This window comes from Aquarana catesbeiana, linkage group LG03 (genome assembly GCF_042186555.1).
Source record: "Aquarana catesbeiana isolate 2022-GZ linkage group LG03, ASM4218655v1, whole genome shotgun sequence".
Lineage (NCBI taxonomy): Eukaryota > Metazoa > Chordata > Amphibia > Anura > Ranidae > Aquarana > Aquarana catesbeiana.
In genome coordinates, this window is record NC_133326.1 from 551550508 (window position 1) to 551694686 (window position 144179).

The following is a 144179-nucleotide window of genomic DNA, read 5'->3' on the forward strand; positions in this document are numbered from 1 at the left end:
CCCATCACATCTCTGTCAGCCCCAGTCCCCTCATATCTCTGTCATCCCCAGCCCCCCCACTGTCCCTGGTCCCATCATATCTGTGTCATCTCCTTGCACCCGCTCCCACAATCCCCCCATTCATAGATGGGCACACACATATTATTCATTCACAATTCAGTAGTATTATTAATGACAATCACTAATAACAGTAGTAAGTGCAGACTAATGAGATTCCTCGCCCCCCTGGGCTCTGATTGGCTGTCAGCGGCTTCTACACTCCCTCTGGCGGCCGCTCCTGGTGTTGCAGAGCACAGTGACGGGTTCTCCTCCCCTGGGTTCTGATTGGCTCCGGTTAGACTCCTGGCTCCCTCTGGCGGCAGGTCCAGGTGGTGCCGTGCTGTGGTAGGCGCGGAGGGATATGCGCCCTTCACCGTCCTGAGTATCCCTCCACCATCTCTCACCCTCTGGCCACGGGCAGAACCCAGGGTGCCCTCACACCGCAGCCTCTCACCTCCGGAGCCTGTCTGTCCCCTCCCCTTATCTTGTCACGGCTGCGCACTAAGTTCCGACCGGCGGAGGAGGACAGTTCCGGCTGTCTCTGACCCGACTTCCGGCCCCGGACTTGGAACAAAACAAACCGGTGTTCGCTGTCCGGTGCCGGAGAAAATAGGCTGGAAGTGTCAGTAACGAGAAAGAGTGCTGGAGGAGCCGGAGGGGTCCCTAGAGAGACCGGAAGTATCTGTGCTGGGCCCCTAGGAACCGCAGAGAGGAGCCAGCTGATCAGGGGCCACTTTCAGGACTCAGTGAGAGGCCTCAGCATTACCTGAGGAGATCTCCGTGTCATCTATTACCTGGACCGATCTGGGGACCATGTATGACTTGGAGACATCTTGGAATGATCCATCATCTGGAGTGACGTGGGGGGTGATTTAATATCTGGAGTGGACAGATCTGGGGGGTGGTAAGCTGTTACCTGAGGAGGGATTCATGGCCTGGAGAGACTTACAGGCTAATCTATTATCTGGAGACATCTGAGGAGTGTCCCATTCGCTGGTTGCCCTGGAGGTTATCTGTTACCGGGAGGGACCTGAGGATGATCCATTATTTTTAAAGATCTGGGAGCGATCCATAACCTGGAGAGATCTGGGGGCGATCCATAATCTGGAGGCAATCCATTACCTGGAGAGATCTGGAGGGTGATCTGTTACCAAAAGAGACCCAGGGGGTTGATCCATTAAGAGCCGATACCTGGGAGGGGTCCATTACCCGGAGGGATCTGCTCTGGACCCTGTATCAGGAGTCATCTGGTGGTGATCCATTACCTGGAGAGATCTGCCTGAAAGATTTTCCCCTTAATTGCAGCAGTTCTATGAATTACCCTGAGTGATCTTGTGATGGGATCTGTCTCTGTCTCCATGTGGATTTTGGATTGTGACGTCTCCAGGGTGGATCTGTTATTGTGCATTTAGTGGATCAACCTGGGGGCATCCAGGGAAAGAATCTACTGATTATCTCTGATGGATTATAATTTGCAGCTTCACTGAAGGATTCTGGGACTGTCTTGTAGCTCTTTAAAAGTTGGGGTGTTGTGTTAGACTAGATTTTACCCCCCGCGCGCTCCTCGGAATACGAATGGCAGATGAACAAAGGGCTTTGTACTGCCAAGAGATGTTGAGGGTCCCGTTGTGACAAGGCCACATGCCTCTCCATCCGTTGGCACTCCACACTCCAAGCATCTGTGCTGCCTTTTACTGCTCTGTAACTCTATGCTGAAGGATTTATATTAACCCTTGGGATGGCTGCATACAATGAATTTGTGCCCCCTCCGGAGTGCCCGGTCTTTGAACCAACCTGGGAGGAATTCTCAGATCCTCTCAGCTTCATCGGGCGTATTCGTCCCATTGCTGAGAGAACCGGAATATGCAAAATTAGGCCGCCCAAGGTAAGCCTGCCCTGCACACCGAGATGGTCTGACCTGGAAGGTTTATTCAACAGAACTATTATTTGCATGCAGCTGGCAGATGGTATTAAAGGGCTTTTGTCAGCAAGCAAACACCTCAGTGAGAAGCCTCAGATGGTCTCCCTGGTCGTCTCCTATTTCTGACAAGTGACGTCCTTGACATCTGAGTCTTATTACCAAGGTGTGACGGAGCCCTTGTAAAATTTTTCCGTTGGGAAAAGTGCAATAGAGAAGCCATTTTGTGTAGCTTAGAAATATGCCACCCAATTCCTCATAAATGGTGAGGGTGAATTTTGAATTGCAAATGTTGATGTTCAGCAGGACACAGAGAGGATGACGGCAATAAAAATCTGACAGGAATTCTAACCCTTCCACATTCCTTGGCTTTAGATAACACAGCTTCTTATGAATTGGTTCAAGTTTATCTATCATGACAGGAATATACTGACCTCCTTCTAAAAATGCCAGTTTGTCTGGCTTCAGTACTTTGAGTAATAAAATAGTCAGAATGCCTTATCTCAATACTTGTTCTAGGTCAATACCTCCAGAATGCACTAAAGAAAAGGCATCAATGTTGTACATAAAGGAAATAACATTCTTAAAAGTAGAGATCAGCAATGACAGACTACATAATTATCTTATGACAGGTGTACTGCAAGCTATGTTTCATATTTAGGCTGGGTTCACACATGTGCGAATTGGCTGCGGGGAAACAGTTTGCATGACATGCAAGTGTGACTGACTCCCAATGGAGCTGGGACAGCTGTTTTCCGCATTGAAAAAGGATCCTGTGCGGGCTTGGGTCCAATTCATGTGCAAATTCAGGCAAAAATTTGGACCTGATTCGCACCTGAACTGGTGAACAGACACGCACGGGACCCCAGGCAGGAACCTGCGGCTGCATATATTGAACCCGGCCTAAATGCATTGGTACCAATGATGGGGCACTATTCCTCCCCTATGCCAAAAATATTGATGTTTACTCCTGATGGCAGGAACATTTTCTCTCCTGCTGGCTACAGTCCGGCCCCCCTAAGGTCTTAAGGACAATAAAATGGCCCTTTGTCTAGAAAGTTTAGAGACCCCTGTTCTACATCTAACCCAATCATCCCCACCCGGCTCCTCACCTCTGTTGGACTGACAAACTTCTCTGGTGCTGACTGCACCCACACACAGAGTCTCTGTAGACTTCATTGGGACCTTATTCCTACACTAGAGACACTAAGGTCTCATTTACATGGCTCAGTCAGGTGTGGTGTGGCAAATATTTAGCATAAAACTGCTCTGGGAGCCCTGGTGTCTGCATACAGTCGTGGATGGGAGGTCTGTAAGGCAGGCCATAAATTGTGCAGTTTCCTTTCCTGCAACCACGAGAACACAATGATTATTGCTGGTGGCTATACTCCCTGACAGTAATGGCATGCTAGAAATCCAGCATGCTGGTTGTTTTCAAGGTGATCTGTGGATCGCCTATAGATGGACAGAATTTCAGCCGGTCCCTGCTGAAGCAGCAGAGATTCAAACCATCAGTTCCCGGGTTAAAGTGAATCTTTACTGCATCTGGGCACCACAAAGCAAAAACGTTATTTATTTTGTATTTAATATTCAGAGCAAACTCCTCCATCCATCCATCCATGTCTCTGTGCTTTATTTTGATGAGAAATCAGTTTGAAAAACACTCCCTTGCATTTCTGGCTGTGGCCATCTTTAGTAAGGGCAGATGATTCATACAGAATTTACTTCCTGGAATTCATCTGTCCTTAGCTCAAGCATGCAGGCAGGATGGTGTGCTTAGCTGAGAAAACTCCTCCTCATCCCCATCTTGAAGATTCATGGGATATATGACATAATTTGCCTAGGCAAGAAACCAGGAAGTAACCGAAGAAAAAACAAAAAAAAAAGTTTAAGACAAGTAAATATGATATGGTTTCTTATCTATTTACTAATGCTAGCAGTATGAGGAATAAAAATAATCAATGTTGATTGAAAGTGTGAAGTTCCACTTTAAGCAATGACAGGCTGACAGAGGCTGCAGCTGCCTGAGTGTTTGAACAAAGTTGCACAGGGAGTGATTACCTCCAATTAGGGGCAGATGATAGTTTCTGGGTGTAAGCTTGTTTGGCCACTCGCAAACGCCTGCAGCCACTGTCAGCTTGTCATTGCTTTGTACAGGCTTCCCAGTCACAGCTGTCCGCACACACCTCAGTTCCCTGATACATTTTTCCTGCACAATACTTGCCACAAAGGCCTGTTTGGCCCTGTGAATGAGGCCTTATGGTACAAGCTCATTCTAGTCTGTGGGGACTCACTTCCCTGACATGCAATGCATCTGACCTGGGAGGGAGAAGCGGCACAAAGAATCAATCGGCTGTGCTGTAGTGCTTTTATTCTAGCAAGGAACATACAAAGCAGAATAACAGTTTTCACTGACCAATCATAGAGTGGTGGAGGGAGAAGACCCGTAAGTGGTACTTAACTACAGCAAAGAAAAATCAGGTCTCCTGCCCTGCCAGATATTTTTAAAAGCTTTGTATAAGTTTTCTGCACACACTGCTCTTATACAAGCTGAAGCCTGTGTACAATGGCTTATTCTTCTGCTTTGTCAGATTTAAAAAATTGTAGGCTTGCTATGTGGTTAAATTGTTATCTCAGCAATTACTTAGTAGGGATTTTAGCGATACTGAGCTTGCCGCTAGTGGAAAAATCCACAACTTTGGACATAAATGCCATCATGGAAATGTGAAACGCAGGCATGTAAAATAGGAAAGTAAGATCAAAAATTGATTTCAAGGCAACTTTTTCCAGAAGGTGTCCTTATATAGCAAATCCCTGGATTCCCTTTCCTCTGCGCTCTGTAAATCAGTATATAGAACATTGGTCTGAAATGTGAACACTTGCAGATTACATCAACTTGGATAATGCAGCATTTTCCTTTGGTACGACTTGTCATGCGATTTGATAGTTTCAAAATGTATGACAAGCCGCACCCTATGGTCCACAATGGAAGCCGTCAAATCGGTACGATCAGAGTCGCACCGTCTTTCAAAGTAGTTCTTGCACTACTTTTTGCAAGTTCGGCGCGACTTGCATAGACTTCTGTGTATGAAGTCTTCCAAGTCGCACCTGAAGTCACACTGACATACAGCTGAGAAATCTTGTGATTTCGAATGAAGTCACACGACACTGGTCCTAGTGGCGTTGGAGGTCTGGTTCCCAAATCACACCTTGTTGATGGGAATAATGGCCCAGTCAAAGTATGGATTGTGTCAATACACACTGAGATTTGCTGCATTAAAGCAGCCTGTTCATTTTGAATAGGCTGTCAATGCACAAAACAAGTCCCTGTGCTTTTTTTTTTTTTTTTTTTAATTTCCTCCATCAGCAAAGTGGACCACAGTGTAAAGATGGTTCATACCTGTGTATTGTAGTGCATGGACTAGTTGAGTTGGGATGCTCATAACTAACCGATATTTAGTTCTGGTACTGCAATTCCCATAACGGTCCTAGACCTAGGGCTTCATTCACGCAGACCTCTGCTGACGAGAATCTGTGAATCTTGCTGGTGGAAAAACTATTTGCTATCTATCACACAGTGGGGTTGATTTATTAAAATTTGGAGAGTGCAAAATTTGGTGTAGCTGTGCATAGAAACCAATCGGCTTCCAGGTTTTAGGCTCGGTTCACACTAGTGCGTCCCGTGTTTGTTCGGGCAAATGAATGGGCTGCTGTGCCACGTGAAACACACAAAAAAAAGGTGCATGCACTTTTTTTGAAACGTGGCCGCAGGGAAACCATATGGTCTTTTTGACCATGTGGTACCCGTGATTGCGCTGCGGGCTGAGATGCATGGGGGTGCCATTCAGAATGAATGGCAGCCCTGCGCATCTCACAAGAGTAGTGGGATTCGTGTGCGGGAATCGATGCCTGCAACCGGAACACACAGCCCGCACTAGTGTGACCCGAGCCTTATTGTCAAAGCCTAATCGTACAAGCTGAAGTTAGAAGCTGATTGGCTACCATGCAGAGCTGCACCAGATTTTGCACTCTCCAGTTTTAGTAAATCAAACCCAGTGTTTTGAAACGGCTGCAGCCAGGCCCTGTGCAAATCATCGGTCAGCGTTGCAGATGTTTACCAACTCATCTGGGCGGTTACATGCAGTTAAGGACAGCCTTGAATGCAGTTTGTGTCCAGGTATGGCGTGTATGGTTACATACAAACTGGCTGCAGCTAATTGTCCAATTTGTATGGGTTCATAGCACAGAGTGCATACAGAGGCAGTGTTTAGCTGCTTCTTAATGCAGCAGCCTATTTGCTCTCATTCACTCTTCTGAATGAGGCCTAAAGCCTGGCACACACTATTATTTTTTTTTTTTTTTATTATTATTTGTTCAACCCAGCAAAGCAGAACGAAAAAAAAAAACAAACAAAAACTTGACAGCTCCAGAGGAGCCGCTGTACTAACCATGTGCCAGAGCACAGCGGCCAGCGCTCTCGCCTTTTTTCGGTCATGCCCCATCGACAAAAGCCGGCCAAACGGCTGCAGTACACACGGGCCAAATGTTGGCCGGTTTCTATTGAACCAGCCGATGCTGCCCAACATTCGGCCCATGTACTGGGCTTAACAATCATTCCTAGAGGGTAGTGCAAACGCTGGGAAAGCCTGTATTCTCTCTGGTCATACCTGTATGACAAGGGTGGCAAGATGGGGAAGTTGGGGCCTTGCTGTGTAAGTAAACCTGGTGAGTTAACCACGCCCAAGAAACTCAATGCCTTTAGAATGACAGATATGTCCACATATATCCTTTGTCGTCATGATCAGAAATATGTTTCAAGTTGACTGTTGTCTCTGTGTCCAGGATCATTTCCATAATCGTTTACACATTGCCTGCTTTGTATAGACAAATCTACAATCCCATTCTTTTTACCCTATCTGTAAGAGTGGGAGACTCAGTAGAGTCAGTAAAATAAAGTAAAATATATTTAAAGCTGCTGAGATTACATGATCAGCCACATAGGGAATGTATAGTTTTCATTATCCTGGCAATAAAGCACAATCACTGTACAACATTACTAAGCAGAAAAGCACAGCCTGCCTATTTAATAGAAACTGAGACATGAAAACAGATATTTGAACTTAGGAAGTGTGTTAGAAAATGTTATAACTAGCATCAAACTGATGAGGAGTTTAAAGGTGACAGGCAGGGTGGATTTGATTTAAATCAACTCGATTTAAATCATGAGTTAAATCACTTGTAAAAAGGCTTGATTTAAATCGACTCGATTTTAAATAATAATTTTTAAAGAGCAACTGTCATTTCTGAGCCTCCTCTGACCCGCTGTTGACTCACCGACAGTCCCATTCACTTTAATGGGACGGCTAGTGATGGGGCAGCAGCAGTTTAGTGGATTCCTGCTAACAGGCACTGCCATGATGGATCTGAAATGACAGGTGCTCTTTAAATGTAATGGACTTAATCTGGCTGGTAGTTTAGAATCTTTAATGTTTGCAAACAAAATGAAAGTTTCCTATTTAGAATAATAAGCTGTCAGGTTGGTAAAACAGCCATATCCAAACCGATTCAATCATACAGTTTGTAGTGTACATAGATTTACAAAACATAAAGGAATATTCCTGAACTTTGTTTTCTCTCATGGTTACTGTGAAATTGTGTGAATGTATCAATGCAGTGCATGTTATCGCAGCTTGCAGAGCTTGGATTCATTGAATGAGTTTACCAAAAATGTAAATATTGCAGAATATACAGCCTCATGCTACATAACTAAGCTCAATTTTTCATGCTGAATAAACTAAATTATTAATGTATCTGAAATAGAAAACTATCTTTAGATAGATGTTTACTCCAAAAAGCTTTTTAATAAAATGACGGCTCGCCCAGGAGAGCCAACTTGCCGCAGTATAACTGCGGCGGCTGGTCGGGAAGTGGTTAAAGCCAAAAAACGCCCCAGCCAAAAACTGCTGATAACAGCCTATGTGTACATGGACACATAGGATAACATGATGGGGAGTTTGACTGTAGAAAAAAATGTCTTAAGCCAAAAACAGCTGTTGTAAAAATGTCCAGTGTGCATGAGATTCTTTAATGACCCTAAAGCCTAAGTCACATGGTCCGAATGTCGGGCGGCATTGGCCGGTTTAATAGAAACCGGCCGACATTTGGCCCATGTGTACTGCAGCCAGTCCGACAGAAGCCGACCATTTTCCTGTCTTCTGTCGAAGGGGCATGACCAAAAAGGGTCCGCCGATCAGCTTAGTCAATAGCTGAGAGCACTGACCTGAGTGTTCTGGCGGGGGAGCCAGCCGCCCCACTGTCAGAACACAATAGCACAGCAGGGTAGATCGCTGTACTAACATCACATAGTTAGTACATTGGCTCTTCCTGAGCTGTCCTTTTTTTTTTTTTTTTTGTTTGTGTTTTTTTTTGTTTTTTTTTGTTCAGCCCTGCTAGGTTGATCGAAAAAACACTAGCAGTGTATACCAGGCTTTAGGCAGACCATAGATGAGTCGAAAACGAAACAATAATTCATGGTCGTTCATTTTTCACATCTTAAGGGTGCCAGCTGCAACATGCAATTTTTGTGAGGCAATCAAAAGTGTGATTCAACATGCTGGATTTTACTTAGAAAAACAAAACAAATTATGGCACAATCGTACGCACCATTTCCGTTTTTCGATCGACAGAACGTTCAGCTTTTGACACGTCTATGGCCTGCCTTACATGTGATAGAAGGAGATTGGAATATGCTATTATGACCAAATTCCTTGGCCTGCTCTCTAATATGTTTGTGTGTAAACTGAAGAGCAGTCCTATTATTTATACCAACAATGTATTGTCTTTGCTTCTGCTGATGTTTTGAATACATATAGTTTAATTTGGCAAAAATGGGGACATTTCTTGAGGATTGCTAATGCTGTATTTTATTTTTGTGTATTTGTTTTTTTGTTTTTTTTATCAAATAAATGAAAAAAAAACAGTTCATAAATGCTGTGATATGCTTTAACCCACTTCCTCTGAGTCCAGGTTGTACTGGACACTGAAAGGAGAAGCAGCACAGGGATGAGCTCATCTCTGTCGCTCTGCTCTCTCCTATCAACAAACTTCATGTCAGCACATACACTGGCTGCTTGTGCTGCTTCTCCCTCTCACACTCCAGCCCTGTACAGGGACTGCAAGAGGCTGATACCAGGTCAAGTACAGGTACTTACACTGCTTGCATTTAAAATGATAAATTCAGTAAACCAATTACAGAGTTGTATTAAAGTGATATTGGATTTTTTTTTACATTAAAATACCAAACCTGTCATACTTACTTGCTTTGTGCAGAGCAGCCCCAGTCCTCCTCCTTCTCGGGTCCCCTGCTGCCGCTTCTGGCCCCTTCCTTCTGCTGAGTGCTCGGGAGCGAACCTGCCTGAGTGCCCCCAGAGCAAGCTGCTGCTACCCAGGCAGGTTTGCTCCTGAGCCACTGTTCTGCGTGTCCAGTCACGTGCAGAGGCTCGGCCCCGCCCCTCTTACTCCTCATTGGCTTACTGGCTGTAATTGACAGCAGCGGAAGCCGTTGGCCAATGAGGATGGAGAGTCCTGAATGAAAAAGGTAAAAAAAAAACCTTGAGCCTTTAGGACCACTTTTAATGTGTTTCTTTTATATCTGCCTAAACCTCAGTTTGAATGTTATGCATCAGGATTTGAATATATTTTAATTATATTTGGGTTGTGTTCTGCAGCCAGGTGTGATGTGAATTTTGCTTGGCGGTGTCTTTAACCTTTTTTAGTTTGCTTTTTACAATAATTTTCTTGTACTGTATTTTTTAGGACTGGCAGCCACCATTTGCTTGCGATGTCAAGAGTTTCAGCTTCACCCCTCGAGTGCAGCGGCTCAATGAGCTGGAGGTATGGTACTTGTCAGAGTCTAGAGGTGGAATACTGTATGAGAGAGATACCTGGCTTGTGACAGGTGTTTTTATCAAACTGATTTGCATATTTGCTGGCTGGCAGATGCCTAGCAGGATGCAGCCGGCTTAACCTCTTGACCTCTGGAAGGTTTTACCCCCTTTTATGACAGGGGCATTTTTTGATATTCAGCACTGTGCTACTTTAACTGTCAATTGCTCGGTCATGTACTCCAATGATATTTTATATCATTTTTATCACCCAAATAGTGCTTTCTTTTGGTTGTATTTATTCACCACTGGGATTTTTATTTTTTGCTATATAAACTGAAAAATACAGACCAAAAAAAAAAAAAAATGTTTTTGTTAGTTTCTGTTAAAAAATTTTGCAAACAAATAATCTTTCTTCATAAATTTAGGCCAAAATGTATTCTGCTACATTTTTTTTGATAATATGCACTGATTTGGGTTATTTTTATTTAGTCTGTAGGAACCTTATAGAGTCCACAAACTATGGTATCAGTACCATAGTAGACAGTCAAAGGTATTTCGTAAGATGCATGTAGAGTGTTTTGAAGTTGTAGTTGAGTTGTAGTTGTAATTTCCCATATCTTCTTTCAGGACAGCAACCTATGAGAGACCTTGGCTCCTCCCTTCTTAGGAAACACTGCACAGCCTAGATTAAAAAGGCATGCTTCCCCGCCAGCTCCTCAGTTACGGTGTTCCCTCCGGCAAGGAGACACTGTGAGCCGCGATGGAGCTCACAGCGGGGGCAGGTGGCGGGTGACGTCAATTTCGGCAGGGGGGGTGCACCTCTCCTTGCTGAAGGCGGGCCAGGCTTTGGCTGATGGGGACCTGGAAAGGTCACACAGGCGGTTGGAGGGCCCAGAGGCAAGACCATCCTTTTCACGGCAGGAGCATGTCAGAGGCAGGGGCCATCCTGGTGGCTTCTTGGGTTTGCCGACATCAGCCATCTTAAGGTAAGGAGGACCAGGGAGTTGCGTCCCTTACCTGTCTATCACCTGTAGCTCCACAGGTGGGGTTCCCTCTTGGTGGTCTGAGGGGAAGAGGCACATGGGACCCGGGGGCTGGTGGTTCTATGTGCTCTTCTGAGGGTGGTCCCTACAGGTCTGGCTGGTGGAGGGGGGGAAGGTCCCAGGGTTTGGACTGCCTCACAGAAACAGGGGGCTGGTGGTAAATCCCACAGCCCCAGACTGTTCCTCACCAGCGGTAGTAGGGTACCGTACCCTTTTCTTCCAGCAGCACGGCTGGTATGTCTAGGGGAAAGAAGGAAGCTGCAGCGCGCGAGGGGGCGGAGCTATTGCACTCCAACCTGGCCCACAGGAAGCATCCAGCGGGGTCACTTCCGGGCCGTATGATGTCATCAGCAGGCACCGGAGATGCTGGTTACAGTCTCCATACGGCGCAAACGAGGCATGGATGGTAGCTCAGAGGCTAAGGGCTCTGATTGGTCTGCTGGGACCTGAGTTCAAATCCCAGTGAGGGAAAGCCGTTCGTATCCTAGGTACTGCACAGCACCTGCACCTTCTGCTGGACATGTGGCAGCTCTGTGGCCTAGAGATGAGAACTTCGGCTTGACATCCCTGCTGGTCTGGTTTTCAAAAGGGGAAGACCCAGCAGCGGCTGCAGAACACCAAAGGGTTGGGATGGACTCTTCCACAACACCTGCACAGGCAGCGGAAGCAGACCCCAGCACCTCACAGGTAAGCCTGAAGTGTTTGTACTTTGCATGCACATCCTTTGAGTGTTTTTCCCCCTTGTAACCAGTAGGGACTGGGTGAAGGGGAATCTTCTTCCTTTTTTTTTTTTTTTTTTTCTTTTTTTCTCCCTCCTGCACGAGGTGTATGGAGTGGGTATGGCTGAAATCGCACTGTGTGGGAAAACACGAGGCTGGCCGCTGAAAGGCAAGTCTTGGCTCACAATCAGTGCAGCCATGGGAGTCTGCCTGGAGACATAGGATCTTGTCCTCATGTCAGCTCCTACTGACCTTTGACAAGTCACTTTATGAAGTGGCTCAGTGGTTAACATTTCAGCTCTGGGTCACTGATTTGATGGGGCTGAGAGTCAGTTCCCTGAGCGGTCTCCTGGTGACTCAGGCGTGTCTAGCCAGGGGTGGCTGACACTTCTGCTTGGCAACACTGGGGTGGTTAGTTCAGATCCCCCAACATTCTAGTGCTTGCATAAAGTTGTGGGTTCTCCCTGTGTTTGTGTGGGGTATCTTACACGCCCCAAACTCAGGCTGGCATTTGATATACCTGATGCATTGGCTGGGTAGAATGCACTCATGACCAGAAGGGTCAGCTCACACAGAGTCTGCACTATAGGCACTGCAGTGAAAACTTTGCCTGTGTAGGACCAGCAAACCAGCTCGCCTAAAATTTTCAGGCAGGGGGTCTTCAGGTTCTCCTGGTCGACTCACAAACAGTGAAGAAAAAGAGCTCGCATTGAAGGTGTTGCACCTAAACTGTGCCTTAAATACTGAGGTCATGAGTTTGAATCCAACCAAGCTAGCACCCTGCATGTTTCACTAGTGTTTTGATGTTGCAGGGTTGCCGGCCGGATGGTGCCTGATGGCCACATCACCTGTATGCACCTGATTTAATACTAAACAGGGGATCTCTGGTGACCAGGGCCCGATATCAGGGGGTGGCCCCCTGTATGGTATCACGGAGGGTTAAAGGCCTTCGGGTGACCAGACCCTAGTAAAGATGCACAGGTTTCTAGAACACTTGTTAAGAAGTGGGAGAAGGCCTGGATGGTGAATCCAGTAGACCCCCTCATTACAAAATTTCTCTGGAGGAGGTGGTTGCAGGAGGACAAGAAAAACACTCCTGCTCCACGACCAGGGATAGAGCAGTGGAAAAGGGCGTTCCTGTTCATTAGGTCCAATGGAAGCCGGGGAAGTCTAGGGACCAGCTTCTCGGAAGGCTTTGGTTCAGTACCCTCTGCTCCCTCCAGACGCAGTTTTTTCCACAGATCCAGACTTACCGGCCTAGTCCTGGGAGACGGAGGGGTATTGTTGGATTCCATGCTCAAGAGAATGAACTCTCTTCTGAAAGGGGTGTCGCTCATCTCAGAATATTGTCTGACACATTTGCAGACACACATTAATGCACGTCAGTAAGAGGACGGGCGGCCCCCCATGTGGTGGGTGACGAACAGCATGTCCAAGACTGTGCGATATCCCTCCCACAGGGGACATGTTCTTTGTCCTGGGCTGGAGGCGATTATTGAATCGCATAACATACAGGAACAGAGCCCTTCCTGTGAAATTAAAGGGTGACCCAGGTAGGAAGGCTGGGCTATGGCCACAGCACCCCGAATGCACCCGATCTCATCTGGTGACGGAAGTTATGACTAAACTCAGTGGAGTCCCTTCCAGGCACTTCCATAGGAACCGTCTATAGGGCGGTTAACCCTGGGATCTCTAGTTTCCCCCGGGAACTCTGGTTTCCTCCCATAAAACCTCCTCTTTGGGCCTAAACCAGTAAAAGGGTAGGCGCTCTTGGGTAGATGCCGTCGCTCAGAGCTGGCATTTTCCCCAGGCGCTTTGCCATCTCGCCCACCCACAGTCTTACTGGTGGGCATAGAACACTTCGGTCTTTCTCATTGTATCACACTGGCTTAAAGGACCACGGTTCTCTGTCCTGAAAGCTCTGGGAACTGGGTGGTCTGGCTACTAAGAGGGATCCCTTAAGATAATATTTTATGCTCCACTTACCTGAGATTTAAAGGCATTACGGCAGCTGGACCAGTGTTAGGTCTGCAGTTTTCCAAGTAGGACCAAACTTTACTCATTGTAGGCCCTCGTGGGATCTTCCTTTGAACTTTGGTTCATGTGTCAATAAGGGGTTTCCTTCCTAAAAGTAAGGGTTAAAATCTCTAGCAGTACCTGGGCAAGATGACATTAGCTAACAATCGGACAAGCCTATATGTAGGGAGATCTCAGAGAAGCTGATGCTACTCTGCGCCAGATATGTGCAGCGGCAATGTGATTCAGCTCTCCTACCTTTTTACTTGACATTACAGGCTGATCTTGTCAGCAAAGGTATCGGGCTCTTTGGACACAGAGTCCTATAAGCCGTAGTCCCACCCTAAGTGTAAGTGCTCGCTTATCCTTTCATAGGTTGCTGTCCTGAAAGACGATATGGAAGAATTAGAGTTACCTACTGGTAACGTCTTTTCCGGAAGTCTTTCAGGACAGCACCGTGTACCCACCCTTGTTGGTTTTTCCTTTTGGGTTCCTGACTCAGAAACCATCAAAAAAGCAATTTAAAGTGTATGATGTGTTCTTGTGTCTCCCTGAGGAGCTGGCAGGGAAGCATGCCTTTTAAATCTAGGCTGGGCGGTGTTTCCTAAGAAGGGAGGAGCTGAGGTCTCTCATAGGTTGCTGTCCTGAAAAACTCCTGGAAAAGACATTACCAGTAAGTAACTCCTAAATTTTTTTTTTTTTTTGTCACAATTTTTTGGAAAATGACTGGTGTGGCGGTGATCAGGGATACTGACTGGTGACAGTATGTTTTCAAAAAAATTTTTTTTTTTACAATTATTTTTTTGGCCACAGTTATCACATGGTACAGGGTGTTATAATTGGCCCAGGTACCATGTGATCACTGGTGACCAATCACACATTTTACACAGTAGTAAGCAATGATCTCATGAGTGGATTCCCCAGTGGGCTGATGGGGGAAAAAAAAACCAGAGAGATTGCCATACTAACATCGCCTGTGCTAGTATGGCAATCTCCTTTTGTTTCCTGACAGGAGTACACCAACATCCCATATCCCCCCCCCCCCAATACAACAGAACATATTGATCTTCCCCTATCTATCCTAAACTAAATGACTAAATGAAAAAGTTTTGGCTGGGCTTTATATTTTCATATAGGCATGGGTACATTTTTTATTTATTTTCCTGTTAATTGTAATACAATGACATTTTGAACATATTGGATAATGTTTTTTATCTTAGCAAAGGTAAAAATAAATAAAATTGTTATTGTTTGCTAGGCAATAACCCGTGTGAAGCTTGACTTTTTGGATCAGCTGGCAAAGTTCTGGGAGTTGCAAGGCTCCGCGTTGAGAATCCCAGTAGTGGATCGCAAGCTCTTGGATGTCTATGCACTGAGTAAGGTATGTCATTCCTTACATAAACACCGCTTTTCAGGAATGGATGTCAGTGATGGACTGTTGTAGATGTGACCTCTGGTCGGCAGGTGCCAGTTATTTGTATTATTATGCTGCCTGATGGAGGGTGCTGGAAGAACATTCCAACTGCAGGAAGAACACTGCCTTAAAACACTATTTTGTAAATGAGGCCTTCACTTACTTTTCTGATATTCACACAGTTATAGTGATTTCTGTTAAGAGCCAGCAACTCCTGTCTCCTGGAGTTCTTTAACTAATTGCTGTCAGGGCAGTTTTTTGACATTTTTCATGTACATGTTAAAAGCATTTTTATTTACTAGAAGATTATGGTACTTGGTATCCCCAAACACTATATATTTTATGAAAGCAGAGGCCTGGAGAATAAAATGGTGGCTGTTGCATCTATTTCTGTTGTACAATATTTGCACAGCCGTTTATCAAATGCAAATTTTCAGGGAACAAAAAAAAATACACTTACGTTGAGTAAATACATAACATTTCAATATTTAAAATTGTGCAGTTCTGTGAAACAGAGACACACTACCTCACCTAAAATTGTCCATAGGGGAGGCTCTGAAAAGCCTGTACAAGTTACCAGTTTTTAGAGTTAAACATGAGCTATGGCATTAGAATTATTGCTCTCACTCCGATGTTTATGGTAATATTGTACATGTGGTGCAATCACAGTGTACATATGTGTGTCAGACCCATGTGCACGTTTGCGTTCAAAGAATTTTTATAGACTTGACACGACATGTTAGATCATCTCACATCATTGTTTTTTTTTCTTTGTTTCTGTAACAAGAAACCACTTTTATTATTTTCTTTAATGTGGTCACTGGGCTTATAAGGTTCCTGCAAGGGCAGTTGCTGGGAGTTCAGTTCATATTGACGTAAACACACCCTTCGCACTACATATCCCAATATCAAGTCGCGCTATAAAGTGAGTCCGTGCTGAGAAATAAAATACTTCAACCTTATTAAAGTGAAAAAAATAAAATGGAATGAAATTGATCAAATTTTACATAATAAATAGTCCATTCAAATTGCTAGTTGATCTCCACTGTGAAAGTAACACACAATACACCCGAGAATGGTGATGAGAGAAAAGGTCTGCCTTCCACCTCCACACACACAGCCGCTTACCGACTCCTGTTGATCTCTTAGTTATAGGAGATCACACACGCCTGTGGCTTGATACCCAGCCCAGGCCTTTAATTACACACAGCCAAGATCCCAGCGTCTTCACAAGAGTTGCTATGTTTTACAAGATGTTTCCCAAAAGAGAATAATAAAAGGCTTCCATAGCGTAAAACCATTGGATATTTATTTCAATAAAAATTAAGAAGTATTGCACTTACATTTGTAAAAAGCATCACATGCAGTATGAAACACCGAGCCGGCCGGCTCCCGATATCAATCCCTGGTTCCTGGACTTGCGTGTATCGTGGTGACATCAGCACGTTGCCGCGATACACGCAAGTCTGGGAACCACGGGTTGCTATCGAGAGCCGGCCGGCTCGGTGTTTCATACTGCATGTGATGCTTTTTACAAATGTAAGTGCAATACTTCTTATTTTTTTTGTGTGTTACTTTCACAGTGGAGATCAACTAGCAATTTGAATGGACTATTTATTATGGAAAATGTGATCAATTACATTTCATTTTATTTTTTCACTTTAATAAGGTTAAAGTATCTTATTTCTCAGTACGGACTCACTTTATAGCGCGACTTGATATTGGGAATGGTTGATTGATGTGTGTATCTTGCAGAGAAGTCGCAGCCGTTTTTTCACTTATTTGTTATTAATCACAAATTTGTGTCACATACTATTAGGGACAGCGCAGTAATTTTAATTTACTATTGACATTAGCACTACATATCCCAGGAGCCCTTTCCCTACACACAGTATGAAGGCAGGTTCCTGATTGTTAAGGCTGCAGCAATGTTTTTCTTGGGAAAAATATTTAATGTATGCATGTGGAATGGGACAAAGAGGAATGAGTGATCGCAAAGTTCTGTAATCTAGCAAGCAGGGTTGACAATGCAGATTAGGATTTCAGAGATGAAAAGGTAAGTTGTCAGCCCAAGGAAATTTTAAACACACTGGATTTTTGGCAGATCAACAGGTATTTCTCTGTATTTGCAACTTTTAAAATATGGCGAGAGATGTAGTACATACAGTATCTCACAAAAGTGCGTACACCCCTTACATTTTTGTAAATATTTTATTATATATTTTCATGTGACAACACTGAAGAAATGACACTTTGCTACAATGTAAAGTAGTGATTGTACAGATTGTATAACAGTGTAATTTTGCTGTCCCCTCAAAATAACTCAACACACAGCCATTAATGTCTAAACCGCTGGCAACAAAAGTGAGTACATCCCTAAGTGAAAATGTCTGAATTGGGCACAAAGTGTCAATATTTTGTGTGGCCACCATTATTTTCCAGAACTGCCTTAACCCTCTTAGGCATGGAGTTCACCAGAGCTTCACAGGTTGCCACTGGACTCCTCTTCCACACCTCCATGACAACATCACAGAACAGGTGGATGTTGGAGACCTTGCACTCCTACACCTTCCGTTTTGAGGATGCCCCACAGATGCTCAATAGGGTTTAGGTCTGGAGACATGCTTGGCCAGTCCATCACCTTTACCCTCAGCTTCTTTAGCAAGGCAGTGGTCATCTTGGAGGTGTGTTTGGGGTCGTTATCATGTTGGAATACTGCCCTGTGGCCCACTCTCCGAAGGGAGGGGAACATGCTCTGCTTCAGTATATCTCAGAACATGTTGGTATTCATGGTTCCCTCAATGAACTGTAGCTCCCCAGTGCCGGGAACACTCATGCAGCCCCAGACCATGACACTCCCACCACCATGCTTGACTGTAGGCAAGACACACTTGTCTTTGTACTCTTCACCTGGTTGCTGCCACACACGCTTGAAACCATCTGAACCAAATAAGTTTATCTTGGTCTCATCAGACCACAGGACATGGTTCCAGTAATCCACGTCCTTAATCTGCTTGTCTTCAGCAAACTGTTTGTGAGCTTTCTTGTGCATCATCTTTAGAAGAGGCTTCCTTCTGGGACAACAGCCATGCAGACCAATTTGATGCAGTGTGCGGCATATGGTCTGAGCACTGACAGGCTGACACCCCACCCCTTCAACCTGTGCAGCAATGCTGGCAGTACTCATACATCTATTTCCAAAAGACAACCTCTGGATAAGAAGCTGAGAACATGCACTCGCCCTCTTTGGTCGACCATGGCGAGGCCTGTTCTGAGTGGAACCTGTCCTGTTAAACCGCTGTATAGTCTTGACCACCGTGCTGCAGCTCAGTTTCAGGATCTTGCCAATCTTCTTATAGCCTAGGCCATCTTTATGTAGAGCAACAATTTGTTTTCAGATCCTCAGAGAGTTCTTTGCCATGAGGTGCCATGTTGATCTTCCAGTGACCAGTATGGGAGAGTGAGAGCTCCCCATTCACACCTTAGACCTTAACACTTAATGAGTCACATAACACCGGGGAGGGAAAATGGCAAATTGGGCCCAATTTGGACATTTTCACTTAGGAGTGTACTCACTTTTGTTGCCAGTAGTTTAGACATTAACGGCTGTGTGTTGCGCTATTTTGACTTGTTATACAAGCTGTACACTCACCACTTTACATTGTACCAAAGTGTAATTTCTTCAGTGTTGTCACATGAAAAGATATAATAAAATATTTACAAAAATGTGAGGGGTGTACTCATTTTTGTGAGATACTGTGTGTTTTTTTTTTTCCAGACATACGCTTCAAATAACAACCTATACATTTTTAATGTTTCTTTTTATTAATTTGGCATTTTACAGTTAGTTTGTAACCATTTGCTTTTACCTTCTCTGTTTTTTAGGTGGTTTCTAGTGAAGGAGGCTTCGAGGTCGTCAGCAAAGAGAAGAAATGGTCAAAAGTTGGTAGCCGTCTAGGATACATGCCAGGCAAGGGCACAGGATCTCTTCTGAAGACCCACTATGAGCGTATTTTGTACCCATATGAGCTCTTCCAGTCTGGGATCAGCCTCATGGTAAGATCATTTCTATTGAAATGTATGTTCTGCAGTAAAATAACAGCTAAGATGGGTGTAGTTTGTCTTGTGAGAAGTCATATACAAAATATCATCCTTTATTTTTTGAAGAACTACAAGGCTCAGCAGGAATCATTTGCCTTTTGCATTTTTTTAGCTTGTGCAGAGTAGTAGGAAATCTACAGATTGTACGAAAACACTTCAAAGCGTCGTAAGGTTTTTTTTCTAATTTCTGAACAACCAGGGCATCCAGAAGCCTAATCTGAAGGCAGAGGAGAAAGTGGAGGTGACAGAGCCCTGTGAAGACCCCAAAGAATCTGCAGGAAGTGAGAAAATCAATATTCCTCTGAAGAGATCTCGGCGGATCAAGTCAGAGGTGTTTAGGGTTTTTAGTATTTGTTATTTTATTACCTGTATCCATCTCCTTTTGCTTCTTGCAGTCTCACCTAGAAAGCAGGTAAACCCCAGAGTAGGAAAGAGTTAACACCCATGTCAGGTTGCTGCCTGCGAATGCTGGAGAGATTCCTTCACTTCCAACAGGAACAGGAAATGAGAGAAAGTCTCACCAAAGTGAATGGAATTTTTATGCTAGAGAGTTGTCACAAAAACAGTTGTTGTCATGTTTGGATTTTTCCTCATCTCTTGCTCCTTTGAGAACTCTAATGAGAAGCTAAAATGTATTCTTATGTTTTGCCTTCTCTGCTTCCTCCCTCCCCTCTCATCAACACTGTAATTAAAGTGGAACTGCACTGTATCTGAGCACAAACCAAAAATGCTATATAATTCATTTCTAATATTCAGAGCAAAATCCTCCATCCATCCATCCATGGCTCCATCCTTTATTTTGCTGAGAAATTTGAAATTTGCTGAGAAACACCCCCTAGCATTTCTGGCAGTGGCCATCTTGAGTAAGGGCAGATGATTCATGTAGCATTTACTTCCTGGAATCCACCTTCCCTTAATTCAGGCATGGGCTGAGCTGAGAACACACCCCTCCTGAAGACTCCTGGGATGTATGACCTCATTTGCCTAGGCATGGAAACCAGGAATTAACTGAAGAAATGCAAAAATGAAGTTTAAAACAAGTAAATATGATATACTTTCCTATCTATCTTATGCTAGCAGCATAAGAATTAGAAATAGTCCATCAAGATAAGAACTCACCGCAAACCATAGGCAAAACCATTCCATGGTTGCACCTCCCGGTAGCAAAAGACAGGTGCAGGCCCTGCAAGTGCATAGAGCAAAAAATGGCTATGATTAAGCACCCATTTATGGTGTGAAACATGTAAGCCTTGCCTTGTCCTGTTCCTCTGGGATCGATGTAATCGTTTGTGACTATTTGGATTTTATCTGACTTCAATAAAGGTGTCTTAATGGAGTGCGGCTGTCCAGCCATTTTTTGCTCTTAGAAATAGTCCATGTTGATTGAGCGTGAGGACTGCTTTAAATGTTTCATTACGTACCTTATTTAAGGCCCAGTGATGTAATCACTGGATCTCTGTGTTTCTCTATGTAATGCATTCAGGTCATAGCTGATGGAACTCTCTGGCAGGATGCTATAGAAAGTTTTTCTCTATAGCTCTTAGATCTGATGCAAGTATTGACCTGTTTTTTTGGAGGAGCTATGCAGATATCAAAATGGCTTGATTGTTGGATGTCAGTCTGGAGGATATGGAGTTCTTGGGCAGATTGTATTTATATTTGCATGCAGACCACCGTAGGTAAAGCCCATGAACAAGTTAAATTATGTTTGACATCCTCCAGCCAGAAAATTAGGTGAAGACTGTGGGGGGGATTTACTAAAACTGAGTGCAAACTCTGGTGTAGCTGTACATAGTAACCAATCTGCTTCTAACTTCAGCTTATTCAATTAAGCTTTGACAATAAAGCCTGGAAACTGATTGTGCACTCTCCACTCTTACAAATCAACCCCCATCTGACTTTGTGTAACTTCTCATTCTTACTGTGAAGTGAAATCGGAGTAAGCAATTTCAGTAGTGGAGAGGAGCCTGTACATCTGCGTAAGACTGAATGTAAAGCTGGAGTTCAGTTTTTAAATTTTGGATTTCTCTCTTAATTTGTGGCTTGGTGATTTATGATCACCAAAACCATGGTCACAGAAGGGTGACTCTACCCAGCGAGAACCCAGACAGCAATAAATACTTGATAATGAGTCTTGCCCTTTCCTAATCCATCTACAACTACAAAAAAATAGTATGCCTTTACTTTACACATCAAGAAGTAAGAGTCTCCCCCCCCCCCCCCCCCCCCGTAGGTTGTACTGTACCCCCTGGAATAGACAGTGATTGGTCAGTGCTTACTTTCTGTCTGTTAAATGTAGACACTAAGGCCCAATTCACATTGATGATCCCACTTTGAGAGCACATCAAGTCGCACCCCATTAAGTGCAATGGAACCCTTCTAATAGGAGTGACTTGAGTATCTCTGACTTGGATAAAGGTTCCTGCACTACTTTTGGTCCGACTTTGGCACGACTTGCATTGACTTCTGCTGGGATGTCGGCTTCAAAGCCGCGGCAGTGTGAACTGGGCCTAAGGGGGAGATTTACTAAGACTGGACACACACTATACAATTTTCTTATTCAATTTAATTTAGATTTACCATCAACTGTGTAGTACAAGGGCCTGCCTGTACAAGAAAATTGTATAACGTATGACCAGCCTAAAACTGGTGCACAGAGAATTTGGTGGAGCTGTGCATAGTAACCAATCAGCTTCTAACTTCAGCTTGTTCAATTAAGCTTTGACAGTAAGCCCTCGTTCACACTGAATGCTGGTTTGAAATCACACAGGTTCAGCTGGCACGATTTCAAACCTGAATTTCAGTGCGAGTTCAGGAGCGATTTGAAAGACATCTGTGCTGTTTCCTGCACTGAAATTGAAATTGCCCCTGAAGTCGGCAAAGTAGCGTAGGAACTACTTTTGGCAATTGGTCCGGTGCCGAAAAGTCGGCGCTAAACCGATTGGGACAGTGGAGAGTGCCGTTGCCGGCAACAGGCTGCGATTTGACATGTCAATTCGCATGACAAATCGTACTGATGTGAACGGGGGCTTAAACCTAGAAGCTGATTGGTTACTATGCACAGCTGCACAAATTCTGTGTGCACCAGTTTTAGTAGAGCTCCCCCTAAGTATCTTCCAGGTCCAGTTCTTGATTTGCATACTCCTCTTATTTATAGGGAAAAAAAATTGTGAGAAATTTGGGGTAGCCATTGCTGGCTTCCTCCTGAATGTGGTAGCTGTCTGTCTGTCTCTGGCATGAATGAGTCAGTAATGTATAGTAACTATGCAGCCAGTGAATCTTAAACTGGTTTAGCAAACATTAGTATAACAGCAAGGTAATCAGCATTTTTAAAAGTGGCGTTGTAGCAGTAGGGTTAGTCTCTTATGACAAGTTTTCAACATTTTAACAAAAAAAAAAAAAGAGGCAGCTTCCCTTTAAAATGCAGCAGAATCTGTCTTCCAGTTCTAATTTTGCCAATGGGGTATGTCGCCTGTGTGAAAGGGTGCCAGATAACTAACAGGCTCCATACTGTCAAAATAATAACCAGTCCAAAAAAAGTTACCACACTAACGGGCTAGGGAAGTTCAATTAAAGCCTAACTATTTAAAGTAAAAGTAAACCTGAAGATAGGCTTTAAATAACAGCTGAGGACAGGAAACCACAAAACTGCAACAGTACAAGATCCATCGCTTCAAATTCATGTTAATTTAGAAAAGCACAGAGAATTTTCTGTGCTTTTCTGATGTTTACACAGCTCTGCTACATGGATCAACCCTGCCAGGAATGGGAGGAGACCTGAATTTTCCTTGTAGCAATCAAGTAGAACTTACAGGGCTTGCCCCTCCCTCAGATTGACAAACTCCTCCTCTGCTCTCTCCTCTTATCAGTATGTCCCTAATTGTAGCACAGCTGAATGGCTCCTTATGCTTCTCACAGTATGACTTTTCTGTATAGGGATTTGCAAGAAGCTGTTAGCAAGTCAGATTTAGGCACTTACACATTTTTTTTAACACATTACCTTTTAATGAATTTTGTGTTTTTATCTTTTTTTTTTTTAATTTGTACATGTTCTGTTTTTAGCAGGAGATGGTGGAGAACAGAAAAAGCACGGAAGTGAAGAAGCTGCATGTGCTCGGAGCACCCAGGGTGATTGGTGTCAGTGATAGCGTTAAAGACAGAGCTGGTGAGAAACTATAAAAGCTGTTATCCATATATTTATAATCTGAAGTTATATTTCAGGATATTTTCTGGGAAACCCACAGGTATAATTACGATGATATCAAGAATATTATTGACTGAGATTTTAAACATCTGTGGCTGTGTGATTTTCTTTTGCAGATGAAATGTTCAAGAAAAAGAACTCAAAGTTGGAACTGTTTGGGATGCAAATGAGAAAGAAGAAAGGAGCCTTATCAGTTAATTTTGTAAGAGAGATAAAACTTCATATTATCCACGTCTGCTTCTTGCCATTTGTAATGAACGTAAGAGAGTCTAGACCAGCCATTTTCAGGGTTCCTCCCGAAGTCTCTAGGGGTTCCTTTGAGCTTTTGCTGATTGACCTCCTATTTGATGCTGTCTGCATAGTTCTGGGACCAAAACCACTTTACATAGCCAGTTGCATGATACCAATTATCTTTTTCAGCAGTTTGTAGGGGTGGCAATTACACACATTTCTCACACTGGCCATCAATATAGGGGGCAATTTTCCCACTGACCTCAAATGAATTGGTGTGAGCAGGGATTCTACAAGGCCTGTAAATTATTTCTAGGTCTTCCATGAAGTAAAAAAGTTGAGGAAGTCTGATTAGATCTGGGAGCTTCAAATTCAGGCCCAGACTCCTGAAAATGCTTCTCCAGAATTTAAAGCTGAACTCTGGAGAGGAAAGATATTAACCCTTTCATTGGCTCCTCCCCACCCACTTCAAGCATTAGCTGCTCATTCACCCAGGGGATGATGAGTAAGGTGACATACTTGCCTTAACCCTCGTTGCTGCATGCTTCCTCCTTTTTCCTGTAACTGGTCCCCCCAAAGCTTCTTCCTTTCACTGCCCAGCTGCTGACACCTTCCTGACATCATCCCGTACATAGCACCAGCATTCCTGCATTGTATGGGAGGATGTAGAAGGCCCATGCACATTCTGAAGCATTGGAAAGAGGAGATGGTTGCTGGGGGAGTGGGGAGTAAGGCAAGTTATTCGTAATCTCCTAGGCAAAACAAGAATTTAACCCTTGCAGTGGGGAGTAAAGCGTAAAAAAAAAATTCATGGGAGTTCATCTAAGGGCCTGTGTTGGTGAGCTTTTGTATGCGGATCAAATGTGGGTTAGAAAGAGTTCAGGTGTGGGTCAAATGTGCCTGTTAATGAATTCCGAATAATCTTAGAAGTGTCTTTTAAAGTGATGTAAAACTTATGCCATTGACAGAAGCCCATAGCCAGGTGATGCATCTTAAAGTGATTGGAAAGTCTTGTTTATAACATTTTTTTTCTATAAAAATAACACTTACCTGTCTGGTTGGTTTTGCACAGAGCAGCCCAGATCCTCCTCTTCTTGTGTATCTCTTCAGTGCTCTTGGCCCCTCCCTCCTGTCGGGTGCCCCCACAGCAAGCAACTTGCTATGGAGGCAGCCGAGTCACAGCTCCTTATGTCCATTTAGACACGGAGCCGCGACCCAGCCTTGCCCCCTCTCTCTCCTGATTGGCTGACTGACTTTGACAGCAGCAGGAGCCACTGGTGCCGCTGCTGTGTCTCAGCCAATCAGGAGGGAGTCTCGCACGTCCGAGGCACTCGTAGACATCGCTGGACAGAGATGGGGCTCAGGTAAGTATTAGGGGGGGCTGCTACACATAGAAGGTTTTTTTTTTTTTTTTTATCTGAATGCATAGAATGCATTCAGAGAAAAAACCTTCTGACTTTACAACCCCTTTAACTTTAGTCACTTTCAAAAGAGACTGTTCAGTAATTCAATGTTTTAAGCTCAGGGATGCTAAAGGCTGTTGGACACCGGAGCCCCTATCCCAAAGCAATCTGTTAAATAGCCCGAGCTACCCTTTGCCAAGGGAATGTTAATCTATGCACCATTATAGAAATAGGGATTTGCAGCAGTGTAAGTTTCTAGGTTCAAGACCACCCTGTCACCGCATTGTCGGCCAGTCACCACACCCACTGTAAACTGGGTTATTGTCAATCAGCCCTCCAAACCCTCTCTGCCCATTTAGCTATGCAGTGACACTGTCCCGTCACTGTCTCCATTAGAGTATACTAACTGCTCCTCCCACTTTAGCATCATAAGAATCTGCCCACTACGCTGACAGGAAGAAGAGATCGAAAGGGATGTGTGGGCATGTGACCTGAGATAGTAATTTTAAAACAAAGCTATTTAGAAGTGTTTCTAAAAAATAAATCATGGATTGCCGAATAGCATTAGTAAAGCGGACCTCTTAGGCCTCGTTCACACCATACGTGTAGAAAAACTGGTGGAAAAAACTAGCAGAATTCACTTGCAGATGCATGAGTTTACATCAGTTTTCATGCGCGTTTCAGTGAGTTTTTTTTTACTGCAGATTCCTGCGCAGAAAAAAATCTGCATGTGATACTAGTGTTGTGGTGTGAACAGGGCACATAGAGAACAATTATTTTCCTTGTGCCCTTGCAGAACGAGTGCAGAAAAATCACATCTGTGCGCGTAGTATGAACGAGGCCCAAGTGTCGCTTGTCTAGATTTGCAGCTCCCATACCTCATTATTATTATTATTATTCAGGATTTATATAGCGCCAACAGTTTACGCAGCGCTTTACAATATAAAAGGGAGACAATACAGTTATAATACAATACAATACAATAGGATTAAGAGGGCCCTGCTCAGAAGAGCTTACAATCTAATAGGGTGGGGCAAGTGGTACAAAAGGTTGTAACTGTGGGGAATGAGCTGGTGGAAGTGGTAGGAGATTAGTTGGAGACATGATAGGCTTTCCTGAAGAGATGAGTTTTCTCATAAACTGCATTATACAGAGCTAACGCAATTGTATGTCATTGTATATTCTTGAGTATATTGTAAGACATTGGAGTGTGGCCCCTGCATGTTGAGAACAGTTTTTGGTGGTTGTTACAGGTGGATCTGTATATCTGCTTGTTCTGTGGCCGTGGAGACTGTGAAGAGAGACTTCTCCTCTGTGATGGCTGCGATGACAGTTACCATACCTTCTGCCTCATCCCTCCTCTCCCAGAAGTGCCCAAAGGCGACTGGAGGTGTCCAAAATGCATTGCTGAGGTAATGGCGCTATATCACTCACAGAAATGTAAGTAGTGCCTCGTGAGAGGTTCTGCCTCCTATACCTCTTAAAGCTACAGAGTGAATCAAATGTTTCAGCTGGGCTTATTGAGACATGGGTCGATTTTTCAACTAAAATAATGAGATGCACATACTTGGATTATGAGTCTATTTGGCCAGATACAGTCTGCTTTTAGATGTTTGTATCTGTTACTTTGGCTATTCAGGGTAGAGGGACAGTATCTGTCAAAAGCTACTCTAATTACCAGAAAGTGCCAGAGCTTTGACTGATCATAACAGACTGGCATTCAGGTATAGACAGGCCAACGAAAGCCAATGCAGGTATGTATTAGCAACAGTAGGGGTCTGGATTTTATCAAGCATACATTTTTAAAAATTAAGTTCTGGTATTGAAATGTTTACATAGGTCCAACTTGGACCAATGTAAGTATGTATGTGCCATGTCTGTGGGATTCCTGTGAAAGCTGCAAATCACTGTAGTAGGCACAGCCTACAACTCCATTAGCTTTTGGGTCCTGTGCTGAGCATCTACCTTGCTGCTTAGCAGTGCCTTTTACAGTGATTTTCATGTTCCACAGTGATCCCACAGATATAGTACATACTTGCTGAACTAATATAACTATGTCAAATTTGCCATACCTAAACTTCAGCTTTTACAGTTTAACTAAAGGCAATTTTTTTTCTTTCCATTTTGACATGTTATAACCCCTGACAATTTTTTTTTCTTTTTTTTGCCATCTGTGTCCCATTTGGGAGATTTCCTTTCAATTCCTGTCCCATAACCAAAACAGAAATCCCTCCAAAGTGAGGGAATTCAGAGTGTCATCAGGGTGACCAGAACTAGCGCACCCATTGGAAGATTTCCTCTCTATTTGTATTCATATGTCAACCCAAAATTTGAGATTTTCTTTCACTTTCGATTATAACTGTAACAAGGACAAATAGAGAGGGTGAATCTCCCTAACTGGGGCACAGACAGCAATAAAAAATTGACAGGTGTTCTAATCCCTCCCCATTATATTCAAAACGAATAAAAAAAAAATTGCCTTTAGTTGCATATATAAAAAAGTATCGAGGACTGCTTTAGTGCTCTGTGCCTCCATACTATGGCCTTATCACTGTGGCAGTGCAGCTAGGTTATTCTCAGGGCCGGATTTGCCACAAGGCCACCGAGGCCAGGCCTCGGGGGCAGCAGTGGTGCAGGGGCGGCGCCACTCCTGCGGCGACTTCGCGGCCGCCCCCCCTTTCGGGCTGCTCGTTAAAGTTGATTGAGGGCACCGGTGCCCTTAGAAAAGATGGCCGCGAGCCGCCCACTACTGCGCATGCGCAGTTCTGTGGCGGCCGGGCTCGGGAAAGCTCGTATGCGCTCGGCCAGGCGGCGCATGCGCAGTAGCGTGATTGCGCCACCCGGTGCCATTTTTGAAAAGATTAAGAACTAATGTCAGCGGTGCGGCGGCGGGGGGGAGAGAGATGACATCTCTCATTGCCAGCACCACTGTTCCGCCCTCCTTCATCTGGTGGCAGACAGGCAGCGTGGCAAGTGACATCCCCATCTGGTGGCAGCGTGGCAAGTGACATCCCCATCTGGTGGCAGCGTGGCAAGTGACATCCCCATCTGGTGGCAGCATGGCAAGTGACATCCCCATCTGGTGGCAGCATGGCAAGTGACATCCCCATCTGGTGGCAGCATGGCAAGTGACATCCCCATCTGGTGGCAAGTGACATCCCCATCTGGTGGCAAGTGACATCCCCATCTGGTGGCAGCGTGGCAAGTGACATCCCCATCTGGTGGCAGCGTGGCAAGTGACATCCCCATCTGGTGGCAGCGTGGCAAGTGACATCCCCATCTGGTGGCAGCGTAGCAAGTGACATCCCCATCTGGTGGCAGCGTGGCAAGTGACATCCCCATCTGGTGGCAGCGTGGCAAGTGACATCCCCATCTGGTGGCAGCGTGGCAAGTGACATCCCCATCTGGTGGCAGCGTGGCAAGTGACATCCCCATCTGGTGGCAGCGTGGCAAGTGACATCCCCATCTGGTGGCAGCGTGGCAAGTGACATCCCCATCTGGTGGCAGCGTGGCAAGTGACATCCCCATCTGGTGGCAGCGTGGCAAGTGACATCCCCATCTGGTGGCAGGCAGCGTGGCAAGTGACATCCCCATCTGGTGGCAGGCAGCGTGGCAAGTGACATCCCCATCTGGTGGCAGGCAGCGTGGCAAGTGACATCCCCATCTGGTGGCAGGCAGCGTGGCAAGTGACATCCCCATCTGGTGGCAGGCAGCGTGGCAAGTGACATCCCCATCTGGTGGCAGGCAGCGTGGCAAGTGACATCAACATCTGGTGGCAGCGTGGCAAGTGACATCCCCCATCTGGTGGCAGCGTGGCAAGTGACATCCCCCATCTGGTGGCAGCGTGGCAAGTGACATCCCCATCTGGTGGCAGGGTGGCAAGTGACATCTCCATCTGGTGGCAGGGTGGCAAGTGACATCTCCATCTGGTGGCAGCGTGGCAAGTGACATCCCCATCTGGTGGCAGGCAGCGTGGCAAGTGACATCTCCATCTGGTGGCAGCGTGGCAAGTGACATCTCCATCTGGTGGCAGGCATAGTGTCAAGTGACAAGCGATGGTGGCAAGTGACACGCTCAGGGCTCCCAATGATTCTGCATTATGGTGAGTTAAACTATTTCATTTTACATTGCAATGTAATGATAGAAATAATGTGTTTCAGTCATCCTGACACCATACCAACCATGGTGCCGGGGATGATTAAGGCACTAACACCAGCCATTGCCCTGAAAAATTGCCCGCGAAAAATCATTACCCAGCGCGCTTACCCTGAAGTATTTTTAGTCTGTACAATTAAAGTCAGTTATTTTCAGTGTTCTCGTGTGTGGAGATATGTTTTTAATTGATCTATTGTAGCAGTCATCGATAAAGGACGAGAATGGTGGTGTGTGTGTGTGTGTGTGTGTGTGTGTGTGTGTGTGTGTGTGTGTGTGTGGCGCGGCATTGAAGGACCCGGCCTTGGGGCGGCAAAGGGAGTAAATCCGGGCCTGGTTATTCTGTTAAATGGTTGATGGGCTCCACTGCCATTTATCTTCTTGAAACAACATTCTGAGTAATACCAGACTCTTCCATAATCTAATGTTTTTACAACGGCTATGTAAAATAGTTTGCAGTTTGATAAAGCATAGCTGGACTTTGGGTATTTATATTGCACCGACAGTTAACAAGAGCTTTACATACTGTACATTCACATCAGTCCCTGGCCTCAAGGATCTCTAAGGTCTCACTAAAACACACACACTCTCACACACACACTCTCACACACACACTCACTCACTCACTCACACTCTCTCTGTGGATGGAAGCTGTAGTACCTGGAGGAAAGTGCAGGGAGAACATGCACACTCCATACAGATCGTGTCCTGGTTGGGATTTCAAATGATGACCCAAGTCTTATCCGCTAGGCCTCTGCACTTTAAATTATCCCTCCAAATTATATAAGCCCTAATGATGAACTTTTCTTATTTGCTCCCTTTTTGGGATTTTGAATTTAGCATTTGAGGCATTTTGTTTTATCTGTTTAAGTGCAAAAAAAAAACAAAAACTGTCAAAATCAGAGCTGTCTTGTGTCTGCACACTCCCTGTGTTATCTAAAAGACCCCAGCCCTTATCTTGGACTACAGAATAAGTAGCCTATATGTTGTAGAGATCTGAGAGTGGGAGTGGTTGAGTAGTTTAAGCAAAAGACAGCTGGGCATGGCTGGCAACACTCAGTCCACAAAAAAGTTGTATGGTGTCAGCCCACAACAGAACTTAGGAATCCACAACATATCTGACGGATAGGTATTTCTCTGTCCTTTAAAGGCATGAAACCTGTGAAAATGTACATGCTGTGCAGAGATACACCACATTAATTTTTTTTTTCCTTGAAATACACTTCAAAGGGTAAGTTCACCTTTAAGCACTTGACCTTCAGAAGTTTTTACCCCCTACATGATCAGCCCATATTTTGCTATTCTGCACTGTGCTACTTTCACTGGCAATTGCACAGTCGTGTGAAAATAACATTTTAAATAATTTTTTTCGCACAAATAGAACTTTTTTTTTTGGTGGTATTTGATCACCGCTTGGGTTTTTTATTTTGCTATTTAAACGAAAAAAGCCTGAAAAAAAAAAAGATATTTTCTACCTTCTGTTATAAAACATATCCAATGAACTTTCTTCATAAATTAAGGGCAAAATGTATTTTGCTACATATCTTTTGGTATAAAAAAAATCCCAATACGTGTATATTAATTGGTTTTGTGTGAAAGTTTTATAGCGTCTACAAACTATGGTGTGTGTATGTATGTATGTATGTATATATATGTATATATGTGTGTGTATATATATAATATATATATATATATATATATATATATATATTATAATATAATTATGCCAGGACAGTACAAATAGCAACCAAATTACCCCTTTTTAGAGAGTCAGAGGTATTTAGTAAGAGGCATGGCTAGTTTTTTAAGTTGTCATCTTTTGTCACGATTTGTTTGGAAAATGAAGAAATTAAACAAAATGCGCTTTACGCAGTGTTTTTTTTTACACATACTTTCACCGGTGCAGTACAGCATCATCATATGACTGGTGTGGTGGTGATCCAGGATACTGACTGGAGACAGTAGGTTAAAATGTGTCACCTTAGTGATATGAGGAGGGGTGAAATCAGATTTTTTTTTCTTTACACTTTGATGTTACAGTAATGATTACTGTAACAGCAATGTTTTGAACTCTCAAGAATGGGTTACATTCATAACCGCTGTGATTACTATTGTGTGCTGTGATTGGCTCACAGCTATCACATGGTGATGTGATTGGTCCAGATACCATGTGATAGCTGTGGGCCAATCACAGCATCACTATGGGAATCATAGCTGTTATGAATGAAAAAATTAGCATTTTTTTTCCCTCCAGCAGCCTGCAAAGCTGAGCATTGCACCCAAGATCAGTGGATCCCTGGTGCAATGTCGGGCTTCTGTAGACAATTACTCCAGCTTTCTTGCACAGGTGCTAATCGGTGCCCTCATAGTTCATTGAGAACTACTATCTGTCTGGCGTGGTGGCAGATGAGACTTGTAATTCATTAATTCACAAATTCCTGTGAATGAATGATGTGGCTTTGTGGGTGGTCCTCCAGCAGTTTTAAAATGTGACAGTCGGTGTGGGAAAAGGATCCCACTGCCTGCTGTTAAAGGGGAAGGGGTGAGGGAAGTGAGTGGGGCACGAGCTGGAACATGTTGCATATTTACACCCTAAATACTGTTGTAACATGTTCGAAAGATGATCTTTTTAAAGTGGTTGTATACCCTGTACAACCACTTTTACCTACAGGTAAGCCTATGTTAAGGCTTACCTGTAGGTGCTGGAAATATCTCCTAAACCTCCATGGTTTAGGAGATATTTACAAAAAAAAGTGCGCCGATGTCTATGGCCCAGGCGCACTTTAGAAAGGGCAGATCATGCAGTCTCTCTAAAGGGGGTCATGCTGTGACTGACGGCTCCCGCGCGCATGAGCAGGAATAACGTCACGCGACTCCGGCCAGTCACAGAGCTTGCGGCCCCGGAAAGAAGAGGGGTAAAGATGGATGCTCGCTGCTAGTGGGGACAGAGGTGACATCGCAGGCTTCGGTTTCAGGTAAGTGACACATAATGGGCTACTATGCTTTACCTTTGCAGGGAAATAAAGAGGAAGTAAAACCCATCAGGGTTTACTTCCTCTTTACGTGAAACTAAAAAAGTGCTGTCAGGCAAACTTTCTATTTATTTATTTTGGCAAGTATACCCTGAACCACACATAGGCAGCTCAGTGTACAGCACAACTTTGTGCCAGCACAAAGTAAGTCCTGTGTGCTTGCATGCATGGGAGTTGCATTATCCTGGCCTGGACTTTCAAGATTGCCAAAGGCTCTGAACCCAGAAGGAGCCTGGGAGCATAAGAGCTCCCAATGACAGAAAGGAGTGCAGATGCACTGGAGGGCATTGTCTTACTAGATAAGTTTGTCGTATTGTTCAAATATGCTACGTGTACTTGCACAATATGGCAAAAAGTTACTAGGGGCCCAACAATGTCTATCTGGTCTGGTAGTTTAGTTGTGCTTTAAGGCCTTTTTATAACTGAAAAACACTAGCAAAAGATTTTCCTTCTGTTATCTTTGTAGCATGTGGTTTTCTCCAACAGTACAGGTGCTCTTTACATCGCATCTGAGTCACAATGCTACCTGTAATGAAATGTCTGGTGAAATCTGATCTCACAGGTCCAAGGAAAGGCAAAATGAGGGAGAAATGAGAGGGACAAACCTAGGATAGTTTGTAGGGGTCCGGAAGCTGCATGCCGATGGGAAGATGGGATTCCAGATGTAGATCTAATCTGATGACCTTTCCTTTGCTTCTATAAGGAGTGCAGCAAACCACGTGAAGCATTCGGTTTTGAACAGGCTGTGAGAGAGTACACCCTGCAGAGCTTCGGAGAGATGGCAGACAGCTTCAAATCGGACTACTTCAACATGCCGGTGCATGTAAGTTTTTGCATTTTATGGTTTGGATTCTGGCTCTCTAAAGAGTTATAGTGAAGGTAAGCAAACTGCTGCAAGTATAAAGTGTAGGCAGTGAGACTGGCACATACCTGCATCGGCCTCCCAAACACTCTTGTCATGGGGCAATACCAGGTGATTCTGACAAGTAAAACTTTGATACTTCTGGGTAGTGTCCAAGCTTTCTGCTAAGCTCCACCCTCGCACATTCCTGTTGGGACAGCAATCTAAAGGGCAGCCTCACTGGCTAATGAGAATGTGCTGGAAACAAAAGGGGCAGGCAAGCTTTTCATGTCAGAATGGTCTGCGATTCCTGAACATACCTGCAGCAATTTACCTCCCTTCCTTCCAGTGACTTTATAAAGTAGAATTGTACACCAGATAAAATTAAAAAAAAATCACCAAAAAGCTAGCAACATGTGCATTAGGGTTGCCAATTTGTTACTGAATTTTGAGTTTTGTCCAGAGTTGCCTAAAAAACATGTTTAACAAAACTTCCTGATATCTTCCTTGTTTATACAGATGGTGCCCACCGAGCTGGTGGAAAAGGAGTTCTGGCGCCTGGTTAGTTCCATTGAAGAGGACGTCATTGTAGAATATGGGGCAGACATTTCTTCTAGAGATTTTGGCAGTGGCTTTCCGGTGCTCGATGGCCGGAGGAAGCTTTCTACAGATGAAGAGGTGAGAGGAAGCATGCACTGATTACAGGTTCTCTTTAGGGCTAATGCACCCAGGCAATTGCAATCAGTTAAGGCTGAACTTCAGTTATCCCTTCAGTTTTACAGGCTCCTCTTGTGCTGAAATGAGTTGGGCTTGGTTCTATTGCGTCTCTGCGAGTCACATTTTCTTGGGCGTGCCAGCCCATTCATTTGAATGGGTTGCTCTGTCTGTGTTTCATGCAGGAAAAAGGTTCCAGCACCATATTTAACCACTTCCGGACCGCCTGCCATCGTTCTGCGTCGGCTTTGACATTGAATACCGTTATTATGGCAGCAGATAGCTGCCATAGCCCCGGTATTTTTAAATACCGGGGCTATGGCAGCGTCGCGCTGCGTCCTGGTCATCTCCAGCCGCTTACTGGAGCTGTCTGTAGTGGCGGAGACAATACGATCCTTTCCCCTCAGAGGCTGGAAGTTGAGTGAGGGAATGTCCCCCATTCGTCTCCATACCATTGGATGACGGAAGTGACGTCAAATGTCACTTACGCCCAATTAAAGGGGAATATTTTTTTTTTATTTGAAGAAAAAAAAAGTTTTTCTTTCTTTCATTTTTTTTTTTCTATTGCATTTAAGTGTAAATGTGAGATCTGAGGTCTTTTTGACCCCAGATCTCACATTAAAGAGGTCCTGTTATGCTTTTTATCTATTACAAGGGATGTTTACATTCCTTGTAATAGGAATAAAAGTGGTCCCAATTTTTTTTTTTTTTTTTAAAGGGGCAGTGTAAAAAGTAAAATAAATAAGAAAAAAAAAATGTTTAACCACTTCAGCCCCGGAAGATTTGGCTGCTCAATGACCAGGCCATTTTTTTCTATTTTTTTTCTATTTGGCACTGCGTTGCTTTTTTTTTAACTGACAATTACGCGGTCGTGCACGCTGTACCCAATCAAAGTTGACGTCCTTTTTTTTCCCACAAATAGAGCTTTCTTTTGGTGGTATTTGATCATCTCTGCGTTTTTTATTTTTTACGCTATAAAAAAAAAAGAGCAACAATTTTGTAAATAACACGATATTTTGTACTTTTTGCTATTATAAATATCCCCAATTTTTTTTTAAAAAAAGCAAATTTTTTTCCTCAATTTTTAGGCCGATATGTATTCTTCTACATATTTTTGGTAATAAAAATCGCAACAAGCGTATATTGGTCGGTTTGCGCAAAAGTTATAGCGTCTACAAAAAAGGGGTTAGATCTATGGCATTTTTATTAATATATATATATATATATATATATATATTTATTATTATTATTATTATTATTATTATTATTATTATTATTTTTTTTTTACTAGTAATAGCGGCGATCTGCGATTTTTATCGGGACTGCGACATTATGGCGGACACATCGGACACATTTTTGAAACTATTGACAATTAGCAGGACTTTGTGTGAGGCATGTTGGTGAATGGGTCCACATAACAAGAAATGTTGGGAGGAAATATCTGAGGTAGATCCTATATTGAGTGATGATACCCACAATATATATTACAAGAAAAATGATATATATTTTAATAAAAACAAATGAAAGACAAATTTACAATGTAAAAAAAGTACATTTGAACTACAATGAGGCATGTTAGCATACGTCAATTTACAGACATAATTGGAATAGTAATTGTACATATACATGTCACAATGAGATGGTATATAATACAGTAGATAGAAGTATGCATCAATAGATGTTAACTCTACGCGTTTCTTGGCTTGAAACCAATCGTCAGGAGTCTGATGCAGTATAGCTACATTGAAAAAATAACTGTGTGTCAATGAAAGTGTGGAAAAATGGACACCAAAAAATGCAAATATGTTTTGATATACTCACAAAAAATGCATGGGTGGGTGATGTCCCATACATTGTGGTGCAATGTTGGCCCGGGTATACTGACTCTCCCCCGGGGTTGAGGCAGAGAGCACGCTCCACAAGACCATCGGCCCCGACCGACAAAATGGCCGGAGCACCTACAAGGGCCACCAAGAGGGAAGGTGACGAGGCCCAGGGAATGGGAAACACACTGGGAATGAAAAAGGGGATAATTGAGTGTCAGTGGTATAAGTGAGAGGTGGGTAGTGAAGGTAGAAAGAAGAACAGGGGATAGGACCCAAAGTGTGCATGGATGTGGAAATGTGAGAAACCCAAGACCAGGGGGAGGGGTGTGTGGAGCAGAAAGTGAATGTGCAAAGTGGGAAGCCACTGTAGGTGTCAGTGGAGGATTGTGAGAGTGTGCAGGGGGAGTTACCTGTAGTGAAACTGCCGGGCCAGGTGATGTGCCCCAAGGAGACATGATGAGCGCTTGAGGTGCCCGGCCAGTGACGGCCGTTTTAAAGCCGAGGGCTAGGGGCGCGCTCACGCCAACGTCATGAGCAGGCGTGATGACGTGAGGGGGGCGGGAAGCCAGAGACATCGTACGGCCAGCCTCCCAACCCCGCAACGTCAAAGCCATGGATGGTGATTCACCAAAGAGGCTCCGCCTCTGGCAACCAGAGGCGGGACCTGGGAGTCATGACGCCGATGCGTCGAGGCCAGGGCCCGCCCCCGTCAAGGTAGGACGGGTAGCGGGTCGTGGGCTGGACGCAACGCAACCCCGGAAGAGGACCAGATAGGTCCCGGGACCAACTACACCAAGGGGTAGTGAAAAACATAATATGCATGAGTGAGGAGAATAAAGATGTAAATATTATGAAAAAAGAAAGAAAAATGAATAATAATAATAATACAGTAAAAAGAAAAAACGAAGTACGGTCGGGGCCGATGGTCTTGTGGAGCGTGCTCTCTGCCTCAACCCCGGGGGAGAGTCAGTATACCCGGGCCAACATTGCACCACAATGTATGGGACATCACCCACCCATGCATTTTTTGTGAGTATATCAAAACATATTTGCATTTTTTGGTGTCCATTTTTCCACACTTTCATTGACACACAGTTATTTTTTCAATGTAGCTATACTGCATCAGACTCCTGACGATTGGTTTCAAGCCAAGAAACGCGTAGAGTTAACATCTATTGATGCATACTTCTATCTACTGTATTATATACCATCTCATTGTGACATGTATATGTACAATTACTATTCCAATTATGTCTGTAAATTGACGTATGCTAACATGCCTCATTGTAGTTCAAATGTACTTTTTTTACATTGTAAATTTGTCTTTCATTTGTTTTTATTAAAATATATATCATTTTTCTTGTAATATATATTGTGGGTATCATCACTCAATATAGGATCTACCTCAGATATTTCCTCCCAACATTTCTTGTTATGTGGACCCATTCACCAACATGCCTCACACAAAGTCCTGCTTTCTATCTCCAAAATTTTTCTTGCACAATATGGGATGGAGGCATGCTGGTGTATATATACAAAAATAAGTGGACAGGTCACAACCCCAATTTTAACACATATTGACAATTAGCGATCAGTGCTATAAAAATTCACTGATTACTTTGTAAATATCACTTGCAGGGAAGGGGTTAACACTAGGGGGCGATCAAGGGGTTAACTGTGTTCCCTGACTGTGTGTTCTAACTGTGGGGGGATGAGACTGACTATAGGAGATGACAGATCGTGGTTCCTAGCTATTAGGAACTCACGATCTGCCTCTCCTCTCCTCACAGAACAGGAATTTGTGTGTTTACACACACGTCCCTGTTCTGCCTCTCGTGCCCGCGATCGCGCATGGCCGGCGGTCATCGGCACCAGGAGCTGCCGCAGTATAATGACAGCGGCTGGTCGGCAAGTGGTTAAAGTGCCCCGTCCCGCCGTGCTCACGCGCAGAAGCGAATGCATATGTAAGTCACGCCCGCATATGTAAACGGTGTTCAAACCACACATGTGAGGTAGCACCGCGATCATTAGAGCGGGAGCAATAATTCTAGCAAAAGACCTCCTCTGTAACTCAAAACTGTAAAAAATTTTAAACTTCGCCTATAGAGATTTTTAAGTGTCAAAGTTTGTCGCCATTCCACAAGCGGGCACAATTTTGAAGCGTGACATGTTGGGTATCAATTTACTTGGCGTAACGTTACCTTTCACAATATTTTTTTTAAAAATGGGCTAACTTTACTGTTTTCTTATTTTTTAATTCAAAAAGGTGTATTTTTCACAAAAAAATTGTGTTTGTAAGACTGCTGCGCAAATACGGTGTGACATAAAGTATTGCAACGACCACCATTTTATTCTGTAGGGTGTCTGAAAAAAAAATAATAATCTTTGGGAGTTCTATGTAATTTTCTAGCAAAAAAAAAATGATTTTAACTTGTGAACACCAAGTATAAAAAAAAATGGTTAAAACACAGCGGCAGGGAAATTGCATGGTGCTTTTGCACCCGCTGATCCCGCACCCGCAAACACACTGCGTTTTTCGAAGCGTAGGTGTCCCATAAAAGTGATTGTAAAGGTAGAAATTTTAAAAAATAAATAACAAACATATCATACTTACCTCCATTGTGCAAGCTCGTTTTGCCCCCAACCTGCTCTTCTGGGGTCCCCCGGCAGCTCTCACGGATCCTCCCTACATCTAATAACCCCCTCGGAGAAGCACTTCCCTGAGGGGGTTACCTTGCGGGCACGCTCCTGAGTCCAGCATTCGTTGTTCATAGAGGCTGAATGCAGGACTCTGCCCCGCCCCCTGGCGCTCGCGTCATTGGATTTGATTGACAGCAGCGGGAGCCAACGGCTGCGCTGCTATCAATTTATCCAATCAAGTGCAGAGAACCCCGCGCAGAGAGACAGTGCATCCCGTGGGTCAGGTAAGTAAAACGGGGGAGCTGGGGGGCCGGTCACTGACAGGTGTTTTTTCACCTTAATGCATAGGATGCATTAAGGTGAAAAAACACGTAGGTTTACAACCCCTTTAAGAATGAATGTCAGCCCCGCTCGCTTTTAAATAGCTGCACGATTGGTTGCGGGTGTGGGAACATGTGCAATTACTGCACCCACAATCTCCTGCATTAGTGTGACCCTAGCCTTACTCTGATTTCACTGCACACTAATCTTCTCCCAGAGTGCATTAGAAGCTGTAACAAGGCTGATGGAGCCCACCTTATTTTTTGGTTAGAGGACTTCCAGCACTATCTAGCCCTTTCCTTACCCACCCTACTATTCCCCACTTTAGAATGTTACTGGGTTTAAAATAAGGTATGTAATGAACATGAAAAGGTTTTTATTTAAAATGTTATTAGCGTGTTGATAAGGGGGAGAGGGAAGAACTAGGGAAGGTAAAATATAAGCAGATTAACCACTTGACCTCCAGAAGATTTACCCCCTTCATGACCAGGCCATATTTTACGATACAGCACTGCGTTACTTTAACTGACAATTGCATGGTCGTGCGATGCTGTAACCAAATAAAATGCATGTCCTTTTTTTTTCCCCCACAAATAGAGCTTTTGGTGGTATTTGATCACCTCTGCGGGTTTTATTTTTTGCACTATAAACAAAAAAAGACAATTTTGAAAAAAACAACATTTTATACTTTTTGCTATAAAACATAGCCAATAACAAAAAATTAAAAAAATCGAATGTCTTCATTAAATTTAGGCCAATATGTGTTCTGCTACATATTCTTGGTAAAAGAAATCAAAATAAGCATATATTGATTGGTTTGTGCAAAAGTTATAGCGTCTACAAACTATAGCATATATTTATGGAATTTTTATTTCATCAGCAACTTATAGTGGGATTGCAATGTTGCGGCGGACAAACTAATGCCACTTGCTGGGAAGGAGTTAACAGGGGCGATCAAAGGGTTACCTGTGTGCCTAACAATGTGTTTTCTCACAGTGGGGGAGGTGATTTTACTATGGGAAGACATTAATCCATGTTCCTGCTTTGCAGAAACACATGATCAATGCTTTACCTACTGACAGAATGGCAATTTGCCATTTTTACATAGGCAGATCGCCGCTCTGCCTCTGCCTAATGATCGGCAGGTGGCGGTGGACACCTGCAGATCAACTCCGGCTGTGTCTAATCGGAGTGGGTCGCTGGCGGCGCACATGCGAGCCACGGACCCGGAAATGCGGGATCATGTACTAGGTACGTGATTCTGCGCAGGAGAACTGCCTAGCGGTTAAATTTTAAGGTCTCTGAGATCAGTTTTTGGTTTGCTTTTATTTCTTTCTAAAGGTCAATGTAAAACTTGTGTATAATTCACCTTTACTCTGACCATACACATTACAATTGTGCTCTCTCCTTTAGCTCTGTAATTCCTAACTGGATACAATTTTAAAAGGATTGCTAAGATAGGCCTTCACATTGCGCAGTTTTGAATCTGAAGAAAATTATTTTGTGATTTGTATTATCAGTTTGTAATGTATATGGCCAGCTTTAAACCTGGTACACACTAGCAGTCTTTTTTTCATTCAAGCCAGTGTTTTGATGTTACTACAGCGATCTCCCCCGCTGAGCTATTGTTTTTTGACAGGGGGATCGCCAACCCCCCGCCAGAACACACCGATTAGTGCTCTCAGCCATCGGCTGAGAGCACCTATCGAATGTAGATCAGCAGACCTTTTTCGTCATGCCCCTTTGACAGAAGCTGGACCAGCTGCTGTACACGTGGACCGAATGTCGGCTACTGCCCGATATTCGGCCCGTGCTTTAGAATTTTAGGGGAAGGAAAAACTGCCTGTGCTGTTATATTATTTGGACACCTGTGTGGAGTTTGTTTTGTTACCTGGTGGTAAAACCTGTTAATTCTTGTTTTCACCTAAATGACAGGATTATGCTCAATGTGGATGGAACCTCAATAATATGCCTGTTCTCGAACAGTCTGTCCTGTCCCACATCAACGTGGACATCTCTGGCATGAAGGTGCCCTGGCTTTATGTGGGAATGTGCTTCTCTTCTTTCTGCTGGCATATCGAGGATCACTGGAGCTACTCCATCAATTACCTTCATTGGTATGTTGCAAGCAACTGCATACCTAACTTAAAGGAAAATTCTGGACTTTTTGTCTTTTTGTTTATATTGCCGATTTGTTTTGCATCACTTTTTATAGATATTCTGAACTACTAGAGACTGCAAAAAGCTACCCCTGGGTACTCACTTCTGTGACTTCAACTGTGTTTTCAACCATCTTGTCTATATTAGCAGCTTGTAAGGCCTCGTTCACACATGGTATGTCCGTGCAGCCACTGCGTCCCACTTGCAAGCTATGGTACTGCCAACACGGGGATGCACAAAACACCTGTGCATATCTGTGCCAGTAAACATGGTCCGGTATGGGGCACTGATTAAATCATTCCATGTGAACGAGGCCTAACGCTCAGGGGCCATTCTATAGCGGAGAGCAAATACTGCTATATTGCTCCACACTTTGGAATATGACATAAAATTCAGGCAAGTCACTTGACTTTGAAGCATGTACAGCACATTTGTAAAGCACACCGCTATGCACCATTATGGCTGCAGTAAGGTCATACTGCTGCTTTTAAAAAAGAGGTCTCTGTTTTTAGGAGGATAGGATTTCAGATGGTAAAGTAGAATTCCAGGCTAAACTTGGAGAGTAACTCCAAAAAAATGGCGCATATATATACGTAAATACATACATATACACACACTGTTGCTCAAATTCAGGCTCCCTGATCTGGCTCGCCTGTGTCTGCCATAGATGGCAGCAGGGGTGAGGAGGGAGCGATGGGAGCCTATGGGTGATGTCACCACTCCCAGACATTCACAGATGTTTTTTGAGCGCTCTCTCCTCTCCCCTGCAGCCACCGATAACTGACACGGGGGGTCATGTGACCAGGCTGAAAATAGGTAACTATATAGCTCTCCTTTACACAGCTTAGTCAGCATGGGTGTTAGGAGGGACTAGTTAGGTTTAGCCTGGAATTTTACTTTGAAGTACAGAGAACACATTAACTTTTTGCTTTTATTTTTATTTTATTTTTCTCTCCTCTATTAAACATTTCCCCCATAATCTTCTCTGCAGGGGAGAGCCCAAGACTTGGTATGGTGTTCCATCCCATGCAGCGGAGCAGCTGGAGGATGTCATGAGAGAACTGGCTCCAGAATTGTTTGAGGCCCAGCCAGATCTGTTACATCAGCTTGTGACCATCATGAACCCCAACATCCTTATGGAACACAGTGTACCGGTGAGTCTGATGAAGGTCACAGTGATGTCTTTGCCATCTCATGGATTTTTTAAAAAATGGCAGATTACTTTTGGATTAAACTTTTTTGGTTCATATGCTTTATTTTAGGTTTACAGAACCAACCAGTGTGCTGGGGAGTTTGTGGTCACTTTCCCTCGTGCTTACCACTCGGGGTTCAACCAAGGCTACAACTTTGCTGAGGCAGTGAACTTCTGCACAGCGGACTGGGTATGTTTACCTAAATAGGATCGTTGTAGGATGTGTCTCCTGGGTCAGATTAAAGTGTCTGCCAAAAATGTAAATACTGATAGGCATAGTGATACTGAGAAGAGATTGAAGGTAGACCAATGAGATGTGCTGTTTATACCACGTGATCCTGGCACATGACATATTGAGATTGAGATTGAAAAGTCTTTTTTACTTTCACCTACAGTAGGATTGGCAAACAAAAAGACTGTAGGCCAGCCCAGGATAACCCTTCCTACTACCAGCATGCCTCCGTTTATTGCTAGTGACCTAGCAGAATTACCTTTTTTCTTTTTCAGTTTAAAGCATCAGTGAACTCTGTGTAATTTTTTTCAAATCCTTTCTCCTGTAGGTTAATGACATAAAATGCTAGTATGCACCACATACTAGCACATTGTGGCAGACTTACCTGTCATAATGGGCTCTCCAGCGCTGCACTATTACCAATACCATAGGTCCCAGGCTCTTCCATATTTTACACTCGGTGTTCCCTTTGGGTTGCAGTTGTTTGGCTGGCAAACAATGACGTCATTCTCGTATGTACGGCCGTCACATCATCGTGACACATTTTGGGTGCTATTAATGCACTCTAAGCTGAGCATGACATACTAAGCTGAGCAAGCATGGCTCAGTGTTTTATTACAGCTGTCAGGCAGGGGGAAGCATTTATGACAGAAAGATCAATAGGGTCTCTTCTGTCATAAGAGTGTGAGCAATTAAAAAAAAAAAAGTTTAAAGCGGAGTTCCGCCTTGGGGACAAAAGCTTAAAAGTCAGCAGCTACAAATACTGTAGCTGCTGACTTTTACTATATGGACACTTACCTGTCCAGGGAGCCCGCGATGTCGGCACCCCAGCCAATCTTCGGATTGACTGTCGGGTGCAGCCGCCGCCATTCCAGGTAAGTGAACCCGGCTTTCGACTTTTCAACCGTTTCCCTACTGTGCATGCGCAAAGCGCGCTGTGCTTTCTAATTGGCCTGGCGGCGGAGGAAAGAGGAGGGGACCAAACTTCTGGGAGAAAGCGGAAGTTCCACTTTTGGGTAATACCACTTTAAACTTCACCTACTTAATTGCAATTATCCGGCATGTTGTCTTCAGGCATGTTTTTAGAGTACTTCATCTGGACACCGCTGGACTGGATATTGAGGGGATAGCCTGGAAGTGTCCTTTGCATTCTGGGTTCCACATGGAGTGCTTTTCAGACTTTGTTCTGGTAAATGTTAGCTGCAGAGCACTTTCCAGGTCCAGAGCTGCTGCCATTGACACAGCTCTTGACCTATCTCTGAAGAGAGAGGTCTGGTGAGGCGCTACCTCTAGTACATATATATCGCTGAGCACCTTTAAAATTCTCTGTTTTCTGCCAGTTTCCACAGTACAAGAGGTTAATGTTGTGGGACTGAACACTGATGTTATCCACTGGGTGGAGTGTCACACATGCTCAGCTGCTTTCTTTTCTTTTCTGCCATACAGCATCGAGAAAGCATCTCCCCGTTGTTCCTCTTGCTTTGCAAAGAGCTACATTGAACTTTAATCTTCAATCTATTCCTGTGTCCACATACAGTGAGTTTGGTAACGTTCAGCTATCTGACCCCTCACCTGCTAGCAGCTTTCTGGGTTTCCTAAACCTTGTTTTGCTTTATTGCCACACAGTCACAACACAACCACTGTATATGGAAGGTACAGTCCTACCATCCAGTGCCCCTAGCTCACACTCCTCTGACTGTTTCGAGGTTGCTTGCATGCAAGGTTACTGATGTAGCCAACGTCTGCAGCCTGGAATCCTGTTACCCTCCACAATGTGGTTTTTGCTACAGTCTTGCACCTTTTCTTGCAGATTCAGTATCTGATCTGCCTACTGCCATGACGGGCCTCTGAGCCATCACCTTTGAGACTCTTAAGTTGATGCAATCTTTACCAGATGAGCTTGTCTCTGGGGAGTTGCATTCCTCTGCCATTACCCCCAAAGGAACTAACCATAGAAATTGCAAACACCCTGACAAGATGTCCCCCTTCCAACCTCCCTCCCCCAAATGCCTATTAGCCTTACACTCGTTTGTAGAGGACTTTACAATGTACGGACCCAATAAATGGTTGGAAAACCTCTCTAGAGCTCTGTTTTTGCTGCTCCTCACCCTATTTTGGTTATGACCTTACTTTTCAAAACTTTGGCTGACTGATCAAAGTCCCTAAAAGAGATCTTGCCATAGCTGTGGTTGATTCATTGGTTATAGAACATTTGGAGCAAATGGTTGCAGCATTAAGCTGCAGTTATGATGGGATGGCTTGAGGCTTCCTTTCCCAGTCAGCAGCGCCTGAATTTGGGGGAATGGTCCCTAAATCTGGAGGTGTTCCAGGACCTGTGTCACAGATAGGGACCCTAGATGTGCATCTCCTGGCTTCCAGTTTTGCCAGCAAACTCAACAGGTTTGTCAACAGGTACAGGGGTTTTTTAGTGTATGCTCTGATGGCTTAGTGGGACCAGAACACCCTGATCTATGCCTTTCCTTACCTAAAACTTCTTCCTCATCTACTTCACAGTATTAAAATGGAGGACATTCAAGTTCTCCTCATAGCTTTGGACTGTCCCCTACAAATGTGGGTGTGGTGGTAGGACTTCTGGCAGATGCTCTATGGGCTCTGCTGGATCATGAAGATCTTCTGTCCCAAGGACCGATTTGCCATCCTCTTTTATGGTCGTTTGCTTTAACAGCATTGCTATTGAAGCTTAGGCTCTGAGGGACAGGGGCATCTCTGAGTCTGTGGTTCTTATGATGGTAAAAGCTAGGAAGTCTTTTTCTCGCAAGGTCATTTATTAGACATGGAAAGCATACACTTGAGTTGGGTTAATTCTTGGGGCTTCCAACCCAGAAGTTTCTTCTTCCTGCAGCTGGGCCTGGACCAGCAATTGTCTTGCAGCACTGTCAAGGGTCTGACCACTTTATTCTGGTTCAGAAGCTGTTGGCTTCTCACCTTTTGATTAGAATATTTGTATAGGGGGGTCTCCTATGTAGCTACCTCTTTCTGTTCCCCTATTCTGTGGGTTTTGCATCTGGCTCTGTCTGTGCTTTAGAAACCACTGTTTAAATCTATTAGAGACATTCTTCTCTCTACTCTCACCCAGAAGTTAGTTTTCCTTGTAGCCATCATCCCTGTGAGGCAAGTGTTTGAACTGGTGGCCCTTTCCTGCAAGGAACTCTTTCTAGTTGTGCATAGGGACAAAGTGGTATTGAGGGCCAGGACTTCTTTCTTGACTAAGTTAGTTTCAGCCTTTCGCCAGGACATTGTTTATCCCTTTGCCTGGCCCCAGTTAAACCATAGGAAATTTCTCTACATTGTCTAGATTTGGTGCGGGCTACTACAAGAGTCTATCTTTCAGCCACAGCTTCTTTTATTGTCATTCCAGGTGAACCCTATATAGGGTGCCTTGACACCATCATCTCTAAGTTGCTCCTGCAGACCTTATTCCAAGCTTATGGTCTCAAGGATCCACCCTTTTTTGTCATGGCACACTCTACTAGACTTGTGAGTGATTCTTAGGTTAAGCATCGAGCAACTGTTTCCTAGAGTTGCAAGGCTACCCCTTGGTCTTCTGCTCACACGTTCTCAAAGGTTCTAACAGGTGGATGTTTCATCCTCATCAGGTCCTTAAGGAGGCTCTTTGAGCTGCAGACAGTCCCCAGATTTTCTGATGTCTTTTTCTATGGCCTGTTGACTCTTGTGTGCTGTGTTGCAGACTTCTTAGTTGGATTGCTTAATGACATCCTGAAGGTTAAATATTTCCTATGTCCCTTAATGAACAAGAAAGAAAAAAGGACTTTTATGCTCACCATAAAATCCCTTTCTTAGAGTCCATTGAGAGACACAGGTCCCGCCACTCTGTATTTAGAATCATGCCCTCCCTACTGCTTTGCTACAAAACCAGAGGCATTCTGGTAGTAGGAGGAGTTATCCTGGGCCGGCCTCTTTACTAAGGATGAGCTCAGGCGTGTTCGCAATCGCACATGCAGAGCCCGGCAGGAAGTCAGCACTGCACAGTGCTAACTACAGGCAGTGAGACATTTCCCGATCTCTGCAGCCGCGGATCAGGGAAAATGTCTCCCTGCTTGTGATAAGCGCTCCGCAGTGCCAAATTCCTGGCGGGCTCTGCGCGTGCAGTTGTGAACATACCTGAGCTCATCCTTTACTGAGGATGGCCATACACTGTTCAAATCTCGGCCGGTTCAGCAGGAATCGGACAAGAGTCGAACCGTTAATGGGCAGGCTGAATGTACCAAGGTAATTAATCGATCAGCATGGGTACAACCAGCAAGCCGAATTCTCCTACAACTATCGCTAGTGGCTGCTATAGCCGTTAGCAATAATCACTGTCTTCTCCCAGCAGGGACGCTTCCCCCTCCGAGAGCAGACAATGGCTTGGCAGGACGGATTCCCCTGTCAGCACTGTCTGTGTTAATAGGGGAATCATGCAAGTTTCTTTCCTGCAACCCGTGCTAGCAGAAAACAAATTCACACCGTGTGTGGCTGGCCTTAGAGAAATTGACAGAATTACTGTCTCTAAATGGGGAGAATGTATTTCCTGTGTGGTCACTGGGATGCAAAGTGAGGGGGAAATGTCCCTGGGAACAGAAGGCATTTAAATACTGACAAAGATTCTCTATCCAAAATTAAAAGTAAAGTTTAGTTGGTATGGTGGCTTAAAGTGGCTTGATCAGTAAGGCTGCCTATGCCACAGGATATCACAAGTTCTTCATGAATCGACAAGAGACCCCCATACAGTTTACGGGTACCATTCAAAGCACTAGCTGGTTGATGCATATTTCTGGGATGATCACACTTGAGAAAAAGATATATTGATATAAATAAATTACTCATGTTTGTTCAATCTCTGGTAGCTGCCCATGGGACGCCAGTGTGTGAATCATTACCGCCATTTGAGGAGATACTGTGTCTTCTCACACGAGGAGCTGATCTTCAAGATGGCAGCTGACCCTGAATGTTTGGACGTTGGTTTGGCAGCTGCTGTATGCAAGGAGATGACCGTAATGATTGAGGAAGAGACCCGACTACGTGAAGCTGTCCTACAGCTGGTAAGGACAGAGTTTTACATCTACATCTGCTGTTCAGTTCTTTAAAATTTTATTTTGGTTCATTCTATTTGTCATTTTTGAGAACTGCTGTTTTGGTTGCAGGGAGTCAAGCAGTCGGATGAAGAAGTATTTGAACTTGTCCCGGATGATGAGAGACAATGTTCATCTTGCAGAACAACTTGTTTTCTCTCTGCCCTCACTTGTAACTGCAGTTCTGACCGACTTGTGTGTCTGCATCACGGCGAGGAGTTGTGCTCATGTCCAATGCAGGACAAGTGTCTCAGGTGAGCATTGTCATAACACGTTTGTACATGGTCAGAAACTTGGGCTACCCTAACTTGTGCTTAACAAGGGTATGTTAAAAGCCTAACACTACTCAATGATTCATTTATTTTTAAAGTGTTGGAATAGTTCTTATTTCTGACTGTGACTACATTAAAGCGCTTTCCTCTTGCTTCCTTGTCCCTATGATTCCCATAAGGGAAATGTGTGTGGAATGTCATTGAGACAAGAAGACACAGACGGCAACAAAAACATTGTCAGCTTTTCTAAACTTTAGTTTTGTCTGTGTCCCCAATGGAGATTTTCCCTTCACTTCCTGTCCTAACAGGAAGTTGAGGGTAAATCTCTCTGAAAGGGACACAGACCGCTTTAAAAACCAGAGGCTCTGAACCCCTTTGATTGCCCTATCTAAAATAAAAATGCAGTTTGCTGTATATTTTGTAAGCTTTCCAGCAGAGTACAAATTGTAATTTCTTTAAAAACACCACAACCTCAACACATCACAGGTAGAGATGTAGCATGAATGTTTGAATGTATGGCCAAGCAGGAGGGGTTGAGAATAATTAAACATTTGCAATGAGTATTTATTATTGGTGGAGCCATGCCTACTAGCCTGCAGTCCTGAAATCATACTCGTTTTTCATGCAAGACAGATGGCTGTAGTCCTAGACAATGGGTTGTATGCAGGCTCCACCTATTCGCATGTCGATTCTGCTTGTGCTATAGTCTCTTTAATGTTTCTTAACACCTGGACAAAAGGGTAGGCATTTCCCAAACAAGCGATCACTGTAAATGGCTGTCACGATGAAATACTACTGGCTTCTGATCGTTACTTTGTGGCCAGGGACTATTGGTCACAGTGCTGGGACGTATGATTAGGAAAAAATAAGCGGCACATACAGTGAGGGGGAAAAAAGTATTTGACCCCCTGCTGATTTTGTACGTTTGTCCACTGACAAAGAAATGAGCAGTCTATAATGTTAATGGTAGGTTTATTTTAACAGTGAGAGACAGAATAACAACAAAAATATCCAATCCATAAAAACTCATTTCAAAAATGTTATAAATTGGTTTGCATTTTAATGAGTGAAACGAGTATTTGACCCCTTCGCAAAACATGACTTAGTACTTGGTGGCAAAAACCTTGTTGGCAATCAGAGGTCTGACGTTTCTTGTAGTTGGCCACCAGGTTTGCACACATTTCAGGAGGGATTTTGCCCCACTCTTCTTTGCAGATCCTCTCCAAGTCATTAAGGTTTCGAGGCTGACGTTTGGTAACTCAAATCTTCAGCTCCCTCCACATATTTTATATGGGATTAAGGTCTGGAGACTGGCTAGGCCACTCCAGGATCTTAATGTGCTTCTTGAACCACTCCTTTGTTGCCTTGGCCGTGTGTTTTGGGTCATTGTCATTCTGGAATACCCATTTTCAATGCCCTGGCCGAGGGAAGAAGATTTTCACCCAAGATTTGACGCTATATGGCCCCATCAATCATCCCTTTGATGCAGTGAAGTTGTCCTGTCCCCTTAGCAGAAAAACACCCCCAAAGCATAATGTTTCCACCTCCATGTTTGACGGTGGGGATGATGTTCTTGGGATCATAGGCAGCATTCCTCCTCCAAACACGAAGAGTTGAGTTGATGCTAAAGAGCTCGATTTTGGTTCCTTCTGACCACAACACTTTCACCCAGTTCTTCTCTGAATAATTTAGATGTTCATTAGCAAACTAAAGACGGGCCTGTACATGTGCTTTCTTGAGCCAGGGGACCTTGCTGGCACTGCAGGATTTAAGTCCTTCATGGCGTAGTGTGTTACCAATTGTTTTCTTACCGATTATGTTCCCAGCTGCCTTGAGATCATTGACAAGATTCTCCTGTGTAGTTCTGGGCTGATTCCTCACTGTTCTCATGATCATTGAAACTCCACAAGGTGAGATCTTGCATGGAGCCCCAGACCAAGAGAGATTGACAGTTATTTTGTGTTCCTTCCATTTGCGAATAATCGCACCAACTGTTGTCCACCCTCTCACCAAGCTGCTTAGCGATGGCCTTGTAGCCCATTCCAGCCTTGTGTAGGTCTACAATCTTTTCCCTGGCATCCTTGGACAGCTCTTTGGTCTTGGCCATGGTGGAGAGATCGGAATCAAATTGATTGCTTCTATGGACAGGTGTCTTTTATACAGGTAACAAGCTGAGAGTAGGAGCACTCCCTTTAAGAAAGTGATGTCCTGTGGCTGCAGATGTGCTGAAGTCATTCAAAGCAAGGCCCTGTACACTTCCTACTAATTGTTGCAATCAACAAAAATGTTAGTTGTAATCATTCTCTGTGCTACAGTCATGTCTGTTCTCTAATTTTGATCATTGTGTTTTCTGTAAAATAAAGGTTTTTTTGTTGAAGTGCTTTGGTTATTTTGAAAAACGCTGTTCTATTAGCATGGTACAGCCACAACAAAAATTCCAATAAATGTTGAGCAATGAAGATTACAATATTTCTGAAAAAATCAAGTGTTCATAAATTGTTCTCTAATTTTGATCTCCTGTGTGTGTGTGTGTGTGTGTGTGTATATATATATATATAAAATATATGTGTATGGCCAGTAGGAAAGGGTTAAGGACAACCCCAAACCCAGTTTTACCTTTCCCATGTTACCCAATCTCCATTCTTCCATAGTTCTTTAGAGCCACTGCAAGATACATGATGCTACCAGGTATGGGGATACATGACGACCTCCCATTGTTGACTATATTATCACTCTGACATGGAGCTTACATGATGATGATGATCCTTCCTTTCTTACAGTTCGAAGCACCAGATATTTTGGTGTGGCGCCCAAGAAACAAAGGCGCTCTAAAGTGACTGTCCCTTTGCCCTGGGTGATAAAGTATTTTTTAGGTAGATTCTGTATAGAAGTAAAGCATAACAGATTTACTGCTACTGCACCACATACAAAACAAACAAAAAAAACGTTAAAAGTTTTGGGTAGAAGTACAATTTTTAAATTATTTTAAAGTCCATGTTTTAGGATCGTAGGCTGTATTTTATGAGTTTGTCCCCCCCCCCCTTTTTTATTACGCATTGTGCTTGCTGCTTTTAGGTACCGCTACTCTCTGGAAGAATTCCCTGCCTTGCTATACGGTGTAAAATCTCGGGCGCAGTCTTATGATACTTGGGTCAGTCGAGTAACTGAAGCACTGACTGCCAGCCTCAATCACAAAAAAGGTGCGTCTGCTTGTTTGTGGAGGAAAGTTTATTAGGTTGTAATTGCTCACCCACAAGATTAATCTGTTTGTTTTAGAATTGCCAAAAAAAGGCTAGATAATCTAGTCTTTTTGTGCTGCGCTCTTCAATGTGCAAAAAAAAAAATCTGTTCATCCTCCCAGAAATCCAGTGCTGTCCTGTGTATTTTGCAGTGTTATCTCAAACAATTATATTTGGAGGTTTTATTAGTACTACAGAACACCTCTCCCATATGTTACAGGGGAGAGTGACTAAAAGGTGTTCTGTGTGGTTCCTACACACTTCCTATTATAAGATGCTCTTCCTCTAGATACAGTACAGTGAGTAAATGTACTGTACGTACGTAAACGTAAGGACAGGAAAAGTGTTACTGGCAAGACTGCTTAAGAAGTTTCTGAAAGCTATCATTTAGATTCAAACCTGTCTTGGAAATTTGGGTTCGAAGACCGATTCATAGCCTGGATCAGATTACTCTATGCCTCCCCACAGGCGACCATTAGGATGTCCGGCAGGATGTCACACGCGTTTGCTCTGGGCAGGGGTACGAGGCAGGGCTGTCCACTGTCTACTCTGCACTTTGCTATCACCATCGAGCCACTGGCAGCAGTAGTGAGGGCTAGTCCAGGGATCACAGGATTGAGGTATGGCGATCTTCATGAGAAGATTATGTTGTACGCTGACAACATCCTTTTTCTGGTAGACACCACTGCTTCTCTGGCAGAGGTGACAGCCGTTATATCTAAATTCGGGCACTACTCGGGTCTGACAATTAATTGGTCCAAGTCGGCCTTGATGGGGAGCGGGCGGTGGATTTGCCTGATTCCTGCCCAATCCCGTTAGTAACGTCATTCAAATACCTGGGAATTCAATTATCGCCTAAACTTGCAGACTATTGCTCCTTAAATATACACCCACTACTATCCAGATTTCGGGAGAAAATTAACACATGGAATAATCTTAAACTTTCACTGGCAGGCAAGACCAACTTAATTAAAATTATACTGGTGCCACAGCTATTATACTTTCTACACAACTCCCCAGTTGTGATCCACCTGAAAATATTCAGGGTGGTTAACATAACACCCTCTTTAGACGCCTACTGTGGAACACAGGCCCCCCCAGAATCAAATTAGAACAGTTGCAGTACCCCAAGGACAGTGGAGGATTGGCAGTGCCCAACCCTTGGCTGTACTACATTGCGACCCAAATGCAACATCTGATTGGATCCACTGCACATGATCCGGAGGGCTTTTCGGCACGATTAATGCTGATTGGCACCGGCATAGAGACTGTTCCGATGGGCTTGGAGGCTCAGATGTTTCATAAATCGAATAAACAGACACCCACTTTCAATTTGATTCATAAAATATGGAACAAAGGCAGGCAGATACAAGAGGTGATGGGCTTCACAGAATATAGTCCGATATGGGGGAATCGCTCCTATGTCGAACTGGCAAAGTTACAACAGAGCCCCAGGTGGCGCTCCTTTGGAGTGACCTTGCTATCACATATATTTCAGGATAGCAAGTTACTATCCTTCCCTGAGTTGCGGAACAGATTTAACCTGCCCTCTAACATGTACTACTCCTACCTCCAGCTCAGCCATGCTGTGGCTGCGCAGGGAGACGCTAACCACTGGGTTATGTCAACTATATCCATTTTCTACCTGATACAAACTAGCACTGAAACCAGGATTACAAGGGATTATCTCACAATGTTACCAGATGTTATTGACACACCACTTAAAAGCGCACCCCACTAAGGCACCATACCTATGGGAGAAGGATGTAGGTCCACTTACAGGAGAACAATGGGACGAAGTCCTGCAGTCCATTAATATCTGTTCCCTTAATGTGGCCCAAAAGGTTTCCCAACTTTACATAGTACTCCGGGTGCACTACACTCCACTTAGATTGCATAAGATGGGCAGGCGGCCAGACCCCCTGTGTGGCAGATGCGGGCGACATCAGGGAGATCTCATTTACCTGCTCTGGAGGTGCCTAAAGCTCCATCGGTACTGGAGTACAGTGCTTGGGACGCTTAATCGAGTGTTCCAGACGACCGTCTCCCCGGACCCAATTCACTGTATCTTAGGGGTATTGGAGGACGTTGTCCCTGAGGAAATGGCTAGAATAGCATTCTATAGAGCACCGTTTCAAGCCCATATTGATGAGCTGGAAATCGTTCTCCCCACCCACGGTAGTCTCATGGATATCACATATATGGGGAATACTTTGGTCATGGAAAACTACATATATCAACATAGAGGCAGTCTGAGCAGATTTGAAAGAATATGGGCACCATGGCTAGACACCTCTGGATTAAGTCCCAGGGAACTGGTGATGTCCAGACTATTGCAATGCTCTGCGGACGGACCTCAGTGGGCTAGAGATAGATAACAGATGCATGGTATCAATATGCATGTCTCATTACATTGTAGATGGTTAAGAGGAAAAAATGATTGTACCGAACGATGTGAGGACTGTACATTATACTTATTAACCGCTTGCCGACCGCCTCACGCAGATATACTGCGGCAGAAGGGCTCATACAGGCAAAACCACGTACCTGTACGTTCCCTTTTAAGAGGCGGCCCACGGGCGGTGCTCGCCCGCGGCAAGCTTCGTGAGTCGGGTCACGGGTCCCGCGGACTCGATCACCGCGGGGATACCCGCGATTGCTGAATGGGGAGATGCTAATGTAAACAAGCATCTCCCCGTTCTGCCTAGTGACAGTGTCACTGATCTCTGTTCCCTGTCATCGGAGCAGAGATCAGTCACGTGTCACACACAGCCATGCCCCTCACAGTTAGAAACACTCCCCTAGGACACACTTAACCACTACACTGCCACCTAGTGGTTAACCCCTTCACTGCCAGTGTCCTTTACACAGGAATCAGTGCATTTGTATAGCACTGATTGCTGTATAAATGACAATGGTCCCAAAAATGTCCGATGTGTCCACCATAATGTCGCAGTCACAATAAAAATCGCTGATCGCTGCCATTTAAAAAAAAAAAAATTATTAATAATTCCGTAAAACTATCCCCTATTTTGTAAACGCTATAACGTTTGTGCAAACCGATCAATAATCGCTTATTGCGACTTTTTTTTTTTTTACCAAAAGTATGTAGAAGAATATGTATCGGCCTAAACTGAGGAAAATAAATGTTTTTTTATATATATTTTTTGGGGATATTTATTATAGCAAAAAGTAAAAAATAATGTGTTTTTTTTTTTTTTTTTCAAAATTGTCGCTCTTTTTTTGTTTATAGTGCAAAAAATAAAAAGCGCAGGGGTGATCAAATACCACCAAAAGAAAGCTCTATTTGTGGGAAAAAAAGGACGTCAATTTTGTTTGGGAGCCACGTCGCACGACTGTGCAATTGTCAGTTAAATCGACGCAGTGCCAAATCGAAAAAAGTGCTCTGGTCAGGAAGGGGGTAAATTCTGCCGGGGCTGAAGTGGTTAATGTGTGCACATGCACTGTCTGTACATTGGAAATTGTTTGAATTTGTTCGATAAAAACCTTTTTTGGTTTAAAAAAAAAAAAAAAAAAAAAACCTGTCTTGGAAGTTTGAATCCATTTGTAAAAAGTCCACTGGGTGTGACTAAAGAACTGAGTACAAAAATTTACTGATGGTGTTCATTGACAACTAGACAATATAAAACAGCCTCATTGTTTTGGGAATACAAAGATCTCCCTCTAACCCAGGGCTCAAATATTTTGTATACTTTGAAGGCCTGAAAAAGGCACAATTACACAAATTAAAGTGGTATTACAATCAAAAATGTATTCTATTGCAGCTTACCAGTTCTTGTATGTGGCTGCATTTGGGTTTTTTTTTTTTCTTTAATTTTACCTGTTGATCCAGCCAGTAATCTGTTTTTTCATCTCCCTTTAACAGGCCATTCAGCAAAAGTGGCAGTTAGAGGGTGAAGATAAACCATGGATCGCTGACAGGGGTTCCTACAATCGTCTGCTATTATTTATGTAAAACTTTTAAAGGAAAAGATCACCTTTTGTAACATGTTACACCCTGAATATGGGCGTAACATGTTACTAATAGATCGGCACCCGATTCACCGATCTGACAGCTAGCAGGGATCTTCTCCCCACTAGCAGTCATAATTTTAAAAAAATGTGGCCGAGTGGGGCTCCACCCGAGCCACGTTACGCATTCACAGGGTCCTGTGAATGGAAAATGACAAGGTCTGGCAGCCTTTGCAGCTGTTTGTTTGTAGTTTTCAATGAACTACCGCAATGCTGTGGAGCACCGAGGCAGTTCATTCTCTCTTCCTGTCAGATTGTATCTGCTTGCCAGTACGGGATGTATGGGTACACAGATACACTAGCAGATCTGCTGGGGACCTGCATGGCACCGATGCTTTACAGGCTCCAAAAAAAAAAAAATCACTTTTTTTTTTACCTGCAAAAAAATGTGCATTTATTATTATTTTTTCTAAAAAGTGAACTTATCTTTCATCCCAAATTGAGAAAAAAAAAAAAAAAAAAACTGCCACTGTATCTGCGTAAAAAAGTGTACCTGGAGATCAGCTTTACATTGTTAGTCAAGTCAATCTAAAACTACTAGTGAATCTAACGTCTAACACCACCCTATCCCAAGATTGATGCTGCAGCTGTGTTTGTTGCTCCACCATCCACAGTAGATGTACCCTAAACAGGAAGTGTATTACTGGCCAGATAATTAGGTGAAGGGGAAAGAACCCTCAAAAAAGAAAACAAATGCAGCCACCAAATTTAAGGATTGGTAAACTGAAATATATTACATTTTTGTTTTGGGGTTTAATACCACTTTAATTAGAAGATGATACATAAAGTGCTGAAGTGTGCTGGTGCTAATCAAGCTCCTGGGCATTTTTATGTGTCTTCTTCTAAATAATACATTTTGGTTATTGTGCCATTTTTGAGTCATTCTATGTATACACTATAATTTAACCCTGAGGGAGAGGGGGATCCTTGTACCCCAAAACCTGTTTTAGCTGTTTTATATTGTCTTGTCAATGAGCACCATTATTAAAAGATTTTGGACTCTCAGAACTTAGGCTGGCACTCTTGATGGTTTCCTTACACACAGATTCCAAACGTTTTTTAGGGTACACAATATAGATGCCCATCTAAACTTCATTCAACCATAATCATTTGATGAGTTGAATGCAGCACCTCAAATAAAACACAACACAAGCTTCAGGAAGTCCCCTCTCAGGGGTGCTATGAAGAGTTCTCTGGAACAGATATATCGCTCATGATTATATGTAGAATCTCTGTTGTACAATTATTAGTATAGCCTGGGTGTCCTGTGGTTTGATACCTTCATATGCTAGTTTGGTCAAACCTGCAGTTTCTTTTGATTCTTCTTCATAAAGTAGAGACTTGTCTTAGATCTTAACCGATATTATTCAAACTGTTCTCTCCTGGTCCCTTTGCAGACATCATAGAGCTAAAAGTGATGTTGGAGGATGCCGAGGACCGGAAGTTCCCTGAGAACGAACTTTATCGGCGGCTCAGGGATGCTGTGAAGGAAGCAGAGACCTGTGCCTCTGTTGCTCAGTTGCTGCTCACCAAGAAACAAAAGCACAAGTGAGACTATTTCCTTTTTAGTTAAACTGGCCCTTTTTTTTTTTTGGAGAAGGGTTAGAACCTCTGGTGAAGTCCTTTCCAGGAGAAACGCATCAGAGTGTGGAACGTCAGGGTGAACCTTTTTGTGTTTATCATCCTGAACAAAAAAAGTTTATTCAATGCGGATATTGAAATGCATGCAGTCTCTTTGACACATTACACTTACCTTCTAAAAATTTCCTTTTATATTGGAAATGAACTAGGAACCAGTCTGCAAGTTTATGTATTGAATCAATTAACTATCTGTGGGGTTCTCTTCTTTAGTACATTTAATATTTATGTTTGCGATTTTGATTCAGGAAAATTATATTCCTTCTTTGCATGATGTGCTCTGATGAATGCATTCCTTCTACGCGGATCAGCTGCCTCATTTGTTTTTGTTTTGTACAGTAAACTGAGTCAGGACTCTGGGAAGGCGCGTACCAAGCTCACTATGGAAGAGCTGAAAGCCTTTGTCCAACAGCTGTTCAGCTTGCCCTGCGTCATCACGCAGGCCCGTCAGGTTAAGGTGAGCTCGTATCAATTTTCGTGTTTTTATTTCTAGAATGCCATTGTATTTATTTTAATAAATGGAATGTAAAATGCAAGAAAATATAAAGATTGACGAAGGACAGGAAGTCTTCAGCACCTGCAGTTTAGCACCCAAGCTGTTTTGCAAGTACACACATCCCATGAGGCAATGCGAGACTGACAGCCACAGACATGACTCCCAGAAACAGAGGTACGATGGGATTTGTAGTTTCGCAACAGCTGGGGTGCTAAGTTTGCCTACGCCTATAATATAGTATGAGTGGGTTTTTATGGAATTATTTATTATTAGAGTTGGGTTATGGGTTAAGGTTATGGATTTAAAATTCTGGTTCGGTTTTTAGATTTAAATAGATTTTTAACCTTACCAGCAATTTAAGCTTTAACGCAGACCATGCAGTAAAATGCAAAGTCCACTTACTGTCCGGCCATCTCCCCCTTCAGAAATCATCTACTGTTAGTAGGTGCAAAATGTATCTGTAAAGAAAAAAGTTAGTTTTTTAATACCTCACCCCTGTCTAACATCTGCGTAGCCTAGGGGAGGATAACATTATACTACTTCTGCCTACATTCTGGGGGGAGCAGCACAAAATTTTCACTTGCTCTGCATTCTCCAGGAATCTTCTTGGAAAAACCGTGATATCACGTCCAGCAATGCGGAAGTTAGTTCATTTATTTTTTTTATTTTTTTACACCCGCTAAATGTAGGTGATTTGTAAAGTGAACAATTTGAACAGACCTTGCATTATAGCGCAATACTGTCTGTTTTAACATGTAGTAGCTTCTATTACCACAATGTGTCAGAACTTTCTGCCAAGCTTCACCTCCACACATTCCTATTGGCCATTCATTATATTAGCCAGCCTGACTGATCAATAGCAGGAAGGGTAGACAGGATTTGTCAGCCCTGGTACCAGCTGTAAAAGAGGAATTTTATAGTCTGCAGCCAATATGTTTGTCTTAAAGTAACACTAAACCTAATTTCTTTTTAGAAAATGAATACAATATGTCTAAATATAACTAGAATGTACCTTATATCTCTATTTTTCTTCATCTCACAAATACAAGCTTTTTTTATGCTGTTCTCAGACTTCCTATATTAGGGTGGTTACATTTGTATGTGAAATGTGTAGACACATTCAGCTCTATGGAAATTGTAGTATGCATAAAGTGGAGCTAGTGACCAAAAAAAAAAAAAAACCAGCATTGCTCACTTTATACTAGTAGCAGTGAGGTACACCAGTGGAGGATAGGGAGTGTGCATAGGACAAAAAAAAAGAAGCCTGCGAACAATGGTAAGAGACCAAAAAAAAAAAAAATCAAAACACAGCCACGGTGTACTTGGTATTTTAGATTGATTGATGTTAAAAAAAAAAAAAAAAAAGTATTTTGGTGTCACTTTGAAGGTGCCTGTACTCAATTTCTGTACAGATTTTTTAAGTGACTAATGTAAGAGTGCTAAAATGCAGCTACCTTCTGGTACCTGCAAGTACCTGTGTTATCATTGTTAATAGATTATATTTAGAGGTCAATATTGTGAAAATTATGTTGTGCAAAATTGTTCCTTTATGCTTTAAAATTTTCTGAACAAGTGTGGGTGTTGTAGTCATGCTAGTTTACACTTCCTATAAGTATATAGAAAGTAATGAGAGATACTAAGAGTACAGGCCCCCATCATGGGGAGCCAGCGCACTAAGACAGTGCCTCTTAATCGGTATGAACACTGACAGCTTTTAGCTTTCCCAGTGTCTCCCATCTCCTATTGCATTTTACTCCAGCTCTTCTGTCGCTTTGAGACCGCTTTCACACTGGAGACGTTTTAGCGCTAGAACTAGCGCCTGTAAAGCGCCTGAAAAATGCTTCTCATGTCACCCCAATGTGAAAGCCTGAGTGCTTTTACACTGGGGTGGTGCGCTTTTAGGGCGTTAGAAAAAGTCCTGCAAGCAACGTCTTTGGGGCAGTGGAGGAGCGATGTATACTCTCCCACCACCCCTGCCCATTGAAATGAATGGTAAGCGCTTTGGCAGCGGCGCTTTTAACCCTTTCTTTGGCCACTAGCGGGGGTTAAAAGCGCTGCTAAAACTAGTGGCACTTTACTGCTTACATGGCTTGCTGTCAGTGTGAAAGGGGTCTTACTGTTCATTGAAATAGAATCATTGCGTACGCTATATGGCTAAAGTTTGTGGACAGCTGATAATTACACCTATATGAGCTTGTTGCACATCCCATTCTGAAAATATGGCAAATAATAATTTTATAAATGTATTTTCCAGTCTTATATAGTTACAATGGTAGCAAATAATATTTTGCCTGCTGCATGGTAGCATTATATACAGTATCTCACAAAAGTGAGTACACCCCTCACATTTTTGTAAATATTTTATTATATCTTTTCATGTGACAACACTGAAGGAATGACACTTTGCTACAATGTAAAGTAGTGAGTGTACAGCTTGTATAACAGTGTAAATTTGCTGTCGCCTCAAAATAACTCAACACACAGCCATTAATGTCTAAACTGCTGGCAACAAAAGTAAGTACACCCCTAAGTGAAAATGTCCAAATTGGTGCCAAAGTGTCAATATTTTGTGTGGCCACCATTGTTTTGCAGTACTGCCTTAACCCTCTTGGGCATGGAGTTCCCCAGAGCTTCACAGGTTGCCACTGGAGTCCTCTTCCACTCCTCCATGACGACATCACGGCGCTGGTGGATGTAAGAGACCTTGCTCTTCTCCACCTTCCGTTTTGAGGATGTCCCACAGATGCTCAATAGGGTTTAGGCCTGGAGACATGCTTGGCCATTCCATCACCTTTACCCTCGGCTTCTTTAGCAAGGCAGTGGTCATCTTGGAGGTGTGTTTGGGGTTGTTATCATGTTGGAATACTGCCCTGCGGCCCAGTCTCCGAAGGGAGGGGATCATGCTCTGCTTCAGTATGTCACAGTACATGTTGGCATTCATGGTTCCCTCAATGAACTGTAGCTCCCCAGTGTCGGCAGCACTCATGCAGCCCCAGACCATGACACTCCCACCACCATGCTTGACTATAGGCAAGACACACTTTTGTGTTTGTACGCCTCACCTGGTTGCCGCCACACACGCTTGACGCTGTCTGAACCAAATAAGTTTATCTTGGTCTCATCAGACCACAGGACATGGTGCCAGTAATCCAGGTCCTTAGTCTGCTTGTCTTCAGCAACCTGTTTGCAGGCTTTCTTGTGCATCATCTTTAGAAGAGGCTTCCTTCTAGGACGACAGCTATGCAGACCAATTTGATGCAGTGTGCGGCGTATGGTCTGAGCACTAACAGGCTGACCCCCCACCCCTTCAACCTCTGCAGCAATGCTGGCAGCACTCTTATATGTCTATTTCCCAAAGCACATGCATTCAACTTCTTTGGTCCACCATGGCGAGGCCTGTTCTGAGTGGAACCTGTCCTGCTAAACCGCTGTATGGTCTTGGCCACCGTGCTGCAGCCCAGGTTCAGGGTCTTTGCAATCTTCTTATAGCCTAGGCCATCTTTATGTAGTGCAACAATTCTTTTTTCAGATCCTAAGAGAGTTCTTTGCCATGAGGTGCCATGTTGAACTTCCAGTGACCAGTATGAGAGAGTGAGAGCGATAACACTAAATTTAACACAGCTGCTCCCCATTCACACCTGAGACCTTGTAACACTAAAGAGTCACATGACACTGAGGAGCAAAAATGGATAATTGGGCCCAATTCGGACATTTTCACTTAGTAGTGTACGCACTTTTGTTGCCAGTGGTTTAGATATTAATGGCTGTGTGTTGAGTTATTTTGAGGGGACAGCAAATTAACACCGTTATACTGTACACTCATTACTTTGCATTGTAGAAGTGTCATTTCTTCAGTGTGGTCACATGAAAAGATATAATAAAATATTTACAAAAATTTGAGGGGTGTACCGACTTTTGTGATTGTGAATTCTGTAAATCATTGTATGAAAAGTACAGAAAAAAATGATTGTAAAATGTGACCAGCACTTGTCTAATTCTGACAATGGTTTTTAACAAACACCTTGTTATCTGTTGTGCAGAATCTTCTGGATGATGTGGAGGAGTTTCACGAGCGTGCACAGGAAGCCATGTTAGATGAAGTTCCAGATTCCAGCAAGCTGCAGGCTCTTATTGATTTGGGCTCCAACCTATATGTAGAACTCCCAGAGTTGCCTCGCTTAAAGCAGGAGCTGCTACAGGCACGCTGGCTAGATGAAGTCCGTCAGACTCTGTCTGACCCACACAAAGTCACCTTGGACGTGATGAAGAAGCTTATAGATTCCGGTGTTGGTTTGGCTCCTCATCACGCTGTAGAGAAAGCAATGGGCGAGCTTCAAGAATTGCTGACAGTGTCTGAAAGATGGGAGGAGAAGGCTAAAGCTTGTCTGCAGGCCAGGTGAGCACAGACCTTTTCCTCTTGCCGTTCATTAGGGAAAGCGAAACTGCATTGTTTGTCTTTAGAGGAGAACTGACACTTATGCCCTGTACACACGATCGGACATTGATCGGACATTCCGTCAACAAAATCCATCGGATTTTTTCCGACGGATGTTGGCTCACACTTGGCTTGCATACACATGGTCAGACAAAGTTGTCGGAAAATCCAATCGTTTTGAACGCGGTGGCGTAAAACACTCTACTCTACATTATGCACAGCTGTGCTACCTCTGTTTTTTAAATGAACCACTTAGTTTCTATGGGTGGAAGGTACTGTACTTATCATACTGTTTTTGTTAAAGGGTTAGTTCACTTTTACAAAAAAAACTGTCTATGCAGGTAAAGGTAGTTTGTAAATAAGAAAATTGACTAATGTCCTTGCTAAAGGTGTAGTCCATTTACATTCACCTTCCAAAGCTTGACTGGAATACTCCCAGGATGTTGCTAGTTGAGGCCTAGTCATTACTGCTCACCTCCACAATCACAGGAGTGAACTTTTTCACTGATTCAAACCCTCTCACATGCGCTTTCTCTCCCCTGATGCAGTAGCACTGAACTCAACATTTGACAGCTCGCTCCTGTGATGGAGTAGGTGAGCAGTAACAACTAGGCCTCACTTAGCAAAGACCTAGCAATGTCCTGGAAATATCCGATTCATGCTTCAGGAGGTATGTAAATGACCTACACCTATAGCAAGGACATTATTCAGCTTTAGTCAAAGCTGAACATTTTGTTTTTACCTACAGATGTCCCTTATCTGCATAGACCGTTTTATGGTAAAGGCAAATTAACCCTTTAAACTCCATCAATCCTCTTTATAACTCTGACTGTTTTTCCCTCCCCAGGCCACAACACACGGTCTCTAGTTTGGAGAGCATTATTGTCGAGGCCAAGAGCATCCAGGCATATCTTCCCAACATGCTGGCATTGAAGGAGGCTCTGCAGAGAGCCAAAGATTGGACTGCCAAAGTAGAGGCCATTCAGGTAAGGACATCCTCTGAATCTCCGTTTTGTAACAGTGCCATTTTCCATTCTTTTGCACAGCTCACAATGCCTATAGTGAATTGTCCTCTCTTTTCAAGATGTACAAAATGTGTAAATTTTGGTTATTCTGTCTCTGTAGAATGGTAGTCATTATGCCTACCTGGAACAACTGGAGAGCTTGCTCGGCAAAGCTCGCCCCATCCCAGTGCGTCTCGAAGCTCTCCCACAGTTAGAGTCTCAGGTAGCGGCTGCTCGAGCCTGGCGGGAACGTACAGCCAGGACCTTCCTGAAGAAGAATTCAAGCTACACATTGCTGCAGGTGAGATGGTACTCATTATCTGTGTTATTTTGCATATTTAACCCAGTACATTCTTTCCTTGGATGCCTCTCTCTTTACGTCTGCAACAGTTTCTGCTGTCTTCATGACTGAAAAACCGTCCCGTGTCATTAGGCTGCAGAGATGTCTGTTGCTTCCCATCGAGGTAAGCAGTAGCTTCTCTGCAGCAGTGTGACACACCACCCACCTTCTAAATCAGAACTAGAGCTCTCCAATCACCATGGAGCGTGAGCTATGCATGTTGCATCAATGTTACTCAGCGGGGCAGGAGATGAGTCACACAAAATTGAGAGAGGCTGCTGCTTACACACCGAGAGCAGCTATCCATTTTGCAACCCGCTGGTAGAAAACAGACTCGCAACAAAAATAAAAGCTTAACCAGTTACTCATGGCTGCCCACTCAGTTGTTTTATTGACTTTTAAGGAAACCTTGGGCTTTAAAGTAGAACTATAGGCACATTTTTTTTTTTTTTCAATTTGGATACAGCAAGGGAGGGTTATAACTTCTTTCAGATTTTTTTTTTTTTTTGCCATCTGTGTCCTATTGGGGAGATGAGATTTCCCTTCACTTCCTGTCAAACAGGAAGTGAGAGGAAATCCCTGCAAATTAAGGAAATTCCTTGAGGTCCCCATTTCACCAGAACTAGTGTCCCCATTGGAACATTTTTCTCTGTATTGCTTTTCTGGGACAACCTAAAATTGCGGGATCTTCTTTTACTTTCACTTTCAATGATAATGGTAAATAGCTCAAATTAGAGGGGCTGAATTTCCTTAATGGGGGCACAGAAAGCAATAAAAGCTGACAGATGTTCCAATCTATCGCTACTCTATCCAAAACGGAAAAAATACATTTTGCCTTTAGTTATACTTTAAGGGCAACAAAGGATAGTGTTCTTTATCACGAAAGGAAAGTTATACCCTCAAATCCATGCTACCTTTATCGGAGGGTGGGCGCTAGTTTCCTCTACAGTATCCCCTGCATGAAGAAGTAAGAATGAAGTAATTGCTCAGAAGCTATATTGTCAAGGGTATTAGAAACATCGCTGCTGCTGCTAAGGTTTAAAAAAAAAAAAAAAACATCAACTCTGGTGTATAAGTGAAACAAAAATATACTTTTTTTTAGAGGCACTTTTAAATGTTCTCTTCAAATAACGAGACTGATGGGAGATAATCTTTGGCCATTCCACATCATAATGGAGTATTGCAGCCGTGATGGGTCCAAATCAATGGTGACATACAGTCTGAAGCTGCAATCCCACGTACTGCTTCTGGGAGGAGCTCAGTGGTGGAAAAGTGACATTGAAGTGGCATTTTAATAGTCAGGTTTTTCCATATCCTCCTGACGACAAGAAGAACCCTACCTGATTTTAAGTCACTCTCCTTTCATGTTATTTTGTGTTATCCCCATAACTGTACTTCATAACTATTCAACGTTGTGATGGCAGAAATTTAATGACCTCCCTGTGTTTCTCATACACGCAGGTGTTGAGCCCTCGCAGCGATATTGGTGTTTACGGAAGCGGCCGGGGTAAACGGAGGAGAGTAAAAGAGCTCTTGGAGGAGAAGGATTTGGATTTGGACTCTATGAGTGAACTCGAGGATCCTCTGGATGAGCACCGGGACACAGCCTCTGTAGTAAGGAAATATGTCAGACCTTCAGTTCTATGTGTTATAAAAAGTTATTTTAAGGCTTATATATAAGAATATGGTCTTGTGTTCTCTCCACATTATAAGAGTATATTAAAGTGAACCAGACCTGGACTAGACCATTTCTAAGCTAAACTGACATGCCATACCTTGCAGTGTTTGAGCCTTTGTGATAGTCTACAAATCAATTGCTTTGGTCCTGTGGATCTTCCTTAGATCTTTGGCCCAAGCCTTCACTTCTGCCCGATATTAAAAAGCCCTACCCCTTCCTAGTGCTAAAGATATTTCCTGTCATTCAGTTATCAAATGCCTTAGTAATGCCAGGAAACCCTCAATGCCTGCACGCAGGCTCCATTAAGACAGGTCTGTGAGCATATTAAAGGTTTTGGATAAATTCAGTAATTGAGCTTGTTATTAAACCATGCCCTACACCAGGGATATGCAATTAGCAGACCTCCAGCTGTTGCAGAACTACCATCCCTTTAGGCATAGCAAGACTGACAGCCACAAGCATGACATCTAGAGGCAGAGGCATGATGGGACTTGTAGTTTTGCAACAGCTGGAGGTCCGCTAATTGCATATCCCTGCCGTACACCATGCAATGATATGAACATGATGCAGGAGCTAAAAAGATAGATGCCCATTTAGAACAAAACCTCAAGCTAGCAGAAAGGAAATACCCAGTACTTCAGAGTGTGGAGGAGCAAATGACTCACGTCATATGACAGTGCTGGGCTAGCAGTGCTGTCACACTGGGACTCCATACACCTGTGTAAGCAAGGGCTAGTCACTTGTAGCTCCTACATAGCTTCTGCTTGGGAGGGGGGGGGGGTTAAAGTGATTTGTAGGCCTATGCTTTGTGGCAGAGCTGTGTAAATCTCAAGACTGGATGGACAGAATTACAAATATTTTTGAAGGTAATATATGTATTTCATATGTGTATTTAGCTGTTTGCCTGGAATTCAGCTTGAACAGTATTTGTGGGTTGAATCAGGTTAAACTTGATTGTAATATTCTTCTCTTGTGTGCAGGTTGCTGTATTTAAAGAAATGGAGCGCAAAGAGGTGGACGCCATGCGTTCTCTACGGGCTGCCAACCTGGCGAAGATGGCTATGGTGGACCGCATTGAGGAGGTGCGGTTTTGTGTTTGCCGCAAAGCTGCCAGCGGTTTCATGCTGCAATGTGAACTGTGCAAGGACTGGTTTCATGGTACATGTGTCCCTCTGCCCAAGACCAGCTCCCAAAAAAAGGGCAACAGCTGGCAATCGAAAGACGTTAAGTTTCTCTGCACGCAGTGTATGAGGTCCCGGCGGCCACGATTGGAGACAATCCTCTCGCTGCTGGTGTCATTGCAGAAGCTTCCAGTACGGCTGCCAGAGGGGGAGGCGTTGCAGTGCCTAACAGAGCGAGCAATGAGCTGGCAGGACCGAGCGCGGCAATCGTTGGCTACTGAGGAACTGTCATGTGCACTGGCCAAGTTGTCTGTGCTGAGTCAGCGCATGGTAGAACAGGCAGCGAGGGAAAAGACTGAAAAAATTATCAGCGCAGAACTCCAGAAAGCTGCAGCAAACCCTGACCTACAGGTGAGTGCCTGAGGACATGATAGCGCTGATATTTCTGTTCACACTAGCTAGTATCCATTAATGGTGGTTGTATTCATTGATCTTATTGTTTCCTGTTATTTTTTTTCACTTGCATACTGTGGTTCACTGGTGATTTATTTTTAAGGTGCAATTAAAGGATAACTGCCCTTGCTTTTGATATTTTGGCTTCTCCTATGGATCACAGAAGTGCAGTTCGTTCTGCACTTCTGTGACCCGTTTTCAGCCGACAGCGGACTACATTTCACTGTTGGCTGACATTAGTCAGCCTGTTCAGGCTCTGGATAGATCTCGACTTTACAGTCGGGATCCCCCCAAATGTCTGCACGGGCAGCTAGCTCAGCCTCTCCGCGAGCCGTTTGAAGTCTATGCCAGCTGCTCCGGCCCCCTCCACAGCCCAGCGCACCAGTGAGCGCTGAAGGATCAGAGAGCTGATGACTGACAGTCATGGTGTTTGATCGTTTAGTTCTCGGTCTTAGAGGTGGCAGGGGACAGCTGCAGCTGGGATCGGTGCTGCAGCCATCTACCTTTAGGTAAGTATGAATGTGTTTTTTTTTGTTTGTTTTTTTTTTTAAAGCCATACCTCTCTTTTTCATTTGTATTTCCACTTTTGCAGCCAAATTGGCATGCTTTATATTTGTTACATATCCCCATTCACATAGCTGAAAAATAAATAAATATTAAATTGCACCTTATCTTTTTAAATGCTGTTTTCGGGACTCTCACGCAAAAAAAAAATCCTAGTTAGTTCTCATTATTTTGGAAGGGGCTGGGCAGCTGTGCTTGCCATAATTCACCCTTTCTGTATTGTGCATGCAGATCTTCACTATCAATTGTAACTAGATTTGAAAACTGTCTGTCCTAACAAAGGGTTAAAGGTGTAGAAGCTTTGCTTCTTGCATTGTATTGCAATGAAGGCAGACTTGGGACAGACTTACTTTACCATTGTTCAAAAAAAAAAAAACCTCACAGTCAGCCTTGACACCTTTTCATGAGAAATATGTAAAAAGGTAAGAAATATTAAATATTTTTTTAGGCATGCTGGGTTTTCTCAATTTTGACTGCAAACATAGAAATACGCTTTAAGACAAAGTACCATTTTCCCTGATCTAATCTAACCCACCCCCCCTCCTCCTCCTCTACAGATGCACAATACCCTTGTTTAGTACATCCCTGGAATACATGCACATTTGCTCATGTTATATTCCTGTAAGTACGGAAAATTAACCATTTGAGATGCCAGAAGTATAATCTGCACCTAGCATGTGTTGTCAGCACTGCCTACTTCATTTATAGTGTATTACAAAGAATATAGACTTTTTCTCAGCTACTGGAACCAGCTATTGGTGCATTTTCTGTTTGCCAAACTTCAGCTAGTTGGACTAGGGCAATGAACAACCAACAGGATCCTGTCATCTAGGACTGAATTTCAGCAAAGCACTTTCAATCTTTAACCTCTACTTTTGCTGTTTTGTGTTGCCCTAAAACAAGTCATGACACAAATCTCCAGAATGGCTCCGATGACTGTCCATATGTGCAGAATCTTGTAGCTAAAAGCCTAGACAGCTGAAGCTGGCTGTAAGAGACTTCACATGTACAGTGAGGGAAAAAAGTATTTGAACCCCTGCTGATTGTGTTTGCCCACTGACCAAGAAGAAATGATCAGTCTATAATTTTAATGGTAGGTTTATTTTAACAGTGAGAGACACACAATAACAACAACAAAATCCAGAAAAGGCATTTCAGAAAATGTATAAATTAATTTGCATTTAAAATAGTGAAAAAAGTATTTGACCCCTTTGAAAACATGACTTAGTACTTGGTGGCAAAACCTTTGTTGACAATCGGAGGTCAGACATTTCTTGTAGTTGGCTACCAGGTTTACACACATCTCAGGAGGGATTTTGTCCCACTCCTCTTTGCAGATCCTCTCCAAGTCATTAAGGTTTCGAGGCTGACGTTTGGAAACTCAAACCTTCTGCTCCCTCCACATATTTTCTATAGGTTTTAGGTCTGGAGACTGGCTGGGCCACTCCAGGACATTAATGTGCTTATTCTTGATCCACTCCTTTTTTTGCCTTGGCCGTGTGTTTTGGGTCATTGTCATGCTGGAATCCATGACCCATTTTCAATGCCCTGGCTGAGGGAAGGAGGTTTTCACCCAAGATTTGACGTTACGTGGCCCCGTCCATCGTCCCTTTGATGCGGTGAAGATGTCCTGTCCCCTTAGCAGAAAAACACCCCCAAAGCATAATGTTTCCACCTTCATGTTTGACGGTTGGGATGGTGTTTTTGGGGTCATAGGCAGCATTCTTCCTCCTCCAAACATGGCAAGTTGAGTTGATGCCAAAGAGCTTGAATTTGGTGTCATCTGACCACAACACTTTCACCCAGTTCTCCTCTGAATCATTCAGATGTTCATTAGCAAATGTCAGGCTGGCCTGTACATGTGCTTTCTTGAGCAGGGGGACCTTGCCGGCGCTGCTAGATTTCTGTCCTTCGCGGCGTAGTGTGTTACCATTTGTTTTCTAGGTGACTATGGTCCCAGCTGCCTTGAGATCATTGATTCTCCCATGTAGTTCTGGGCTGATTCCTCACTGTTTTCATGATCATTGAAACTCCATGAGGTGAGATCTAGCATGGAGCCCCAGACCGAGGGAGATTGACAGTTATTTTGTGTTTCTTCCATTTGTTTCTTCCACCAACTGTTGTCACCCTCTCACCAAGTTGTTAAGCGATGGTCTTGTAGCCCATTCCAGCCTTGTGTAGGTCTACAATCTTGTCCCTGACATCCTTGGACAGCTCTTTGGTCTTGGCCATGGTGGAGAAATTGGAATCTGATTTTCTTCTGTGGACAGGTGTCTTTTTTATACAGGTAACAAGCTAAGATTAGGAGCACTCCCTTTAACCACTTCCCGCCCGGCCCATAGCAGATGACGGCCAGGCGGTGGTTCAGTTATCCTGACTGGGCGTCATATGACGTCCAGCAGGATAACATGCCGCCGCGCGCCCCCAGGGGCGTGCATAGCGGCGATCGGTGTGTCAGTCTGACACACCGCTACACCGATCTTGGTAAAGAGCCTCCGGTGGAGGCTCTTTACCACGTGATCACACTGTCAATAGGAAGACGCGAGTAGAGGAGAGCCGATCGGCGGCTCTCCTGGCAGGGGGGGGGGGTCTGCGCTGATTGTTTATCAGCGCAGCCCCCCCCCCCCCCCTCAGATCAGCACACTGGACCACCAGGGATCGCCACTAGGACCACCAGGGAAGGGGCAACATGTGGATGGCCAGGTGTGTACCCCATGGCCATCCACATGTGCCCAGTCAGTGCCCAATCTGTGCCAATCAGTGCCCACAAATGGGCACTGATTAGCACCATTATGTTGCAGTGATGCCAAGCAATGCCACCTTTAGGGACATCACTGCAAACAATCAGTGTCAGTGCCACCCATCAGTGTCCATCGGTGCCACCTGTCAGTGCCCACCTATTAGTGCCCATCCGTGTCAACTATCAGTGCCACCCATAACTACTCATCAATGCCACCTACGAGTGCCCATCAATGCTACCTACGAGTGCCCATCGGTGCCACCTATGAGTGCCCATCAGTGCCGCATACCAGTGCCACCTATCAGTGCCCATCATCAGTGCCACCTCATCGGTGCCCCCTCATCGGTGCCCATCAGTGCCGCCGTATCAGTGCCCGTCAGTGCAGCCATATCAGTGCCCGTCATTGAGAAGAAAACATACTTATTTACAAAAATTTTTAACAGAAACAAAGAAAAACTTTTCAAAATTTTCGGTCTTTTTTTATTTGTTGCGCAAAAAATAAAAACCGCAGAGGTGATCAAATACCACCAAAAGAAAGCTCTATTTGTGGGAACAAAATGATAAAAAATGTGTTTGGGTACAGTGTTACATGACCGCGCAATTGTCATTCAAATTGCAACAGCGCTGAAAGCTGAAAATTGGCCAGGGCGGGAAGGTGTCTAAGTGCCTGGTATTGAAGTGGTTAAGAGCATGCTCCTAATCTCAGCTCATTACCTGTATAGAATACACTTGGGAGCCAGAAATCTTGCTGATTGATAGGGGATCAAATACTTATTTCACTCATTAACCACTTCAGCCCCAGAAGAATTCACCCCCTTCCTGACCAGACCGTTTTTTGCGATTCGGCACTGCGTCACTTTAACTGACAATTGTGCGGTCGTGCGACGTTGTACCCAAACAAAATTGACGTCCTTTTTTTTTTCCCACAAATAGAGCTTTTTTTTGGTAATTGATCGCCTGTGGTTTTTATTTTTTGCGCTATAAACCAAAAAAGAGCGACAATTTTGAAAAAAAAGCAATATTTTTTACTTTTTGCTATAATAAATATCCCCAAAAAATGTATAAAAAAAACGTCCGTTACGTATTCTTCGACATATTTTTGTTAAAAAAAAATTGCAATAAGCATTTATAGCGTCTACAAAATAGGGCAGTTTTATGGCATTTTTATTAATTTTTTTTTTTTACTAGTAATGGCGGTGATCCACAATTTTTTTTTTTTTTTTTATTGTGACTGACATTATGGCGGACACATCGGACACTTTTGGCGCTATTTTGGGACCATTCACATTTATACAGCGATCAGTGCGATTAAAAATGCACTGATTACTGTGTAAATGTGACTGGCAGTGAAGGGGTTAACCAGGAGGGGACGCTGCAGGGGTTAAGTGTGTCCTAGGGAGTGATTCTAACTGTGGGGGGGAGGGGCTATGTGTGACACAACACTGATCAACGCTCCCGATTACAGGAAGCTGTGATCAGTGTCCTGTCACTAGGCAGAACGGGGAAATGCTTGTTTACATCAGCATTTCCCCGTTATTCCTCTTCATGAGACTATCGCGGGTATCCCCGTGGACATCGAATCTGCGGTCGGACTCACGGAGATCACGGCAGGCGCGCGCCTGCTATCCGGACCTCGAGAGATCACGTACAATAACGTGATTTCGCACAGCGGAGCCAACCTGCCGCAGTAAAACTGTGGCGGCTAGTCCGCAAGCGGTTAAAATGCAAATCAATTTATAACTTTTTTGAAATGCGTTTTCTGGATGTTTTTGTTGTTATTCTGTCTCTCACTGTTAAAATAAACCCACCATTAAAATTATAGACTGATCATTTCTATAACGTACAAAATCAGCAGGTGATCAAATACTTTTTTCCCTCACTGTATGCAGTTTCAAAGGAGGACATCTCTTTGGTGAGGTTCTTGAAAAATTCACCAAAGGCTGCCCTGCGCAGCGTGTCTTCCTAACCCTATCGTGAAAACCTTTTTTTTTTGAACATGCATGTCAGCATGCACCGGGGGGGGCCCCTGACCTCACTTCCGCCATTTATGCATCTTTGATCGAACGCCCATTATCAGTATCCCTCTCTTACATGTCTCAATGGGAGCGGGACCTCCAGTCCCCAATAGATCTGGCGAACTGGAGCAAGGCTTGTAAAAACAGTTGCAAAATATTCCTTTAATATTAATATGCTTGAAGCTGCGTATAAGGTCCTTTTTCAGATGGTACTAGGTACTTGCTCTTGCTTACCCGGGAAGTTGTGACGGATGCTTTCGCAACTGTGGATAAGGGGGGGATGTCCTCCATACCTGGTGGTCCTGTCCTAGACTGGTGGGGTTTTGGTCCCGGGTCTTCCCCCTGCTCCAGACCCTGTTCTATCCAACGATCTGCAGAGACGATAAATTGGCCCTTTTGCATTGCCGATACCTGGCTTATATGCACCCCAGCAGAAGCTGGCCACTTACTTTTTTATCTCTGCCAAACAAGCCATAGAACAAGCCTGGAAGACCCCATGCATTGCCTTCCAAGGGGTGAAGCCGCTTTTGACCGCTCTAATGATCCATGAGCAGATGTCCAGTGTTGTGAATCTTTCCCATTCCAAATGTCTCAAGATCTGGGAACCATGGATCTCATATAAATTTCCCTCTCTTGACCTAGCTTGTCCGGGCCTTATGTGACTGTCACTGGCAAAAATTCAGAGTCTGAGTTTTCTTCCTTGCTTTTTTTTTTTTTTCCCCTTTCTCTGGATCTTATCTGGAAACAGAAAAAATTACCAAAGTGTAACAGGAGGGGAGGTCCTTCTTCCACAGAAGAAGGTTTCAAAATTCCCCTCTTCGGGGACTTCTATCCCCTCAAAATGAATAACATCTCAAAGCTCTACACACACTTCAACTTCTAAGCCAAAATTCAGCACTTTCTTTCTGCACAAGAATTGGAACACAACATTCACCAAGTCTACCCCAAAGCCCTCTTTCCAATGTAGGGGACCTCTCACTCCTAAGAGTGGGGGGCGTCTCTTACAGTTTGCTTCTCTCTTATCGCAGATGTCCCACACCTGTGTGCTTAATCGGTAATTTTCAAAGGGGTACATATAGAGTTCCCTACTCTATATTTGCAGAACTATCTCTTGTAGTAGGGAGTGGTTGCTCAAGTATCATTGTTAAAAGGATTCAATTCAAACCTGTTTAATGTACTGAAACCCAATGGGGGTATTTATTATCACTCGCATGTAAATTCCTTAAAGGAGTATCTTCAAGTTCTAAAATCTTGTATGTAATCCACAAGGTGTTTTAACCTGTCTGAGACCAGGGGAATACCTAGCATCTGTAGACATCCAAGACGCTTGTCTGTAAATTCCCATTTACTCACTCTATTAGCACTTTCTACGCTTTGCAGTAGGGGACAATCACTTTCAGTTTTGTCACAATGCCTTTTATTCTATCCTCTGCTTTTAGAGTATCCACACAGGTATTTGCAGCTTGTCTTGCCCTTCTGAGAACTCAGGGCATCCAGGTGACAGGTTATCTATACAACCCTCTCTTGGAGAACGCCTCTCCCTTCCAGCTATCTGCAGACTTCCACAGGACAGTTCAGATACTTCCGGCTTTCAGCTGGGTAATCTGTTTCCAAAAATGTCCTCCCAACCCTCTCTTCCCCTGAAATACTTGGGCCTAATTCAAGACACAGCCCAAGCAAAAGTCTTCCTTCCAGAAAAGAAATTGCTCTCTCCCACTTGAGATTTGAGATCAAAGAGACGCCCCCTGTGAGATTCTCCATGAGTGTTCTGGTCTTCATGGTGGTGGCCTCCTTCAAAGCTGTATCATTTGCTTCATTTTATTTGAGACCTCTGCCAACACAACATCTTGTTGGCACAAAACATTTTCTCTCATTCTGCCCATGATCCTATCCAGCTTAGATTTCCAAGTCATTGCACTCCAAAAGACAGGGCTCCTTCTGCACATTTATTTGCTTACTCCACCAGATCGGTGAGAGTCTCCTGGGCATTTTGACATCAAACCTCCCCGTTGCCAAGCTTTGTAAGGTAGCACCCTGGTCTTCTGTTCATACCTTTTCCAAGAAATTTTGACTTGCCTGTAAATTCCATGTAGTGCAGTGCAGTGCAGTACAGGAGAAAGGCCACCCTCCCTTCTAATCCTGTTACTTTGTATTGCTTGCTACTAAACTGAGGAATTATGGAGTGAGATAGTGTTATAGAGGAATACCATGGGGGCAGATCCTTCAAAGATTTGCCAGTGTCCAATCACATGAAAGCACCAGCCTATAACCCAAAGTCTATGACTATTAAGCCTACGTCCTGTAACTTACTTCAAGATATGGAATTTACAGGTAAGTCAGAATTCTTTAATAAACAGATGTTGCAACTGAGGTGGAAAGTCCAGTTTCAAACTTTCTGCTTTTGCCCTTGACAGTAGAAGATGGCTACTAGTGTTTTGGTAAAATCAGAAGTCCTTTTTGAACCCATTAACAGATGTATACCGTTTTATGAAGTGCCAGCTGAGAACATTGTTTAACACAGAGCCCTTTTTATTATATCTTTGTTTCTTGTATTGTCACTTCAGGGTCACCTGCCCATTTTCCAGCAGGGCTCCTTTAGCCGAGGAATGTCTAGTTTGACTTCATCACCACAGGCTCCCCTGGAGTATGACGATGAAGAGACTGACTCAGATGAGGACATCCGGGAGACATATGGCTATGGTGTCAAGGTAAAGCAGCAGTCTTCAAAAATGACTACAAAACAAATTGCCTACTATAATGTACAAAGTCTTATGCCCCGTACACACGGTCGGATTTTCGGATGGAAAATGTCCGATCGGAGTGTGTTGTCGGAAATTCCGACCGTGTGTGGGCTCCATCGGACGTTTTCCATCGGATTTTCCGACACACAAAGTTGGAGAGCAGGAGATAAAATTTTCCGACTACAAAATCCGTTGTCGGAAATTCCGATCGTGTGTACACAAATCCGACGGACAAAGTGCCACGCATGGTCAGAATAAATAAAGAGATGAAAGCTATTGGCCACTGCCCCGTTTATAGTCCCAACTTAGGTGTTTTACGTCACCGCGTTCAGAACGATCGGATTTTCCGACAACTTTGTGTGACCGTGTGTATGCAAGACAAGTTTGAGCCAACATCCGTTGGAAAAAATCCTAGGATTTTGTTGTCGGAATGTCCGAACAAAGTCCGACCGTGTGTACGCCCTATAAGACTGGAAAGTAATTCTACTGAAAAAACTAGAAACAGGGGTGCGCATGCCCATGCACCAATGACCAATAAGAGACAAAAAAAAAAAAATCAACCTTTGTTGATTATAAAGTACCGTATATTGTGAAAAGAAAGAAAAAGCAGAGTGTATGTGTATACTCTGTGGCAGGACAAGGTAATTCTGTACCCAGGGCGCAGGTGCCAAAATGCACCCCCCTCCCGAGCAGGGGGCAGGGCTAGTTGAAGCATGTGCAGCGCACCAAAACATATGTAATGGTTGCAGAGTGCACCAGTATTACACACACACACACACACACAATTAGATTGCTTTGATGATGGCTTTGTTAAAGGAGTAAACCAAGTAAAAGCAATAGTGGGTGCCCAAGGGTGATTTCTGAAGATTATAAATGGAGCTCAAGAACTAGCTGAAGCTGACCTTGGCTTCTGTCAAATGGTCCTGCTGGAAATCCTCCTTTGATCAGCGGGCTGTAGCACTGGTCATTGTATTCTGTTCAGTGGAGGAGTCCTGCTGTCAGAGTACAATAGAACAGAGGGGAGATGGGGTTTCTGAATCCACCTTGTTTGTGTGCATGCAGGGATCTATTTTTCTTCCAGCAGGCTTAACAAAAAAAAACTAATAGCGTGTACCCAGCTTTAAACAATGTGTCAGGGAAAACATTTGTCATTCTTTGTACTCCTGCACATAAACAGTAAAAGGTGAGCATACACTTTACAATCTGATTGTACAATTTCTGCACAATCTCCCTTCAATTTACCAAAACTTTGTAATATGAGGACAAACCTAAACAATTAATTATCCAATTAGTAGTATCAAATCAGGCAGGCCCATGTACTACATAGTTGGTGGTGGATCCAAAAGGTGTTTTACAATCAGATTGTATAGTGAATGGTAAGCTGGCCATAGATGGATCAGTTTTTTTGATCAGTTAGTGTCTGATTGAAAAAAACTGAGCCGATCCTCTCATCCACAAAAGTGAGGTGGATGGAGGAATCCGCTCCACTGAGACATTGCATTGTGAGAGTGGTCAGAATACATTGATTAGCGCTGCATATCAAAGGAAAAATTTCCAACAAGCTGGTTTGAGAGAAGTTAATCATATTAGATCGACTTCTCTTTAGCAGGAATGGCCATAGATGGATTGAAACTCATCCAGCCGTTGGTGAACCAGCTGAATTTCATTCCATGTCAAGACTTGGTAGCTTCTTTGTAAAATCCCTGTTGTTTTCTGATGCCTGGGGAGCTGGAGAAATCACTAGGCCTCCATGTACATGAGTTGTTTAGGATTCAGACATGTGTGTCCTGTGCAGGGCTCTCTTGTGCATTGTGTTCATCCCTGTGCCAGTGTTCTATTCATTTCTATTGGGACCCAAACCTGCATGTCATATTAGAATATAGAGACTGTGTGCATGCAACCTCATGTCCCAGTAGAAATGAATGGGTGCTGGCACGGGGCTTGGATGCATGCCACCATACCACAGCAATTGGCCAGTCAAATTGTTTGAGAGAGGGAGGTCTCCTTGGAGATAGTGACCATTTATCTGATACCCCTATATCATAGGGACAGGCTAAATAAGATTAGCAGATTAGTACTATTGGTGCTATCCTTCTACCTTCTGCACCCCTATAGGTTTTATATGCTTTCCATCTATAAGTATACACATACACTTATTTGCTTTGTCTTTTTATAAGCAGTTTTCTTTGTAGTTTAGAGAGCTATTTTTGACTGAGACCAACTAGTGGCTTGGATGCTAGACACCATCCCACTGTAATTGGCCAGTCATAATGCCCAGTAGGTCACAATGGAGCTATGAAAATGTACCCTTTTTTTGACTGAGACCGAGTGGCTTGAATGCATGACACTATACCACAGTCATTGGTCAGTCAAATTGTTTGAGAGAGGGAGGCCTCCTAGTGACCATCTATCTGATACTCCTATCTTATAGGGACAGGCTAAAAAAGATTAGCACTACTGGTGTATCTTTCTGCTTTCTGCTCTCCTACAGAATTAATATGCCTTCCATCCCATAAGTATACACATACACTCATTTGCTTTTTTTTTTCTTTTCATGATCTACTTTAAAACAGCATTCTGCAATAACTGGAAGGACTCGCCTTGCTTAACCAAGGTTAAAAAAAAGTTTAAAGCACAAATATACCATTATAGCACTTTAATTGAACGTATCGGTATTTGCTGTGTAGTCTGCATTTTCTTATGTGTTTATAGCGACCCTTTACAGGTCTGTCTGAATAAATTCCTGTCATGTCACAATATACAGCAACAGTATAATTTTTGGGGAAAAAGTTCCATTTGTTAGAGTTGTCCTTGAGCTCCAGTCAGTGCCATCACCTAGGCTGGGAGAATGTCACCAGTTTGCTGCAAGTAGTCTCCTTTTCCCTAGAGATCAGTCTGCATTGTAACTTTGTAGCACATACACTTGTGCTCATAAGTTTACATACCCTGGCAGAATTTATGGCTCTCCACCATGACCCTGAACCTCCTAACCTCTTCGAAGACATTGAGGAAAGTGGGGTGGATGCAGAAGAGGATCCCGCAGAGAAATTTTCACTTCTTGTATTTGATGAGACATGAGCTTGGACGAAATTAATGAAAAATGGTCTGCTCCAGTAGTGGCTCCTGCCATTTCTGTTTGCAACATGCATCTCTCTGTTGCTGCTGAATCTCACTGTTCCTGCTGAGGATGTGTGTTTCTCTAAGGATTCTGTTAATAGATGCTTTGAAACCATAGTGAAATCCAATCTTTGCACCCACTGGTCCTGCCTTACAGCTAGCTATTGTGGCTCTGTCCCTTTGTCAGACTGTTGCTAACTAGGTTGGGCAACCGAATAAAAAAACACAACCCTGTCTTTGAGGACCCTGTTCTGCTGGAACAATTGCAGCTAAGTCAAATTGTCCATAGTCATATTTTATGTTCCTAAAGTAACAGAATGACTTTCAATCTTAAAAAGACAAAAAAGTGCTAATGTAGCATTTATTTTAATTTTTCCGAAAATTTCCGTTTTTTCCCCCCCAAAAAAGGGAAAAAAAAACGGGTTTTTTTTCCAAGCTTCAAAATTTCCAGAAATTTTACATCTCTAGTTTTTACCCAAACCAGTCCCAAAACCAAATGCAGGCATTCTCCCCATTTTGGACCTAAAAGCTCTGAACAGATTTATATGTTTACCCAAATTCCACATGGAGTCCATAAATTCTGTCATCCAGATCAGTAGATTTTCTGGCATCAGTGGACAAACCAGATGCCTATTCTAACCTTCCAATCTTTCCCTCACGCCAATGTTGTGGACCCCAACCCTTTACTTTTGTCAACCTACTACCTGGACTTCCCTCTGCACTAAAAGACTTCACAAAAATGCTTGCTCCACCCCTGGCCATCTCTTGCCATCCATGTTATGGGGTACTGGGGCAACCTTCTGCTGAAAGATTCCTCAGTCAAGGTCCAGTCTTCCAATATCCAAATGACAATCCAGTTCCTTCAAACGTTTGGTTGGCTGATTAACTTCAAGCAGTCTGCCCTCCAGACTTCTCATCGCCCGGAGTATTTGGGGCCGATCTTGGACATGGCCCAGGCTAAAATTTTCCTTCCTGAAGAAAAGAGTGACTCTCTGAGGTCCAGCCGTTGGACTCTCAGGTTACCAGATATTCCTCAACTCTCTTCCACCAGTAGTGGACATAATGGCCTTCAGATTTAACAAGAAACTGAACAGGTTTATGGCCAAGTCCAAGGATCCCCTGATCTTTGTATCAGATGCTCTGATGATTCTTTCATTTTTTTTTAACTGCTGCATGCATTTCCTTGATGATCCTTATGTCATATTGGCCCAGAAGAACTTGGTATACAGAAATACACATATTCCTGGCAAGTGAGCCTTGGCCCCTTCCAAACTGGCCAGACCTCTTATCATTGGGCCCCCTGTTCCACTCTGCTTCTCAATCCCTGGCTTTAACAGCATGGCTGTTTAAACCCAGGTCCTACAGGATAGAGGCATTGCCTATGGTGATAAAATCCACTCTCTCTATAGGATCTAGCTTTGCACCTGGAGGGCCTACTGCTGGTGTGAGAGCCGTTATCTTGGCTCCCAGGTATATTCTGTTCCTCACATCCTGCCCTTCCTCCAGCCCGATCTGGACCAGCATCTGGCTCTTAGTACTCTAAAGAGACAGGTTCCTACCTTTTTAACCTTTGCTTCACACTCACATGGCAACATGTTTATACAAGGAGTCGATCACTTTAATCACCCACTTCAACCTCCTGTGTCTACCTGTAATTTGAATAGGGGTACTTTCAGTTATTCAAAAACCCTTTTTGAATCAATTCAGAATATCTCATGGGGGGATCTCGCAAGTAAGGTGGCCTTTTTGGTGGCCATTACCTCTATCAGGCATGTCTCTAAGATGGCAGCTCTTCTTATAAGGAATCGTTTGTTTTCTTACATAGGGTCAAGGTGGTCCTTGGAGCCAGACAATCCTTGCTCCCCAAGGTAGTTTATTTTTTTAACCACAATTAACATATTGTCCTCCCTTCCCTATGTCCTGCTCCGAAACATGTCAAGAAGATTTCACTCAACTGCCTTGATATGGACAGAGTGGGTCTACCAAGCTGCAACAGCTTCCTTTAGAATAACTGGGTACCTTTTTCCCTTCTTTTAAGGGACATTCTGATTCCTCCTTCACAATTGCTAGGTAGCTCAGGTGCTCATTTCCAGGGATCGTTCCTCAGTTTATTGCTTGAGGATGTCTCATGGTTTTCAATTTCCTGTCTTGTGTCCTGTATTGTATGGTTAGGATAATGGAAATTAGTAAATTCATGGAGTACAGGACACAGATCCCTCCCCTCTAGTCTGTTTCTCTCTTTAACCTCCATGGAGTGGGTGGAGCTGTATGAGTGCCCTGGGGGCGTTCCCAGCGAAGCTTTTGTCACTGTCCAATCACCTGAACATAGCAGCATATAATGCCTGGTCTATTACTGTGGTCTGTACTGTACTCCAAGATAAGGAATTTACTGGTAAGTCAAAATTCTAAATTCGCTGCCCAGTCACAGGCTGGAGTAGATTCGGGACATCCTGGGATCAGAGAAAGTGAGCTGAATGATGCTGGCCTCCACTGGCAGAAAACTTGCTTTAAGCCCGGGTTCACACTATTGCGATGCGGGAACCAGCGCGATTCCAGTGCCAGTTCCCACATCACATCTCCCCCGCAGGCAGTTCACGCTGCTCTATGCCAAATGCTGCGGGTGTCAATACAAAGTTAATGACACACCCAGATCGGTTCACAGATCACAGTGCAAACTGTGAATTCAGAAAGCAATCGAATCGCATGGGTCTGAACACTCATGCGATCCAATTTCAGTGCGGGAAAAAAATGGTTCCTGCATCTTTTTTGGGCTAATCCAATGCGAGTTCAGCCATACAAACTGTATGGCTAAATTCACATTGCACAGACATCGCATGTGATGTCTGCGTTCGCATATGTGTGAACCCAGGCTAAGGAAAGTCTTTCGACTTAAGCTGAATATTGCAAAAAAAGTTATTTTATCATATCTTTTAATGCATATAAAAAGGGGCTCAAGCGCTGACGTGGTTAATGGTTGAAATACTATGAGGATCAAATGGATAATATGAGATAATCAAATAATACAGCTGCAACTAAAGTGTGTATTAAAATCAATAAATGCTAAAAATAGTCAGTTGCGCTTATATTAACCTCATATTCCCATAAAAATGAAGGATGGAATACGTTGCTATTAGTATTATTAAATTCCCAAACGGGTGATAAAAAAATGAGGGTGGTAGAATAAAAGGTGAAATTCCACTGCCAATATAAATAGTGAATAGTCATTAATAAATAAACTAATCCCACATAAATGTGCTATTAAAACGTGAAGTGGTAATAATAATGGATAGGACTACCATTCAAGTGAATAACAGTGGATATGAATTAATTACAAAATAGGCTGGTCCGCCATAAAATGTGCTAGAGAAAAAAAACCCACAGTGATAAACCTTGCTGTGTAAATCCTTGGACACAGCTAAAACACTCTTTATAACAAATATATTAGGTGAACTCTTAATTAAATTATATATTTTACTACCACGGGATTCCTACAACATTATAAGTACTAATGTGCAGTACTAATATATACACATATAATCCTTTACCAACAAAAAACTTTCAAAAAAGATGTGGGTAATCATCAAGTGTTAAATCATTAAGTTAAGATAGTGTCAATTAACTTGTGACAATATTGAAACAAAAAAGCTAAAGTGATAGTGAAAAAAGATTAAAATGTTACTTGTAGCTTCTTATGCTTTTTCTTCAATACAGATCACTTCTCCTCTCAGATTCCAAACATATAAGGAGAGAAATTAACAAACCAATGCACAGATAGTACTGATACATTGGTTATTGTACTACAGATAGGATGTTCTCACTCACAAACTCATTCAGAATGGGATCGCTTGTATATTGATCAGGCTGCAAGAGCTCAGCGGCACAGCTCTACCATCAGCGCCGTCAACTCACACACTGCAGATGCTGGACAATACAGGCTCCTCCTACATGTTACGTCACTGCCACGTGACTTTTTCAAGGATCTTTTAATGTGCTATTCATTTCAATCTTGTATTCTGGCTGGATTCCTGTTTTAGGCAAGCACAAATTAGACTTTTTTTTTTCCCCTAGGAGACTGGCAGCATCAAGTCCTCAAGCAGCCTAGAACCCAACCTGTTCTGTGATGAGGAGATACCAATTAAATCAGAGGAAGTGGTCAGTCATATGTGGGCCACCCCCTCGTTCTGTGCGGAACACGCATATTCTTCCGCTTCCAAGAGCTGCATACAAAGTGAGTATGGACGCCATTATTCCATAGAATGATTGCACTGCCTGGTTTATTTCAGGGGTTGAAGGAGTGCTTTACTCGGAGATTGGATGGGATTTCCAGGGACTTGTATTTCTTTAGCAGCTAAACCAGTAATTTCCTTTTGAGGTTAGCAGTGGTGTGTTTTTTTATATTTTATTTAGAGTGAACCTGAACCAGCTTAAAACAATTTAGGCAAGATGGTAACAGTTCTGAAGTGCTACACCTTGTGTTAATCAATCCTCGTGGAACTCCTCAGATCCTTATACTAGGCTGAATGTGGGTCCTTGATTTCTACACATATCAGGAATGTCTATAATTTGAAGAAGGTGAAGCTACAGGTAGAATATTGTACATATTGGGGACAACGGAGAGACCAATGAGAACAGTAGGAAGTGCTTATTTGCACTTGTCTGCTGGAAAGTTAAATACAAAAAAATATGTAAAGATTGTTATTTATGGCCCAACGCTGCTCCTTGAGCAAAACCAAATTATCATTATTGAAAGATCTTCAGTATGCAGGAAAGGTTCTAGAATCTGAGCCTAGGCTTATGACATCATGCACAGCTCTCTCTCTCTTGTGAAAGTTTGCCAGGAAGGGAGGGGGAATGAGTCATAAGAGGGCCAATGATAGCTGCAGAGCTGGAGGTGTGCCTCTGTGTAAATCCAAAAAGTTAACAGGCAGCAGCTTCAGCTGCCCACAGTAAAAATGGTTGCAGCCAGACTCAGTGGAGGAAGATTTCTGCAGCGTAATTGGCAAGTACAGAATCGCGGTATATATAAAATAATATGCAAAGTGGTTGGAGGAAAGCTTCAGAATGGCAAAGATTTTTTTATTACAAATTATGTGAGCAGACTGCAGTTCCTCTTTAATTTTGACTGGGCAGCTGTCAGGGCCCTTTGTACAGGTTTGAATCCAAGTTGCTTCACAGGAAATTATTTAAAAATGAAAGTCTAACATCAGGTTTAATTTCACTTTAAATAGTTTGTAACAGAACGAATTCCATTACAAAGAAATGCAGCTGCTGTCAGCACTGTATAAACTGTGTGTAGCATCAGCTGCATACAGTATGCAGCGCTGTGTTTTCCGACCACAGTTAAGGAATTTCCCATCCTATTTCCGCAACAGTCAATTTGGGCTAAGGGCTGCTCAGTCATTCACAGGAATCTTTGTATTGTATCAATTAATATAAGGCTTCCTCTGAATGGCTGAGGTGGAGAGGCGTGTGGATGACATTACCTCAGTGAATCAGAGAGCCTTGTATTCATTCATAAAAATATAAGACTTTCTGGGAATGGGTAGAGTGCAGCCTGACTCAATTATGTTCTGAGAGCAGGACGGGAAGTACCCATACAGCGCTGTATACTTTATGTAGCTCATGCTACATACAGTTTATACAGCACTGACAGCAGGCGTTTTTCTTAGCTATGGAAACAAATAATTAAAAATTAAATGAAACCTGGAGTTAAGCTTTAATTTTCAAATCATTTCCTATGACGCTAACCCTGTTACTAGAATTTTCCTCTTAAAGCAGAACTAAACCCTCCTATCCTTAAAGCCGAGAAGGGTGCCATCTTAGTCACTTAGATCTTATTTAGATCTGCTGTGGTGCTTGGAAGAGTTATGTAAATATGAAAATAAAGAAAAGAGAACAACTCCGCGCTAGGTAAAAAAATAATAAGTAAAAAAATATAAGAAGTAGTGTACCTGAGCTGCTCCCCTCAAAGTGCTTAATAAGCTACCTTTGAACTAATGGGGGGGGGGGGGGGGGGGTGAATAATTATAAGGGGGCGCTAGAAATATAAATGTAACCATAAAGTGCATGTGCTCTATACCACATAGTATAAGTGAATAATACTATAGACACCATCATAATAAACATATCAAATGAATACTGTGAGAACACAGTGTGCATCAGTAAAACTGCCAGCAAGTAAATAGTGCTCTCAGCAAACTTATCATACACCTGATTGTAGACAAATCAAACCAGGTCACCACAGGTGTGTGGAAATGCTCTGGACTGCTAGAACATCATGTGCATTAGAACACAAAAATCACAAACAATATAAGAAGTGCTAAGTGCATTATGAACAAGCAAGAAGAAATAAGAAATATATATAGAAATAAGTGTCCATATATTAAGTGAAGTATTTGTATCTTTTTCACACCATCACCAATAACGATAGTTGATTTTGGTAAGTGCAACACCCGGTGGATATAGGTAAGTATCCTACTTACTGGACCACCATGACCTCTTTAATTAAAAAGAAAGGTCAGGTGGGGCTTTGTTAGGACCACGATCTTGGGTCTGAACTAGTTAGAGGTAGGTGATCCCGGAATGGCTCCGCCAGAATGGCTATCAGGAAAAAACTTATCATACACAATCAGGTGTATGATAAGTCTGCTGAGAGCACTATTTACTTGCTGGCTGTTTTACTGATGCACACTGTGTTCTCACAGTATTCATTTGATATTTTGATAGTATGTCTATAGTATTATTCACTTATACTATGCGGTATAGAGCACATGCACTTTATGGTTACATAAATATGAAAATACCTTGATGGATGGAGGTCAGTCTGGCGAAGTGGGAGTTGCTTGCCAGGCTGCGTTTGCATGTAGCAAAAAAGGGGTCCACTACCCCCACCTATGACTGGCCATAACGGTAAGCAGCATTGGAGGGCAAATAGATATAAACAAGGCCAAGGATAAAACCAAGGAAAAATTCCAAGCCTACTTGCCAACCAGCCAGCGGACAACTGAAACAACCTGTCTAACAGTATGTGTTAAAAACAGGGGTTTAGGCTGCACACATTTGAAAATACATGCGTAAGCTACAGGCCACACCAAGGCACCCTGGGATCTGTAGTTCCTATGATTGACTGATGAGTGACTCCACAGTGGAAGCGCATGCTTTCTGATGGATAGGTGAGGGCAGGTGGACTGAAGGGAGCCCAACCCTTCTTAAAGGTACAGGTGCACTCTGAGCACCCAGCAAATCGCACAATGGCTGCGAAGGTGTCAGTTTGCGTATTGCATGTAGTCTGCCCTAGCAAATACCCCATACATGATGATGAGCCTCCGTGATTGAAAGAACTGAAATCCGATGTATAAAACGGGCATGCCAGGGACAGTAAGGCCTCATGCACACAGGATGTTTTGCAAACTCTCCTATAAGCTTTTTCTCCTGGCAGCAGAGATTTGGCAGAAAAAAACGCCTGATGCTCGTAAAAGTGTGTAACATGTTTAGGCTCATTTACAGGCATCAAGCGCTTGGGCAATAATGAATTTAATTGGCCAGAATAATCATTTATTCTGCCCACTGAAATTAATTAACGCTCATGCACTTCATTTGATTTTTATTGAGTTTCAAGTTTTCGACAAAAGAAAATACACAAAGTTTATTCTGGTCAGGGATAACCATAGAAGACACTGCAGCGCAGGGCAATGGACGATTCTCTACTAGCAATACAAATCTATGAGAGGAAAACTATACAGAGTAGTCCAGTAGTTACTCCCTAGGTCAAGAACTCAATAGCTCAGTGGTCCAAGATTCAAGGACTACACCAGTCCGTCCACAGTTTCCATAATTTGTTAAACAAAGCAGGGGAACTGGTATGATCACCAAGAATCTCACACAAATAAAGCAATGCAAAAAGGACTGGATACTTTTTAACATAAGTACTTGGTACAACAGACATATCAGGAATATGAAATGTAGGGGTCACGTACTATTTAAGGTAGCTGTAGCCAAAAACGTGGTTTATTTATTTATTTTTTTTACGTTTGTTTTTTTTAAATGGTTAAGTGTGGAAGGCTTAAAGCTGGGTACACACGATAAGTTTTTTTTTTTTTTTTTTTTAGCCCAGTGGATTGAATGAAAAAAAAAAAAAAACGTAGTTTGCTGGACTAATGTTGGTGTGGTGATCTCCTCTGCTTAGCTATTGTATTCTGATGGGGACTGACCCCCTCCCCCCATTTTCTTCCGATTTAAGTTTTAATGGAGAGTCACTGTGTAAGAAAGTGATTTCTACTCACTTTGAAAAGATCTTCTCTTGTTTTTTGTTGTCTCTAGGACAGTAAACGGTGTAATCTCAACAGCACAAATTAAAATGGATTTTAAAAACGCCCTGGTCTATTGAATGCAAATACCTTTTGGCTTTAGATATAGTTTAAACACATGACATCAGGATAATTTTCTTTTTTAAAAGCTTCAGGAACCCCTCGAAAGCAGCCTCGGAAAACCCCTCTCGTGCCCCGTAGCCTGGAGCCCCCTGTTTTAGAGCTATCTCCTGGAGCTAAATGCCAGCTGGACGAACTCATGATGTTTGGGGACCTTCTGGAGGTGTCTCTGGATGAGACGCAGCATATATGGCGTATTTTGCAAGCCACACATCCTCCATCAGAGGAGAGGTTCCTGCATGTTATGGAGGTACTGGATATTCAGCAAAATTATTTAGAATTTGGTCATTTTTGACAAATGATTTGCATTTGTTTTTCTTTCTTTGTTTATAAAGTGTTAAAGGGTCAATTCAGTTGGGTCCAAAATTGTTTGAAAACAGAGAATTACCAGATGATGTTTTTTTATGTTAGATGAATTTTTGGTCAGTTTTTTGGGGATTTTTTGCCGCCTGTGTCCCATTGGGGTGATTTCCCTTCACTTCTTGTCCCATGTCCAAAACATGAAGTGTAAGAGAAAATCCTCCAAAAGTGAGGGCATCCTGGGGTGTCGCCAGAACTAGTGTTACCATTGGAAAATTTCCCCTGTATGTATTCCTGTTCTAGTGTCAACCAAAATTTGGGATTTTCTTTTAATTTCACTTTCGATGATAACTGTAAACAGGACAAATAAAAAGGGTGGATCTCCCAAGCAGAAGCACAGACAGCGATAAAAACCTGACGGTTCTAATCTCTCACCACTCTACCCAGAACTAAAAAAATAAATAAAGTGTTGTCTTTAGTTATAGCTTATGTAAAGCACTGTCTGACATCTTCTGGTCAGAGGCAATAATTTCTTGTGGAAACACGTAATTCTAAGTTCAGTGTTTTCTAGAGGTTAAAAATTCCCAACTCTGCCCCATCAAGTCTTCCTCTAGACAAGTGTTGTTTAACCACTTGCTTACTGGGCACTTAAACCCCCCTCCTATCCAGACCAATTTTCAGCTTTCAGTACTGACACACTTTGAATGACAGTTGCACGGTCATACAACACTGTACCCAAATGAAATTTTTATCATTTTTACCCCACAAATAGAGCTTTCTTTTGGTGGTATTTGATCACCTCTGCGGTTTTTATTTTTGGTTAAAAAAATGTAAATAGACTGAATTTAAAAAAAAAAAAAAAAAATTATTTTTTTATATTTTGTTATAAAAAATTTAAAACCGGTAATTTTTCTCCTTTATTGATGTACGCTGATGAGGTGGCAATAATGGGCACTGATCAGTTACACTGATAGGAAGCACTGCTAGGTGGCAGTGATTGGCACTACTGGTGGGCATTGATAGGTGGCACTTGTGGGGGCATTGATAGGTGGCACTGTGGGCACTGTTAGGTGGCACAGATGAGGCAGATGTGCCTCTTCCACTTCGGGTTCTTTGTCCCTCGCATCTGAGCCGGTGATCAGCTTTTTTTTTCTACTCATGCTATCAGTGTGAGTAGAAGAAAAAAACGATTACGGATCTTTTGTTTACATCATGTGATCAGCTGTCAGCTGATCACATGGTAAGGGGCCGGGACCGGCCCCTTACTCAGATCGGTGATCACCCGAGTCTCAGTGACTCGGTGATCACAGCGCGCTCGGCGCGCGCCCTGCAGAACGCGTGCACAGGGGAGGCCGTCATATGACAGCCTCCCGGGAATTCAGGTCCGCGATGTGGCCGTCATTCAGCCATAGCGGGGATGTCAAGTGGTTAAAAGAGCGCTTCTTTAGTATGCGATAACAGTCCATAGTCCCATCTATCCACATTCTCTGTTCAGCATGGCTGTAAATGAAGCTTTCCTGAATAGCACTGATCGCTTGGATGATTAGTTTATCTTGTCACTTTGAGTTGTTTTCAAAACCCATTTTGTCTTCCTACAGGATGACAGCCTGGATGAGAAACCTGTGAAGGTAAAGAAAGAGTCATCGGAGAAGAAACGAAAGAGGAAATTGGAGAGGGCAGAGCAGTTCTTAACTGAGGGTAAACAGAGGTCCAAGGAGCTGAAGAAGCTTGACAAGACCAAAAAGAAAAAACTCAAGCTGGGTCATGACAAGGCCAAGGAGCTCAGCAAACTGGCCAAGCGGCTTGCCAAAGAGGAGGAGCGCAAGAGGAAGAAAGAGAAGGCAGCGGCGGCAAAAGCAGAGCTTAACAAGGAGATCACCGAGAAGAAGAGGGAAAAAAAGGTCTTGGACATTCCCTCGAAGTACGACTGGTCCGGAGCAGAAGATTCGGATGACGAGAACGCCATATGTGCTGCGCAGAACTGCCAGCGCCCATGCAAGGACAAGGTGAGGGAGGTGCGCAGGTGGATGGGCACGTGGAGTTTTCAGAATGTCTTGCTCACATTATTTGATACTGTCTGTGCACGACCACGTGTCCTTCCTGTGCTTAATATTTGTTTTAAAGGTATTTTCTACATTTTACAGGACCTCTAGCACAGTACAGCACTACAGTGGCTTTGCTATGTTTAGACCCCTTTTATTTAACTGTACAGTTTGTTGCTGTGTACCTACTGAACCTTTCCTCAGGACAGTGTTATTGCTAATGTTAAGCCCAAATGCAGGTTAGGGACCACTCTAGAATTCCTTCCCACATTTAAAGCTCAAATCCAGGTTCATCTTTTTTTCTAAGGTCCACCATTTCTGCAGTGCTCACCTCCTCTCTGGCGTTGTTTACCTTATGCAGAAATTATTCACCCCAAAAAATGTCTAGTTTTCTTGGATGAATGACACCCAGCAGATTTAATGTGAGTGCAAGGCATCATGGACCCACTCCCTCAGAAGGCTTCATCATATCAGTGCCACTCTCTGCATCATTCAGGGCCACCCACCACCAGAATAAATATATAGAGGAAGTGGAACCAGCACTTTACTGGCTTCAACACATCTGGAAAAGTATAAAATAAATAGAAGTTGAGGAAGGAAGGGGGTGGAGTTGGGCTTTAAAGTGTATGTCCAGCCAACACCTATTATCTTAATTGTACAGTACTGGACACAGAACTGTCATAGACCTTGGGTTAAATGCAAGCAACCTGCAGGTGATTAGACACTGACAATTAACTTTGCTAGGGCTGCCCCTAATGCATGTTTGTGTAACTCCACCAACTCCTAGAGACTACATTTTTTTTTGCTGATGTCTTTAGGTGATGGACCTCTTCTTCTTTGGAGAGGTTTTCATTTTTAAACCATTCCTTTTTACTTCAGACACGCCTAAGACTCAACTGCTTTTTGCCTGGAATATCTAACCGTTTCTGGCTTGGTAACCCTTAAAGACTGTACCCACACCCCACTGTGCTGGAGCAGACCTGGCCTGTTCCTTCAGGCACTGGATCTTGTGCTAGGCGCTTATCTTGGCACTATGGTTTCGAGGGCCCTTAATACCCCTTCAGCATTATGCCCAACATGGACAATGTAAGACAGGGTTTCCCTATAATTTGGAGAGAAGCCGATGAGCCCCAAGGATAGTGCGGACACAGAGAGTGTGCAAATTAGGGTACACCCAAACAGTATATATAAAAAATGTAAAAGTTTACTTTATTGGTACAAAATAGAAAAATATAACAATGAAAATGTACACATATAAAAGCATTAATACATCTCATCCCTATAATTTGGACCATTCCTGGCTATACACAATCCACAGTGCTTAAAGAGGAACTGCAGTCTGCTCACATAATTTGTAATAAAAAGATCTTTGCCATTCTGAAGCTTCCCTCCAACCACTTTGCATATTATTTTATATACTGTGATTCTGTACTTGCCAAATATGCTGCAGAAATCTCCCTCCACTGAGTCTGGCTGCAACCATTTTAACTGTGCTTCCTGTTCACTTCCTGGATTTAGACAGATGCACACCTTCAGCTCTGCAGCTCTCATTGGCCCTCTTGTGACTCATCCCCCCTCCCTTCCTGTTAAACTCTCACAAGAGTTAGAGAGATAGCTGTGCATGATATCATAAGCCTAGGCTTTTTACCAGACAAGAAACAGGAAGTGGGCTGTATTAGGGTTTTTACTGGCAGGAAAAAAAAGTGTTTCACTATCCATAGTTAAAACAACAAGGGCAGAAGATTTTATAGATGGGAAGATGAAAAAGTGACTGAAGGTCCGCATTACCGCACAGGCAGATGAAGGGGTAGTTATTCACTTTATTATGTTACTCCCCATCATACTCGTCTCCAATTAATTTGGCACTGTAAGTGTTTACACTTACTTTTAAATGTGGCTTGTTTTTCATATCAACACTTTGGTGATGTAGTTGCCACCTGATGCACTTCTGCCCCATCATATTGGGCAAAAATGTTCACACTATGCTTGCTGCACTTCCTGCTGCCTTCTGCTACAGAGACCCAGCAAGACAACTGTTTCACCAAATGGGAAGTGGGTGTAAATATGCAACAGGGACATCAATAAAAATCTAATAGGTATTCTAGCCTTCTCCTACTCTGCTAAAGAAAAGCATTTTGATCTAAATCTTTGTTTTCTTGTGGTAGATTTTCTCTTACGCCCTCTCTGGTAAAATTGTTGCCACTGGGGACAGTTAGACCCCTTTCACACTGAGGCACTTTACAGGCACTATAACGCTAAAATAGTGCCTGCAAAGTGCCTCTCCTTTCACTCCAATGTGAAAGCCCGAGGGCTTTCACACTGGAGTGGTGCACTGGCAGGACGCTCAAAAAAGTCCTGCAAGCAGCATCTCTTTGAGGCGTTGTAGGGACGGTGTATACACCGCTCCTAAAGCACCCCTGCCCATTAAAATCAGTGGGCAGCAGCGCTTTTTAACCCTTTTTCGTCCGTTAGCGGGGGTTAGTCAGTGGAACTGCAGTCAGTGGAAAAATTCCATCTGTGCTACAGTTAACACAGGACTCACCTTTCAGTATAGGCCATCCAATCCTTTCACATTCTATCCGGAAAAAAAAAGCTTTCGCTGGACATCCACTACAAGTTTTAAAGAATCTCAGTATACATACCTTAATTCCAGTAGTACCAAGCAAAATTTTCTGTTTCAATCGCTTTTATTGTTTTTTTTTTTGTTTTGTTTTTAAAACAAGATAAAGAAAAGGGAGATCTCATAATGGAGCAGCGAAAAATCCTTGTCTATTCCAAGAATGTAATGTGGAAACGTATAAATACAAGACTAGGTAGAATCTAGTGAGGCCCACAGCACCTTGAAAATCACTGCCGTGGGGACCTCTAATGTATGTTAACTGAAGTTTATAGATTACATCAGCATATAACATAATACTGCTAGAGCGTTTTAGCAATACAAATGCAGGAGGTTCGCCATCCCCTTAATGAGGCAAATGGGATTATGAAAGACTTGGGAGCCTAGCATTGTTATTGCCAAATCATGATGGGGTAGTATTGGCGGCAATAGTGCCTCTAACTCAAATTGTGCGATAACTAAGGCACTTGTAACTATCACCATTGTAACTATCCCAAGAGGGGATCACATGTGCCCAGAACAGTCTGGATTACATAAAAAGGGGGGCTATACCCCCGCGATGCCAAGTTTGGCTAAGAATAGTAAAAGGAATAGAAAGGAAGGAAACTGGGTAGAAAGAAGGAAAGAGAGAGGAAAATCCATCCAGGAGCCTCGCGCCAGTCGATTCAGAAAATATATCATGCATTAGGGACCTGCAAGTAGGCAAACCAAGGGGACCATGTTTTATCAAACAGGGATTGTTTGTCACGTAGGACACTCTCACTATTTTTTTCATTCAACATGATCCACGTGAGCTTGCGTTTTAAAATTATGGCCATGTCTTATAACAGGACTTTTCCATGCTGTGGCTAAGGTTATGCTGTGTTATGTCTCCGAGTGGGTATGTCCATGACCATCTGGGTTCCCATGGAGTGGGTTGAATGACGCCGGGAATCATTTAACCTGGAAGAGTTGCAACAGCCAGCAAAGGAGGAGTTCGTGGATGGGGGGGTGGAGAACCGAAACACATGGAATTTAGTTTTAGTGTAAACGGCTAACTTGCTTATTCACTGTCCCTTGTGCTAGAGTTGCTAACAGCCTGTTCTGTTTGCTAACAAGTGGCTTCTGTTCTCTAGTCTCGTGGAAAGGAAATCTGCATTTCATTCCGTCTTTGCGGATTTCTCTTAAAAAATAATCCTCTTCCAGTAAAGACCAGTTTCTCATGAGCTGCTGAGTACCATGGGTTGTGCTGCGCTGTGTATGAGTGACAAAGCGTTAATTACCATGTGATCTTTTATGCAGCTGCAGACATAACTGCCCTTTCAATAGTTAAAATGAATGTTTAATCTGCTTATATTTTGCCTTCCCTGGTTCCACCTCTCCCCCCCCCCCCCATCAACATAAGGAAAATGTTTAATCAAATCTCTCAGTTTTCATTGCATGACTTATTTTAGATCCACTAGGTCGCCACTAGAGTGAGTTATACTGCTGACTGCAGGAGATTGAACACTAGCAGACAAAATTGTTGGTCAGCCAGATATAACCTCTGCCACTCCCATCATTCTCTTTTTTTGTGCAAGTGTCTTAGGAGAATTGACGTCTTCTCTCTCTGAGAGAAGCAAACCCTTTCCACTAGACGTTTCTTCTTTTTTTTTCTATCAAGATCCTTTTTTTCAGTCAAGCTTCTTTGCTTACTGCAGAGCTAATTTTTTTGCCGTTTTGTGGACTGGCTGGACCATGGCTTAGTCTTGGAGGCTGTACCCAAAAAGATGAGCATTTCAGTTTGCTGCTTCGCTTTTCACCTTCCAGTCACAAAGTGGGGGTGGGGAGTAGACCTGAAAGTGTAAGTATCCTTCCCTGCCGAGCCTGGGTGTGCTGTGTGTGTAAATCTTGGGACTGGTTGGATTTGGCAGATAAAACAGCTCACATATATGTATTTAATGTTAAATATTTAGGTATGCTCCTAGTACACGTGTTTCCAGTTTAACGTTTCCCTTTGCTTCACGCAGGTTGACTGGGTGCAGTGCGATGGTGGCTGCGACGAGTGGTTCCACCAAGTTTGTGTCGGTGTCTCTTCTGAGATGGCAGAGAACGAGGATTACATCTGCACGAACTGTACTCGCAAGAGAGTCCAGGGACCTTGTCCCCCCTGCCCTCCCAGCCTGAGTTGCCCACCAGGGTTTCCTATGCCGAGCATCGAGGTGAAACAGGAAGTCAGCTAGCATCACAGACTCTTCTGATGTAGACTTTGGCAGCTCCTTTACTTCTGTAGCTCTAAAAAGTACCATCCTCTACCTGTGTCTGTAGAGCCACTCATGTTAGGTAGCCCCCTTTCTGCACCGTGTGTTCTTCATAAGGGGAAGCCCCAGACACGGGCAGATTTCTGTGGTCAGTTGGAGAAACCCAGTCATCAAACTGTACTCATGCCTTGGGCTGTTTTGGACCCTTTTGGAGGTTGAACTTGGTAGCTTTGAAAGCATTGACGGCTTAACCCAAATCCTTTTTTTTTTTTTTTCATAATTTCGTAACGGTTTCAGTCTCTCCTGAAACTTCTTAAAGCAACTTTTTATAATGAATGCCCATTCCCCACAAACCCGGGCACAATGCACAGGGAGTGTTTGCTCGCTCAGGTGATAGTATGTTTTCCTTTTATGCTTTTTGTGTCGATGCTGTAACTTGGATGCAGAGCAAGAGAGATTGACCATCATTACAAACAGCTGGACCACTTTCTAAATGCTTCCAACAGTTGTATGGCACCATCATAGTGCAAATCAACGGTTTTGCATCTCATCATGGAGCTCCTGCACATATGGTTAATCTTGCCGACGGTGCAGAAAGATTGCCATGTGCCGAAGAGGGCAGGTGGAAGGATTGCAGTAGTCTTTGGTTTCAGAAAAACCTAGACTTAGAATGAAAAACCTTAGACCTTTCCTGGCCTGGTCTCCCTCCTGAGACTACTGACTGTTTAAAGATTTTCTCCCATAGTACAAGATTGTTTGTAAACCGGAGATCATTAAGGAGTCTTTGAAAAGCCTTTTTTTCTTTGTCATTGTTTTTCCTTTGCGATATACATATTTTATCAAAAAAATTGAAGTGAAAAACATTCAAGACTCTGGGTGGATAGATACATTATTTATAAAAATTTGGTGAACGTTTGCTTTTGGTTTTGTTAGCTTGAGTAAAAATCTGATATTGAGAGTCCTTTTTGGTATTGAGAGACCTGAATTTTGTCATTAAGCGGTGGTGTTGGATTACTGGCTGAGAATTTGGTGAGAGAATACAGAACTTTGATTGGTTTAAAGAGACCCTTTCATATAATAAAATGTTTTCAGAAAAGCACATACCCTTTAAAGAAGAGGATAAATACTTTCTTGCCACCTGCACAGTTCAGCACTGTGTCGCTGCAAAGAACTGCAACAGAGGATACAGTAGAGTCCTGAGGTCAGAGGGAGGTAACAGTAAGATCTGCTGGGACCACGAAGATCGAGACTCCGGAAGTGTCGGTTTCCTTCAGATGTTGGGCTACCAGTTCTCTGCAGCAGTGGGAGGAGAGTACAACTTTCCATAGTTGGATCAAAATTCGGCCAGTTCAGCAGGGACCGACCAAATTTCAATCATGTGCAGCCACTCCGCTTGACAGAAGTTGATCTATGGTCAGCTTTAGGTTCCCAGAAATGTGACAGGAAGTGACAGCTGCCTTAGTTGGGATTTCCCTTCACTTTGTTGTGCCCACAGGACAGGAAGTAAAGGAATATCTCCCCAATAGTATATAGATGGCGAAAAAAGTTTGATATATGAAGGGTCTTGCACAAATAAAATTACCAACATTCCCACAAAGTATAATGCATGGTATATAAAAAATAAGGTGTTATGTGTTGAATGACATTGTTTTCTGCAGCTTTGGGACTGTCCTTGCAGAGTTTAGTCTCTCCCTATCATCACCTTTTCTTCTGTCCAGCAACATGACATGTTTTAATGGTCACTGCTAGGTCATAGTAATTATATATGCTGTATACAGTGCCTTAAAAAAGTATTCATACCCCTTGAAATTTTCCACATTTGGTCATGGTATAACCAAAAACGTAAATGAATTTCATTGGGATTTTATATGATAGACCAACACAATGTGGCACATAATTGTGAAGTGGAAGGAAAATGATAAATGTTTTTCACGTTTTTTACAAATAAATATCTGAAAATTGTGGCGTGCATTTGTATTCAGCCCCCCTGAGTCAATAATTTGTAGAACCACGTTTCGCTGCAATTGCAGCTGCAAGTCTTTTTTGGGTATGTGAATGGATGAAAGATGGGGTAAGTGGCGCTACCTAAAGGGCTGACAAATAGAAGGGATTAAAAAAAACTCAAAATATGCCTAAATGCATGCAGCTATGCCCAAACTAAGTGATAAATACTAAAGTGTGTGGTTAATTAAATATCAACAAAAGGTAAATGTGAACCATATTATGTGGATGAAGATGTGTCACATTGAACTTGGTGCAAAACCATATGCACTAATACAAGAAAGGAAATTATATATATATATATATATATATATATATATATATATATGCAATAATATTGCTAACTGGTATACCAATTATATAGTGAGATACAAAAATAAAATAAAGATATAGATGCAGATACCACATCTATAAACAAAATATGAACATCGGCAAAAATAACAAAAAAGTCTACCAGAAACCAAAAAACCACAAATAATCAGATCGCCATCAAAGAGCGGATAGAGTCTGTAGTATAAGTAGAAAATGTATATAACGGTTCCATATACACAGTGAGAGGATAATGCCCGTGTATGAAGTAAAACAACATCAGCAGGTGACTTTGAGTGCTTGAAATAATTCCAGGTGACTTCTGTGCTCCCTCTCCAGGGTTCCTACTCACCAGATTCAATCACCACTGCAGGGGTAGTGGGCATGTAGTACTCTATGTTGAGGTCAAAACTGCCTGGTGTCGCTGAGGACATCAATGACGAAACGCGTACGACGGAGCCACACACACTATGTCACTTCCAGGTAATCGAGAGGGTGGAGCGCAGCAAGCTGCTGCTATCCCCCATCTCGGTTTGTAGCCATTTTTTACTCGTACAGTATGCTCAGTATACTACAGTATGTAAGCCTACACTATAAAATGCCAAATTTCTATGCAAAACAATGTACCGCTTTTGAGATTAAAAAAATCTGACATAATCATCGGGGGGCGGTTAAACTCTCCGAAACTTTATCCCTGACCTGTCTGGTGTGTTCCTTGGCCTTCATAATGCTGTTTGTTCACTAAGGTTCTCTAACAAACCTCTGAGGGCTTCACAGAACAGCTGTATTTATAATGAGATTAACTTACATACAGGTGGACTCTATTTACTAATTAGGTGACCTCTGAAGGCAATTGGTTCCACTAGATTTTAGTTAGAGGTATCAGAGTGAAAGGGGCTAAATACAAATGCACGCCATACTTTTTAGATATTTATTTGCAAGAAATTTTGAAAACCATTTATCATTTTCCTCCCACTTCACAATTCTGTGCCACTTTGTGTTGGTCTATCACACAAAATTCCAATAAAATACATTTACGTTTTTTGTTGTAACATGACAAAATTTGGAAAATTTCAAGGGGTATGAATACTTTATCAAGGCACTGTATTTGTTACATTTCTCTATGTAATGCCAATTTTACTACATTGCAGCAAAATGAACAAACAAAAAAAAAAAAAAAGGAATCAAGTGTGGCCAGTCTAAATTAGCCTATACAAGACTGCTGAATATCTACTGAGATAATGGATCTCATACTAGCTTTGACACAATAATGTAATTTCAGAGGTTTTCTGCAACTTTCATTCAAATAGCTGCTGGTGATCTCTCCATGATTCAGGCACTTCCTTTAAAGGGTGACTAATGTGTCCCAATCATTGTCCCTGTGTTGTATCCTTTTCTAGTTTAGATTTCAAGCAGCCATGCTGACACACATTGCACAGCCATGGTCCACTATTGTCACTTTGAAGAAGTAGGTCCAGAGCAATGACATGCAGCCAACACTGGAACACGTGCATGTTAACAGGAAGTGGTTGAAAGAGGCTAGAGGAGATCAAGAGCACTGAGATGGGGGAAAAAAATAAAACATATGAAAACAGGATTTTTTTGGGGGAAAACAGCAATTGTTTATTGTACACGCCCACAGATAAAACTAAGACCCCTTTCACACTGGAGCGTTTTGCAGGCGCTATAGCTTTAAAAACAGCGCCTGCAAACCGCCCTAAAACAGCTGCTCCATTCACTCCAGTGTGAAAGCTCGAGGGCTTTCACACTGGAGCGGTGCACTGGCAGGGCGTCAGAAAAAGTCCTGCCAGCAGCTTCTTTGGAGCGGTGAAGGAGCGGTGAACTCACCGCTCCTCCACTGCTGCTCCCCATTGAAATCAATGGGGCAGCGCTGCGATACCACCGGCAAAACGCCGCTCCGGTGGCATTTTGCGGGCGGATTTAACCCCTTTTCAGCCGCTAGCGGGGGGTTAAAATCGCCCCGCTAGCGGCCGAATAGCGCTGACGCCGGTGGCAGCACAGTGTGAAAGGGGTCTTGATGCAATCCATTTAGGGTTTGCATTGTGTACATAGAATTCATCTCCAGGCTTATATATAAAACACAGCAATTTAAACACTTCACATTGTAAAAGTCAAACATTCACCTTTATGATGGAGTACAATGAGGTAACTTTCCATTCCATGGATAAGTTCCTCTGCTGCAAACACCCAACTGAATATCCACGGGGTTCGCAAAAAGTCAGAGATTTACCTGAAGATTGTCTCAAGCTGGAGACTGGAGGTGAGATAAGAAATCTGCACACTTTTTTTCATTTTTTTGTAGATATTGATGTGTTTGGGGTAATGTAAAGAAACCATAATAACTGCTTCCCGTCTGACCACTTTAGCCACTTGCTGACCAGGCCTTTTTCTGACATTTGTTGTTTTACAAGTAAAAAATTACTTAGAACCCCCAAATAGTATCTATTTTTTTTTTAGACCCTAGAGGATAAAATGGCGGTCGTTGCAATATTTTATGTCACACTGTATTTGTGCAGCGGTATTTCAAATGCAGTTTTCTTTGGAAAAAATACACTTTAATGAATTTAAAAACAAAAACAAAATATTTACCCCAAATTTTTTGTATAATGTGAAAGATGATGTTATGCTGAGTAAATAGATTGATAAAAAGAAGAAACTGTAAGCGCAAATATGAACGTGTACATGAAGTAATAAAGCGGGCAATATGAGAGCAATAACGGCTCAATAATCCATACAGCAACAGTTTTTAGGCTGCATTCACACCTGAGAGTAGCGTTTTTGAGCGTTTCTTCCGGCGTTTTGTCATGCGTTTTTTTGGGCATATTTGCGCGTTTACATGCAGCGTTGTCCGGCGTTTTTGAGCTTTGGCATTTTTTTTATTAGCCAATAGGAAAATGATCATCTGTTTCATCATTTGTTGCTATGTTGTTAGATTTTGTCATCTGCTTCCTGCTTCAAAAACGCCCAAATCTGCCCGATTCGCGTGACAAAAAAGGGTCCAGAACTAGTTTGAGCTTCAGGCGACTTGGAGTGGAGATGTGAACCATCTCCATAGAGAATAATTGATTTTTTTCCCCTCAAGCGTTTTGTAGCTTCCGGCTTCAAGCTACAAAACGCTCAGGTGTGAATGGGCTCTTAGGGTGAGGTGGCAGGAGGCAGCTGTCCTCAGAGAAAAGCCAGCTCTGTAAGCAGATTGAGGAAGGGGGAGAGACACAGGCAGCGCCAACCTGAGTGTAGTATATTAGATATGATTTATTAGCAAAGTAAGTAATGCACTTACAGGAAATAACATAAAAACAGGCTCATCTGTAAATGGTATCTGCAGGTGTAGATCGGCATCCAAAACGAGCGTCCACTGATCTGGCAGATGACTGGGGGCGCCTCAATCCGTCCTGTGGCCTCCATGAAGTCGTCTGGGCCACCGTGGAGCGCAGGGAGATGACGTCACCAGGAAGCAGAGAGACACCAGGGGAGAAACAACTGAATAAAAGAGGCTACACAGTCAGAGCATCAGCTCCTTCTACAGGCCTAGGGGGGAAGTGCTGGAATGGTGGTATTTATATGTCTGGGCTGGTTGTAGGACAACAGCCTCCAGCACACCTGATGGTCATGTGATCACTAATCACAAAATGGGGGTCAGCCAGACACTGAATATTAAACCTACCCAGGGATATTTAAGAGCACAGCAATAAATAAATAGAAACTAAATGTCCATATAAGTATCCATAAATAAAAAAAGAGAAGGGGATGGAGCCCGCAGAGTTCATAAAAACATAATAAATACATAATAACAATATATATCTCTCTCATAGTCACAACATGTGTACGTGCCCTTCTATTAAATTATAGAATAATAAGCTTTCACAAGATAATTAAGAAATCAGAAAAGGCATTGTTAGACAAGTGACAATTAGATTGCCCATATATGCGCATACATACATATATGCACACATGTATATATACATATGTACAAGCATGCACACATATGCAAAACCATAACAATGACCATCATAACCACAATAAAAAATGGTAAAAGAAATGGTATTGCGTATACATATAATACAATATTTATAATATTATTATTATTGTATTATATGAATACGCAATACCATTTCTTTATACATTTTTTATTGTGGTATGATGGTCATTACCACCAAATGAAAGCTCTATCGGTGTCAAAAAAAGAGTATAACATTTATTTGGGTAAAGTGTTGCATTACTGAGTAATTGCCATTCAAAATGTTACAGTACTGAGAAATGACCTGGACTGAAATGGGGTGAAACCTAGTTCCTTCTTCAGTTGGTTAAAGTAATATATAGTGCTAGAACAAGGTCCTTTGTCACCGAAGGCAAAAAGACTTGCATATGCCTCCCATGAGTTATAAACTTTTTTCAGTAGCATAAGTTGCAGGTCCTGCCCTTTTTTTGCACCCCCCCCCCCTTTTTACAGACCATGGTTAAGAAGCAGGCTACCTTCATGTGATTTGACGCTGACAATAAGAGCCCTTGCACACTGGGGCGGGGGGCGGCGTCGGCGGTAAAACCGCCCCGCTAGCGGCCGAGAAAGGGTTAAATACCACCGCAAAGCGCCTCTGCAGAGGCGCTTTGCCGGCGGTATAGCCGCGCCGTCCCATTGATTTCAATGGGCAGGAGCGGTAAAGGAGCGGTATACACACCGCTCCTTCACCGCTCCGAAGATGCTGCTGGCAGGACTTTTTTTACCGTCCTGCCAGCGCATCGCTCCAGTGTGCAAGCCCTCGGGGCTTTCACACTGGAATGAAAGCAGCAGCACTTTCGGGGCAGTTTGCAGGCGCTATTATTAGCGCAATAGCGCCTGCAAACCGCCCCAGTGTGCAAGGGCTCTTAAACTTGCTAGGGTTGTCTCTAGTACATGCTTATATAACCCCACCCATTCCGTGAGACTTCGGTTTTCTGCTTGTGTCCTTAGATGATGGACCTCATCTTCTTTGGAAAGGAGTGGGTGGCCTCTAAATATAATAATGAGTGTAAAATTTAGAACAGCAGTTGTACCATCATCCAAGACTTAATGGAATAGGGGTTTGGGAGCCTGGTTCCCAGCCATGGCTCACCAGAAGCAAATGGGAGCAAATTTACTAAAAATTTATTAACCACTTCCCGACCGGTGCACGCCGATGTACGTCGGCAGAATGGCACGGCTGGACAAATGGGTGTACAGGTACATCCCTTTGAATTTGCCGCCGTGCCATCGCGTGCGCGCCGGCCGGGAGCTCCGTGAGTCGGGTCACGGGTCCCGCGGACTTGATCGCTGCGGGGATACCCGCAATCGCCTCACGGAGAGGACGAACGGGCAGATGCTGATGTAAACAGCATCTCCCCATTCTGCCTAGTGACAGTGTCACTGATCACAGCTCCCTTTCATCGGGAGCAGAGATCAGTGACGTCTCACGGCTAGCCCATCCCCCCAAGTTAGAAACACTCCCTAGTACTGACTTAACCCCTCCCCGCCCCCTAGTGGTTAACCCCATTCACTGCCAGTGTCATTTACACAGGAATCAGTGCATTTTTATAGCACTGATTGCTGTATAAATGACAATGGTCCCAAAAATGTGTCAAAAATGTCCGATGTGTCCGCCATAATGTCGCAGTCACTTATTGCGATTTTTTTTTTTTTTTACCACAAATATGTAGAAGAATACAGATCGGCCTAAACTGAGGAAAAAAAATGTTTTTTTTTATATATTTTTGGGGGATATTTATTATAGCAAAATGTAAAAAATAATGTGTTTTTTCAAAATTGTCGCTTTTATTTTGTTTATAACGCAAAAAAAAAAAAAAATTGCAGAGGTGATCAAATACCACCAAAAGAAAGCTCTATTTGTGGGGAAAAAAGGACGTCAATTTTTTTTGGGAGCCACGTCGCACGACCATGCAATTGTCAGTTAAAGCGATGCAGTGCCGAATTGCTATAAGTGCTCTGGTCAGGAAGGGGGTAAAATCTTCCGGGGCTGAAGCGGTTAATACAAAATACATGACAATAGAATTAAAACAGAGGTGACTTGGTCATACATAGTAAAACTACTATGTATGTCCAAGTCACCTCTGTTTTAATTCTATTGTCACGTATTTTGTATTAATACATTTTTTGTACATTTTTACGATTGTCTATATATTCCATTTGTACTTTTCCTATATTGTACCGAGATAGTCAATTTGCTTCCTTGCTTCTGGTGAGCCTTGGCTGGGGACCAGGCTCCCAAACCCCTATTCTCATCTTCTTTGGAGAAACTGTTTTGCCGTGTACACACAATCGGAAATTCAGCCAGCAAAAGACCGATGTGAGCTTTTGGTCAGAAAATGCGACCGTGTGTATGCTCCGTCAGACTTTTGCTGACCGAATTTCCGCCAGCAAAAGATTGAGAGAATGTTCTCAATTTTCCAGACGAAAAAAGTTTCTATCAGAAATTCCGTTCATGTGTATGCAATTTCCGACACGCAAAAAAACATGCATGCTCAGAATCATGTACGAGATGGAGCTGCTCAGTCTGGTAAAACGACCGTTCGTAATGGAGATGGCACATCTCATAGACAGGCTTTCCTGTGTATGAAAAAGGGACATCGTTTTAGTTTTTGGTTCATCAATCACACACCATTTTCAGCTCATGACTGTTGCAAATTTAATGTTAATAAATCGAAAAGGCTATCATTCTGAGCCCAGCATTTTTCATTCTTGTCCTAATCATTTGTGGCCACTACTGTCAATTGACATGTAAACCACTTTGTGAAATCAGAAATTGGTGATCAAAATTAGCATATATTTAACATTATTAATTTGACAACCAGAAATATTTTAAAGAATGCTATACCTGGCTCAAGCTGGGCATCTCCACATGTTGCTGCCTGGAAGGCCCAGGTTGGACGTCAGAAGCCTCAGCTGGGGGGAGGAAGTGTGGAAGGAAGACTGGAGAGTGCTGGCCTGGGTTCATTCTGGCCTGGGTTCATTCTGGCCTGCCAGAAAATGCAGTCTGTCATAGTACCACAGTCTGGGGACAGAAATGTCATCTGCTGCAGCACCTGATCTCAGGGAATCCTGGACCTTCTTGAGCTCCCTATTATTATAAGTGCTCCTCATGCCACCAATTAGGGCCTTCAAATAGGGGATGTCTGCCGTGGGGATCACCGGCTTCACAAATTCCACCAATTGATCCAGCGCTGCCTTCCTCTTTGTTTGATTGTTATAATAGGGGTGGTTTACCTGCCACAGACAGGGCAGCTCCATGTACATATCAATGAATGTGGGCCTAAAGTCCTTGTCATTGAATAGATCCATTTTCTCTACAAGACAAACCCTAACGTCAGGCGAAACTCTCTTAACCCAATATAGGCCTCAATCTTTAAGCAGTATAGGCCACACTGATGCACCAACTTAAAATTGTACCTTCGTCATAACGATCGGTGCTTCTGCATGAAACTACGCCCACGTTGCCCACCCCTGACGTTCTTTCTAGAATATTCCCTGCCCCGTTTCTTTCGTCGCAGTGGGAGACGACATGGCGGAGACACAGCAGGTGCTTAATAGCAGTAATGAGGAGGAAAGCCCGGAGCAAGAAACGTACCGATCCAGGAGGAGGAGATTTAAGGCCTCAAATATGTCCTTTGAAGAGATGGTCGACATATTGAAGAGGGCCGACTATGATGGGAAGTATGGACCTTACCTAAACCCAAATGTGAGAAAGGCCAAGATCATGACTAAAGTTGTGAAGCGTCTGCGCCGGAATTTTGGGGTACGACGATCCAAGGAGCAATTGAGGAAACGCTGGTCGGACCTCAAATTAAGGGAGCAAGATCAGTACAGAAGGATCAAGAAAGTGCTTATAAAAAGTAAGTACTTGTCATGTGTTCCTATTATGATTATTACTTGCATGTTGCGCCATGTGCTTTTTTTTTTTTTACTGTTGGACAATTTAAAATGGCTACTTTCATGTTCGTGGGCACAGTAATCGGTCGTAGTAAACATTGTTTGTTTGCAAATAAATACGCTGTTTTTGCCAGATACAGGGTTAACTACATTTGGTCATGATAATTTGTATTCAAAGAAGTTTAGGACATTGTTGTCTAGATGTGTTTAAAACTAGAATGAATTGCAAACTTGACTCAGTGTAATGTAAGGAGAGGACACTCAGCAGCTGTTTACACATCTGGACTCTGGAGCACTAGTGTGGGACACAAGAACAAACTTTTTAGGGTGTCCCACACAGGTGCTCCAGTGGATACGTGGGGTGTCTCCATGTGTTAAACTTGTCCAAAAAAGGTAAGGATTCCAGCTTTGGTAAGGGAAAGAAATCATGTCTTCAGCTTTGAACTCTGCCCAAACAGACAATTGTACACCACTTCCAAGCAATGTTTCATATTCCTATTTCTGGACTCAAATATCTGTGTGCTAAGTTTACCTTTTGTTTCATACTCATAGGGGAGCAAAGACTCAGAAAATATGAGGACACCAGGGACCCCCCCCCCACCTCCTGAAGAAGGGGAACAAAGTTTACAACCTGAGGATATGGGCGAAGGAGATGTGGTGGAGATTGGCACCACAACAGGTCAGTGTCGGACACCACAGATTCAAGTAATAGATGTATGCCTGCATATTTTTAATACATGGTGTGTATTTTTATTTTAGGTGATGTTCAGGTTGTGGTACCAAAATCCAGTGATTTCACCGGTGACAGTGCACAACCGATGATCCAGGAAATCATGTTTTGTAGTCGTGATTTGGCCATTATCAAAGAAAAAACCAAGGAGATTAAACAAAGATTGAAGAACATGATTGATGTACTAGGGAGAATTTAAATCCTAAAAAGATTCCTGGATTTTTTTTTTTTTTTACAATAATTCTATCTTTTAATACAGTTTAAAAGCCAAATTTGAAAGATGCACACAGTGTGTCAACATGTGCTATCTGCCATCAGGGGATTTCAATCTACGCATTTTGTGCGTGCAACCCCTTCCTCCCAACTCTAGTAGGTGAGAGGAAGTGGTTGCACCCCCAAAACACGTCCATTGATCCCCCATGATGGGAGATAGCACATGTTGACCTTAGGTATGGGATCAGAAAGAAAATCCCCATTTTGACTCATGTCTGATATTGCCTTCTTTTTGCAATGTTGAACTTTGTAAGTTCCAGAGTTGTGTATGTTATGTTTGGAAACATGCCTGTTTCTGTATTTTTGAAAAATTTCAAGGTAAAACTTTGAAAAAAAAAAATTGTTTTTTTTTACCGCCAAATGTTTTATAAAACGCACATGTGAATGTGCAGGGAGTAAAATGTTTTATACTCAACAATGTGTGGCTTCTTCTTTCAATGATCAATACCATTTTTTGTGTTAAGTTGGTGTTGGTGTTATTTAACAATGGAAAAACCACTTGGCACTACAAGTGCACTAGGAGAACCTAGGAGACAGCAAAAATAAACCCAAGCAGTAAATTAAAATCAAGATTTGATCTGATAAAAGAGAAAATTTATTCAAAATGTGCTGGCATAGCAATGGCCCCCCTACCCGTAAAATATTCTACATATTTTTCTCGCACTTCACGGGCGCTTTGGGGGGGCAAGCCAGGACGATCAGCTTCCAGGGCCATCATTGGAGTTTCTGAAAGTCCAGCCTCAGGCCCAACTGAGGCAACATAATTAGGATTGTTACACCAAGCCCCCGCACAGCACGAACTCTACGACGAGCACGTACCCACAACATGGCTTCAAAACGGTTGGCTGGTCAGAACGAACTAAACAGAATGCACTGAAGAACAGCAAGGCCTGTGAAGAGCGAGCTGAAAATCAGTAACGAGCGGACAAGAACGCACTGAAAAACAGATACGAACTGACTTCACGCACTGAAAACCAGATACAAACCCACAAGCACAAACTGAACAGCAGTAAAACGATCTGAAAAAGCAGGAGTCTAAAAAACGCAAATTGACTCTCACCAAATTTCTACTAACACGAGATAAACATGAGATTAGCAGAAGGAGCCCAAAGGGTGGCACGCTGGCTAATGAACTCCCCTTTTCTAGTCCCATCGTATGTGTTGTATGTCACCACGTTCTGGACGGTCGGACTTTGGTGTGACTGTGTGTATGCAAGACAGGCTTGAGCGTAATTCCGTCGGAAAAACCATCATAGCTTTTTCCGACAAGAATTCCGATCGCGTGTATGCGGCATTACTCTTCTTTTTTCCTTTTGACACTTTTATCAAGACTTATTTTTCTTGGCTATCTAGTCGTTTTTAGATTGGTAACCTTTGGTGTTATACACTAACTGGGGCTGGCCTGTAATGGTCGCTTGGGACTCTGGATTCTGTGTTGCACGCTCACCTGTGCGCAAACTGCAATGCATGTAGTTAGCTGCAGGTTTTATATATATATCTCACATACAGTTGCGACACAAGTCATATTGTATTTGAATGTTATTAAAAATTACCTTTCCTTTTCAATCTGCAGCTCTGTAAAATGTTCTGTAAAATGCAATGCAATATGGCTACCTGGAGGGATTCTGTACACAAAATGTGCCCCTCACAAAAAATTTCATTTTTGGTGAGATACCTCCAATAGAAAATAACTTCTAAAGGGATGCAGACCCTGCAATTTTCCTCATTGGAGCCCTGCAGGGCTGTGGTCCAGCTCTATAGTTCTAGACCCTGAAGTATGGGGGTATGCCCAACATCCTCTTCAGCAGTGACACAAGAGAGCTGGGACAAAAGGGCCGAATAACAAGCATTCTGCTGATGGCCTACAGGAATATCAGAATACTGCTCAGGGTGTTTCCTTTTCTTATTGTCACACTGCTCCCCTCCTCTGACTTTAGCTCCCATGCAGTTGTGTATGTGGCCTATCTGACAAAAGTAGGTTTCTCTGTCACTATGTCTGAGTTCTAAGGAAAACTTTTTGCAATCTTAGAACCTTAGCTTTCCAGGGGCCAAAATGCTTCCTGTTACCCCCTGACTCTGTTCATGAATCAGACTTGAAACCTTCAAACCTGTTTTATGCCCCGTACACACGGTCAGACTTTGTTCGGACATTCCGACAACAAAATCCTAGGATTTTTTCCGACGGATGTTGGCTCAAACTTGTCTTACATACACACGGTCACACAAAGTTGTCGGAAAATCCGATCGTTCTAAACGCAGTGACGTAAAACACGTACGTCGGGACTATAAACGGGGCAGTGGCCAATAGCTTTCATCTCTTTATTTATTCTGAGCATGCGTGGCACTTTGTCCGTCGGATTTGTGTACACACGATCGGAATTTCCGACAACGGATTTTGTTGTCGGAAAATTTTATCTCCTGCTCTCCAACTTTGTGTGTCGGAAAATCCGATGGAAAATGTCCGATGGAGCCCACACACGGTCGGAATTTCCGACAACACGCTCCGATCGGACATTTTCCATCGGAAAATCCAACCGTGTGTACGGGGCATTAGGGTGAAATGGAAGAAAGGAGGATGCACATATTGTAGAAGCTGCAGAGCATTTTCCGATCCCATGCATTTTATGAAACACAAGCTGTAGCTTCTTGCCAGTTGTTCTCCACTGTAGACTCCCTGACTGATGTCTTGCAAAATAGTCTTTGTGAAGCAACACCTAATTCTCTTGCAGGCAAATTAAGCCCCTATGGGCACTAAGGTACTAGCAAAAAAAAAAGAATTCTCTCAATTGTACTGTATAGGACTCATGAATTTTCAACTAAAACGTCTGTCAAGAGCTCACTGCTTCTTGCCAGCAGTTTCCAGATCAATTACCCTTGATGTTCATCCTGGGAATCAGACCCTGCAGCAGCGGCACCATTCTGTAAGGTTTGCTTTGATCACTGGATCCTGTGTTTGACGCTCACCTTGGTATATGGTGCAACGAGTGAGTTAGCCGAATGGGTGCTATAAAAGTTCAGGGCCGTGGTCCATTCCTATGGCACCCAGACCCTGAAGAGGTATGTTCAAAGCAGGGGAGGAAGCCTGAAGCCTGGAAGAGAACAATGATGTGGACAAAATAAGATGGGGTTTTCCTATACCTACACATATATGTTCTTGTCCATACATGTAGTGTATACTACTGATCAAAATAATGATCCAACAATACTATATATTGTATATGCTATAAGACACACCTCAGTGCTAACCACTCAAGCAGTTTTGAAAGCACAGGTTCTAGGGTAATTTACACTCCCAATATTCTTTTCCCCAGCTGTTATTGTCTTCTAAGGTTCCTAGCTGCGCACGTCCAGCTGCAACTTTCCACTGACGACACAGTCTGATCATTTGCTATCTCACCTGCTGCCTGATGTCCCAGAAACACAGCCAGAGGAACATGGTTAGCATTGGTTATTGCAATTCCTCTATACTGGATACACTGAACCCCCTCAGAACGCATCTATTCCCTGAATACCTTTGCATGTCTTGCCTAGCAATGACGCATTATGGGTGCTTGGGGCAGGAGCACATAGGACAAACATTGAGTATTCTGCTGAAGGCCCTGAGGAAACTCCAAGTCCGTCTCAGATTGATAGCAGCTGCCTTGTTCTGGATCAAGGTCCTCCAATGACACAGTTCCATCCTCCTGTTTTGGGCCCCCTCACAGACAGGCAAGATGTGACCTGACTGACAAAAGCAGAATATTTTGCCACTAGGTCTGATCTACATACAGCTGTAAATGCTCCTTTGCCTTTCCTTCCTCTGACTATGCTCATGGGCTACAACCTGAATTGCCTGGAGTTCATACACTTGCAGAAGATAAAGGGAACTAGGATGTTAGTATAGGCTGCTGAAGATTTTTCACCACCATCGTTTTGTGAAGTTAATTCTTCACTTTCTCGCCACATACTGCTATGTGGGACTCATGCCTTGAGGCAGTGCACATTATTCGCTGGTTAGACACACCTAGCTCTGCACAATATTCAAATACTCTAGTGCAGGGGTCGCCAAACTTTTCAAACAAAGGGCCAGTTTATTGTCCTTCAGACTTTAGGAGGGCAGGATTGTGGCCAGCTGGGGGCAGAAAATGTCCCAGGCCCAGCATCCGTGAGAATAAATATGGCTTTAGGGTTGGTGGTCAGTAGGAGATGGAGTAGTGCCCCTATTAGTAGGAGGAATAGTATCCCATCAGTGGAAGAAAGAGTTCCCCCTTGTTGTTGGTGTCAGTGGGAGGAATAGTGCCCCAAGGGCTGGATAAAGGGTAGCAATGGGCCACATCTGGCACTTGAGCTGCAGTGTGGAGGCCCCTGCTCTAGAAGTAAAAAAAAGGAAAGTACCAAAAGGCCTTTCCCTATTCTTGATCAAGTCAATTGGGCTTTATATAATGACTAGCCAAACGGTGTTACTCACTCCTCCTGGCATTTTTGCAGCCTTGTACCCTATGGAAGTAGAATTAAAAAAGAAATGGAATGTTCCCATGGTGGAGCCAGCCATTCCTATAGTGAATAAATCATTAATCTACTATTTCTATTGAAGGCATTCCCTCCTTTAACCACTTGACCTCTGAAAGTTTTTACCCCCTTCATGACCAGGGCATTTTTTGCTATTCACCACTGCACTACTTTAACTGGCAATTGCTCGGTCATGCACCACTGTATGCAAATTAAATTTATATAATTGTTTTCACCCAAATAGAGCTTTCTTTTTTAATCACTACTTTTTTTTTTTTTTTTTTTGCTATATAAACTAAATACTGAAAATTTTGAAAAAAAACACGTTTTTTTTAGTTTCCGTTATAAAATTTTGCAAACAAATAATCTTTCTTCATAAATTTAGGCCAAAATGTATTCTGCTACATTTCTTTGGTAAAAATAATCCGAACCAGTGTGTGTTCTTTAGTATGTGTAAAAGTTGGAGTCAACAAGCTATGGTATATAGATTTGAAAATTGATCAATCCTATCTGCCTATCTCATTTCTTGAGACCCTTAAATGCCAGGACAGCACAAATACCCCCCAAATGACCCTTTTTTTTTGGAAAGTAGACAGTATGTAAAAAGAAAAAAAAAATTAAAATCTTTTATTAACTTTTTTTTTTTTTTTTTTTTTTACATCCTGTCATCAGAGGAGTTCAGTGTCACTGCAGTGAATAATAATAATAGGTGCAAATATTTTTTGCAGGAAAAAAAAAGTTTATTTATTATTTTTTCCTACAGAAGCCTGCAAAGCATTGCACAGGGCATGAGTGCATCGATAAGCTCATGCACACTCCCCCTCCAGCTTTCTGCCAGAAAACTGGAGAAAGAGTGAATGAACTACAAGCATTCTAATCGGCATGCTTGCAGCCCATTGAAAACTAGGAACCGTCCACAGTGGAAGCTGGGACTTGTAGATTCATTCATTCATTAATTCACAGGGATCTGTGAATGAATGACGTGGCTGTTCGGGCATTGCCCCGCATAGCCATGTCAATTTTAAATATGAGAGCGAGGGAGGGAATCCTTAGCTCTGTCACAGTGAAAGGGGATCAGGAGTAGAGGACGGTAGGAACTGGAGCATGTTACACTAAATACAGGTGTAACATGTTCTAAATGGTGAATTTAGCCGTTAAGGCTTCATTGACATGAGCGTTTTGCCACTATGCTAATCCCAGCAGTTAGGAATCTATGGATTCTTGCTGCTGGGTTTGACAGCTGGAAGTGGATAGCCACGACTGCCAAACCCTTTCACTGCAATGACAGGCTGTTGGCAGCCACAGCTATTTGTGCCTGTTTGCACACCCATGATCACCTGCGGCTATCACAGCTAGACGCACACAGCTGCTTGCAGTTGTAAAATTCAGTAGCAAAAATCAGTAGATTCCTGCCGCTAGGATTCGCATTGTGAATGCATGTGCAAATGGAGCCTAGGGATTCATCTGTCTAAAGGCCTCCTTTGCACTTGCAGGTCCAGCCCTTTAGCTTACAATTGGTGCCCTAGATTATTACTAACTGGAAAGACAAATGAATAGAGAACTTGAACCTGTCATTGATGAAATGTGCTCTCATATTGGAGCTGATGCCCTTGGCCTTATAGTTTTGTGTTGACTATTTAGAGCCCTGGTGCCCAACACAGGGACCAAAGGCCGCTGGCTGTTGGGTACCATTTGATAGCTGCTGCTGGTATGTGCTCTGTGTTCCATTGCTCAGCACAGAAAAAGAGACTGTACTGTGTGCGGAGTTATCTCAGTGCTGCAGTGTGCGATAGGTAAGTGGCCATCAATGGGTGGATCATTTTCACTGCCATGCCCACCAATGAGGTGGGGTTTAGCTTTTACTACCATGGCCACCATGCGGGGGGATGTGTTGGGGGTTATTATTGTGTCCACTGATATAATGTTGGGGGTATTATATCCACTGACACCAATGTTGGGAACAAAAGAAAAAAGCGCCACTAAGTGTAGTATTTAGGTACAATTTATTATGGCCCCCATAATGGGTTACTCACAAAAAGTAGGCAGTATACAGGCTCTTCAATATAGGTACTCTCTGGGAGGTCTGTCCGTCTATTCCTCGTGCGCTGGGCAGCTGTGTGCCTCACGCTGTGGGGGAGCGGAGCTGTAACCGGATGGTAGCCACAGAAGCCCTTGAGCAGTTCCGGGATCCGAGGTGGACCCCAGCATGGAGCGCAGCGTTGCGTGAGTGGTGAGGAGGGTGCTGACATCACAGGTCCCAGGATGCTGTGTGACGCATTTCGGAGCATGCGCTGTGCTGAGTTTGAGCATGCGCACTCCCTTTTCAAGCTAGAGATAAGATGGGGGAGCATTCAGATATAGGGGTGTGAGGGGTGTACTCACTTTTGTGAAATACTGTGTATATACACACACAGTAGCTCACAAAAGCGAGTACACCCCTCACATTTTTGTAAATATTTTATTATATCTTTTCATGTGACAACACTAAAGAAATGACACTTTGCTACAATGTAGAGTAGTGAGTGTACAGCTTGTATAACAGTGTAAATTTGCTGTCCCCTTAAAGTAACTCAACACACAGCCATTAATGTCTAAACCGCTGGCAACAAAAGTGAGTACACTCCTAAGTGAAAATACCCAAATTGGGCCCAATGTTTCAATATTTTGTGTGACCACCATTATTTTCCAGCACTGCTTTAACCCTCTTGGGTATGGAGTTCACCAGAGCTTCACAGGTTGCCACTGGAGTCCTCTTCCACTCCTCGATGAAAACATCACGAAGCTGGTGGATGTTAGAGACCTTGCGCTCCTCCAACTTCTGTTTGAGGATGCCCCACAGGTGCTCAATAGGGTTTAGGTCTGAAGACATGCTCAGCCAGTCCATGACCTTCACCCTTAGCTTGTTTAGCAAGGCAGTGGTCGTCTTGGAGGTTTGTTTGGGGTCGTTATCATGTTGGAATCCTGCCCTGCGGCCCAGTTTATGAAGGTAGGGGATCATGCTCTGCTTCAGTATGTCAAAGTACATATTGGAATTCATGGTTCCCTCAATGAACTGTAGCTCCCCAGTGACGGCAGCCCCAGACCATGACACTCCCACCAAGACGCACTTGTCTTTGTACTCCTCATCTGGTTGCCGCAACACAGTCTTGACACCATCTGAACCAAATAAGTTTATCTTGGTCTCATCAGACCACAGGACATAGTTCTAGTAATCCATATCCTTAGTCTGCTTGTCTTCAGCAAACTGTTTGCGGGCTTTCTTGTGCATCATCTTTAGAAGAGGTTTCCTTCTGGGATGACAGCTATGCAGTCCAATTTGATTCAGTGTGCAGCTTATGGTCTGATCACTGACAGGCTGACCCCCCACCCCTTCAACCTCTGCAGCAATGCTGGTAGCACTCATACATCTATTTTCCAAAGACAACCTATGGATATGACGCTGAGCACGTGCACTCAACATCTTTGGTCGACCATGGCGAGGCCTGTTCTAAAGTGGAACCTGTCCTGTTAAACCACTGTATGGTTTTGTCCACCGTGCTGCAGCTCAGTTTTAGGGTCTTGGCAATCTTCTTATAGTCTAGGCCAGGGATATGCAATTAGCGGACCTCCAGCTTTTGCAAAACTACAAGTCCCATCATGCCTCTGCCTCTGGGAGTCATGCTTGTGGCTGTCAGAGCCTTGCTATGCCTCATGCGACTTGTAGTTCTGCAACAGCTGGAGGTCTGCTAATTGCATATCCCTGGTCTAGGCCATCTTTATGTAGAACAACAATTTTTTTTTCATATCCTCAGAGAGTTCTTTGCCATGAGGTGCTATGTTGAACTTCCAGTGACCAGTATGAGAGAGTGAGAGCGATAACATCAAAATTAACACACCTGCTCCCCATTCACACCTGAGACCTTGTACCACCGAGCCACATGACATCGGGGAGGGAAAATGGCTAATTGGGCCCAATTTGGACATTTTCACTGAGGCTGCATTCACACCTGAGCGTTTCAAAGGCGCGCGTTTTTACTGCGATTTTGCCGCAATTTTTTCAGGTCACCAATGAAAAAGGCAGAAAAAGGCCTGTAATCTGCCATAAAGAAGCTCATGTTCTTTTTTGAGCTTAGGGCTTTTTCTGGCGTTTGGCTTCAGGTGACAAAGCACTCAGATGTGAACAGGTGCCATTGAAATGAATGGGATTTTGCTTGTTGGGCGTTTTTTAAGGTGTTTTTTCAGGCGTTTTACGAGCATTTTGTGAGCTGAAAACGCTCAGGTGTGAATGCAGCCTGAGGGGTGTACTCACTTTTGTTGCCAGCGGTTTAGACATTAATAGCTGTGTGTTGAGTTATTTTGAGGGGACAGCAAATTTACACTGTTATACAAGCTGTACACTCACTACTTTACATTGTAGCAAAGTGTCATACCAGGTACTTAAGGACACTTTTGCACTGCCAATGCCCGGTAAAGCGCCGTTACTTGATTGTTTTTGTAGCGCTTTTCGGCCGCTAGCGGGACGCTTTTAATCCCCGGTAGCAGCCGAAAAAGGGTTAAAAGCGCCGCAGCCCATTGATTTCAAAGGGCAGGGGCGCTTTAGGAGCGCTGTATTCACCACTCCTACAGCGCTGCAAAGAAGCTGCTTGCAGGACTTTTTTTGACATCCTGCCAGCGCAGCGCCCCAGTGTGAAAGCACTCAGGCTTTCACACTGGGATTGCAGCTGAGGCTTTTTTCTGGCGCTTTACAGGCGCTATTTTTAGCGCTAAAGCGTCTGAAAAACGTCTCCAGTGTGAAAAGGGTCTAAGCCCCTTTCACATGGAGGCGATATAGCGCTAAAAATAGCATCTATTGTGCACCTCTCCTTTCACTCCAATGTGAAAGCCCGAGGGCTTTCACACTGGATCAGTGCGCTGGCAGGACGCTCAAAAAAGTCCTGCAAGCAGCATCTTTGAGGCGCTGTAGGAGCGGTGTATACACCGCTCCTAAAGTGCCCCTGCCCATTGAAATCAATTGGCAGCGTCGGCGCGTTGCGGGCACTTTTAACCATTTTTTCAGGTCTTAGTGGGGGTTAAAAGCGCTCCCTGCTGGAGTCCTAAAAGCACCGCAAAAACAGCGGTAAAGCTCCGCTAAAAATAGTGGCGCTTTACTGCCACAGCGCCTCAGTGTGAAAGTGCCCTTAAATGACTTCTTGCCTGACCATTATCTTCTATAGTGGTTTTCTGTGCACCCCAGGAAGATTCACCTTCTCTATTTGTCCTGAGGATCATTGGCAATGGAACAGAAAATTATGTGAAATACGTTTTACAGTTGTCACCAGAGCATAAAATAGGTGAATTCTTCCAATGGGGACACCAGTGCTTTACAGTGTACTGTATGTATGGTGAACACTGACCCATGGAAGGATCCTTTAAGAGCCCGTTCACACCACCTAGAGCTGTGATAATGCATGTGCTGCAATGCGCTTTAGTGTTTTTTTTATTTTAACGCAAGGCACAATGTAGTACAGGTGCATTCTGTAGAATAACCCCCAGCTCCCATGTTTGCGGCTCCGCTTTCTGCAATAGCGTGAGCACGGCAGCCCATTCATTTGAATAGGCTCCCATTCCTACATTTTCTGCAGGGAAAAGGTCCCTGTACCTTTTAAAATCTGTCTGCACAGAAATCATATGGTACTTTTGCACCATGCGATCTCCATGAGCGGGGAAAAAGTACTACATTTTTCAGTGTGTGCGGGTGCCATTAAGAGTCAATGGCACCCTTGTGCATTTACTGTGGGGCTGCATGTGGGTGTGGGAATGCGTACGATTTATACGCACTCCCGCACCCACATATATGTGACCGCAGCCTAAGATTTAAGTGCCGTTAAAAATAAGGGTACCGCAACACTTCACACTGTGTTTTGGTAGGCTACCTTTTGTTGCAGTAAGGAGCATGTTACCCAAACCCAATAGTGTAAGCAGGCCCTTATAACCCACTGTTTCTAAAAAAACACCCTTGTCTACATAGCTGTGGATTTTATCCCCCAAGTTGTTCAGCAAGGTTGCCCATTGCATCATCCTATATAGAAATAGACAAAAGACAGATAATCTAAGGATCTTAAGATGGAACAGCAAACACAATGTGAATCAATTATAGTAAAGCTAATGTTCAAGTTTCAGTATATATTTTATATATATGTTATAATATATACTTTGAACAAACTGCAATTAAACATAGCAATCATGTTTTAAAGGTGAAATCATTTATTGTTATAATTGCTCCTAGGCTCTTGGTAACTCGGGAGGTAGCAGTGCCCAAAGGGTTTTGAAACTGCAAAAAGAGAGAAATATATAAACATGGGGAAATTATTCAAATTATATTCAGAAAGTGCACCTAGTGGGACTTGAATCCAGGACTCCAGCATTCCAAGACCATGGTGGTAAACGGTGATTTGGAACACTGCTTTACTTGGCTCAAGTCTGAGGTCACATCGGTGCACACTGCAAGTTACTCTGTACAATCTATAGAATGAGTCTGGTGTACGTTTCCTCCCACATAAACACCTCTATAAATACTCTGAGTTAAAGATTTAGCCAAAGGGCTAAGTGCAAAGGGATATTCATATATAACAAGGTTGTAACGAATTAATTGTAAGTAAACTTGAGTTAGTTCAGCTTTTTATGGAAATTGCTTTGGTAAAGTGTTTGTTCAAAGAGATGCTGTCTGTTCTATTAAATAATTTGATACTGTATTAGAAAGTACATGTGAAATTCTCACCATTAGTTCCTCTTGGTGAATCCAACCATCTCTAACCTACCAACCTAAAGCGGAGTTCCGCCTGGGTAAAAAAAAAATTCAAAGTCAGCAGCTACAAATACTGTAGCTGCTGACTTTTAATATAAGGACACTTACCTGTCCTGGGAGCCCGCAATGTCGGACCCGAAGCCAACCCGTCCCTCGGCTCCGGGTGCAGACGCCGGTGTTCTGCCGAGAAAGTTCCCCTCGGCGGATAAGGACCCCCCCTCTACTGTGCAGGCGCAGCGCTTGCGCAGTAGGATCAACAAGGGAGCTGCCGAAAAGAGCCAAAGCTGAAGACCTGAGTCAGCTGTACACGGCGCCTGCGTGCCAACATTATTTTCATAAAAAAGAGTTTGTAACAGGCCCCTCACGGGCTTGCTACGCTCGCCATGCTTCGGGCAAGGCCTCGCTGCGCTCGACATATTATTATTCTAACTCTATGTCCACTTGGATGGTGGGGCTTTAACGTGGACATAGGGTAGAATGTAGTACGCTGGCTGATGATCAGCTGTTCATCTTCGTCTATTTTCGGCGGCTCCGTAGACGTTAGTACTGCGCAAGCGCAGTACAGGGGGATCCCTATCCGCCGGGGGACCTTTTTGGCAAGATACCGGAATCATTACTAAGGGAAACAGGAAGTGAAGCCTTACGGCTTCACAACCTGTTTCCTACTGCGCATGCGCGAGTCTCGCTGCACTTTCTGAATGGTTCCTGCTGTCTTCTGGGACCTGTGTGTCTCCCAGAAGGCAGCAGGGGGAGGAGGAGGGGCCAGACATTACGTAGTTCGCCGCTCAATGTGCGGCGATCTTTCCCCAGAAGTGGGAGCAGATACCTGAGTTTGACAGGTATCTGCTCCCCCCTCCCCCTTGAAAGGTGCCAAATGTGGCACCGGAGAGGGGGAGGAATCCGATCAGCATATGTTCCATTTATGGGTGGAACTCCGCTTTAAAGCAGACCTTCAGTCATTTTTTTAACTTTCCATCTATTAAATCTTCTGCCCTTGTTGTTTTAACTTAGGATAGTAACACATTTTTTTTTTCTGCCAGTAAATACCGTATATAGCCCACTTTCTGTTTCTTGACTGGTCATTACATGAGGCATGTCTATGCGGTGAATATTATACTATATAGTTAAATGGAAATAAAGGTAATGTAATATCACAATTGCCCAAAACATTGCGTGACTGTTGAACTCAATTCATGAAAATGCTAATAATAATAAGGATAACAATAATAATAATATTAATGATAATAATAATATTAACCTTAATATATTTTTGAATCAAAAATAATGAACATATCAATTAACAAACATACATAATTTGACAGACATAATTGATACAGAAATTAAAAATTAATGATATAAATTAATCATGTAAACATAATCATCAGAATAAATCCAAGATAGCATCATACATCCAATATGTGACTCTATATAATGTTAAAAATGAAGTATTAAAATTCATAGTTAAGACAGACTGGCCTTGGCCCCCCCATTGTTGTGGACTAGTAGCCTATAGCTACTTACCAGGAGTGGGATGCAATGGTTAAACTAAAGATCGATAAATGTAAAGGTCTGTTAGTATATATTGCTCACCTAAGGACAAGAAGTGTATGCCAGCAACTATAAACTAATCAATAACCGATCAGCTCATAAGCTGTGCCCAGCTACGAGATGGAAAGGGCGAGGGACCTGGACAGAATGTCTCACCCGGGGTTGAAGCAGGAGACTCCCCCCCCCCCATCCTCCAAATGAGAGGGGGTCCAGGAGAAATAGCCATGGGACAGCCCAACCATCACAACACACCACATCCCCATATATGTGTAATGAGTGCACTCAATTAAAAAAATGCAAACCTACAAAAAAAAAAAAATTAAAAAATTGTACATAGATGAATGAGTGAAGTAAAATAAAAAAATGAAAAAAACGTATGAATCCAAAAGTGTGCAGTGAAAATGATGAAAGCTACTGTAGCACCCTCTACCATAGGTAGGTGCTAGAGTGAGGATTTTTTGGTAAGGAATTGCCAGTGCAGGTAAATTTAGGCAGGCCTATGCTTCAGGCTAGACCTGTTTGTTTTGATCTGGGGGCAGGGAGTGGTTAGTGTAGAAGTGGGTGTGACCACCTGTGCTTTGGTTCTGGGGCGCCTCCCCTGCTTCCAGTGAGAATGTTCTGGAAGAGGGGCAGGGCCTAGAACTGGAGTGCAGACAGCTCATGTGAGGAGCCCTGACCAATCCCCAACTGGAATTGGCAGGGGGCAGGCCTCCCATATAAGCTGAGGTAACAGGTCACTGGGGAGGAGTTGTCGGCCGGGAGAAGTGGAGAATGGAGTACTAGACAGCAGCAGGAGGGCACCCCCATCTGGGGTGGGGTGCACCGATCACGGGAGAATGCCCGAGAGAGCTGTGAGGGAGCTTCACCCTTACACGGTCATGGGTGAAGTCCTCATCATTACACGGTCATTGATGATGAGTTCCTGGAGCAGAGGGGCAGGAGGGGTATGGTCCAGTTAAGTTCTCCATCATGGACTCAGGGCAGAAAAAGGTCAGTGAGTGTACCACAGTGGAGGGCTGGATGTGGAGACATGCCAGGAAGTCTGTGAGGGAACTTCATCCTTACACGGTCATGGATGAAGTCCTCATCATTACACGGTCATTGATGAGGAGTCCTGGATCAGAGGAGAAACTGTGGGGAATAGTGTCAAATTGATGCGGCCCGAGGGAGCAGGATTTGCAAGATGGACTGGCTGCGAACAGTAGTCCACTGTTCAGCACATGCTATTAAACTACTAGACCTCCGGGGAGAGGTACTGCAGATCTCTGGCCTAGTAGCAGCAACTAATCAGAATCAGCATTAGAGACTATTCAGAATGGGTTCTTTTGCATACAGAAAAGGATGTGACAAGAAACATAATGTGCTACGGAATAAGTTTGTGCAGGAGGGAAGGATTCCTGGGAGCAATAGTCTGCAGGAGTTGCACAGAGGAGGAGCAATAATCTGCATGCTGATGCAGGGAAGAGACTGTAGATGTTATACATGTGCATCATTTCTTCAAGGCTCAAACAAAGTTCTAATTTATAAATATGATAAAGTAATTCGATCTATGGGCATCTCATATACCCCTTTTCCCAACCAAGTTATATCCCCCAATAAACAAAAAAAAACAAAACAAAGCAAATGACTGTTCATTGTCTCAAAGGTGATTATGGAGGTCTGGCAGCAGGGTGATATGGTGGATGTTAGTAACGAGTGGCAACACACTTCTACACTACTTGAATAAAACACCTATGTGTTCCCAGCAAGGGGAGTAATGTGTGAAAATGTCAGTGTATGTGTGTCAGCGTAGAATCACAAAATGTAATTATACATGAAGGTAGAAAAAAGTGATTAAACCACTCTAAAGAGAGTGCATAATAGATCAAATGGTGAGTGTGTGTATCTAGGGTTAGCATGCAACCTCAGTTACCTAATTGGGTGAAAATGGTGTGAAATGGATAGTGTTTCTTCCTAGTGATGCAAGCAAATGGATTGATGCAATGTCCGGCCCTGGCTGTTATACCCCTTGTGGGTCCCCGCCAACGTCATGCCTATACGTCTGGAGCAGCGAGGGGATCAACCCACTTGTGGAACGACGCCCGCAGTGGATGTCCGCCCACCTCTGCTGCAACGTAGGATGAAAAGAAACGCCCGCGCTTCAGGCATCACTGAGTACCACGAGCGGGGCGTGTCTGCATGGCGTCGAGATCAAACCCCGCTCCCATCGCAAAATAGGGATGGGGGAGGATAGGGAGCTGGGTGCCTCGCAACTCTGGAAGTAAGAACAGAGAAACGCCGCCAATGAGCTGGGCTTACTAACACATACATAGAAATATTTATAGTAGCTTTCATTATTTTCACTGCATACTTTTGGATTCATACGTTTTTTTTCATTTCCCTTCACTCCTTCATCTACAGTGCCTTGTAAAAGTATTCACCCCCTTGGCTTTACCTGTTTTGTTACATTGCAGCATTTAGTTCAATGTTTTTTTAATCTGAATTATATGTGATGGATCAGAACACAATAGTCTAAGTTGGTGAAGTAAACTTAGAAAAATATATACATAAAACTATTTTTCAGAAATTAAAAACTGATAATTGGCATGTGCGTGTGTATTCACCCCTTTGTTATGAAGCCCTTAAAAAGCTCCGATGCAACCAATTACCTTCAGAAGTCACATAATTAGTGAAATGATGTCCACCTGTGTGCAATCTAAGTGTCACATGATCTGTCATTACATAGACACATGTTTTTGAAAGGTCCCAGAGGCTGCAACAACTAAGCAAGAGGCACCACTAACCAAACACTGCCATGAAGAACTCTCCAAACAAGTAAGGGACAATGTTGTTGAGAAGTACAAGTCAGGGTTAGGTTATAAAAAAATATCAAAATCTTTGATGATCTCTAGGAACACCATCAAATCTATTATAACCAACTGGAAAGAACATGGCACAACAGCAAACCTGCCAAAAGACGGCCGCACACCAAATGGATGGCGGGTCGGCAAGCCCAGATCGCAGGTTCCTCACCCGCCATCCCCGAGCATCAGTGTGAAGAAAGGAGCCAGCGCTAGTGGAAGCAGAGTTGATGCTTCCTGCATAGCGCCGGCTCCTGTCACAGGCAGTGTGATACCAAATATACTCTGCCTGTGTCAGGAAGCAGCGCGATCCAGGAAGCATTGGCTCTGTTCTCTACTGCAGCCGCATGCTTCCTCCAGCGCTGGCTCCTGTCATGTTGATGCTCAGAGATGGCGATTTGGGAACCAGCCAGCAGTACTCACCAGAAAAATCCGCCAGCAGTACCAGCCAGCAGGACCCAGCAGCAGTACCAGCCCTGGAGGACAGCCAGCAGCAGCCACCAGCCATATCCGCCTGGGGGACAGCAGAAGCAAGCAATACCTGCAGGAATCCTGAGGAAGAAGTGAAGATTGAGGTCAGTTGAGGTACAAGTAAACCGAAGTGCATCAGTGTGAAAGCAACCTTAGGTCCCTTTCACACGATCAGTCAGATTGGGTCTGCCTGTCTGTTTTTTCAGGTGGACCCAATCGGATCCTTCATTAACCTCTATAGATTGGCAGATGTAAACGGACATGTGTCCTTTTACACCCACCTATCTCCAATTCAATCCACTTAAAAAAACAGAAGAGGACCTGTCCCCTTCTGTCTGATCAGATCAGAGGAACCATAGAGTAAATCAGGCTGTGTCCGTGTCTGCCCTGCATATGCATGTCATGTCATCTACCCGCTCCGCTCATTGTGGCCTATGACCGGTTACCAAGTTGCTAAAGTGGCCCTCGCTCTTCAAAAGGTTGGGCACCCCTGCTCTAACCGATGGGCACTGCCACACCAACGATAAAGGAGACTGGGAGTATAATAGGACCTATAAAGAAACTTGGTCTGGATAACTTTATCCCTCGAGTAGATTACCGTGGGCACCTGTAAAGGAAGGATTTCCAGCCAAACCTCCTCCGTAAATTCTGGAATATCTGTGCGCCACCTAGATTCAGTAAGATTAAGTTGATTGGTTTTAGAGTGAAGCAGGGAGGAATAATACATAGAAATTAGTTCAGAGTGTGAAGGGTCATTCAGGAGGCGTTCTAGAATGAAAGGTTGTAAAGAGATATTGCGTAGGCCAAATTGAACTGCAGCCATATGTCGTAATTGTAGATACCCAAAAATAGGGGGTGTATGTAACCTAGACTGTAGCCAATAACTGCTGTGAAACCTTCTGCAGTGTGGACAGGGTTAAATTGAATATTTATTAATGCAGAAGTGAGACAGCCATCATTAAGGGGACGACTTTGCAATACTCATCTATGGAGTGTCTCCAGTGCAGGGGGCTGCTATCTTGGCCGAGTATGGATGGATCTTGGAGGACAGTGAATGGCTGATGCAACAAAGCAAGGAGAAGTATGTCTACAGGCTGCTGAGGGGAAAAGAGAGGACAGTCTTAAAGCTAAAGTTTAATACAGCGCACTCTCTTCTTCTTTATAATGTGAGAAGAATGAAGTAGTTTTGCTGCTCATATTCACACAGACTTCTCACAAACTTCTTTCTTTATTATTTATCGGGATTCCCTCAATATATTTGGATTTGTCACATCTGACCATTTTTTTTTTGTTTGTTTTTAATTGTAAAAATTTTTTTTTCAGGGCTGTTTTTTTTTTTTTACTTTTTTTTGCTTTTTACTCCAGAATATTTTTTTGTGTGTTTTGTGTGTCAAGTTACCACAACACCATTATTATCTTGTATTATTTAATCTCAGTGAGATTGTTTGGTGTTGGTGTCTCTTGTTAATTTCACATTGTATTTTGAAATGTACCTGCCTCCTCACCAACAAACAGTTTTTTTTGAAGGAAAACACACATAGGCGAGTATAATTGAACCAAAATTCCTTTATTAAGGGCTCAGAACCAAACAAAGACGGAGGCAACACTGGAGAAACAGCTGAAATTGGCGAAGCCTTTGGCCCCCAGGGCACATATCAATTATTTTACTGCAAAATTGGTGGCCTGAGGAGTCCATATATAAGGGAGTGCAGTCTGGTCCAGAAGTCCCAGAGATCCGGAAAGCAGCAGATGACATCTGTGTCCCCAGGCTGTGGTCATACAAGAGCCTGCATCTTTTGTCAGACCAGACTGAACCCAGGTCATCACTCTCTGGTCTTCCTTCCACGTTTCCTTCCACGCTGTGGCTCTGGTGGTGGAGTTGTGGCAGGAGGAGGAGGATGGTCCAACTCAATCACGTCGGTCTTGGTTGTGATTTCGCCACTCACCCCCTTAGTTAGGACTTTATAAATAAGTTTCTCACACATGAGGCGTTGACCCTCCTGCATGCCCTTCAGTTTGGTGGCAGCCATGCAGGCAAAGGCCTCTTCAGGAGTGGGTAAGGCTCTGAGGGACGCAGAAGCCTCCTGAATGAGCCTGAGCGCTGAATCCTGAACATGACTCCCCTTCCTGGGTCTTTTGTATGGAAGGCGGAGGGGAGGAACTTGCGATTCGGTCAGGCTCCTATTAGTCCCAGGCTTCTCCTGGCTGCCACTTAGCCCCGCCTCCTCCTGGCTGCCACTAACCCCCGCCTCCTCCTAGCTGCCACATTCCACAGCCTCCTCCTGTGTGCCACATTCCAGAGCCTCGTCCTGGCTGGGGTCTTCCTGTGTATAAAAAAGGGACATAGTTTGAGTTTTTGATTCATCAATCACACACAATTTTCAGCTCATGACTGTTGCAAATTGAATGTTAACAAATATAACAGACTATCCTTCTGAGCCCAGCATTTTTCATTCTTGTCCCAATTATTTTTGCCCACTAATGTCTATTGATATGTAAAACACTTTCTTAAATCAGCAATTAGTGATCAATAATAACATCTAGTAAAGATCATTTATTTATTGACCAGAAATCTGTAGAACAATGCTATACCTGACTCCATCTGGGCTCCTCCACTTCTTCCTGGCTGGAAGTCCCAGGTTGGACATCGGAAGCCTCAGCTGGGGTGGAAGGAAGAGTGGAAGGAAGTGTTGAGAGGGATTCCCTGACTCCAGTCTGGTCTGACAGAAATCGCAGTATCTCATAGTACCACAGCCTGGGGACATAAATGTCATTTACTGCAGCTCCTGATCTCTGGGAATCCGTGACCTTCTTGCGCTCCCTAAGATATGTGCTCCTCGGGCCACCAATTTTGGCTTTTAAATAGGGGATGGTTACCGTGGGGACCACCGGCTTCACCAACTCCAGCAGTTTCTCCAGCGCTGCCTGCCTCTTTTGTTTATGATTGTAATGTGGATGTTTCACCTGCCACAGACAGGGCAGCTCCCTGTACTTGTCTATGAACAGGGGGAGGAAGTTGTGGTCATTGAAGCCATCCATTTTATCTGCAAAACACAACACGAGACAAACCATAATGTCAGGCAAAACTCTCCTAATCTTGTTACAATATAGGCCTCAATCTAGAAGCAGTATAGGGCCAAGTTTAGATCTTACCTTCGTTATCACGATCGGCGCCTCCAATACTCCTTCCTCCGCTCACAGATTGTACGTACTACGCACGCGTGTTACGCTTTATACACACTGCGCATGCGTGTAACTCCGCCCGCCCCTGACGTTCTTTCTAGTCTATTCCCCGCCCCTTTTCGTTCGGCACAGTGGGGGAAGAGCACATGGCGGAGACACAGCAGGTGCGTGCTAATTATAGCAACGAGGAGGAGGGGGAGGAAAGCCCAGAGCCAGAAACGTCTGGATCCAGAAGGAGAAGATTTAAGGCCTCAAATATGTCCTTTGGGGAGATGTTGGAGATGGTCGACATCCTGAAGAGGGCCGACTATGATGGAAAGTATGGACCTTACCCCAACCCCAATGTCAGAAAGGCCAAGATAATGGCGAAAGTGGTCAAAAGTCTGCACCGGAATTTCGGGGTACGACGATCGAAAGATCAGCTCAGGAAGCGTTGGTCGGACCTAAAATTAAGTGAGCACGAGCAGTACCGAAAGATCCGGAGAGTGCTGCAAAAAAGTAAGTAGTTGTGCTGTGTTCCTATTCTTTTTGTGTTTATTACGTTTGTGCTGCTCCATTTGCTTTTCTTAACTGTTATCCAGTTTATAAAATGTCGACTTTCATGTTCATGGGCACATTATTCGTTCGTATCAAACTTTTTTCTTTCGGCCTATAAAACACCATTGTTTTGGCCATATGCATTTGACCACATTTTTAGGGCCTACTTGTATGAAAATAATTTGGTTGTGTAGATGGGTTTGTTACTAGAATGAAATGCAAACTCGATTCTGTGTAAGGAGAGGACACTCCGCAGCAGTTTTCACATCTGGACGCTGGAGCACTAGTGTGGGACACAAGAACACCCTTTTTATTAGGGGGCCCACACAGGTGCTCCAGTGGATACTTTAGGGGTGTCTACATCTGTGAAGCTTGGACAAAACGGGTAAAGTATTGAAGCTTGACAAAGGACACTAAAAATTCTACATCTTGGAACTCTGCCAAAACAGACAATTGTACCCCACTTCCAAGCAATGTTTCATATTTATAGTTCTGCCATCAAATATCTGTGTGCTAAGTATACCATTTTTTTTTACATAGGGGAGAAAAGACTCGGAAAACACCCCTCATCCAAGGAGACCAGAGACCCCCCACCTCTGGAAGAAGGGGAAATCCACCAAAGACAAGAAGAGCAGGAGGAGGAAGACATGGTGGAAATTTGCACCACAACAGGTGAGTGTCTGCAACCACAGGCTCAGGTAAGAGATGGATGCCGGCATATTTATAATACATGTTTCTTTTTGGTTTCTATCTTTTTAGGTGATCGTGATGTTGTGGATCCAGGGCATTTCACCTCGGAAAGTGCACAGATCCTGATTGGGGAGATCATGGGGTGTAATAGGGACTTGAAAAACATCAAGAAAAACATCAATGATGTTATTCAAAAAAATAAGAACATCATTGATGTTTTGGGGAGAGTTTAAAACCCCTCCAAATCCCTTTCTTTTATGGTGTGCTACAATTTTTACACTTTTTTCTAATTGGAGAAAAGCCAAATTTTGAGTATGCACACAGTGTGTCAGCATGTGCTATCTGCCATCACGGGAGATCAATGGACGTGTTTTGGGGGTGAAACCCCTTCCTCAATAATGAAGTAGCTGTGATGAAGGGGTTGCTCCCCCAAAACACGTCCCTTGATCCCCCATGATGGCAGCTAGCACATGTTGACATTCGGCTATTTGTGTGCATCTTCAAAATTTGGCTTTTCCGGGGGTGACTTCACCCCATCTGAATGCAATATCAAACACAGTTTCTAAATACTCATGTCTGATATTGCCTTCAAGTTCTACCAAATGTGAACTTTGTAAGTTCAAGATTTGTGTCTTTCGTGTTGGTTTTAAACATGCCTGTTTTATCTTAAATGGACATTTCTACTTTTTCTAATGTGACCCCAAAAATTGTTATACAACAAACATGTTGGTTTGTTTTCAAAACCTTTTCTAAATGCACATGTGATTGTGCAGGTATTAAAAAGATTGTTAATCAAGAATGTGTGGATTATTGTCTCAACGCTACAACACTTTTGGGGTGCTCTAATTGATGTTTTCTGTGACAATGGGTGTTATTTCCTAAGGGCAAATCCACTTTGCACTCCAAGTGCAGTTTCAAGTGCACTTGGAGTGCAAAGTGTCTTTGCCTTTAGTAAATAACACCCAACAGTGCTTTGTATAAGGTTACACAATCACGCCATTTTCAGGACTCAACACATTTCTGTCAAAGTCAGCTAAAACAAACACAAGCAGTAAATGTCACCAAAGATTTGCTTAATATTTTTTTTTATTTGATAAAGGTTTCACACATTGTCTGGCATATTGATAGCCCCCCTACCCGCAAAGAATTCCAGGTATCTTAGCCGGACATCACGGGCACTCAGGGAGGGCAAGCCAGGAAGGCCACTTTCAAGCACCGTCAGGGTTAGTTCATTTTGAATTCCGGCCTCAGGCCCAACTGAGCTAGCATAGTTGGCAGAATGTTTCCGTAAAAAGTTGTGTAGAACACAGCACGCCAGGATAATATGATTCAGTTTATACTCCGCCATATGTATGGGTGTAAGAAATAGGCGGAACCGGCTGGCCATGATTCCAAACGTGTTCTTCACCACTCTTCTGGCTCTGGCCAGCAGTAATTAAAAACCCTCTGGTCTGGGGTGAAGGTCCTCATCGGGAATGGCCTCATAAGATGGTCACCCAGTGCAAATGCTTCATCCGTAACGAAGACGAATGGGAGTCCTTCCACATTGTCTTCTGGAGGTGGCATTATGGGGGGGGGGGAGCTCTTGGACAGGTAACCCTCTCCACTTCATTGAGAGATGAATGCATAAATAATGTGTATTACTTTGAACAGCCCCTCCTTAGTTACACTATTGGCAGCCCACTGGACAGGTAAGAACTGTCATAATACAAAGATATAAATACACACTGTACACATTTGAGCACATTTGGACATTCTGCTATTACCTATCAAGATAATAATAGTATACAAAAACTTTAAACAGTACCATTTGAAAGTATACAGGCAGGCCCTTGCACTACATGGTTTGGGGAATTCATCCATAAATCTGACCACAAAAGAGGTGGGTATAGTGTGTATGGGTTTGGCAAAGTCAGCAGATAGATGATTGAGGATAGATAGAGAATTGGTATCAGCTGACTTAGCAGTTGGGGGGAGGGAGGGTTCCAAATGATTTGGGGACCCCCAAAAAAAAGCCTCTGGCACGCTGCCTGAATTTAACGCACAAATCACATTTCAACACATTTTAGGGGTTGTTTGGGGTAAAGCACTACTATGGAGCTGATAAAATACATTGTTAATTGACTACATGAGGTGAATATAGGACCAGGAGACCATGCTGGGGAGGTAAGTGAAGGCAAATATGTATGAAGGACAGCAAAAATAATTACATAAAAATTCAGCATGCATGAGAACAAAAGGGACATTCACAGCATATTCCAATCAGGGTAATTAGGGAATGAGGAAAGAAATACAATATATTATCAAACATTAAATACAATAAAATGTGATATTAAAGGATAAATCTTACCTTAATATACTCCTTCTGCAGGACCGGGATGATGGCAGAACAGGTCTCTGGGATAATGATTCCCAGAGCCTGGGGGGAGATGCCTGTCGAGAACTTCAAGTCCTGCAGGCTTCTCCCCGTCGCCAAGTACCGCAGGGTGGCAATGAGCCTCTGCTCCGGAGTGATGGCTTGCCTCATGCAGGTATCCTGCCTGCTAATATAAGGGGTCAGCAAAGCCAACAAACGGTGATGACGGGTCCGTCATCCGGAGAAAGTTCCTGAAATCATCAGGATTATTCTCACGGATCTCACGGAGCAAAGGCATATGACAGAACTGGTCACGCTGAAGCAACCAATTCTTGGTCCATGAACTCCTCCCCACCCTGTTCATGGACTGAACTTGTGTCAAGGTCAGGACCCCAACACCAAGCCCCCGCACAGCACGAACTCTACGAGGAGTACGTATACGCAACATGGCTAGAAAACGGTCGGCTGCTCAGAACGAAGTAACAGAACACACTGAAGAACAGCAAGGCCTGTGAAGAGCGACCTGAAAAACAGTAAAGAACGAACAAGAACACAATGACAAAGTCACGTGTAGCTTGCTGCACGCACTGAAGAGCAGATACAAACCCACAAGCACAAACTGAACAGCAGAAAACGATCTGAAAACTACGAGTCTGAAAGAGCGCGAATCGTCTCTCACCAGACTTTTACTAACACGAGATTAGCAAAAGGAGCCCAAAGGGTGCCGCGCTTGGTTCTGAACTGGCCTTTTCTAGTCTCGTCGTACGTGGTGTACGTCACCGCGTTCTTGGCGATCGGAAATTCCGACAACTTTGTGCGACCGTGTGTACGCAAAACAAGTTTGAGCCAACATCCGTCGGAAAAAATCCTAGGATTTTGTTGTCGGAATGGCCGATCAATGTCCGACCGTGTGTACGGGGCATAACAGTGTACAAGTTAAAGCAGTAATAAACCCAAAAGCAAACATTTATTATATTGCAGCTTACCAACTCTTGGATGTGGTGGCTGCATTTGTTTTCCTGCTTTCTTTCCTTTTATTTTCATTCATCTGGTTATCCAGTCAGTAAATCTGTTGTTTTTCAACAGAACACGCTGTCCTGCAAAGGTATATAATTTTAAAGTGTTGAGACAAACCATTTATCACTAACAGAAGTGCTTACAATGATCAGCTTTTATTTATTCATCTAAAACCGTTATTCCAAAAGAAAAAAAATCTGTCTTCTGTAACTGCTTGTGTAAATGCAGTTGGAGCTGGAGTTTGGCTTCAATTTGTTAGTGTATCTAAATCTGCTCTACAACTCCACTCACCCCAGATTAAGAATGCTGCTGTCCAAAGGGGCCCCCTGTGCTCATTCATCCAGAGTGGGGGCACTCAAGCAGGAGATGTGTTACTGGCCAAATCACCAGGTGAAAATAGAGGGGGAAATAAGCCTAAAAAAAGAAAAGAAATGCAGCCACCATATCTAAGGATTGGTAGACTGCAATATATTAATTTTTGGTTTTGGCTTAAATACTGCTTTAATCTGATGTCTGACGGGAACTGTTATGCTTTTTTCAAAGGTCCTAACTTTGCTAGGCAGTATTCAGTGGGATAAAATGGGGACTGTTATAGCAAGTTAGGACTGTCTTTTTATTCTTTTGCTAGATAAAAGCAATTTGTTGCTGTTAAGTCAGAACAGCGTATCTCGACCTTTTTTCAGTCAAGGCCCCCCTATAAAATTATGGAAAATCTTGAGGCACCCTCCAAAATTATGAGCAGTATCGAGGCACCCCATTCTAAAATGTAAAAACTATTCTGATATTTTTACATGTAGCACCCTGGTGTTTAGGCAGGGTATCTAGTAAATTTAGTTTGCCAGGCAGTAGTTGCCCTGGTTGATTGTTAGTAGATCAACTGATTCCTCTCTAGTTTTGGACTTGCTGCACCTTCTCTCTTCTGTCGCTAGGTGGTGTTATGCTGGTGACATTAGATAGAAAAGGGCTTACGCAAGGTCAGGTTATGAATGGATGGGGTGTCTCAGCCAATGGGCAGGGGTTTCTTTAAGCCCCTTGGCCTGCTGAGAGGGCCTATTTATTTGAGTGGAGTCAGGTGATTGGGGTTCTGTGCCACCTGGACAGCTGTCTGGGTGGACGTGTGTTATGCTGCCCCGGGCTGCTAGGCCCGAAGCCTGAGGCCTATCCTGATCTGGCTGCTAGGCTGTCTGAGGCCTATCCAGAAGCAGGAGAGGCAGCACAAGGTTGGAACTGCAGGATTGGAGTCCAACCGAGAGTTGAGGTCAGAGGTGGAGGGGAAGCTATCGCCACTAAGGGACCATCCACCTTGTTACCGGAGACCACTGTGAGTAAGCTGGAGCCAGTACCAGAGCAGTCTTCTCACCAACCGGGGACAGTGAAGAAGTGGGAGAAGCAAGTGCCAAGTCAGCGGGACAGCAAAGGTGACACTTGCGGAGCATCAGTGAGTGCCAAGCCAGGGACCTAGCGGGTCAGCAGGGGTGACGCTTGAAGAGTATCTGTGAATGCCAAGCCAGGGACCCAGCAGGGAAGCAGGGGTGACGCTTGAGGAAGATACTGAGTGCTACAAGTGGAAGAGCTCAAGGGATCCAGTGGCGATTGGGTCTGAGAGTCTAATGAGAGATTGGGAGCTCAGTGACCGAAGATCTACAGTGAGAGAACTGCTAAATAATACAACTTATCAAATACATAGAACAAAAAATTCCATACACTGCGCTCGGCCATTCTAATAATTTATTTCAAGGATTAATGAATTACAAGGAGATTCCTGCTCCCTCTCAACCAACAGAGTGATACATCAGGAGAACATTTACTCTTAGTTGGATCTATACCCGAGCTAATGAAGCGTGAGTCACTGCAAAGAAGTAAAACCATATATATCTTAGGCTAAACCATATCAGGGGTGAATAGATTCAGTCCGTGGACTCCTGATCGTGAGCTGTCTATACAAGTGCCAGACCTTCTCAAATTTTTTAGGGCAACCCCGAGACAAATACGTAGCTTTGTATAGGGGTACAACCCTATTGATTAGACGCTTCCTGAAGGACAAAGTAGGGGCCATGGCTGATTTCCACTTGAGCACTATCACCTTCCTGTCATAAAATAATAAGAGAGTGTTAACAATAGTTAAGTACAACTACTAGTGACTGTTACAAGATCGTTGCCATAGCAGACAGCGGTCCTACCTATACAGAAGTGGTGTCTAGAGGCCTTCCACTGTATAGCTGTCTACCTATAGAAGTCCTGAAATCTGGCAATTATTATTGCATCTACTTAAGGGTGTCCTGGCCCTAACCCTCTCTCCCACAGTTCTTGTTCAAGAAACAATAAATCTCTTTGCATTCAAAAAGTGTCTGGCGCCCATCACTTCACCTTGTATTACACCCACCATGCCTTGTAACCCACTCTACCAAGAAGGATGTCAGCTCTCCCTGACTCTGGAGGTCACCAATAGGCCTCTAGAGGTCCGGGACCTTGCTACATACATAATGCAGCAACATCAATACATGTAGGACACCCAATGGTAAAGGTGACTTTTTCTTCCAAAGCAAATACACTTTTGCAAACTGGTACTGACTAGTATTCTAATGTTTCTCTTCTCCCCAAGCCAGAGACCCAGCAGGGAAGCAGGGGTGACGCTTGAGGAAGATACTGAGTGCTACAAGTGGAAGAGCTCAAGGGATCCAGTGGCGATTGGGTCTGAGAGTCTAATGAGAGATTGGGAGCTCAGTGATCGAAGATCTACAGTGAGAGAACTGCTAAATAATACAACTTATCAAATACATAGAACAAAACATTCCATACACTGCGCTCGGCCATTCTAATAATTTATTTCAAGGATTAATGAATTACAAGGAGATTCCTGCTCCCTCTCAACCAACAGAGTGATACATCAGGAGAACATTTACTCATAGTTGGATCTATACCCGAGCTAATGAAGCGTGAGTAACTGCAAAGAAGTAAAACCATATATATCTTAGGCTAAACCATATCAGGGGTGAATAGATTCAGTCCGTAGACTCCTGATCGTGAGCTGTATAGTCTGAGTCTGTCCACAAGTGCCAGACCTTCTCAAATATTTTAGGGCAACCCAGAGACAAATACGTAGCTTTGTATAGCGGTACAACCCTATTGATTAGACGCTTCCAGAAGGACAAAGTAGGGGCCGTGGCTGATTTCCACTTGAGCACTATCACCTTCCTGTCATAAAATAATAAGAGAGTGTTAACAATAGTTAAGTACAACTACTAGTGACTGTTACAAGATCGTTGCCATAGGAGACAGCGGTCCTACCTATACAGAAGTGGTGTCCGGAGGCCTTCCACTGTATAGCTGTCTACCTATAGAAGTCCTGAAATCTGGCAATTATTATTGCATCTACTTAAAGGTGTCCTGGCCATAACCCTCTCTCCCACAGTTCTTGTTCAAGAAACAATAAATCTCTTTGCATTCAAAAAGTGTCTGGCGCCCATCACTTCACCTTGCATTACACACACCATGCCTTGTAACCCACTCTACCAAGAAGGATGTCAGCTCTCCCTGACTCTGGAGGTCACCAATAGGCCTCTAGAGGTCCGGGACCTTGCTACATACATAATGCAGCAACATCAATACATGTAGGACACCCAACGGTAAAGGTGACTTTTTCTTCCAAAGCAAATACACTTTTGCAAACTGGTACTGACTAGTATTCCAATGTTTCTCTTCTCCCTCAGTTTTTCTCCATCACTTAGCTAATGAGACCCCAAAGCTGATGGAGAGAGGCAAGAGAGGGTCAAACAAAGATGATATGCAGGCAACTGGCATCTTTCTTTTCAACTGATGATGTCATTGGTCGTTAGGAGGTTGGCAGCTCGAAAGTTGTAATAGTGTACAATGAAAACCTGTGGCTTTGTGTAACTAAAGGGCAGGTTTCATCCACCCACTGGCTTGTATACAATTATGGGGCAATTTTTAGGCATTTTGTCAAGGCACCCCTGAAGAAACCTCAAGGCACCCTGGTTGAAAAAGGCTAAGTCTGCAGATATTTAGCCACATCTCTCAGAGTAAAGTTATTGTCTTATCAATTGTATAAATCCTCTGTTCTTTTAGGCTATGCTTGGTCTAATTCATTCTTTGAAATACCTCAAGGTGTGTTGATAAGGTGGTCATCTACATATGTGCAGATAAAAAACAATAAACTTCAGTGGTTTCTCTGGTGGTAGTGCTAAACTCATAAAACATGTCAGAGCTTAGGAGGAGCCTAGGGGACACTGTCCTGAGCTGAGCTCTGATGTGTTTGTCTGCCTGGAGAGATGCCAGCTACTGTAGTTATAAAAGATTGTAGGATCGGTCGGGGACCTGGTGCACTCTGAGATGTGGGACATGTGCCCCGAGTGTCCGACGCTAGTGTGCTCCCACACTACCAAGTTGCGGAATCAAGTGCTGGAACTTGTTTCCCCATTGAGCTCCAGAAACCAGCATGGAACCGCAGGACACTGGAATTTGTTTGAAATCCCAGGACAGTCCTGCAGGATCCAGGTCGATTGGGAGGTATGGTAGTCAAGCTCATGGATAACAAGCAGGAGGGAGTACACTGGTTGGTGACCTATTCATGCTGCGGAATATCTCCTTAAAGTGCGTGTATAGAGGTGGAAAGGGTTAGAATCCCTTTTATTGTAGTCTGAGGGTTCAATAGAGAGGTTGTCCTTAAAGCTGGGTATACACTCAGAATTGTGTTTGACATTTTTAATTTAAGAACGTTCATTTTTCTAATCATTAGTGGGGTCAAATTGATGTTTGTTTTTGACCACAGTGATGAGATCATTCAAATTAGTAAGATGGAATATTTTTCTCGAATGTATGAATTTCTAAAAGTGTTGTGTGGTTTTCGTTCAGTAAAGTCCATTCATTCCAAAGTGTAATTTTAAAAGCAAACAAAATCTTGGACTGCTTTTCAGATGATATCCGAATGTACTGAGAATTTTCATATGAACTTTCATATAAATTTGTGTTAAAAATTCTACTAGTTTATAACCAGCTTTACTCACCATGCCTGGGACGACTTTTCACCAGAGGGGAATTCTCCAACAGCAAGACATACAGTAGGGAAAATAAGTATTTGATCCCTTGCAGATTTTGTAAGTTTGCCCACCTTCAAAGAAATGAAGGGTCTATAATTGTTATCATAGGTGTATTTGAAATGATAGAGACAGAATATCAACCAAAAATTCAGGAAAAAACACATGATACAAAATGTTGATGTAAATTGAGTTGCAATTCAGTGAGTAAAATAAGTATTTGATCTCCTACCAACCAACAAGAATTCTGGCTCCCACAGACTGGTTACAGTATGTGCTCATGTTGTTCACAGATTAGTCCTGTCAATTTCTTTTCTTTTTCAAATATTTTATTGAGAATAACACAGTACATGTTATTAGTACAGATTGTGAAAGAAAACAAGGTAAACAGATGCAGATAGTAAGTGCCGGTTCACACAGGGGCGACTTGTCAGGCGACCTAGTCGCCTGACAAGTCGCCTCCCGTTCTGTGCTACGGAACCGTTCTAATAGGAGCGACGCAAGTCGCTCCGACTTAGAAAAAGGTTCCTGTACTACTTTGGGGGCGACTTGCATAGACTTCTATGCAGAAGTCGTTTTGCAAGTCGCCTCGGAAGTAGTTTGCAGGTCGCCTCGCTGAGGCGACCTGCAAGTCGTGCCGCCGCTGTGTGAACCGGGGCTTAGGCTTCTCAATAATTAATCAAGACAAAACAAAGGTTATTTGTTATTTTCATTAAGTTATGCAATACAACGGGTATTCTACTGGGCAAATCTTTTACCTATGTATGTCACAAATAGCTAACAGAGTAGAGTTAGAACTAAAAAACATTGTAATATATCTTAAAACATGGGACTGATGAAGACAAGGTAACCTATTGGTTAGGTTAATAAGATGGTTAATTAAGGGATAGTTGGGGGAGGTATTCATTTAACCAGGGTCAAGATCCAGCTATGTGGCTTGGCTTATCCTGGGGATAGGATCAATAATCCCAACTATCTCAAGTGTACCCATTGTTGGTTTAACTTTAAACTATGGGTAGGTGACCTTTACTGTCTTGGGTTCTTATGTATTGGGGGATCGATAGGTCACAGGTAGTATCAGATATGAGAACAAAGATATAATAAGTGGGTGGAGAGGAGTGGAGTATGAAGGGAAGTTGGAGGAGAGAAAGTGTCTCCAGGGGGGTCAGTGTTTTAACTAACCAAGCATTGTTTATGGATAATGAAGTGGTGGATGGTAAGTATCCTCAGGGTAATAGAAGTGTGCAGTCAAAACCTGGTGGTAGATGGTGTTCGATCCATGGGAGCCACAGTGATTCGAATTTAGAAAGTTTATCTAGTAAGATTGCCTTTGTTTTAGCATGGATCATTGCCTGTGTTACTCATTGTTTAATCAACACTATGCATAGTGTGGATGATTTCCAGGCTTTCGCAATGGATTGTTTTGCTGCCGTGGTAACAAATAGTAGGAGTGTGAATTGACTGTGTATTATAGTTTGTGGTTTGCTATTCAAGAGCGCTACCGTTGGGTCAAGTAACAAGGTGGTTTTGAACACGGTAGAGAGAACGTTGAATATTTTTGACCAAAAGGCTTGAGGTATGGGGCAGGCCCACTAGATATGTAGATGTGTACCTGGGTCACTACAGCCTCAGAAGCAGTGGGAGGGGTATTGGGGGAGGAATTTGGATATTCTTGCGGGGACTTGATACCATCTGGTAAGTACCTTGTAATTAGTTTGAAGGGCTGCTATGTTTGGTCTGGCCGATTTTGTAACTTGCCAGATTTGAGCCCAATCTAATGTGTCTGATTGAAGGTTCATATCAGTCTCCCATTTGGTAGTATAGGATGTGGGAGAAGAGGTTGTGTGTTAGAGTAGTTGGGCATACAAATCTGAGATGAGTCCACGTTTTTGAGGGTCTGATGTACAAGTATGTTCAAAGGTTGTGTAGTTTGGAGTCGTTGAGTTTGGGGGAGCATTTTGGGACAGGAATTGTTTTATTTGTAGGTATCTAAAAGTTTAATTATGTGGTAGATCATGTGTTTTGCAAAGTGTAGGGAAAGGTGTGATATCATTGGATTTGTAGAAATGATGGGCCCATATTAGTCCAACATTAGACCATGCGGAGAAGTAGGCTGGAGATGTCCAAGCTGGGTAGAAGGAGGGGTTGTTCAGGAAAGAGAGGAGGGGATTATGTTGACATTGGAGACCTGAAGCGAGTTCTAAGCCTATCCCAAGTTGAGAAGCTATGTTTAGTGACAGGGTTCGTGATTGTTCGGTGTTGCGCAGGTGTGAGCCATAGGAGGTTAGCAGTGGATAGCAGGTCACAATCAACCGACTTAATCGCGACCCAAAGGGGAATTTCCTTGGTGGTGTGGTATTTGGGTAGTTGCGCTAGTTGAGCGGCGTAGTAGTATTTGTAGAAATTAGAAACTTAGTCCTCCATGGATTCAGGGTGTATACATGGTAGGTTGTGGTAGACGGTCTTTAAGTTTGCCCCAAATGAATTGGGCGGCTTTACGTTGAAGGATTCGTAGGAAGTATGCTGGGACCTGTATTGGGAGCACTCTAAAAAGATATAGGATCTTAGGCAGTATAGACATCTTGACCACTGTGATTCTACCCATTCATGCTAATGGCAGGTTAGACCAATTCTTCATTAGAGTGGTAAGTTGAGTCAGCATAGTTGAGTAATTTGCTGTGTATGTTTGCTGGATTTGCCGTAAATGTGATTCCTAGGTAGGTAATATGCCTTGTCGACCAGGTAAATGGGAGGGAGTCCTGTAATTGTGTCTGTAAGTCAGGCAATAGTGAAATATTTAGGGCTTTCGATTTATGAGGATTTATTTTAAGGCCATATATTAGACCAAATTTAGTAAGGGTGTCAATGAGGTTTGGAGCTGATATTAAGGGTGAAGTGAGGAATATCAAGACATCGTCGGCAAACATGCATAATTTATGCTGATGCCTTTAATATTCATATTGGAGCATATGAGCTGAACTAGGGTTCAATTGCCAAGGCAAAGAGAAGAGGGGATAGGGGACAACCCTGCTGGGTTCCTCTTTCAATGACGAAGGTGTCAGAGCAGAATCCTGAATAGGATACGTATGCTTTCGGATTTTGATACAGAAAAGAGATCCATCTTAGGAAATGCGTTCCGAATCCCCACTGGCACAGGATGGAGTCAAGATAATGCCAAGATAATGAATCGAATGCCTTCTGTATGTCAATTGAGAGGAAGCAGGCAGGGATGTTGCAGGTTCGTGCTATGTGGGCTAGGAGGGTAGCTTGATGAATGTTGTCACCCGTTTGTCTGGAAGGGATAAACCCAGTCTGATCTCTGTGGATCAGGGTTCCTACGATTAGGTTAAGTCAGTTAGAGAGAATCTTGGCTAGCATCTTAATATCTAGGTTGATTATAGAAATTGGTCTGTAATTGGACCAAGATGTGTCATCAGCGTTTGATTTAGGGATCATGGAGATGGATGCTAAGAGGGATCCTGTGCAAAAGGAACAGCCTACGAGGAGAGAATTGAAGGCTTCAACCATAAGGGGGGATAGTAAGGTGGCAAAGTGTTTATAGTAGGTAGCCGAAAAGCTGTCAGGGCCTGAGCGCTTGTGTGGGTTCAATGTTTTAATTGCGGTTTGGACTTCTAAATCTGAGATAGGTTTGTCGAGGGTCTTGTTGAGCAGTGGAGAGGGAGGGGAGTTGAATAATGGATAAAAGGGTGTTTGGTCAAATTTGTGTGTATCCCGATATAGGTTAGTGAGTTTTCTGCAGAACACATTTAGAACTTTTGTGGGTTACTAGAGTAGGTATCCTTAGTTATTTGAAGCCGGATTGGTTTCAGGGTGTAGTCAGTCCTACGTAGTGTTAAGGCTAAGAATGTGGTCCGCTTGTTTGCTTTCATGTGTGTTTAGATTTGCAGAGAATCTTTTCTGCTGAGTCTGTCAGGAAGAGTTCAAGTTCTAATCTTGCTTTATCATAGGTTAGTTTATTTGACGGAGGGGGCATGTTTTGAAAATTCTCAGAAGCTTTGTAGAAAGTGTCATCTAATTGCTTATGAAGTTGTCGTTTTAGTTTACGTTGATACGATGCTTGGCTGATGCAAACCCCTCTGATGGATGGTTTAAGAGCTTCCCATAGTGTTAGGGGGTTTGTATCCATGGGTGAATTATTTGTTAGATAGTCCTGTATAGCTTTTTCTATGTCTTGTCGATATGTTGGATTGGCTAGTAGACTGTCATTTATATACCAGGTTCAGAGGTTGGGTCTTGGGATCAATGAGGAGAAAGTCGTCATGACTGCATTGTGGTCTGACTAAGCGCATGGGACGATTAACGAGTTTAGTATAAGTGGTGAGGTACTGATGTTTACAAATAGGTGGTCTATGCAGGAGAACTGCTTGTGGGGATGGGAATAATGTGTATAATGTCGCCTTTTAGGGTTTTGTTCTCGCCATGAATCAAGTAGGGAGTGTTGGTTAAGGAGCTGTTGGTAGGTGAGGCAATGAACCGTTAAGAGGGTCAGGATTTATTTAAAATGGGGTATAGTACTTGATTTGAGTCACCACATATCATGAGGGTACCCTGTTTATAGGATTCCACTACGGAGAATAAGTGGGAGAGGAATGACAGTGGGTTTTTATTAGGGGCGTTATAATTTTATTAGGGGCGTAATAATTTTGCTGTCTAGCAAGAGACCAGTAAGTAGTAGATATCGCCCTTCTGAATCTTTGATCTCCATATGGAAGGTAAAAGGTGTAGTGTGGTGGAATGCAATCAAAACCTCTCTTTGTTTAGTGGAGGCCGAAGCTGTATAAACCTGGGGGTATTGGCGGCTAAAAAAATTTAGAGGAGGACTGTGAGGAGAAGTGCATTTCTTGTAAGCAAACCACGTGTGCTGAGAGTGAGGAGAAGGAGTGGAAAGCCTTTGTTCATTTTGGAGGGGAGTTGAGGCCCTGTACATTGAGTGTTAGTATATTTAAAGACATCATTATATAGTGTAGATGGGATCAGGGGATCCTGTGGCTAGTTGTTGGATTTTGAGATTGTACTCTGGAGAAAAGGGAGATAGGGAGGTTAGGATAAAGGGAGGGAAGAGGACTGAGGGTGGTATCAGGTGTGGACTAGGCAGAGTAAGTAGTTCCTGTTAGTAGGAACGAAAGAGAGAAGATTTTGTTGAAGAAAAGGGAGGGTGGCTCCTATGTGGAGCTGGTATCCAGGAGGTGGTGAAGTGTCACCAGCCGGTGGGTACAATTGGTCCAAAGAATGTCCGGTCAACAATGCCGGTCACTCGAGGATCAAATGGGAGGCGAAGTGAGCTGTCTCTGGGACTACGACAACCACTATAAAAGCTGTACAAATTATAATCTAGAGAACAAATGAGTCACTAGCATAACATTAGTTAGTAAAAACTGGTAAGGTGTAAGTTAAAGTAAAAAACAAGGTGTTGCCAAGTTGGGATAGCGGAACTGACATCCTGCAGGGGAGCTGGTGGTGTAAGTTAGGCGGTGGGTGAATGCAATTAGAGGCAAAGGGTCACCTGGCTTGCTAAGAGAGAGGGAGGAGCAGTCAAGCTCACTGCAGGAGGTCTTAATTCAAGTTTTGGGTTGAGTTAACGGGTGTGCATTTCTGTGGATCCCTGCTTCCCTGTGCACATCGGGCAGGGGAATCAGTACCCTACTCAATAGGCCCAAGGGAAGGTGGTGGGATACAGTATACCTATTGGTTGAGAGAGATTGTCAATAATTTAAAATAATATTTTCATGTAAGGTCTGTCCCAGGGGGTTGCATCCATCAGGTCCTAGTGTGTGTGGTGACAACGTATAAAAGTCCTTAAGGCATAATATCACCCATAGGAGCTACTTCAGTCCATTTGATCTTCTGGAGCTGGTGGTGGTGAGGCAAAGCAGCTCCTCTTGTGGGTGCTGGAGTGGGTTTGATGTTCAGGATTGTCCTGTTGATTTTTGGGGAGCTTGATGTTGCTCTGCGTTTGGATCCTTCAGCAGCATTTTCTGGCATTGACAGGAGGAGATCTTGGATAACGGTGAGGAGGTCATCCACCCATTTGCAGGTATAGGAGGTACCTTTGTAAGAAAAGCGGACAGCAAAAAGAAAACTCCAACGATAGGAGATGTGATGGTGTTGGAGGAACTGTAGGTGTGGTTTCATCGATTTCGCTTGATGAGGGATTGTTGTGAGATGTCTTGGAAGATTTAGTAGTGGTGTCCCTGGAAGGTCAATGAGTCCTTATTGCGGGCTGCTTCCATTAATTGTTCCTTGGTGCGGAAGTAGTGTAGTTTTATAACAATATCTCTGGGGGGGCCCTCTTCTTTTCGAGCCAGAGAGTTCTGTGGATCCTGTCCATCTCTAGGCATTCAATAGGAATCGATGGGACGAGTTCCTGAACGAGCGCTGTTATGGTAGATTGGAGATCCTCTATAGACTCAGGTATGCCACGGACACAAAGGTTAGACCTCCTGGCTCTATTCTCAGAATCCTCAAAGGGGGTATGGAAAGAAGAATTTTCCTCCCTAAGGGCTTCCAATTCATCGCTGTGGTTAGTGGTGATGCCATCTAGCTCATCCATCCTCTGTTCCAGAATAAATGTTCGGCAGCCCACCTCATGAATTTCCCGCGTGAGCTTTTCAGTGATAGTGTCTGAGGTATTTTGAAGGGCCTTTTGTAGAACCTGTTCAAACTGACTAAAGAGGTCAGAGCCGGCAGGGGTATTTTGTAGGGTAATGGGAGTCAACCCAAAATCGAAGTCGGACTCATTGCGCTGAGAGGAAGGTGAATTCCGGGTTTGTTTCTGCATATGTGGCAGTGCAGAGCGGGAGGATGGTGCCGCCGCCATTTTAGACGTGGCTCTCGTCAGCTCTTCTTGGCACTTTACTGGCTTCAGCTTGGATTTTGTTCCACTACACATCCCATCAGTATGTGCCCAGGAGTCTCAGTAACAATCGGGTCAGTGTGTGGATGCGGTATGCGGTTGTGTCTAGGTGTATCGAGGCTGTTGTGTCCCGGTATGTGTGGAGCGCTAAGCAGCCATGTCCTGCCTAGTCAGCCTCACGCATGCGCCCCCTAGTCCTGTCAATTTAAGAAGGTGCTCCTAACAACAACTCGTTATGTGTATAAAAGACACCTGTCCACAGAATCTTTCTTCCATTCAAACCTCACCATCATGGGCAAAACCAAAGAGCTGTCAAAGGATGTCAGGGACAAAATTGTAGACCTGCACAAGGTTGGAATGGGCTACAAGACCATCAGCAAGAAGCTTGGTGAGAAGGAGACAACTGTTGGAGCACTTATTCGCAAATGGAAAAAATACAAAATAACCATCCATTGCCCTCGGTCTGGAGCTCAATGCAAGATTTCGCCTCATGGGGTAAGGATAATGATGAGAAAAGTGAGGGATCAGCCCAGAACTACACGGGAGGAGCTTGTGAATGATCTCAGGGCAGTTGGGACCACAGTCACCAAACAAACCATTGGTAACACAGAACACCACCATGGATTGAAATCCTGCAGCGCCCGCAAGGTCCCCCCGCCTCAAGAAGGCACATATACAGGCCCATCTGAAGTTTGTCCATGAACATCTAAATGATTCAGAGCAGGATTGGGAGAAAGTGCTGTGGTCAGATAAAACCAAAATTAAGTTCTTTGGCATTAACTCGATTTTTTGTGTTTGGAGGAAGAAAAATGCTGACTGTGACCCTAAGAACACCATCTCTACAGTCAAGCACAGAGGTGTAAACATTATGCTTTGGGGCTATTTCTCTGCTTAAGGTACAGGCCGACTTTGCCGCATTGAGGGGCCAATGGATGGGGCCATGTTTTGTAAAATCTTGGATGAGAACCTTCTTCCCTCAGCCAGAACACTGAAGTTGGGTCATATATGGGTCTCCCAGCATGACAATGACCCAAACTGCCAAGGCATCAAAAGAGTGGCTAAGGAAGAAACACATTAAAGTCATGGAATGGCCTAGCCAGTCTCCAGACCTTAATCCTATAGAAAATTTATGGAGGGAGCTGAAATTTCGAGTTCCAAAGTGACAGCCAAGAATCCTTAAGGATTTAGAGATGATCTGTAAAGAAGAGTGAACCTGAGATGTGTGTAAAACTGGTAACCAACTACAATAAACGTCTTACCTCTGTGCTTACCAACAAGGGTTTCTCCACAAAGTACTAAGTCATGTTTTGCTTGGGGATCAAATATTTAATTTACTCACTGAACTGCAACTCAATTTATAAAATTAAAAATTACAGACCTTTCATTTCTTTGTAAGTGGGCAAACTTACAAAATCTGTAGGGGATCAAATAATTATTTTCCCCACTGTACTTGTAAAAATGTATTTCTTTCATCCTGTGGGTCGAATAACAGCAGTCTAAAGGATTCCTCCACAACATAACCAAGACTGAAGCCCTTAATATCCCCCCCCCCCACACTTCCACGATGTCCTCACTACGATCAAACAAAGGGACTATCCTACCTGGGGTTTACCATCCCCTCTAACCTCTCTAACCTATTCTCCCTGAATTATGTTCCCCTACTCTCCCGTATACGGAAGGATCTGGAAGAGTGGAGTGGTTCCTCCTTGCCTTGGTTTGGGCGGATTAATACCCTTAAGATGGATACCCTACCTAAGGTTCTATATCTTTTTCAGACGATCCCCATCATGGTCCCTAAATCCTTCTTTACATCCCTACATTCTCTCGCTATCAGATGTATGTGGAATCGGGGGTTGCCTAGGGTGAAATATAAATTACTTACCCTTCTGAAGCTACAGGGTGGGGCGGGCCTCCCTGATTACTAGGGATGAGCTTCGTGTTCGAATCGAACGCATGTTCGACTCGAACATTGCCTGTACAGTCGTTCGCTGAATTCCGAACGATATGGGCCGTTCGCGCCAAATTCGAGTGGCGCGTCACGGCCCATAATTCACTACGGCATCGCAGTGCATTGCTGGCTGATGATTGGCCAAGCATGCACTATGACCTGCATGCTTGGCCAATCACAGCGCCGTCTGTACAGAGAGCCTTAATTGGCCAAAGCCAGGGTGGCTTTGGCCAATTATGGCTCAGGGGGTTTAGTACACGCCCCACACTATATAGGGCCGCCTGCACGGCGGCCCTGTGTAGTGTGTGTTCCGGCGTTGAAAGAGAGATAGATAGACAGAGAGACAGTGTCATTTGATTTAAGTTAGATAGAGTTGGCAGGCGAGTCAGTTAGCTGCACTTACAGTGTATTGTATATATATATATATATATATATATATATATATATATATATATATACATCCTAGGTGTTGTATATATATATATATATATATATATATATATATATATATATATATATATATATACACTGTATTCAGTTTAGCTAGATCCGTTCCTGTTATTCTCTTCCTACTACTGACAGGCAGGCAGGTGTTTTTACAGTATTTACAGCTACCTGAAGAAAATTGCTGGTGTTCTTCTGATCCTATTAATCCTATTAGCTACAGTATTTACAGTTAGTGTAGTGCGTCCTCTGTATGGTGTGCACCTAAAGCTACCTGAGGAAAATTAGTGGTGTTCTTCTGATCCTATTAGTACAGTACCGTAGGCAGCTGCAGTATTTACAATTTAGTGTACTGCATCCCCTGCACAGTGTGCACCTAAAGCTACCTAAAGAATATTAGTGGTGTTCTTCTGATCCTATTAATACCACAGGCAGGCAGCTAAAGTATTTACAGTTAGTATTTACAGTTAGTGTAGTGCGTCCTCTGCACAGTGTGCACCTAAAGCTACCTGGAGACAATTGCTGTTGTTCTGCTCCTATTAATACCACAGGCAGGCAGCTACAGTATTTACAGTTAGTGCACTGTGTCCTCTGCACAGTGTGCACCTAAAGCTACCTGAAGAAAATTAGTGGTGTTCTTCTGATCCTATTAATACCACAGGCAGGCAGCTACGGTATTTACAGTTAGTGTAGTGCGTCCTCTGCACAGTGTGCACCTAAAGCTACCTGGAGACAATTGCTGTTGTTCTGCTCTTATTAATACCGCAGGCAGCTACAGTATTTACAGTTAGTGCACTGTGTCCTCTGCACAGTGTGCAACTAAAGCTACCTGAAGAAAATTAGTGGTGTTCTTCTGATCCTATTAATACCACAGGCAGGCAGCTACAGTATTTACAGTTAGTGTACTGTGTCCTCTGCACAGTGTGCACCTAAAGCTAGCTGAATAAAACTTCTTGGTGTTCTTCTGATCCTATTAATACCACAGGCAGGCAGCTACAGTATTTACAGTTAGTGTACTGTGTCCTCTGCACAGTGTGCACCTAAAGCTACCTGAATAAAATTGGTGGTGTTCTTCTGATCCCATTAATACCACAGACAGGCAGCTACAGTATTTACAGTTAGTGTACTGCATCCTCTGCACATGCTCCAGGAGGATGCCCAGCTTTTTGAAGGCTCCGATGATGGTACCCAGCTAGAGGAAGGCAGTAACGTGAGCCCAGAGAGAGGGGGTGCCCAAGAAGGACAGCAATCTGGCAGTCATGTTCCCCCAGCTGCAGCATACTGCAAGCTTTGCTCCAGTGATGAGGAGGGAGGGGATGATGAGGTCACTGACTCCACATGGGTGCCTGATAGGAGAGAGGAGGAGGAGGCACATCACCAACAAGGCAGGATGGGCTTAAGGGCAGCACACCGACTGCATCACACCACAGAGCTCCGCATGTGCAGGGCGCTGCTGTCTCTGCGTTATTCCAAAAGTTCTTTGGTGTGGGCCTTGTTTGAGACGAGTGCATCAGATCCCACCGCTGCTATTTGCACTATATGTCTCAAGCGTATCTCTCGTGGCCAAAACATCTCCCGCTTGGGCACCACATGCTTGACCAGACATATGTTGACCTGCCATGCAGTTCGTTGGCAAACATACCTAAAAGACCCACACCAAAGAACAAAGAGGACCTCTTCTTGCTCCATATCAGCTGGGAGCTCCAACCCCACTATACCTTCAGTCCTCTCTGAGACCTGCACTGAGAGGAATGAAGGTGTAGAATTTGGTGTGTCACAGCCAAGTACTTGGGGGCAATCTGCTATCGGTACACCGACATCAGATTGTACCAGGCAAATTTCCCTGCCCCAGCTGTTGCACTGCCGAAAGAATGCTAGCTTGGCTAAATTGCTAGCACTTCAACTGCCTTTTCAGTTGGTAGACTCTGCCCCCTTCCGTGAGTTTGTGGAATGTGCGGTTCCCAAACGGCACTTTTTCTCACGGAAAGCGATTCCGGCTCTCTACCGGCATGTGGAAGGCAATGTCTTGGCTCGCTGGACAGGGCGGTCAGCGGTAAGGTGCATATTAC

General features: G+C 43.5%; 1 protein-coding gene across 6 annotated transcripts; it reads left to right on the forward strand.

Annotated features, from left to right (window-relative positions):
• Positions 1 to 341: 341 nt before the first annotated feature.
• On the forward strand, positions 342 to 93627 carry KDM5A (lysine demethylase 5A). 6 transcript variants are annotated; one of them, XM_073621642.1, is made up of 28 exons: positions 342 to 1924; positions 9773 to 9850; positions 14880 to 15002; positions 18921 to 19091; positions 19336 to 19467; positions 23199 to 23301; positions 23457 to 23542; positions 26228 to 26386; positions 32862 to 32981; positions 33519 to 33677; positions 40436 to 40617; positions 41652 to 41814; positions 41923 to 42042; positions 46953 to 47147; positions 47250 to 47431; positions 50525 to 50649; positions 56118 to 56268; positions 56698 to 56815; positions 60895 to 61250; positions 62137 to 62275; positions 62415 to 62594; positions 64095 to 64247; positions 65292 to 65843; positions 73769 to 73912; positions 81131 to 81290; positions 85518 to 85738; positions 87387 to 87794; positions 92436 to 93627. In XM_073621642.1, the coding sequence occupies exons 1-28, from the start codon at positions 1778 to 1780 to the stop codon at positions 92646 to 92648; spliced, it is 5040 nt and encodes a 1679-aa protein (XP_073477743.1). In that variant the 5' UTR covers positions 342 to 1777; the 3' UTR covers positions 92649 to 93627. The 6 variants fall into 6 exon arrangements, with proteins under 6 accessions (XP_073477743.1, XP_073477746.1, XP_073477745.1 ...); XM_073621645.1 differs by having other exon boundaries at positions 85524 to 85738; XM_073621644.1 differs by having other exon boundaries at positions 81134 to 81290.
• Positions 93628 to 144179: the final 50552 nt, after the last annotated feature.

Excerpts from the sequence above, each read along its gene's own strand:
- KDM5A (XM_073621642.1), top strand. The coding sequence starts at position 1,778 with ATGGCTGCATACAATGAATTTGTGCCCCCTCCGGAGTGCCCGGTCTTT. Across the intron at positions 33,678-40,435 it reads AGCTTTCTACAGATGAAGAG|GATTATGCTCAATGTGGATG; the intron begins GTGAGAGGAAGC and ends CCTAAATGACAG. Across the intron at positions 85,739-87,386 it reads GGTTCCTGCATGTTATGGAG|GATGACAGCCTGGATGAGAA; the intron begins GTACTGGATATT and ends GTCTTCCTACAG.